General features: G+C 42.7%; 1 protein-coding gene across 5 annotated transcripts; it reads right to left on the bottom strand.

The window, feature by feature from the left end:
- Positions 1-29,048: 29,048 nt before the first annotated feature.
- Positions 29,049-127,492, bottom strand: vps9d1 (VPS9 domain containing 1). Of its 5 annotated transcripts, none has more exons than XM_078544539.1 (15): positions 127,310-127,492; positions 120,635-120,707; positions 120,382-120,474; positions 117,465-117,624; positions 114,120-114,231; positions 109,246-109,308; positions 107,481-107,533; positions 104,560-104,647; positions 104,033-104,118; positions 97,391-97,977; positions 92,598-92,727; positions 86,372-86,577; positions 82,515-82,599; positions 50,954-51,058; positions 29,049-30,532 (listed from the first exon to the last, which is right to left on the bottom strand). In XM_078544539.1, the coding sequence occupies exons 1-15, from the start codon at positions 127,400-127,402 to the stop codon at positions 30,451-30,453; spliced, it is 2,016 nt and encodes a 671-aa protein (XP_078400665.1). In that variant the 5' UTR covers positions 127,403-127,492; the 3' UTR covers positions 29,049-30,450. The 5 variants fall into 5 exon arrangements, 4 of the variants coding, with proteins under 4 accessions (XP_078400665.1, XP_078400666.1, XP_078400668.1 ...); XM_078544540.1 differs by having other exon boundaries at positions 97,391-97,974; XR_013576960.1 differs by lacking the exon at positions 82,515-82,599.
- Between the last annotated feature and the right edge of the window lie 16,687 nt (positions 127,493-144,179).

Raw genomic sequence — 144,179 nt, 5'->3', positions numbered from 1 at the left:
TATTTAAAGGGACCACGGCAGGGGTCTGAATGATGCAGCAAATCTTGCTGGGGAAAGACTCAGGAAGCTGCATAATGGAAGGTTTAATGACCTTATAAGGACGAGCAAGAAGAGCCTCATACCACTCTCAAGTGGCAGCCATTACTCAATCACTTCCCTCACTTTCTCCTGTACAGCACTCCACTGACCGATACACCTTGCAGTTACACCCATTCCTTTCATTCCAGGCACCTCCTCAAATCTCTATCACAGGCAGCACTCACACTCATCCAATTTCCCTCTCACACCCATCCCTCTGAGTCACCCTCCTCAAACATTCTCATTCCATCCTTAGCACTCATTCCACTTCTCACATTCATATCTCTCTGCCATCTCTCATTGCAGGAGAAAAAATCCCACAAGTTCAGGGAGAGGCAGAGTGGACCCGTGGCTATAGCCACCCTGACAGCATGGGCGGAGCAATCCTGGTGATCAGCAGGGTGGCACATGTACTGGGCATTGGTAGTGAAGAGATGGGGATGCTCAGAGTCCTCTTGGCACTTGGTATTTCACAGTCACTCCTGTTTAATTGTTATCCCCAATAACTAAACTGTCATGATAATGCAATGTACACATTTTCACTTTCAAGTCATCTTTCATCTCCTGCAGGTCCTTCACAAGAGATGGAGGAGTGGATGAAGGAGGAGGATGAGGGATTTTCAGAGGAAGGTGAACTCTTGGGGAATGCATGGATTCTGCTCACCCTCCACTGCAGCACCTTGCTGGGTCCAGCCTCTCGGTTAGATAGTTGTCACATGGTGAAGAACACATCAGATGTAAGCAGGAGGTGGTGCTGGAGACAGGGACAGCGGTGGAGAGTCCAGGTCAGAGGGCAGAGGACGCTTAGGCTATGGCCAGGTGGACCTGGATGCTGAGCCATAGATGTTATCCATGAAAAGGTCGCTTGTGGAACAGCAATGGGTAATGCGTGTGCTTCTATCAGCATTTACAGAGGCAGTGCATAGCTTTGGAGAGAGATTGGAGGAATCCATCACTAGCATAAGTGCCATGATGTCTCAGGCCCTTGTGCTGATGACCACCTCCATGGAAAGAGTGGATACCTGCATGGAGAATCAGACACAACATGGTATTGAGTGCATGCTTGCCCAGACCAATGGCCTACACACTCTGACTGCCACTTTACACAGAACAGAGCAAAGCCTTGCTTTGATGGCTGAACACATCACTGACATTCAGCCAAGCGCTCTTAGCTAGCGGGAAACTGCAGGTGGGTGCTGAGAGGGAGGATGGAGAAAGACCACATGGCAGCAGGGGCTCTTCTCAAGGTTATCTTGCTTCCCAGCTCTTGCACCTGCCAAAACAGAGCTCCATGTCCCAGTGACTGAGACTGCCCCTGCGCAAGTGCAGGTGGCATAGTCTTTGTCAGGCACCTCACAGGCTCCAAAGCCCAGAGGACGTCCACCACGGGCATCTCATGTCTCAGGCCAGGGGAACAAGCAGTCTACCTCTACCACAGGGGCAGTAATATGTAGAGGAAATAGAAAGCACAAAGGAAGATATAAGAATTTAGGAAATAGGAACAGGAGTAGGCCATATGGCCCCTCAAGCATACTCCATGATTCATTGCAATCATGGCTGATTTTCTGCCTCAATGCCACTTTCCCACCCCCTGCCCAATTCCCTCAATTCCCTGAGAGACCAAAAATCTGTCTAACTCAGCCGTATGTTCAATCGTGGATCATCTACAACCCTCTGGGGTAGAGAATGCTAAAGATTCACAACCCTTTCAGTGAAGTAATTTCTCCTCATCACAGTCCTAAATAATTGACCCCTTATCCTGAGCTGCTGTCCCTATGTTCTAGATTTGTTGACCAGGGAAACAACCTCTTGCCATCTTTGATCTGGAAGCAGTACAGTAAGGAAAATTTGTAATTTGTTTCAAAAGTCTGTGGAATCTGTAATTGTTTTTAAGAATGTTTGAAGAGGACTTTTGAGTGTTTGCATTAATTGTAAAAGGATCAATTGTAATTAGTTGTTCATGTGATCTGGCAACCCTTGACCTGGAAGCAGTATCAACAGGAAATTAACATAAGGATGCTGTGCCTGGCAGACAAAGAAGGTACTGCAATAAAGAACAAAGGAGAGCTGTAGCAGAAGGGAGAACAGAGAAGGTACATTTAAAAGGAGTTGTGTGCATGTAATACAATTAAACAGGGTTAGAATAGGGACTGTGAATTGGACAATTTTACAGCTGCTGGGATTTGCCAGAACTGACCAGACTGTTTAATGGAGTTTATTAAAGAGCTTTATTAAAGATATGGATAAAGGAGTCTCTGGGGAATCAATGCCATCAAGATTGCCGTGAACCTAGGTAAGGGGTGTGCTGTCTGCTGATGACTGTCTACAGGGACCTCAGATAGAATAGGATTGCTGATGAACGTGACTCAAGGGCCAAATTGATTGAATGGGAAAGTGAGAGATCCTATGTACCAGAGGCTGAGTTAGAGAACTCTGGAACTGCGCATGGTGCCACGTGTTTGTGGGGAATGAGACGGGTACTTGTGGTTGTATCTTTGTTTTATTGACCAATTAGAATGAAATTTACCTTTTTATTTGAAGTATAATTTTCTTGTTAATTCATGTTTAATTTCTGTTGCTTCTGATTTGTGTTAAAGTAAGAGTTATAAAAAGTGTTTGTAATTTCTTCATTTAGGAGCCATTTAGTAAATTTAGTTATTTTGGTTTATGGTTTCCCCCATGGAGATCATAACACTCAGTGTCTACCCTGTCACACTCTTCAGAACCTTGTATTTTTCAATGAGATCATCTCCCATTCTTGTAAACTTCAGAGAGTATAGATCCAATTTACTCAGTCTCTCATCATAGGACAACCCTCTCATCACAGGGACCAATCTAGAGATCCTTTGTTGTACCACCTCCAATGCAAGTATATTGTTCTTTGGATATGGAGGCCAAAACTGCACACACTACTTCAGGTGTGGTCTCACCATAGCCCTTTACAATTGTAGCAGGACTTCTGGTACTCCACTCTCCTTGCAATAAAGCCCAACATGCCATTTGCCTTCTTAATTGCTCGTTGTATCTATATGTCAACTTTCTATGTTCCTTGTACAAGTTCACCTAAGTGCACATTTAGAAGTTTCATGTCTTTCAAAAAATTATTCTGCTTTTCTACTCTTACTACCGAAATGAATGAACTCACACTTCCCCATATTGCATTCCAACTGTCACATTGTTGCCCGTTCACTTAACTTGCCTCTTTCTCTTTGCAGCCTCTATGTGTCCTCCTCACATCTTGCACAAGGGGATTTACTTGTGCTTATAACGATGTTAGTGTATTAATAATGATCTTTATCTCAATGAATAGGGGACTTTATGTGAGCTCCTTATGCTCACGGCCTCTACTTCATTGCATCCTCCATTCACTCTGAACAGTGGCTTTCTGGTGAATGGTGTGACCAGCCTTTATGCGAAGGAAAGGGCATAAGTATAATGATTGGCTGGTTGGCTGTTGGGATGAGGTAGGTTGGGCGGCGGGGGGGGGGGGGGGGCGTCTTTGGGGAGGCACAAGGTTTTTGATGGAGCTCTTAGATGGCAGCATGCACACATATTAAATGAAGTATCTATGGATGAGCCTGTCGCAGGCTTCTTTGGCAGCCAGGTGTGCAGCTGCAGGAATCACGGGCAGGAATCCAAGGTCCAGCCTATTGCTGCATTGGTTACGCTCATGTTGCACTCAAGGCTAGGGCAAGCATGTTGAGATGCAGATGACTATACTCCAAACAACTTGAAAGTAACTCCAAAATGGTGCAGTCTCAAAGTAGTGATTTCTGGGTGCTAGTAAGCACAATAGATAGCAGATGGATGGGAACACCACCACCTGGAAGTGCCCCTCCAAGTCACTCACCATTCTGACTTGGAACTATTTTGCTGTTCCTTCACCGTCGCAGGGTCAAAATGTTTATTTTTTATTCATTAACAGGACCTGGGCTTCAGTGGCTGGGCCAGTATTTATTGCCCATCCCTAGTTGCCCTTGAGAAGGTGGTGGTGAGCTGCCTTCTTGAACCGCTGCAGTCCATGTGATGTAGGTACATCCACAGTACTGTTAGGAAGGGAATTCCAGGATTTTGACCGAGTGACAGTGAAGGAACGGCAATATATTTCCAAGTCAGGGTGGTGAGTGACTTGGAGGGGAACTTCCAGGTGGTGGTGTTCCCATCTATCTGCTGCCCTTGTCCTTTTGGGTGGTAGTGGTCATGGGTTTGGAAGGTGCTGTCTAAGGAGCCTTGGTGAATTCCTGCAGTGCTTCTTGTAGATGGTACACACTGCTGCTACTGTGCGTCGATGGTGGAGGGAGTGACTGTTTGGGAAGGGGTGCAAATCAAGCGGGCTGCTTTGTCCTAGACGGTGTCTGGCTTCTTCAGTGTTCTAGAAGCTGCACTCATCCAGGCAAGTGGAGAGTATTCCATCGCACTCCTGTCTTGTGCCTTGTAGATAGCAGTCAGGCTTTGGGGAGTCAGGAGGTGAGTTACTTGCCGCATGATTCCTAGCCTCTGCCCTGCTTTTGTGGCCACAGTATTTATATGGCTAGTCCAGTTCAGTTTATGGTCAATGGTAACCTCCACGATGTTGATAGTGGGGGATTCAGTGATGGTAATGCCATTGAACATCAAGGGGTGATGGTTTGATCCTCTCTTGTTGGAGATGGACATTGCCTGGCACTTGTGTGGTGCAAATGTTACTTGCCACTTGTCAGCCTAGGCCTGAATATTGTCCAGGTCTTGCTGCATTTGGACATGACCTGCTTCAGTATCTGAGGAGTCACAAATGGTGCTGAACATTGTGCACTCATCAGCAAACATCCCCATTTTTGACCTTATGATGGAAGGAAGGTAATTGATGAAGCAGCTGAAGATGGCTGGGCCTAGGACACTACCCTGAGCAACTCCTGCAGTGATGTCCTGGAGCTGAGATGACTGACCTCCAACAACCGCAACCATTTTCCTTTGTGCTAGGTATGACTCCAACCAACGGAGAGTTTTCCCCCTGATTCCCATTGACTCCAGTTTTGATAGGGCTCCTTGATGCCACACTCTGTCAAATGCTACCTTGATGTCAAGGGCAGTCACTCTCACCTCACCTCAGGAGTTCAGCTGTTTTGTCCGTGTTTGGACCATGGCTGTAACAAGGTCAGGAGCTGAGTGGCCCTGGCGGAACCTGGGCATCAGTGAGCAGTTTATTGCTAAGCAAGTGCCACTTGATAGCACTGTTGATGACCCGTTCCATTACACTACTGATGATGGAGAGTAGACTGATGGGGCAGTAATTGGCCGGGTTGGATTTGTCCTGCTTTTTGTGTACAGGACATACCTGGGCAATTTTCCACATAGCTGGGTATATGCCAGTGTTGCAGCTGTACTGGAACAGCTTGACTAGGGGCTCGGCAAGTTCTGGAGCATAAGTCTTCAGTACTATTGCCGGAATGTTGTCAGGGCCCATAGCCTTTGCAGTATCCAGTGCCTTCAGCTGTTTCTTGATATCACATGGAGTGAATCGAATTGGCTGAAGACTGTTATCTGTGATGTTGGGGACCTCCGGATGGATCATCCACTCGGCACTTCTGGCTGAAGATTGTTGCTAATGCTTCAGCCTTATCTTTTGCACTGTTGTTCTGGGCTCCTCCATCATTGAGGATGGGGATATTTGTGGAACCACCTCCTCCAGTGAGTTGTTTAGTTGTCCACCACCATTCATGACTGAATGTGGCAGGACTGCAGAGCTTAGATCTGATCCATTGGTTGTGGGATTTCTTAGCTCTGTCAATCACTTGCTGCTTATGCTGTTTGGCATGCACGTAGTCCTGTGTTATAGCTTCAGCAGCCTGATGTCTCATTTTTGGGTATGCCTGGTGCTGCTCCTGGCATGCTCTTCTGCATTCTTCATTGAACCAAGATAGATCCCTGGCTTGATGGTAATGGTAGAATGGGGGATATGCCGGGCTATGAGGTTACAGGTTGTGTTCGAGTACATTTCTGCTGTTGCTGATGACCAACAGCACCTCATGGATACCCAGTCTTGAGTTGCTAGATCTGTTCGAAATTTATCCCATTTAGCATGGTGGTAGTGCCACATGACACAATGGAGGGTATCCTCAATGTGAAGATGGGACTTTGTCTCCAAAATGACTGTGTGGTGGTCACTCCTACCGATACTGTTGATGACAGATGCATCTGCGGCAGGCAGGTTGGTGAGGATGAGGTCAAGTATCTTTTTCCCTCTTATTGTTTCCCTCACCACCTGCCGCAGACCCAGTCTAGCAGCTATGTCATTTAGGACTTGGCCAGTCGTGGTGCTACCGAGCCACATTGAAGTCCCCCACCCAGAGTACATTCTGTGCCCTTGCCACTCTCAGTGTTTCCTTCAAGAGATGTTCAACATGGAGAAGCACTGATTCATCAGCTGAGATGGGTGGTACATGGTAACCAGCAGGAGGCTTCCTTGCACATGTTTGCCCTGATGCCATGAGACTCCATGGGGTCCAGAGTCGACTTTGAGGACTCCCAGGGCAACTCCCTCCTGACTGTATACCACTGTGCCTCCACCTCTGCTGGGTCTGCCCTGCTGGTGGGACAGGACATACCCAGGGATGGTGATGGTGGTGTCTGGGACATTATCTGTAAGGTATGATTCCATGAGGATGACTACATCAGGCTGTTGCTTGACTAGTCTGTGAGACAGCTCTCCCAATTTCGGCACTAGTCCCCAGATGTTAGTAAGGAGGACTTTGCAGGGTCAATAGGGCTGCAATTGTTGTTGTTGTTTCCAGTGGTCTGTCCAGTTTCATTCCTTTTTTGTGACTTTGTAGCAGTTTGTTACAACTGGGTGGTTTGCTAGGCCATTTCAGAGGGCATTTAAGAGTCAGCCACATTGCTGTGGGTCTGTAGTCACATGTAGGACAGACCAGGTAAGGATGAGAGATTTCCTTCCCCAAGGGACATTAGTGAACCAGATGGGTTTTTACAGCAATCGACAATGGTTTCATGGTCATCATTGGAGTTTTAATTCCAGATTTTTATTTAATTCAAATTCCACCACCTGCTGTGACAGGATTCGAACCCAGGTCCCCAGAGCATTACCCTGGGTCTCTGGGTTACTAGTGTAGCGACAATACCACTACATCATCGCCTCCCCCTAAAATCCTGGAACTCCCTTCCCAACAGTACTGTGGGTGTACCTACACCACATGGACTGCAGCGGCTCAAGAAGGCAGCTCACCACCACCTTCTCAAGGGCAACTAGGGATGGGCAATAAATGCTGACCCAGCCAGCGAAGCCCATATCCCAGGAATGAATAAAAAAAAACAAGCCTTTCACTGGTCACTAACCACAAGATTGCTGATTTCAGTGTTTGAAGCCTTCCTAGCACATAAACTTCAGTAAGCAATTATTCCCCACTGTGTTTTCATCTCTTGCACCGTGGCAAGATGCAAAGAGATCTTGAAACCCATGCACTGGCTGCTAAAACCAGAAGGCAGGTTAAAAACAGAATTAACTGAATACCTGGAATAAGTGGGATGTCTTGTAAGGAAAGGTTGGGTAGATTGAGCTTGTTTCCACTGGAATTTAAAAGAGTGAGGGGTGATTTGATTGAAGTATGCAAGATCCTGAATGGCCTGGACAAGGTGGATATTGAAAGGATGTTTCTTCTTGTGGATGAGTCTGGAACTAGGGGTCACTGTTTTAAAATTAGGGGTCGCCCTTTTCGGACAGAGATGAGGAGAAATTTTTTCTCTCAGGGGGCTGTGCGACTTTGGAACACTCTGCCTCAAAAGGTGGTGGAGGCGGGGTCATTCAATATTTTTAAGGCAGAGGTAGATTGATTCCCTTGCCTAACAAAAATCTAAGGTTACTGGGGGTAGATGGGAATGTGGAAATCGAAACACAAGAAGATCTGCCATGATCTTATTGAATAGCGCAGCAGGCTTGAGGGGCCAAATGGCCTACTCCTGTTCCTATTTATGTTCTTATTTTAATTTGTTTCCTGACAGTTAATTGGGAGTTCCCCCTCACCTCTGAACCCACCTGAGTGGAACTGGGAAGTGAGTGGAATTATATTAAGTTCCTGACCAGATGCCGCTTTTTGGGGGTTTCAAGAGGCACCCGCACCTGTGACTATCTTCCCTTTCCCATTAGAATTCCTCATAATGTGTCCCACACTATTAAACCATGAGAGGAATTACAACTTTATTCAATGTTGTCCTCACCTAATATAAATCCATATACAGCAGGCCACTGGGGTAAAAGTCAGATGTGGGAGCCTGGCTGATTATCATGTTCCCGAGTTAGGGAGGGGCACAACTAACTGAACTAAGCATACAGTATCCTAGGCTTTATTAATAAGAGCATAAAGAACAAGGGCAAAGAGGTTATGTTGAACTTGTACAGGACACTAGTTTGGCCTTAGCTGGAGTATTGCATCCAGTTCTGGGCACCACGTTTTAGGAAGGTTGTGAAGGCAGTGTAGAGAGTGCAGAAAAGGTTCACACGAATGTCTCCAGGGACGAGGAACTTCGGTTATGAAGACAGACTGGAGATGTTAGGACTGTTTTCCTTTAGGAATGCTGAGTGGAGATTTGACAGAAATTCAAAATCATGAGGGGTCTGGACAAAGTAGACAAGGAGAAACTGTTCCCACTCATAAGAGAACGAGATGGCACAGATTTAAAGTAATTCACAAAAGAAGCAAAAGCAACATGAGGAAAAGCTTTCTCACACAGCGAGTGGTTAAATTCTGGAATGCACTGCCTGAGAATGTGGTGATGGCAAGTTCAATTGAAACATTCAAAGGGAATTAGATGTTATCTGAAAAGGAAGAACTTGCAGTATTATGGGAAAAAGGCAGGAGAATGGCACTAAATGAATTGCTAATTTGGAGAGCCAGTGCAGACACAATGGGGTGAATAGCCTCCTTCTGTGCTGTAGCAATTCTGCGACTCTGTGAAGTCAGGAAACAAACATGGAGTGTTTAGATAAAAACAAAAAAACTACTGCGGATGCTGGAAATCCAAAACAAAAACTGAATTACCTGGAAAAACTCAGCAGGTCTGGCAGCATCGGTGGAGAAGAGTCGATGTTTCGAGTCCTCACGACCCTTCAACAGAACTGAGTATAGTTAGGAGAGGGGTGAAATATAAGCTGGTTTAAGGTCGGGTGGGGAGTTGGGGGGGAGTGTTTAGAGTTCAGATACCATATAGCATATGTTATGCTAAGCCGGAAGGGGATCGCTTGGCTTAGATTTTTCTATGGCTAAGTGGGTCATATTCATTTTGAGGAGAGATCTCGGCCCTCCTAAGGGATTTTGTGGGTCAGCTCAATTTAAATTTTTTGGATAGGCCCTGATGGGTGTTAGTTTCCTGGGAACAAAAATGTGGATACACTCATATTGAACGCATCAACAGGCCCCCTTAAGATCTTTTTTTTTGCAGAAGGCAATCCTTCGAGATCCAGTGCAATAACAAAGATACTGGAGGATTAGAGGAGACACGAGAGGGAGGTACATTTACTACTTTCTCAGTCACGTGGTCCCCACCCTTACCCAACAGCAGATGTGTATACAAGGTACACTTGCTTTGACATGCCAGAAGAGATGTGTCTCAGCAGGCTATGATTCATGATAAAAAATATGCAGTTTCTGGAGCCAGACTCTCAGACCACTGAAGGACTGATGATTGGGAGAAAAATGAAACATTGGCTTTGTTAACCTTTTATCAGGTTTTTTTTTATTTCCAATCATGCCATACACGCAGTTATGAAAGTTATTGCCAGCTGTTTTTATAAACGGCAGGAATATCTATACTTACAGCCTGGGATGCAGAAGGTACTGCTTTGAAGAACATCCTGCCACTTTCTAATTGGAAATTGGTCTTGAAATTGGCTGTCTCTATTGAAACCGTTTTATGTTACATTATAAAGGAATTGTGATTTCATCCGTACAAACACTTTACTATTCTGAAATCTACCAATTTAGGGCCATAGGTTTCCTTAAGGGTCAGGAATTGGTTGGGAGGTGGGCGACAGAAAGTAATGATAATGGGTACACACTTATAATGGTAGGATGTGACTAATGGTGTCCCCCAGGGATCTCTACTGGGTCTCAGCTTTTCTCTATATTAATAAATGACTTAGATGGAGGACTAAGGAGTCATACATCCATGTTTGCTGGCTACACCAAGTTAGATGAGACATCAATAGGGGCAGAAAAGATTCAAAGGGACTTTGAAGTGTCCTTCAAAGTGTCCTTGCTCTTGAGTCACTGAAAGCTAATATGCAGATACAGCAAGCAGTTAAGAAGGCAAACAGCATGTTGATTATTACACGAGGATTTGATTACAGGAGTAAAGATGCAAGGGCAGCCCTGCCATTGAATATAGCTCACAGGCGTTTGGGATGGGGTTGGGGTGGGGTGGATGAGGGAAGTGGCCACGCATTCGGGAGACCTGTAGAAAGTGACTATTCCTCTGCAACTGAGACAGTTCAGGCGTAACCACATTGATATAATTGGGGTCGGGCTCCTAGCTTATCTGCCCACTCAAACAATGCAGAGGCATCAAACTGCCATAAAGTGCTCTAGAGCTTCACCACCCCCCCCCACCCCCAGCACCCCCAGCACCCCCCATCACCGCGCCGCCCCCTCCACCCCCCACAAACCCACCCCCACCCCCACCCCCCCCCAAACCCATCCCCACCCCCCACCCCCGGCACAGGCTGCAAATTCATGAGTACTTTAGTGGACTGCAGGGCAGTTGGACAGCACACATTGTACAATCTCCTCACTAAAGCTGGCCATGGAGCAGCCACTGCTGGAGGCTCACAGCCTCTTGTAATGTCAGCATTTGGTTTGGACCAATCTCCCCCATGGTTCAAACTAACAGGGCAGCCGTGCAGCGCACTAATCTCCGGCCATCCAAGTGGTGGTCAGCACTCTTCGGGAAGTGTTAAGGGGTTGTCACGCTTAACCAGGGCAGGTTTTTAGTACACCTAATCACGTGTCTCTCTCTTTCATCCTGCAGGAGGAGTACATCAGGATCATGGAGCCTGGTGAGCTAGCTGTATGCCTGATGGCCTACAGAGAGCGAAGACAATGGAGGAGAGAGCAACTGAGGCTCCTGGCTGCGCAGAGGCAGGAGCAGCAACTTCAGCAAGAAGGGGTGACCTGGGGTTTCCACATACGCCACAGCGAGCCATTGCAGGCTGGCACCTAGTCACACCCAGGCTATATAGATGCCACCTTGCATTCCTGCACATGACTGAGAACCAGTGTTACCTAAAACTGCGAATGTCTAGGGAACTGGTCACTCACATCTGCCATTTACTGCAGGATTTGGCACCAAGGGGACATGGAGGGCACCCACTGCCAGCGGCTGTAAGAGTGACCACGATGCTCAATTTCTATGCCAATGGCTCCTTTTAGGGCTTCACAAGTGACCTCTGTGGGATCTCTCGAGCCTCTACCCACAAATGCATCCATGAGGTCACGGATGCCATCTTTGCGAGGGCACACAACACAGTGCATTTCGCCCGGGACCAGGAGAGCCAGAATGCACGAGCGATTGGATTCACCCAGATCTCAGGTTTCCCACAGGTGCAGGATGCGATTGACTGCATTCGTGGCGCTCAGATCTCTGTTGTAACACACGGTGAACTACATCAACCACAAGGAATTCCATTCGCTCAATGTGCAGCTGGTGTGAGACCACCAGAAACACATCCTGCAGGTCTGCGCACGGTTTCCAGGGAGTGTGCCTGATGCCTACATCGTGAGTCGGTCGCAGATCCCTGCAGTCTTCCAGAGTCCACAGAAGCTGCAGGGTTGGCTCCTCAGAGACAAGGGCTACCCACAGAGGCTGTGCCTGAGGACACCCGTGCGGCGGCCTCAGGCTGCAGCAGAGCGACGCTGTAATGAAACTCCTATTGCAGCTCACACCTTGGTGGAGCAGACTATTGGGATGCTGAAGATGCAGTTCCGGTGCCTGGACCGGTCTGTTGGAGTCCTGCAATACAGCCCGCAGAGGGTGCCAGGTATCGTCATCATCTGCTGTGCCCTTTACAACCTGACGCCCCAAAGGGGGAGACGAGCTGGCTGAGGAGGAGATGGAGGAGCTGCACATCTCCTACAATGAGGAGAACGCCAACGGGGATGAGGCTGAGGGGGTCCTCGGAGGCGACGATGACGGAAATGAGGCCCTTACACTGGCTAGGTGAGGCAGGCGCGCTCGGGAGGCCCTCATAGCTGCTAGATTGGTGGAGGGTGATGATGACATGCAGTGAGGTGACCCCATAATTCCTCACATCGCATTTGTGAACGTTTGACTCCAGTCTGGCATATGGCTGCACGAATACCCTCTGTGAGAATGCTCCTGTCATGGAGATGCAGTGGAGGCCCTCATAGTCGCTCGATTGCAGGAGGATGATGACAGCATACATTGAGGACACTCCATAAATCTTCACACAGCCTGAGAGAATGTCTGGCTCCTGTCTGGCTGAGGCCAGCTCACTTGAGCTCTGTGATCAGGGCCATATAATAGAGATGCAGCCATGAAACTTTTGAAGCATCTGATGCTTTGTCTGCCTTCAGCACCTGAGCCCTTCAGGAACTGGAGCACAGCATCAGTGGCCACAGATGCTGAAGAGATGGAGGACAGCCCCTCCTTAAAGGTGCTGAGAGTGCACAGAGAGAATGAGGGAACTCTGTGGCGCCTGCCCACTACATTCTGGCAGCAATGACCAGCACCGCCGAGGTGCAGGCATCAGTAATGTTTCCAGGGAGTGTGCGGCCAGACCATCACTTTGGTCTGAAGGCTGCACAGAGCAAAGGGAAGAGGCCCTGGACTGAGAACCTGCCTTTATCTTGTGCAGAAAGGTTTCACATCTGAGTGACAAGAACACTGCTCCTCAGAACAAGGAGCCATAGGCAGGGAAACATACTTGGGAGTTTACTGACAATAGTGAACAGTATGTACAAGTGATTGACACCCATGCCCAAGCAACTAATTCTCCTCCCCTCTGTGTCCTTTAGCATGCCGCGGAGGGGTTTCCTGTATGGGATGCTGCTGCACACCCTTCACTTCCTTGCCTTTGCCCGCTGCCCGGACATGCCCTGGTGTGCCTTGTCGCCATCCGGTGGCGGAGTTCCCCAGTGGGGGGCCCTCTATGGGGGTGTCTGCCCACCTTACATTGGGGACCTGGGGCGGAAGGTGTTGCATGCAGCAGTCCCATACGACTGGAGGTTGTGTTGGTTCACGGACACCCAAGATACCTGCGTCTTTTGCGGCCTTGAGGAGTCCGTGGACTATGTTGATATCGGGTGTTGTAGGCTGCACTCCCTTTTCAGTTTCCTGAAAAACCTTTTGCTGATGTTTTGTTTGCACTTTAGCCCCCCACTCCTGATCTATGGGCATCCGCTGCGGAGGGGGGCGGGGAGGGAGGAGGGTCTCCTTGTGAACCTGCTCCTGGCCAAGTTGGTCATTAACAGGTCCAGGCAGTGGGTGATTGAGGGGGTCGTCTGACCCGACTGTCTGCCCCTCTTCTGTGGCTATGTTCGCGGCCAGGTGTCCCTGGAGAGGGAACACACGGTGCCTGCCACCACTGTCGAGGCTGTCCGTGCTCGGTGGCACCACGGGGATTGGGGTGTTTTATCAACCCTCTTAATCACACTTTGGTTTAATGTTTCCTTTAAATTTTGTCTTTGTTTTTGCAGTTTCACTTTTAAGGGGCTGTGTTTATTTTGTCCCTGACTTTGTTAATTTAGTTTACTTGGTTGACTCAAAAGAGTTAATTCTCCTTAACTGCCCTAAGCCTGTCGCTACGTCTTGGTGCTCCCCGGACATCCACAGCGGAGGTGGAAGCAGCCTGCTGACTGTGACGACTTTGGCTGGCGTCCTCTGCAGGTCCCAGACTTGGAGGGCCCTGGCCTGCTTTCAGGATCCTGCCGTGTGGCAGTGACACCCTCCTCAGCTTGTGGAGCTGGAGCTGCTGAGGTCACAGGAAGAAGGGAAACGGGTGGGCCAGACACTCTTGGAGTCACCTGGATGGATGGAACTGGAATGTGCACCTGCAGATCCTCCACCCTATGGGTGCCCGGGGGCCCCAGACTGATTCCTTGAGGAACAGGGGTAGCTGGGGTGAGATAGTGTTGCCCTGCACCCCTCTCGCATACACACTGTTGGAGGCCAACTATGGCATCAGCGATGGAGTTGAGCCCGCGCAGCAGTGCAGAAGCAAAGTCCTTGCCCAAGGTCTCCATGGTGGTCGTCATCCAATCAGTGTTGACCTTGATGCATTGGCTTGCCGGTGCTATCACCTCAGACTGAAGGTAGATGGACTCCTCCATCGTACCTTGCAACCTGAGGAGTACAGCGGACATCCCTTCCTGATGTTCCCGAGCTTGCTTTTGCAGCTCCAGCAACTGTGACATGACCGAGTCCAGATGCTCATCATCTGACTCAGGCTCAGCAAATTTCTGGCCTCCAGCAGCCCTTCGAGTGCTGGGGACCTGGGAAGTCCCTAACGCCTGTGGTGGATCAGACAGTGCGATGCGCTCACCAGATTGTGATCCCAGGGCTACCCTAAAGCTAGGTCCCACCGAGGTGTGTGTCTCTGCTCTGGTGGAGGGTGTGGGTGAGCGCTGTGACGGAACCTCAGGGAGGGTGCCTTCAGATTCCTCTTCAGTGGTTTCTTCAGAGCTTGATTGGAGGCCCTGGGTCATGGACTCTGTCGACTGTTTGGCAGATGTGCCTGCGAAAGCAAGGGGAGATAATTAGTGCACGGCAGTGGCCTGTGAAAGAGGACACATCACTCACAGCATGGTTGTCTGATGGATGTTGCACTGCCGGATCCTCACTTGGTAGAGCAGCACCGACCTCACCGTCAGCACAGGTCCAGTCCCGATCCTTGCCAGCCAACTGGATGGCTCTGTTTTCGAAGTCGGTGAGGAACTTGATTTTGGGCATTCCGCCACCGGTCTGCGGCCTCTCTCTCTTGTTGTCTGCCAGCTTGTCCTGCGTGGATAGAGATGAAGAAAGTGTAAGCAGGACGCCTGCCGGGCGGGCCAGGTGATAAATGTGGCTGGCCTGTGTGGGTGGTGATTGGTCCCATAGACGGGATGAGGACAATGATGGTGAGTGTGAGGGAATGAATGGTGATGTCCCTTGAACTGGCCGTGACTGAGGGCCCTGTGGATGTGTGATGGGTTTGCGAATGTGTGAGGTGAGAGTGATGAGATGAGTGACTTACCCTGGCAGAAAGGAAGAAGTCATTCATCCTCTTGTGGCACTGGGTGGCTGTCCTCTTCTGAAGGGCGTTGGCACTGACCACCACTGCCACCGCCTCCCAAGCCGGATTGGTCCTGTTGCTGCCCATCCTGTGGCCAGAGCGGGTCCACAGGACATTCCGGCGGGCCTCCACGGCATCCAGCAGTCACTCGAGGGTCCCGTCATTAAACCGGGGTGGGGCGTGGGTTCAGTCTTCTTGCCTTTGAGGGCCATGTCTTCCCGGAAGCAGTGGTGAGCTGAAAGAAATGAGCAATGTGCTTACGATTGGCCTTTAAACATGGCGACCGGCGTGATGCAACGGCGGGCAGGCGAATTAGGAGCCCGTCCTCCATGGAAACGGCGTGTTTCCCGGGACAGCATAAATAATGAGGCGGGGCTCGGGACGATACTGCGTGAAAACCCGCCGTCGCCGGGCAGCACGCCATTTAACCCCCCCACTGCTGCATTTAGTGTAAATTTGGGAAAATTCTGCCCTAAGTATGTTCAAGACTGACATCGCTAGATTTCTACATATTAAAAACATCAAGGGATATGGGGATAGTGCAGGAAAATGGTGTTGAAGTAGATGATCAGCCATGATCTCACAAATAGTGGAGCAGGCTCGAAGGGCTAAACGGCCTAGTCCTGCTCTTATTTCTTATATTCGATGAAGAGTGCAGGAGGGCACGTCAGGAGCAGCACCAGGCATAATGAAAAATGAAGTGTCAACCTGGTGAAGCTATAACACAGGGCTACCTGCATGCCAAATGCCAAAGCACCAAGTGATAGACAGAGCTAAGCGATTCCACAACCAATGGATCAGATTCTAAGCTCTGCAGTCTTGCCACATCCAGTCATGAATGGTGATGGACAATTAAACAACTCACTGGAGGAGGAGGCTCCATAAATATCCCCATCCTCAATGATGGGGGAGCCCAGCACATCAGTGCAAAAGATAAGGCGGAAGCATTTGTAACAAGCTTCAGCCAGAGTGCTGAATGGATGATCCATCTCGGCCTCCTCCAAAGGTCCCAAGCATCACAGATGCCAGTCTTCAGCCAATTCGATTCACTTCACGTGATATCAAGAAATGGCTGAAGACACTGGATACTGCAAAGGCTATGGGCCCTGACAATATCCCAGCATAATTACTGAAGACTTGTGCTCCAAAATTTGCCGCGCCCCAGCCAAGCTGTTCCAGTACAGCTACAACACTGGCATCTACCCGGCTATGTGGGAAAATTGCTCAGGTATGTCCTGTACACAAAAAGCAGGACAAATCCAACCTGGCCAATTGCCGCCCCATCAGTCTACTCTCAATCATCAGTAAAGTGATGGAAAGGGTCATCAACAGTGCTATCATGGCACTTCCTTAGCAATAACCTGCTCACTGCCACTCAGTTTGGGCTCCAACTCAACTCCTGACCTCATTACAGCCTTGGTCCAAACTTGGACAAAAGAGCTGAACTCCAGAGTGAGGTGACAGTGATTGCCCTTGACATCAAGGCAGCATTTGACCAAGCGCGGCATCAGGGAGCACGAGCAAAACCAGAGTCAATGGGAATCGGGGGAAAAGTCTCCATTGGTTAGAATCATACCTAGCACAAAGGAAGATGGTTGTGGTTGTTGGAGGTCAATCATCTCAGTTCCAGGACATCATTGCAGGAGTTCCTCAGGGTAGTGTCCTAGGCCTAACTATATTAGATGCTTCATCAATGGCCTTCCTTCCATCGTAAAGTTAGAAGTTCACTGATGATTGCACAATGTTCAGTATCATTTGTGACTCTTCAAATGCTGAAACAGTCCAAGTCCAAATGCAGCAAGACCTGGACAATATCCAGGCTTGGGCTGATAAGTGGCAAGTAACATTCACGCCACACAAGTGTCAGGCAATGACCATCTCCAACAAGAGAGAATCCAACCATCGCCCCTTGATGTTCAATGGCATTACCACCACTGAATCCCCCACGATCAACATCCTGGGGGTTACCATTGACCAGAAATTGAACTGGGCTATCCATATAAATACTGTGGCTACAAGAGCAGGTCAGAGGCTAGGAATGTTGCGATGACTAACTCACCTTCTGACTCCCCAAAGCCTGTCTACCATCTACAAGGCACAAGTCAGGGGTTGTGATGGAATACTCTCCACTTGCCTGGATGAATGCAGCTCCAACAATGCTCAAGAAGTTTGATACCACCCAGAACAAAGCAGCCCACTTGATTGGCACCCCTTCCACAAACATTCACTCCCTCCACCACAGACGCACAGTGTCACAGTGTGTACCATTTACAAGATGCACTGTAGGAATTCACCAATACTCCTTAGTCAGCTCATGCCAAACCCACGATCACTACTACCTAGAAGGACAAGGGCAGCAGACACATGGGAACATCACCAACTGGAAGTTCCCCTCCAAGCCACTTATTGCCATGACTTGGAAATATATCACCGTTCCTTCACTGTCACTGGGTCAAAATCCTGGAACTCCCTCCCTAACAGCACTGAGGGTGCACCTACACCATATGGACTGCAGCGGTTGAAGAAGGCAGCTCACCACCCCCTTCTCAAGGGCATCTAGGGATGGGCAATAAATGCTGGCCTAGCCAGTAACGCACACATCCCATGAATGAATGAAAAGTAAAAGTTCAAAGGGACATTGATAGATTAAGTCAATGGGAAAAAATGTGGCAGATGGAGTTCAAGGTGTAGCATAAAGGAAAAAGACCTGCATTTATCGAGCATTTTTCACGACCACCAGGTGTCTCAAAGCACTTTACAGCCAATGAAATACTTTTAAGTGTAGTCACTGTTGTAATATAGGAAACACAGCAGCTAATTTGCAAATGGCATGCTCCCACAAACAGCAATGTGGTAATGGTCAGAAAATCTGTTTTTGTGATGCTGACTGAGGGATAAATATTGGCCAGGACACCAGGGATAACTCCCCTGCTCTTCTTTGAAATAGTGGCATGGAATATATTACAGCCATCTGAGCAGGCAGATGGGCTTGGTTTAACGTTTCATCTGAAAGACAGCAGCTCTGAGAGTGCAGCACTCCATTAGGACTGCACTGGAGTGTTCGTCTTTATTTTTGAGCTTAAGCCCTGAAATTGAACTTGAACCTGGAAGCATGTGAGAAATTTATGGGTCCAAGTACAGAAATCACTAAAAGTTAGCAGACAGGTACAGAAAAGTAATGGAAAGGACTAATGGATATTGGCCTTTATCTCAATGGGGCTGGAATACAAAGGGATGGCAGTATGTTGGAGTTCTACAAAACTCCGGCTTGACCCATTAGACTACTGTGGTCAGTTCCAGGTACCACAGATCAGGAAGGATGTATTGGCCTTGGAAGGGTTGCATTTCTAATTCGCCATTGTGATACTGGAACTAAACGCATTCCATTATGAGGACTGAGTTTATAGACTAGGTTTATAATCCCTGGAGTATAGAAGAGTAAGGGAGGGATGTAACTGAAACATTTCAGGTGACTGAAGGAGCTGTTAGGGTAGACAGAAAGAAACCATTATTGGGAGCAAAATTTTGGAGCAAAATTTCAAATCACTTTTTTTTCAAATTAGAACTAGGGTGTTAAGGGATGATGTAGCCCTTCTTCATAAAAAGGGCAATGGAAATTTGAAACTCTCACCCCCGAATGTTGAAGCTAAGTCAAATGAAAATTTCAAAAATGAGATTGATAGCTTTATGTTCAGCATGGATTTTAAGGGTTATTGAACCAAGGCAGATGGATGGAGTTAAGATATAATTTACATACAACCACAACAGAAATATGTTTGAAAAGGTGTGCAATAACTTCATGCAAAGGTTTATTGTCACGCATGAGCCAGTGTCGATTGAGGTTGTACAATATTACTGAAGCTCCCTCCAGAGAAGGGAAACTTCTTAAAAACCACAAGTGATAGACAGATAAGCAGATGGTTTTGTGGCTTGGACAACATACCAATGGCCATGATTTGTTTGTGCTTCTACCACAAAATAATTGACAAGTAAAAGAAGCAAAACATCTCAGTGGTGACAGTGGTTTTGAAGAATCACTTTGGGGTTAAATGTTAAATAAGGAGACACAAGAATATATCACGACTGAACCAGAATCATTCAAATTATAATTTTGTTGTATAAAATAAGCCAGGTTTTAGATTCTGGCTCATTCTAAGTAGGCACATACAATATTAATAATGCTAGTGCTTTCTTATAATTAATGCTTTTGCTAACTTCTGTTTCAAAGGCTAACCTTAAGTAACAAATTCAAAACTCAAAAAAGAAAACTGGTTAAGCGGACTGGTCAGATTGCAATTCATGTTACCAAATTTAAACCATGGCATTATAAAAGAGATCATATAAAGCATGGGTCAAGTTTCTGCTACACAGATGTTATATAAATATAAGTTATACATGGGCTTACCATCATATTTAGACAATTGGTCAGATTGAGTCTTATGTCATTCAAATTAAATATTTTTAAGTTTTGAAGATGATTAGGGTTCAAAGTTGCCTGTATTTATACATAACCATAAATAATCTAGCTAAATTAGTCTGTCGCAAGTTAAGGTACAAATAGACAATAAAGGACTGAAGTGTCTATGGTAAACTGTGTTACGTGAATGTTTTTTGATTACTCAGTCTTCTGTACATGATGCAGCGTGGCATGTTTACTCCAACGTTGATGGCATTTTGACAATCCAGCCGAATGCACTGTCTGCCTGCCTGTCACTTGCCATGTTTGCAATTATCACGAGCACTACATGCTTTCATAGCCATCAGATCTGGTCAGCATCTTGCACTAATAAAGTGGGTTTTTTTTAGGTTTCAAGCTAGGACCCTCAGGTGAATCAAACTGTTAAGATAGTCTCAACTGTACTTTGTTACTCTCTAAGTACTTATTTCTTATTGCAATTTACAGCACAAAGATACTTGAAACATGAACTATAAACGCAGAAATAGTATTTCAGATTCTTGTATGCACGAGAAAGTGTCTAAAATTGTTCTGCATTAAGACAACCCCCCACACCAAGCCAGGCCAGGCCAATCTCACTTTGGAAGCAGAGAAGGCAAGTGTTTTTTCAGTGTAAATTAACTGTGAATAATCACTAGCTACAAGATGGACAGTATTTATTATTGAGCAAAATAGCATGACAACTGTAATGTTTCCAACCATTTTGGAAATGCGCTTAGTTTGACAGTAGACAAATAAATGTTTAAAGCTGCACAAGGATATGTTTGGCAAAAGATTCATCAAAGCCATGGCAGCTTTCAAATCCATAGTTCAAACATAAAACACATTCAAATTCACTTTAACTAGAAAACAGTTTGCTACAAAAGCTTATTGAGCTATCAGGATTTCACAACAAAGGACTTGGAAGCTTCTTTTCAGCACTATTTCTTTCTTCCAATTCTACATTCAATTTCATTTCACTGGCAAGTATGACCCTGGCTTGTGAGAGACGTCTTGAAATGCGTACAATAAACCGTTATACATACTGATTCGAATGTGTAAGGAGTCCATCTTGCAACCGATGTTTGGTTGATATAGTACAAAAAACACAAGGTGTGAATTTATGCAGATCAGCTGTGGAAATCTGTCCGCATAGTATCAGGTTTGTACTTGAATACCTTTGGTGGCGTTTTGGGACAGCTGGCTGCCGAGGTACAGGAAGCGCTGAACATATTCCAGAGTCTCTCTTTTCATCTATAAGGGAGGCAGAACATTTTGCTGACCAGGTGTGGGTCTATATATGAGTTTTGTTTTGGCAACAGTCAAGGACAGGCGAAGTCTCTTATGTGCAGATTTGAAGAGATCGAGAGTGGCTTGCAAATCTGGTGCAGAGTGAGCACCGATGTTGCAGCCATCAGAGTTCCAACACCGGATCAGATGTGCCAGTTCAGCCTGCTACAAACTACAGTGGCAAGTGTTTGACAACAAACCCCTCTGCAAGACAACAAATGCACTAGTGTATAGAGCAGTTGTTGTCACCATGCTCCTGTGCTGCAGCGAGATCGGTACTGTGTATCAGCAACACATAAGAGTGCTAGAGAAATTCCATCAGCAATGCCTCCAACGCATCCTCTGGATTCAATGGGAAGACCGTTGTACAAACTCTATTGTCCTTCTTGATGCGAAGTCCACAAGCATCCAAACAAAACTCCTGCAACATTGGGCGGAATTTTACAGCCCGTCGCTGCGGGGGTGGGTCTGTAAAATGCGATGAGCCATTCAGAAGTCCATTGACTTTGGCGGGACCAGAAAATCCCTCCGGCAGGAGTGGCCGTAAAATTCCGCCCAATGTTGCAACTTTGATGAACTGGCTCCCACCACGTCCTGTTCTTTCAACTCTCAAATGACGAGTGTTCCAGGCAAGGACAAAGAAAACGCTTTAAAGACATTTTGAAGCTCTCCTTGAAGCACAGTGGCATTGACATTAATAACTTGGTGGATCTTGTTACCAATTATTCAGAATGGCAACCACTTGTCCATCAAGCTGCAGCACACTTTGGGTCCCAATGCCTTAATGATGAGACAGAGAAGGAAACAAAAGGAAGCAAATCATGTACTCCGGATCCCACTACCTCATGGGATGTCCTGCCCCATGTATCCAAAGATCTGCAGGTCAAGAATCAGCCTGTTCAATCATATGAAGACCCGTGCGACCCCGAGTAGACGTTGTCCTTAAATCAAGGACCAGACGATGACAACTATCTTTGGAATCTAGTGCCTTACCAAGACTACCTCCCATCATCCACAAGGTGAAGAATAAAGGTTTGACAATGTACTCAGTTCAGAAGAAAATACTTTTTAAGCCTGATCAGGGTCAGAACGTGAGTGAGTTATATATAAAGACTGCTGGAATCTGATCCTACATTTTTGATTCCAAAATGGGGCACTGGCCATAGTTTTTCAGTCTTCCCTAAACTCAGAGGACTAGAGAATTGCAAACATTATGCCCTTGTTCAAAATAGGTTGTAAGGAAAAGCCCAGCAATTATAGGCCAATCAGTTTAACTTCAGTGGTTGGCAAGATCCGAGAAACAATTATTCCGGATAGAATTAGTAGTCACATGGAAAAATATGGGTTGATAGGGAAGAGCCAGCATGGATTTCTAAAGGCAAAATCGTGTTTAACTAACTTGCTGGAGTTTTTTGAAGAGGTAACAGAAAAGGTTAATGAGGTTAAGGCTGTTGATGTGGTGTACATGGACTTTCAAAAGGCATTTGATACAGTGCTACACAGCAGACTTGTGAGAAAAGTTATTCCTCATGGAATAAAAGGGACAGTAGCAATGTGGATACAAAATTGGCTGAAAAATAGGAAGCAGAGAGTAATGGTTAATGGGTATTTTTCAGGCTGGAGGAAGGCTTGTAGTGGAGTTCCCCAGGGGTCGGTATTGGGACCCTTGTTTTTCCTGATACATTAATGATCTACATCTTGATGTGCAGGGGACAATTTCAAAGTTTGTGGATAATATGAAGCTTGGGGTGTTGTAAATTGTGAGGAGAACAGTGTAGAGCTTCAAAAGGACATAGACAAGTTGATGGAGTGGGCAGATAGGTGGCAGATGAAGTTCAATGCAGAGAAGTGCGAGGTGATGCATTTTGGTAGGAAGAACATGGACAGGCGATGTAAAATAACGGGTGAAATTTTGTAGGGGATGCAGGAGCAGAAAGACCTAGGCGTATATGTGCATAGATCATTGAAGGTGGCAGGACAGGTGGAGAGAGCAGTTAATAAAGCATATAGTATCCTGGGCTTTATTAATAGGGGCATAGATTACAAGAGTAAAGAGGTTATGCTGAATTTATACAAGACACTTGTTAGGGCTCAGCTAGAGTATTGTGTACAGTTCTGGGTGCCACGTTATAGGAAGGATTTGAACACATTAGAGAGAGTGCAGAAAAGGTTTACAAGAATGGTTCCAAGGATGAGAAACTTCAGTTACGAAGATAGTTTGGAGAGGTTGAAACAGTTCTCCTTGGAGAGAAGGCGGCTAACAGAGATTTGATAGAGGTATTCAAAATCATGAGGGGGCTGGTCAGAGTAGATAGGGAGAAGCTGTTGCCGCTCGTAAAAGGATCAAGAACAAGAAGGCACAGGTTTAAAGTGATTTGCAGAAGAAGCAAATACGCCGTGAGAAAAAACATTTTCACACAATGAGTGGTTCGGGTCCAGGATGCATGCCTGGAAGTGTGGTGGAGGTAGGTTCAATCGAGGCATTCAAGAGGGCAATAGATGATTATTTGAATAGAAACAATGTGCATGTGCAGGGGTACAGGGAAAAGGCAGGGCAACAGCACTAGGTCATAATGCTCATTTGGAGAGCTGGTGCAAACACGATGGGCCGAATGGCCTTCTTCTGTGCCATTAAAATTCTGAGATTCTGTGATAATCTGTTGCTGTTTTTGCAATTAGTATTTGGAAGATTGAGATAAAATAGGCTGCTTTCTTCAGAACTTGTTTTGTAACCTGCCATGTTTGTGTATTGGGAAGTAAACATAGGCTGAGCAAATAAGAGCAGCAGTGCAAGTGAATCAAATTCTACACTACCAAACCACAAAGACCAGAAAAAAGTTAAAATAGGATGATGGGCAAAAACCAACAATGCTGCCTTCTACAAATGATGTCCTCAGAGTTAATGTGATAGAATTGCCATGCACTCCAAATACGTTAACTTATGAACCAGTGATGAATAGCTCATGAAGAAGGTTAAATTGGGATAGAATTTCCTATGGAAGCTATAGGACAAATTCAGCATGGTTACCCTCCTGAAGGTGAGTTGTGCAAGAAGCAAGCATAATTCAGAGAAAACGTTATAAAATAATAGCTGTACATTCTTGTCCAGCAAAACTGTACTTCAGGAACATAGCTTTGCTGAATTTGCCCTTAATTTAGCATCAAAACCTAGAGACAAAAGTCATATTAGAATTATTTCTGGGGTTATAATAGCATTGTGTTCAGAGTGGCTTTTAGTAATTAAATTGTCACATAAGCAAATTTTGATATCATTGTGGCTTTGCGAGTTGCGTAAAAGAAACAATATTTTCTGAAAAATAAATGCTGAAGAAATTCATGAGTTAAAGTATTAAAAGCAAAATAGGCTCTTGACTAAATGTGACGTGCGAAATAAGACAAAAATATGATTCAAATTAGCTAACCAAATACTGAACTGAAAATAGAATTAACTTCTTAAAATTAAATTGTAATCAACAATAATGAGGGTGCAATCCAACTCGGGCAATGGTGCAGAGGGATAACAGGGAATCAGCGGCCCAGACATTGAAAAAGTAAGTCAGGCAGAGTGTAGAGCAGGTTATCACCTTGTTTTTATTACTGCTCAAGGCATGTCTCAACCACAAAGAGGCTAGTCCAGGATATTTCTAAACTAAAACAATGATAAATTATGTGAGAAAAGTGCTGCAATTGCTTAGAGAAAAAGTAGCACAGATCCAGTATATATCTTCACCCATTTAGTGCATTGTATCACATCACAACTTCCAATTTCCTTTCCTATAGGAAAATGTCTGGAAATGGTAATCAGAGACCAAGCAACATAAAGCAAGTCACAGATTAACTATATAGGAATTCACACTGCAGCTTAATACGCCAAAATAATCACACACTGGAACTCTAGTCCAGACAGCGGTCTGAAGTGACATTTTGGTCAGCTGACTGAATAACACTCCCTACTCCTGCCATTTAGGTTGGATTCCACTGGCAACCTAGTAATGTTGGATACACATGTGAACAAAACTTGTTCAGGGTTTTCCAAGATAATTGAATTCCACAAAGAACATCTTCGAGTGTTGTGCCATTTCAAAATCATAATTTAAAGAGATACTTTAATTAAGACTAGATTATAGGTATTACTGGTTAGAATTACACGATAAAATTTTATTTCTCAAAAGTAGTCTTGATGTACAACTTTGTCATTATGAAATAAAGCTTAAAACTCAAAGAGAAAAAAAATACAGAGCCTATCGTTTAAAGTGACTTTTCAGTGATCAAGAAAGTTCAAAGTCAGGATCTTCCCCTCACCATATTTTTATTTTCACTTTTCAAAATATATGAAATCACAATAATCTATAGATTCACTGTGTCCATTAATACATTCATAAGGTTACATTTAAACAAGTGAATAAATATCTAATTCAGGCAGAACATTCATGTTTCTTTAATTTTTACAGAACTTATTTTGCTTGTGAGCATAATTTAGTAAATAAGTTTAAATATCATTGAAAAACCATTGAGGTTACATTCCAAAATTACAGAAATTATAGCAGTGTTATGGAGAATTCCAGCACTATAAAGTAAATTAATCTAACCAGCACAACTCCCCTGTGAACACACACAAATTCTTCTCAACATTGCAAGATCCATGGACCACAGGGGAAAAGAGAAACTTTTTAACAACCACAGGCTAAAAATAAAAGACACAACACTCCGAGCAAATGTATGCAGTTCCATTGATCCTACCACTTTACTTCCTCAAATCTTTGTACAATATCATTATTGATTTAAAGACCCATCTGAAAATATGTTTCAAGTATTTGTCAGACATCAAAAAAGATACAGACCTTCCCTTTTATGAACTGGAAACTTTAAAAGTGATCTTCAAGCAGATTTCAATTATTAGCAGATCACACAGAAACGCCGGCAGTTTTAAAAGCTGAATTGTGAAAAATATTGATAGCATCTCTTCTGGCTTTATTTTTGTGGTTAAGCCAGATCAGACATAGATCAAAATGATTATTAGGCTTTCACTTCAAAATTCACAGTAACTTAGTAATCTATATACACTTATTCCTTTGAACTTTCAAATATAAATATTATACGAGGATCTAAAATTTAACTACTTTTATAAAAATCTCTTTCTAACATAGCAAACCCACAGCTACCTTGAGTGACTAACATGATACAATTTCCACCTAACGTCAACTGCCATGGACTTGACTCAATTTTATTTTAGATCTCTGCAAGGCACTTCAGTCTTTTCTCACTTCCTGCCCCTTTCAATAACCCTAGTTGACAAGGTTTTAATATTATTGGAACTTCATTTTATACATCCAAAAAGTGTTTCATATGTTCAAAAATATCAACTTCATGTCACCCATTCACTTCTACCTAGCATTCAGAAAGGATAACTGTTTCAAAATGCACATTCATAAATGAAACATTAATACGTCAACAAAAGTATGAAATAAATCAACTCAAATAACCAAGGCCATTTCAGAAAACAAAGCTGTGTACACTCTTCAGAATACAAAAGTCAAAGATAATCAGAGCACAACGTTACCTGAAGTGGGGCCGGAGTGGAAGCAGGGTGCTAGATTGCTCTTCTGAGGGATACCACAGAACATTTCACTGGAGTTCTATGGGATCTGTTAAAAAAGATTTTCCTGACATCTTGTTGCAAGACGTGTGGATTGAAAAGGGAGTCAAAGGCATAGGGGCTAGATAAGAGAGTTGAGGCCACAATCAGATCAGCCATGATCTTATCAAACGGCGGAGCTGGCTTGAGGGGCCTAATAGCCTACTCTTGCTCCTAATTCATATGTTCATATGAAACTAAAATTGACATTAATTACTTAGCGACACTTTGGTCTTATGTAAGCATTCCCATCTCTGAACAAAAGGATGAAGGGTTCAAGGCCTGAACAGCCTGTTGAATTGAGACTAGAGTATGGTCTTTAAATACTGGCTTGATGCCCAGCAAGGTACTCACATCTCAACACAGTGAACACTGGCTCAGTGATAGCATTCATAGCAAGGTCTAAAGAGTTGGGCTCAGGTCCCACAGGCAGTCCCAATGAGCGAAGACTACAGCATCAGATCTAAATACCGGAAGATGTGCAATAGGGATACCTGTGTCCGATGGGTGACAGTGCCCAAACCGCATTGTAAAGGATAGGTAAAGCTCTTTAGCTTTGGCTGCAGCCCAGGTAGGAGAAAGTAATTTGAAAATAAAAACTGTGAGGAATACAATGGGGAACCACCTCAACTACTCTTCCCTAATAAGTAGTTCAAAAATCTTATGTCCGAGTCTTGATTTAGGGCCAGTCCTAGGACAGAGCATAATAGATGGATGGACTTAGCAATACTGATCAGTAAATTTTTATAGCAACAATTAAATCTAGTGGGATTCAGAAGACAGACAGTAGCATTCAGTTCCAAATGTCATTGGAGTTTAATGTTTTTTAAATTACCACAAAAAAGGTCGCTGACGTCTGATGAAGTCATTTAATCATTTCAATTCTTTTAAAATTCATTCTTGGGGCTATATCAGGACAATTGTCATTTGTCAAATTATTGGCAGAACATCAACAGATTCCTTAAAGTGGTCATGATTTCTAGAAATTTTTCATGGTAAATTCTTTATGTATTCAAATACTATTGCTTTGTTTCCTTGAAACTTTAACAACGAATCATTAAGATACCATTCACAATATTTGAAATGTGCATGATATAGTTATCAATTAGTCCACAATCGACAGAAGATCATAACAAACCACAACTCAGTGCTCAAATAGTCCTAATTGACAACTGAGAATCTTGAGTTCCAAGTTTCAAATTTACACTAATGAAAATAAATGGAAAGTATTAATTCCATTGAATTTTTAAAATATGGTACCTTCAAAGAGGTTACAGTAAAATAAAGATGGTGTTCCCTGAAATTTGCTTTCACGAGATCCACTAAATTTTGCACAAGTTTTCTTTCGTAATAAAAGATAGTTTGTTATAGATTACTGTTGAAGCAACTCAATTTCAAATAGATCATATTAATTTTTTCTCCTCCAAACTGAGGGATATGGCTAACGCCGAGGAAGAATGTAACATAATACAAGAAGACATTAGAAGGCTTGCAGACAGGTCAGTTGAGTGGCAAATGAACTTTAACATAGATAAATGTGAGGTGATGCACTTAGGTAGGAAAATCAAAAGCATCACCTATACCTTAGAAAATAAGAAACTGAATTGAGTAGAAGAGCAAACGGATACAAGGCAAACAAATAATTAAAAGCAGCATCTCAGGTCAGCAAAACAATGACAAATGCTAAAAAGGCACTGGGATTTATTCCTAGGGGTTTACAAGTAGTGAAGTTATGTTAAACCTGTATGGCATCCTGGTCAGGCTGCACTGGTCTGGTCTTCATATTATAAAAACGATGTAAACACGCTGGAAAATGTGCAGAAAAGATTTACAGGATAGTATCAGAACTGAAAGGTTACAGCTATCAGAACAGATTGAGCAGATGGATTTCTTTTCTTTAGAAAAGAATTAGATGAAACGTGGCAAAGATCCTTAGAACTATGAATGGAAGGATAAGATGAGGTAGAATGAATGGGAGGTGACTTGTGTAGACTATAAACACCAAGACAGCATAGTTGGGCAGAATGGCCTCTTTCTGTGCTGTACATTCTATGCAATTCAATGTAATCTCTCCATTCCTGCTTCCAAGGTGTCACCAATGAGTGACAGACAATCTAAGAGATAGCCAGGTTTGAAGACCAGTTTGCAAAACCCGAATTAACAGCTAACATTTTCAACTACATTCTTCTCTTCCAGAAAGCAGACACAATTGGATAATATATTATTTCATTTTGATACTAAAACCAATTTGCATATTACGGAATCCAAATAATCTCCCGCTGTTTCATGTTCAATAATACAACTATGTATTTAGTGAGTCAAAAAAAAAACCTTGATTCAGGGCTGATTAACCTCTGGTCTTTACTGTTCTCGAAACAACTAGTCATATAAAACATACATAATATTCAACATTTTAAAAAGTACAAGAATCAACTACATGGAGCCTTTTCACACAATTCAATCAGCAGTATTTGTTGAATAGGTAAATATTGCTGAATCTGCATGTAACTCAATAGTGATGTGTGAGGGAAATGAAAAGAGCATTGCTAAAAGTGGTTTCTCCTGTATGTAAACAGAAAAGCATGCAGTCTTTCCTTTATGGATCTACTAAGGATTACTATGCAAAACCCTTCTTTTCTCTTTTGGCTAAGAGACATGCCAATTTATGTCATTTTGATTTCCCCTGAAAGCTTATCGGGAAAATGGTCAGTGGTTGAGTGGCTATTCCATCATGCGATTTAAATAAAATAAATCCATACCATCACTACAGCACAAACATGTGAGAGAAAATAGCTGGCAACCACCTTACAACTTCCAGAGGATTCCCAGCATAGCCTCTTCAGTTGATCGATCAGATTCTGGGTTCTAGGTAGGAGCCCTTAAACTCCTAGCATGACTAACTTTAGACATGACATGAGACACATGCAGCAGAACGATATTTGACAATTGCTTCTCCTTTCCCCATACACCCCCCTCGAAATGTTTATATAAATATATAAAACAAAGTGTAAAGAAAAACATTAAAAATATTTATAAGTCATCAGGAACATAAGGCATGCATTCTTCATAGGAACAACATTATAAATCTTTGTGATCTTGGTACATATCTTCCATTTTCTGAGGCGTGCGCTCAAAGTTTTACAAAGCAGCACTGGAAGACAGAGTGCTAGAAGTCTGATTAACTGTTCCTGTTAAGAGAATTACGTCTTTCCATTTTAAATAACTATGACAAAATACAAAATAAACAAATATGCTGACTTAGAATATATTATTAAAAAAAACTTTAAAACACTTGGTTTAAATATATTACAATACATGAGAAGGTAGAACCTAAGAACAAAATCAACTTTGCTGGAAATGCAATGCCTGCACTGGTGCAGGATGGTGTGTGCACTTCTCTAGCTCTACTGCTCACCAGTGTGTAGTGGTGTTCTCCAGCATTAGTATGTAATATTGAATTTTCTTGCTTCCCTCAGTGCAGTTTTACATTACTACCCTCAAGCAATCACAATATTTTACCCTAACAATGTCATATACAGAGATTAATTTTATAGTGAGATTATTCTGTGCAACACCAAAATGATTGTCCCAAAGAATGTAATGCTTCAACTTATTTTATATATCCGTGAAGAACAGTGCCTTGAATCCAATGAATTAAATACAAAAATAAGTTAGTAAGTGTAACAAGAAGCTATTCTTGAAGATTCGTAGTGAATGTATGAATGTAAACTATAGGATTCATCCTCTGGATAAAGATTCCACGTATGAGAGAGCGCTCTGCATTGACGTCAGACAGTAGCCTTCTTCACCAATTAAATACCTAAAGAAAGAAAAAAAATGGCATTAGTATTCTTGATGATCATATATTTAAAAGTTGCATGAGTCAGTAGAATTTTCCAGTGAGAAGGCAGGATTTGCTTTAAACCAAGACCCTTTCAAGTTTTCATTGTTCAATTGTTGCAGCAGGATGAAAAAGAAAAAGATACACCCGGGTGTGTAACCATGGAGTACATTTTCCCAGCGCCTCACCAGGCTCTGTGAATGAGCATTTCATTTTCTGCAGTACATAACGATACTAAAATAGATAATTAAGAAGTCTTTAAACAAGCCAAGGTAGCAAAGAAGAACAAGTTATTAAAATACAGAAGTTTCCAAATCACGACTGTGGAACATAACTGATCCATAGGCCCCAAGAGTATAACCTTTGCAATTTAAGCAACTAAGTTCAATGTGCACTTATATTTCTTACTGATTTGAAGTTTATGAGCTTAGATATTTAAAATAAAACTTAGATGCTAAATCAGAACACCAGAATATATTGGTAATTGCAGTTTGAGATATATTCAAAATTAATGGGATTATTGATTTAAACTCGGTGTGTAGTGCATGAGAAACCACAGTATGCACTCAAATGATTTACAAAGACAAAAAGCCTGGATACTCAATTGTTAATATAAGCAACAACATTCTATTTGTTTTGAGAAATGTATAGTAAAGCGAGGTATTACGTCAGCTGTAATTTAATAGGAAGCTCAGGCGGACCTAGGGAATGCTATGAAGTGACCCCTCTTCATCATTCTGCTGAAGATATGTTTTTCCTCCCAAAACTGACAGCGATTAACACACACTGGCTGTGTTGCAAGAACCCAATCGCAGTAGGATATGGACTTAGTGGCAGACAGCTCCTCCGGGCAAACTGTGACCTACATTATGTGGTGACTTAAATTTTAGGAAGTTACAACTGAGCATTAGAGCATTTCATTGGAAAGTAACAATGAAATGTACAAAAGTCTTTATGAGAAAGTAGTAACCAGTGACAAATCTTACAGAATGTTTTGTAGATGATGAACGCAACCTGGTATTTAACTGTAGATTTTTTTCTGAAAAAGTTCAGGAGAGATAGTCAGGCCAGCACTACCTGTTCTATTATACGGCAGAATAATGTTTATCTTTTAGTATGGTACATTGCAGTTTAGCCTCAAATGCAAGTAAGGGATGGAGTTTTTCAATATTACTTATCTTCAGAACCATAGACAATAGAAGCAACTTTCTTATGCCAATTATATTTTTATAAGCACAGACTTGATGAAGTGCACAAACATTTATGATCATTAATAGGCAATCATTTTGTAAAACATAGTAGTTTATTTTGTTTATTATTGATTTGCTCAAATTAATTTGCACAGCTATTTAAAACGTGTTTTCATTGACATGACTTTGGTCCTCGTATTGTGATGCAGACTGTGAGTAACCTGGCTTCTGGGATGAAGCTAAGGCAGTACTTTAGTATACTCCACTCAGCTCTCACTGCTTGGGTAAAAAAATGAGAAAAGGATTTTTTTTAAAGTGCGTAATTGCTCATAAATGTCAACCATATACTCCTCAAAGTTGATCATCTAAAACAATGAAAATATTACATCTGCACCTTCTACCACCCATGGGGAAAGAATGAAGTGCTACCATACATTGCAGGCTAAGGACTTTTTAATGTATAAATAATATACTTATTATATATATTATATTTATATTTCTGCACATCTTTAGTCAGCTTAATTTTCATTCAATATATAAAGCATTCCCCTCCTTCGTTGACCTTCAAGTCCAGTTTACCTGCTGTGGGCTAACCTGCAATCTCCTTCATGCTCTGATACCCCAACTAACACTATCCCTTTGGACTCTGCTAAGGGATCAACAATCATCGCTTAGCTCCGTATTTCCCTCCAGAATGCCCATTCAACAGTGAACAGGCACTTGCCACCTACAATCTTATTACAGCAACGTGCCAAGGCTTCTTCGACAGCATCTTCCAAACCTGTGCCCTTAATCACCTGGAAGGCAGCAGACACATGGAAACACCATCACCTGCAAGTTCCCCTCCGAGGCACACACCATCCTGAGTGGAAGTATATCGCCGTTCCTTCATGGTCGCATGCACATGGATTGCAGCAGTTCAAGAAGTCTGCTCACAGCAATTTTCTCAAGGAAAATTAATTAATGGGCAATAAATGCTCACTTTGCCAGTGACACCCACATTTTAAGGGCAAAACAAACCAGAAACAGGCCATTCAGCCCCAACCAGCCCCTGCTGGCATTTATGTTCCACTTATGTCTTCCCTCGTTGTTCCTTACCTAACTCAATTGTAGCAGATTGTGCTGACATCCTGCCTTCGGGCAGTGATATTTTAGCCTTACTAAAGCCTCTCCACTTGATTGTACCTGAAATCACTGTGATGGTGGGGACAGGGTTCATCATTATCGCCAAGTTACATCTTGATCTCTTCCCTACTTCATCAAAACCTCTCTTGCCAAGCTCCTGACTGGTCTACCCCTCTGGCCTCTCCTTTAAAATCATTATTGTGACCCATTTTGAGTTTCTTGCAGTATACCCTCCGTCATTCTCTCCACTGAGCAACTCATCATCCTCAGTGATTTCAATCTCCACCACAACTCTCCTCTGAATTCACCACCCTCCTATTCTCCTCGAAGCTTCCTTTTCATATAAATTCTTTCAACCATATTCATAATCCTTCAACCTTGCCATTGCCTGTCACCTTGATCACAGAGAAGGCTCTCTCTGATCACTTGCTTTCGCATCTCAGCCCATATATCTTCCGACCTTCTGGTTCCACCCGTTTCTGCTTCAGGGGAAAGAACTCTTGGAAAAGAAAACTCAAAATCGCTTACAACTGCACTTTATCACAATTCCTAAATGGCTTGTTCCCAGCAAACCCTTCACTGCTATCCACTCAGGCACAAGCTGGAGTGAATCTAGCACACTGAGGCTTAACCATTTCTTGCCAGATCTGGTTGGACTACATCAAGCTCTCATGGATCCCCCTCTCTTCTGCCCGAACGACTCACTACTATAGGATCATCCAAAAAGGCAAAGGCCTCTTATTCTATAATACTGTCTCCTTAAGGCCCTCTCCTCTGACCCCTCCTACTTCATTTCTACTGATAAGTATGAACAGCTGATGGATTTCTTCGTCACCAAGAGAGAACTAATTGTTCGGGAACCTTTGTTGCTTTCCTAGCTTCCCCTTGCCCATCAAGCCAAACAATCCTACAAACCACCTCATCCTAGCTGTGAACTCCCAGCTTTTTATAATTTCTTCCATCTTCCCCCATGTCATCTATGCACTGAATTGACCTATGACATTCTCTCCTTTAACACACCCCCCACCCCCCATTTCCATAAGACTATTGATCACCAAACTTCCCTTACTGGTCACTGATACTGTAAATGATTCTTTACCCTCAAGAGTGTCCACTTACCTTCCAAGACTAGTCATGAATTCCCCTCCTCCTTCATCAATAAACTCATCATTGATTGCTGTCCTTGCTGCCATCTCCTCCAACTAAAAAAATGGTCCCTGGGACAAACTTAATCATCTTATCTCTAACCTACCTTTTTTTTGCACCGTTTGGTGCATAGTTGCACATGCATGGTAACTTAAAGGGGCCTACTTGATCCTGCGTGGGAATCTTCAAGTGGCTGTGCTACAATGCATCTTTAAGGGGACATTGCTTATCACTTGTCCGATGCTGACCAAGAATGTTTGCAACTTTGGCTCTTATTCAACTGAACTGAGTTTCCAATTCCATATTCTCTATGCCAAAAAGATTCACTTCTGTAACATCACATACCTCCGTGCCACCTCAGCCCAATAAACATGCCTTTGTCATTTTTACACAATGAGTCCACTGGTGTATTGCTCTCCTGGTTGGTCTTCCAACCTCCATCAACTGTAATGTTCAGCTCATCTAAGTCTTTGTGCCTATATCCTATTTTGCACTAAGTCCAATTCGCCTCAGCCTTATTGAGCTACATTGGCTTTTTGCTTCCTCACATTCAATTTCACATTTGATGTTTAAATTCTTCCCTGACCTCACCTTCCCGCAACTTTCTCAAGCTCTTAACTCTCCTTGTACACTCTGTCCTTAACACTCTGGTGTTTTGTGCATTCCCCCAACCACCTCACCCCTTGTCTACTTACCTGTCTTAGAAACATAGAAAATAGGAGCAGGAATAGGCCATTCGGCCCTTCGAGCATGCTCCGCCATTCATTATGATCATGGCTGATCATCCAACTCAATAGCCTGCTTCCGCTTTCTCCCCATATCTTTTGATCCCTTTCGCCCCAAGAGCTATATCTAACATGCAATGTTTTGGCCTCAACTACTTTCTGTGGTAGCGAATTCCACAGGCTCACCACTCTCTGGGTGAAGAAATTTCTCCTCATCTCAGTCCTAAATGGTCTACCCCGTATCCTCAGACTGTGACCCCTGGTTCTGAACTCCCCCACCATTGGGAACATCCTTCCTGCATCTACCCTGTCTAGTCTTGTTAGAATTTTATAGGTTTCTATGAGATCCCCCCTCATTCTTCTGAACTCCAGCCAATATAATCCTAACCGACTCAATCTCTCCTCATATGTCAGTCCCGCCATCCCAGGAATCAGTCTGGTAAACCTTCGTTGCACTCCCTCTATAGCAAGAACATCCTTCCTCAGATAAGGAGACCAAAACTGCACACAATATTTCAGGTGTGGTCTCACCAAGGCCCTGTATAATTGCAGCAAGACATCCCTGCTCCTGTACTCGAATCCTCTCACTGTGAAGGCCAACATACCATTTGCTTTCTTTACCGCTTGTTGCACCTGCATGCTTACCTTCAGCGACTGGTGTACGAGGACACCAAGGTCTTGTTGCACATTCCCCTCTCTCAATTTATAGCCATTCAGATAATAATCTGCCTTCCTGTTTTTGCTACCTAAGTGGATAACCTCACATTTATCCACATTATACTGCATCTGCCATGCATTTGCCCACTCACTCAGCTTGTCCAAATCAAACTGAAGCATCTGTGCATCCTCCTCACAGCTCACCCTCCCACCCAGCTTTGTGTCATCTGCAAGTTTGGAGATATTACATGAAGTTCCCATTAATATACATTGTGAATAGCTGCGGTCCCAGCACCGATCCCTGCAGTACCCCACTACTCACTACCTGCCATTCGGAAAAATTTTATTTATTCCGTTTATTCTTACTCTCTATTTCCTGTCTGTCAACCTGACACTCCAGCTTTCTGCCTTCCTTAAAACCCAACTTTGTGACCAATGTTTTGGTCAATACCCTAACATCAGCTTCAGCTTTTCTTTACGCCTGTGTTTGCCATAGGATAACTTTTCTATTTTAAATATGCTACAACTATGCAAACTGCTGCTGTTATTATTGCTAAAAATATTATTAGAAAGTTGTCTCAACCATTGTTTAAACCAATGATAACAGAATTGTTACGGCATGGAAGGAGGCCATTCGGCCCATCGTGTCTGTACCAGCTCTCTGAGCATTTCAACTTAGTGCCAATCTCCTGCCTTTTTCCTGTAACCCTGCACATTGTTTCTATTTAGATAATCGCCCAATGCACTATTGAATGCCTCAATTGAACCTGCCTCCACCACACTTCCAGGCAATGCATTCCAAACCCTAACTACTCGCTGTGTGAAAAGGTTTTTTCTCAGCTTGCATTTGCTCCATTTACATTACCAGAATGGAAAGGGGAAGATAACTAAACAAAAAGTAAATAAAAATATTAAACAGGGGAACAAAACCATTTTTTGAGTTACTTTGACAAAAATAGAATCAATCTTCCAAAAGTGTTCAATAGGATGTCACAAATTAGACAGGATTACCACAGGAAATAAAACATTTCAGAAACCAAGTTAACTCACATTAGTACATATTTCAAATTCCAAACAAAAAGAAAGGCAGTCAACAGCTTTGCCTGACACCTGGCAATTTTTTGAACATTTTCCCCACATTCAGTGTCTTTTTTCACGCTCTCTCCCTCTTTCATCCAACAAGGCACAACATTCATTGGTTGAAAAATCACTGGCCCAACTGCATATCCTGTTATATCATAGCAAAGTAGTGAATAATCCTTTTAAAATCAAAGCTCAATTTTTCTTTTCAAAAATCTTTACATCATATTCTGCAGGTCACCTTTAAACTAAAAGAGAAGTTAAGACCTGTAAAAATATAAATTTTGGATTAATTATATTGGATTACTCCTGGCTCAGTGTCCAAACTTTCTTCCGAGGGACTAAGTCCATGCAGTAGTCTTCGCACTTTTATGCTTGCTTGCATCTATGCTTTTTTGTGTATATATAATGACTTTTCAATGCTCTGCGCATTGGTAGGGCATAATTGCATGAGGCCCCTGCTAAGCAGAGTGCTCGCAACAAAGGCATAACAATGTTCGAGAAATTGAGGTCAGCCAGCTGTCATCATAAAAAAAAACTGATTCATGCACATTCAGAATAGAATAGTTAAAGAAGAAGGGGAAATTATGAATGACTTCACACATTAATTGTCCAGTATGTTCAAACAGTGGCTGCATGCATGTATAATATGTATTTAACCATCTCTCAAATGGGGGGCAAAATAGAGAATTAGAAAAAAGGGGGAAGTTGCAAAGAAAAATCAAATCCACACTAAAACAAACACAAAATAAACATGCACTCTTGGAACAAGTGGCGTGTTCAGAGGAATCAACATTTCTCGTTTTTCAGAGGCGAATGAACTACAGATGTCCTAGTAGTCAAACCAGTTAGGGATCTTCTAACCAAAATCATGACACATGTGGCTTGTAAACACTGGAAACTTTAACATTGCGTGAGCTTATGAAATAATTAGTTCAAGATCCAAGGGCATAATTTACTTTCTGCCAAGCACTGTCATTTGATTTTTTAAATTGCAATTTTGTTTTGCTCATTTTATTCATATTTCCTTGGCACATGTTCAAGTTTAGAAGGGAGTGGAAGGACCAACTCCATGAGAGACAACAGCGATTGAGAGAACTATTATGCGGCTCAGTGGTTAAGCAGCCTGAAGGTTTAGGTTTTACCAATATTAAAATTAGTTCTGGTGTCCAAAATCTATTTAATTGGGAAAGAAACAGAAATTAAAGCAATGAAATATTAAAAATTTCAATACATTTTGTTTATCATATTGCTGTTTAAGAACGAACAGTACCTGGGTAAAAGTTTCTAATTTACTTCCTTAGGAGAAAAAAATGACCACAAGGTAACTTGTTTGGTATTTCATGGACCATTTCTTTAAGGTACTTTAGCTTCACTCAGTACAGGTTAGCATTTGTAGATTATACTGCACCTTTGTACTGGTGACATCTCAGCACTGCACTAGCACCAACAATGCAGTATAAAAATAGCCCAACTTTCACTCCAACAGTGTCCTTGGGAGTCTGCCTCCCACCCAACATTCTCCATAAACTACCACTTCTGCAAAAGTCTGTCATATACATCCTCTCCTGGAGTAATCCCTCATCATTCCTATCCTTGCTTACCTACATTGAATCCCTATGCTCTAACATACTGTCATGTCCCAGTAGATTCTGAACTTCAAGCTAATTTTTATATTTTAGAACTGACCACAAATGGCTGCAAAAAGACAGCCACACGAGGATTACCTGACTTCTCTTGTGAATCAAAACATTCCCTTGCCTCAAGAAGGAGCAAAAGGAACCTTCCAGACTGATGATGATTCTATGCCTTTTCTCGAAACTAATCCAAAAGAGTAATTTCAAATTGAATGGGTCATTCAGATACAAAGACACTGGCTATTTCAAACTCTCAATGTGTGAAATCCACAACACAGGATGGATAATCAACAGACCACCCCTTTTTAGAAAAAGGATGTTAAATTTACACAAGTCACATGGTGAGGAAGCTATTTTGTTGTCTGCTTTTAAAATAACATAAAGAAGCTGTTCTGCTGACAGAATTCCATAAAAGGTATTGAACCTGTTGTGAGTCATCTAAGCAGCCAAAGTAATAAACAGTAAAACCTTGAAAGTGGGAGAAAACTTCCCCAACCTGTTCCAACTTTGAGTTCACCTGAGAACCAACCTCCTGGAAATCTGACTACAAGAAGCCTCTCAGCTTACTGAGCATCCTTTGTTTTACAAGACCTTCATTTCAACTTAAGAATCAACTCATCTAATAAACTACAGACATGAAAGAGGCTGAGACAATCATGTGTTGTAATTGTATCGTTTTACTTTAATCTGTACCTATTCTTTGTGTGTGTGATAATGTGTGAGTCGAGTGAGTGAGACATCATATTTTAAATCTCCAGGGCAATTGTGTAATAATAAATCATCTTTTTTTCAAAACTCTCAAAGAGCTTGCTGCTGGGATCATTTAAATTAGGACAATAATTCTGAGCGTAAGAAAACACACACCTGTCACATACAAACATACTGATCACAGGCAATAAAATTGAACACAAATTCTGTCCGTGACAAAATTCTGATTAAAATCTTTGTCCTCATCTTTAAATTCCCCCACTGCCTTGCCACATTGCATCCTCCCCCAACTTATATCATGTGCCTGACTACTCCATTCTTCCACCTTTGTCCTTTTGTGCATCACCCTCCATTGGAGAGACAGCCTTCAGCTACCTGGGTCCATGAAACATATTTTCTGCATTTTATGGAACTCCTTCCCATAACCTCTCCAATTCCCTCATCACCTATAAAAATTTCCTTAAAGCTCGTTTCTTTGATCAATGTTTGTTCATCTTACCTAAACTCTCCCTTTCTGGCACAACATACACTTTTCTTTTTTCCATGAAGTCAGGATGGTACTTTCATGAAAATACACTACCTGAATGCAAATTGCTATTGTATTGAAGCATCAATCAATTTAACTGGAGTGGGAGGAAATGTAAATTCACCACCGTTTTGTAAAATATTGGTCCCAATAATTTGAGATAAAAAAATTAATAATTCTAAAACTGCAAAGGTTAGCCTACTCTACAGGGAGCCTACTCTACAGGGCAATGTGCTTGAAGGCACTTTTATGAGAGTTCCGCTCAGATAATCTCTTTGGACAGAATTCAAATTGTTATCAACTCTATTTAATGAATGCTTGTTGGTTTTCCACAACTTATCTGCATTAGATGACCTTAGGCCAAACAATCACCTTCACTATTGCACACTGCATTTAAAAAAACACTGATCCAATATTTCAGTTGTAAGGTCTGTGGCTACAGTAAAAGTATGCAGTTATTGTAGCATTAATAATGCAATAATTTACACTTATATTATCAGTCATCTACAAAATTTCATCAAGTTCAAGAAATTTAGACTGTCCAATGGTATATATAATGTAACTTCAGAAATAAATGTAATGCACAACAAATCAGTTCCACAGACAACTGCCAGTGAAGTGGTCTCGCTATAAAATCAGGCAATGTGGCGGTCAGATAGAGATCATTAAGACACAGTTGCAATATGTTAAGTATTTGCATACAAAATTTTGGAATTTCTTTGCCCATTTTTACATAGAAAGTATTTAGAAAGTAATGTTTTCGGGTTGCATTGAACAGAAAGTGCATTCAAAAAGCTATTTTTTATAAAGACATCAAGATTAAAAGCTCATAAATAAGGCTTTGAATCTGTTTCCCCCAAATATTGTAAACAATAAGCAATCAATAATTAATAAATAACTCACACCCATTGTGTTGGGGAAGTCCCTATTCTTGGATACTCAGCAGGGGTGGTTCTGAGTTAAGCTTTCCCTTTTTTATTTGAACACTGGGAGCTTGTATAAAAAAGAGACATTCAGCCAGTAAGGTTTTAAAGAAAAATCTACTCAAAGGGAATGCAGAAATGTGACCCTGAGTCATTTCATTTAAGTACAGCAAAAGAACCTAAGAGAACTGTAACATATTGCAAGTAGGCCTGGGTCAGAGATTTTTAGTGTAACAACCAGTTATAGGCAATTTCATATTGTATTCATGGAAGTAAGCTATCAAGGTCAAGATGTCAACTTTGTTGGAACCAGTGCCCTTAGGTTTGTTGGGCGAAAGGGTCCAGGTTGCATACTTAAATTGGGGTGACTGAGTTAGTACAGAGACAGAGAACATTAGGAGGTCGTTGTTAGAATAAAAACATACTGTTTATTTACAAACTAAGCTCAGTAGCTATGCTTGTGCTCACATCATAAAACCCTGTCTCATCAGTGACTAACTCAAGACCCTCCTACAGAGAGGTAGCCTGCGCTACTCTGCTATTGGGTATTGAGATCATGTAACCTTACATTACAATACTTATCTTAAAGGTATATTACATATCAGATTATTACAATCTTGTACTGACACTGAACTACAGAAGCCATTTGTGCTCTGTAGTTTACAACTCACATTATGAATTGTATCATTAGCAACCAGCTCCTAACAGTTGATTGGCCAAGTATTGAAACATAGGGCAGAATTTTCTGCTTGTTGGGCAGGTTGTGCGGGTGGGGGCATGGACCTGATCGCTGCCCGTGATAGGGTCCGCGCCACCATTTTACACGGGTGGGACAAGGCCCGCCCAGTTTGAATCGCGGCTCCCGAGGACAGCGAGAGTGGGCGGGCAGTGACAGGACTGCAATGACCGCTGGGTTCAATGGTGACCTGGCAGCCTGTTTTAAAAAGTTGCTGCAGCCTTTTAAAGGCTGCGAATCATGGCCAGTGGAAGGGCTCCCCAGAGCACTGCTGGTGAGCAGGCCAGGCAGGAGGGCAGGGCAGGGCAGGGTAGGGCAGGGGGGCACTGTGCCTGATGATTGCCTTGCTGCCCTCCAGTGGAGGTAGCAGCACGGTGGGAGGTCCTAATCCCCCAGGACGGGAGGAGGAGGCCCCGCCACATGACCAAACGTGCTTGGGAGGAGGTGGCGGAGGTGGTGAGCTCCCACGACGTGGTGCGATGCACCTGGATCCAGTGTCGCAAGTGCTTCAACAACCTGTTGCGCTCAGGAAGGGTGGGTACCATGTTGGCACTTGTCACTTAACCCAGCAGGTAGGCATCCCTCCTGGTGCCCCCAAACCCCCCCAAGTCTGAGTATAGTGACTGCATTGAATCATTGATGGCATGTGTCCTTTGCTGGGTAGGCCAGCAGATATTGCCCATGCTGGGGTCACCCTGAGAGGGTGGTGATGAGATGGGTTCTGCACCTGCAGTACACCGACACCCACATGACTGTTTTGGGGGCAACCTGGAGGAGCTGCACCTAATCAATGCTCGTCTATCCTTTTCAGGAGAAGAATGCACATGATGCAGCCAAGCGGGTGAGGACTGGTGGAGGGCCAGCCCAGTTGGAGATTCTCAGCCGCTTCGGGCAGGAGGCCCTAGGTTTGGAAAGATGCCATGCGCCCAGGTCCACCAGTGTCGGTGAGGCTGGGGTGCCATGGGCAGGTATGTTTGCCCAGCAGTGAGGTCACCATCGTTCTCCCAACAGCCATGGCAGTGCTGAATGTTCAGTGATTGAAGTTTGCAACATGGCTTGACCATTGCTTATGGAAGGATGAGCGCATAATGATCCAGGGGACAGGGATGCACATTAACATTGTCACGTTAACTGATCCAATTTCCTTGTTCTTCCTTTCAGCATCAGCGGAGCAGGGCCGGGAGGAGCAGCAGCAGCAGGTGCCTCCTCTCACACCTGAGGGCTTTGAAGTCATGGTCTCACCAGCGTCACACCATCTCTGCTAGGCAGGCACCAGCGCAGATACTAGCACCTTGGTGGGAATTCGAACATCGGCTAGTGTCCCGGGGCACAGTGGTGAGGGCACTTCACAGTCACTGGAGGAGCTGACAGAGACAGAGAGTGCCCATGCCGCCAGCAGTCGGAGGACTGCAGGGGACTAGGCACACACTCAGTCGGTGCCTGATGATGTGCCTCTGGAGTGGTCCGCGATGCAGTAAACACAGGAAATGCGGCAGGGTGTGCGGGAGCATTTGGTGGAGGTACATGAGGCTATGCTTGGCTTGGTGTCTGTGGTGGAGGAGTCTACGTGGGCTATCGCCGAAGCAATGAGCCTCAGGGCTGAGCGCCATGCATCCTCCATGGAGAGAGTGGCGACTCTCGTGGAGAGCCTCCTCCAGAAGACCAATCAGGGCTTCCTGGGGATGTGCTCGGACCAGCAAGCCCTCACATCGGCATTGATCTCAGCTAGTCAGTGTCAGTGTGGGAGATGGTCTGGGCACCAAGTTTCCCAGCTCGGTGCCCATCCATCTCATGGATGAGCACCGTGTGAGCAGGGAGGTCGGAAGCGACCTCACGGCAGCGCAGCAGCTGCCTGTCATCTCTGCGGGGTCCTCTCAGGGCGCTCCGGCTGAGGGAGGCAGCTCTTCCGCCCCTTTGCCAGTAACCGTTGCATCTAGTGAGGCTGCGATGACTGGGGAGATGCCAGCTGTGGAGCTGGCAGCTCCCTCCCAGGCGGGGCCAACACAGGCTCCATGGGCCAGAGGACGATTGCCAAGGTCATCGAGGCCAACAGGACAGCAGAGTCAGCGGGCTGTCTCAGATGCCACTCCCAGCGAGGGGGCAGCACCAAGACGTAGCACCCGAAAACGTAAACATAAGGCACTTCAGGCAGACCATGGGTTTATCACTGGTGCTTTTGTGTTGGCCCGAGATGAGGTCTTTATGAGTTGGTGTGATTTTAACACCTTTGTCATTTTGTTTTCTTAAGTTCCTTTGGTTGTAATATTAAATTCAGGCATGTCACCATGGCTGAGGTTGCCTCTTTTCTTTTGCAGGTGGATGGTTACCAAAAATGTTATGAATGATTTGTGGGACATTCAGCTTTATTAACAAGGCCCTTAGTTAATGTTCCTATCCAGGCAGATTTTGCACTTAGGTATCGAGTATTGAGCCTGCAGCCCAGGCTTATCCTGGAGGTCTATATGTGGTGTGCTAGCTGAAGGTTCGTTGGATTAAAGCCTCCCGGGTGTCCCTACCTCCCTGGAGTATGCCCAGGTCAGCGCCTACCCCCTCAGCATTTCCCTGTGCGTGCTTATCCTCAGACTCACTTCTGGACTCAACATGTGCAGCCGCAGTCACTGCGTTTACATCTTCATCATCCACAGCATCCTCCCTTTCCAGCACAAGATTGTGGAGAGCAAAGCATGCAACCAATATCAGCGACACACAATCTGGGGGGTACTGGAGTGCACCACCTGAGCAGTCCAGGCATCGGAAGTGCATCTTGAGAAGACCAATGGCTCTCTCCACCACAGCCCTTGTGGAGGTGTGGCTCCTATTGTACTGCTGTTCAGCTTCTGTTCTTGGATTGCGGAGAGGCATCATGAGCCACCTTCTGAGGGGATAGCCCTTGTCACCCAGCAGCCATCTATCAAGTCAGGCTGGAGCACTGAAGAGCCTGGCACCTGGGAGCATCTGAGTATGTAGGCGTCGTGGGAGCTGCCTGGGTACCTTGCACAGACTTGTAGAATCAGCATCCTGTGATCACACACTATCTGCACATTCATGGAGTGGAAGCCCTTCCTGTTGACGAAGGCACCGGGCTCACCTGCTGGCACCTTGTTGGCCACATGTGTGCAGTCTATAGCACCCTGGACGCGGGGGAAGCCAGCAATCGCCACAAAGCCTCTGCCTTGCTCTGTCTGGCTTGCCTGGTCCCAACGGTAGTGGATGAAGGTCAATGCATGCCTGAATAGAGCGTCTGTAATCTGTTTGACACAAGAGTGGATAATTGATTGGGAGACAACGCAAAGATCACCCACCGAGCCCTGGAAGGAGCCAGAGGCATAGAAATTGAGGGCAGCTGTGACCTTCAGAGCCACTGGCATAAGGTGTCTACCCACACGGTTAGCGGAGATCTCAGGCCCAATCATCTGACAGATATAGTTGACAGTCGGAGCCTCCTTCGGCACTGCACCTTAGACATATTGAGGTAGTTGCTTTGCTGCCTGTATACCCTGGCAACAAGATAGTGGCGTCTTCTGCGGCCCCTTCCGCCTTGGACTACCTCTTGGCCCTCCACCCCTTGTGCCTGCGCCTGTCCTCCCAAAGGTGGCTCCCCTGGAGGCTGAATGCGCATTCCTGGGCCCCTCCCACTTCTAGCCCTCCCTTCCTCCTCAGAGGAGGTGCCTCCAGTGGACAGTTCAGCTCCCATTCCCGGGTTAAGGGAAGGCTTCCTGAAACCTGCAGGCCCAAAAATGATTCCTCACTGGAGAGTGCTGAAGTGAAGGTTGTGAGTCCAGACCAAGCAGCTGATATGGTTTTTGAAGTATTGCAGATCACACAGGCAAGTAGCAGTAACTTTGAAAAAACATTATTTGACAGAGCACACTGAGCCCTCTTATCCCACTCGTGGGTGAGGTTAATACAAATGTGTCCTACCCGCCTGCTTGTTGCGCCCGTGCGCGGACCCAAAGATCACATGGGCACCGAAAAGTCACCGTCGATTGGCGCCTCAAGGGCCTTAAGTGGCCCGTTAATTAATTGTGGATGCGCATCGGAGATCATTGCGCACGCGCCCAACGAAATATCACAATGTTTCGTGGTGACATTGGGACATTCGCCCGATGTCACTGCGCGTCATTTTACACGCGGGCGTGCGGGGCCTGCTCCCAAACGCCAACGGGAAAATTCTGGCCATAGAAACTAGGAGCAGGAGTAGGCCATTCGGCTCTTTGAGTCCGCTGCACCATTCAATATGATCATGGCTGATCCTCTATCTCAATGCTTTACTCCCACTCTCTCCCCTTACCCCTTGACTCCTTTAGTGTCTAGAAATCTGTCTATTTCCTTCTTAAATATATTCAGTGACTTGGCCTCCACAGCCTTTTGTGGTAGAGAATTCCACAGGCTCACCGCCCTCTGAGTGAAGAAATCTCTCAGCACAGTCCTAAATGGCCTACCCCATATCCTGAGACTGTGACCCCTTGTTCTGGACCCCACCAGCCTGGGAAAAGATCATCCTTGCATCCAGTCTGTCAGAATTTCATACGTTTCAATGAGATCCTCTCTCATTCTTCTAAACTCAGTGAATACAGGCCTAGTCGACCCAATCTCACCTCATTTGACAATCCTGCCATCCTAGGAATCAGTCTGGTGAACCTTCGTTGCACTGCTTCTACAGCAAGTATACCTTCTCTTAGGGAAGGATACCCAAACTTTACAGAATATTCCGTGAACTGATTATGGCAGGACCTTGGCCAATCAGAGTTGACTTGCCAGCTAATCAGAACCCCTCTCTCCAGTGGTATTAACTGCCGTGTAATACCGAAACTTGGGTCATTAAAATTGTATCTTGTTTAAGTTATAATTGAAGGGGTGGACTTAATTCTGGCGAGATGGCCTTTTAATGAGTATGCATAACATGCTGATGCATACAAAAGGGCTTCCCAACATTGTTTGTTGGGAAGCCTGACCTGCCTTTAACCCATCTTTAAAGTTCCGAGAACAGAATTCTTACAGTTTGTCCCGATGTTGGGAAACTGATTTTTGGCCTCATGTCAAACAAGATCCCCCACTCACCAAACATCCCACTGCTAGTGGGACTAGAAGGTTCTGCCCTGTGTACTGGTTCAGGATTCTGCCCTGTGTGTAATTCAGCATCACTCTGACCTTGACCATGTTAAGATGAGGCCAGACAATAGACAATTGTGCAAAGACAGATAGGAAAAGACACTATGAAAGATACACTGATCCTCCAGATGGACAATGTACGTAGGTAGTTCAACTCCAATTAAAACAATCCAACAGTAAACTTGATCGATTGCAAAGTTACGACAGACTTGATTTGAGATGGAGTAATAGAAATTTAGGGGTTAAAAGTGGAGGCTGAGTGAAATCTTGCTAGCTAGTCAAATACTGGATGCTCTAGAGGCTGAATTTCAAAGAATTGCTGTCAACAAAAGGAACCTGAGGAAATTTAGGATTAAGACTTCAGCCGCCTGATCATCCAACTGAAGCTGTAAAAGTCTGTTCTGTGTTGGTAAGCATACTTTTTTCTATTTTAAAATATTGCTTTCTTTTTATTTGTCATTCAAAACTCCTGTCTTGCCTTATGGTTAAAATGTTGTCTGAACTAAAATGTTTCATTAGGTTATTTTGGAATCCGGTAATTGGATAATTAAGCTTGGATAATTGAGAACTAAATTAAATTAAGCTGCTCAATAAAAACTGACAATATTCATTATTTTGCATTATCATAGAGCAGTGGTACTGATTGGACTAAATGAATATGATCATAATTTTTGCTCTGCATATTTGCTTGCTATGAATAAGGCACCTCGGCTTAACAAGTGTTTTCCTGATTAGCCTTTGAAAAGACTGTGACTGCAACTGTAGGGGCAACAGAAATGAATATCCACCTCAGAACTTGAGGGGATACTACTGGTCTGGAGCTGTGTCCTATTTACAATTTAAGTCTCACGCTCTTGGGAAAAATTTAGATATAAGGAACAATGAAGATTTTGGAACTTGGCAGACTTAAGTAACGATGAAAGTGATACATAGCAAACTATTGTACATTGGAGAAAGGATTGAGGATAGAGCTAATACAGTATTTTGAAACATTGAGAGGCATAGAATATGTAGACAAAAATAGATATTTAACTTGGGTTTTGAGCAGAGAACAGAGAAAATTAACATGCCTGGAGCACAATTAGAAATTAGACAACCCCCATGTCAAAAAGGCTATATCAGGGCTTAGGTGGATGAAGGTACAGCCAGCAATGGTGTTGCTACAGAAATTGTACATGGCCATAAAAGTAGTGTTGGAGAAATACAGAGCTCTTGGATGGTTGTATGGCTGGAGGAGGTTACAGAAATAGGCAGGGGTGAGACTGGATTACGAATAAGGGAATTTTTTAAAATTCAAATGTTCAGGAACTGGGAGTCAATGTAAGTCAGGAAGCACAGTGGTGATGAGCAAATGTGACTTGGTGCGAGTTAGGATACGGACAGCAGAGTTTTGAATGAGCTCACATTTCTGGAGGATGGAAGGTAGAAGGTGCAAGATGGAGGCTGGCCTGGACAGAATTAGAACAACTGAGTCTGGAAGTAATAAAAGAATGGGTGATAGTTTTAACAACAAATGGACTGAGATTGGAGCAATGACAGGCGAAAACATGATGCATCACATAGTAGGTAGCTTCCGTTGCCTGCAAAACTTTGAACCTCTTGCCAGAAAGTTGGGTGACAATGCATTCCGACTACCCCATCAGATCAACCTATTAATAAAAGAGCACAAACCTGCCATTTGGCTTGCATTATTATATTAAAAAATATAATTGAAAAGTTCTACACAAACTGTGCAAATTATACCTAGCAATATAATTTTTTTTGATAAAGGACAAAAAATAAACCATATGCCTCTTCTATGCTCAAAAATTTTAAAAAAACTGTTTTGAAAACAATCTGTTGGTACCACCACTCAAATCATTCTGTAAGCACAGGTATTAAAACCAGCATCTTCATCATGGCTTGGTAAGGATTCTTTCAATTGGAATAATATCTTCTGGTTTCTATATCTAGATGTTGCATAGTACACCTTGCTACCTTCAAAACCTATACTTACATAATGCACTTAAAGGAGTAGAACATCCTGAGGTATACAAAAATGCAGCTGAACCCAGACAAATAAAAATTTAGAATAAGGGCTGAAAACGCAGTTGCAGAAGTAAGGTTTAAATTAGGCTTTTAAAGTTGGGAAGGTAGTGAAGAAAAACAGAAGAAAAACTAGCAAAGTGGCTTATGGAAAGCTTTTGTCTGCCACTTAAAAACTTAAACTACTCAACATTTTGTAGATATTCATAACACAGTAAATATTCCTGTTCAATCAAATCATAGACATGGGTCCGTCTATGTTTAGATTCAAGGTGGCTGTGATCGTTTATGAAGCAAATAAAGTAGAAACACTCCAAATATACAAACATGGATTACAAACACTGCGCCCTTTGTATTACACCAGATTATTACACATATTACATGTTGGGAGAGCTTTTTACTCCTCATCTGAATTGGCATTTCTGTTCTTTCAGGTCCCATTCTGGGACATTTTGGAGCAGAAATGTCAATATGTCAATGATGTGCTGGAGGTTTATATTCGCCGCAAATCTGACGGATGACTGCTTGTTTTCAATTCAGCTGTCACCCTTCAGTCATTAATGGAATATTGTTGCCTTTGATCTTTGCCAGTTTCAAACTCAGACTCCAAAGCGATTGATTTTAAATTTCCCTGACAGTTGTGCTTCCTTTCTCCTAAAATAACATTTTCATGTGTCGTAACACATAAATCCATCAGGGAGATTAACACATTCCAGCTGGGCCTGAGTACAGCTCAAATTGGCTAGACAATTGCTTCCCCACCTCAATTTTCACCATGTATTTTGGATTGTAAGCCATATTTACATTCAAAGTGATAAACCACAAATATTGCTTGAAGGCTTTTTTGAAAAAATTAAAACATAATCTGGAAAAACAAACCATTAATATTCATAGATCAGTGGATCTTTAAAAATGGACATAAGCTTCAAAATAAATCCATACAAATTTCAAGTTTATTTGCAAAAAAAAAGAGTATTTTGAACCATAAGCACATTAAGCTGAAATTCAACATGCAATGCTGCACTGTTCAATTTAAGAATTCAAAACTTTCCATCATGGATTCTCAATGGTTAATCATAGAACCATGCATCACAGACAGAAGTCATTTGGCCCATCATGTTTGTGCCAGTTGAAAATGAGCTATCCAGTCTAATTCCACTATTCAGCTTTTGGTCCATGCTCCTGCAGGTTATGACACTTCATGTGCATATCCAAGTACTTTTTAAATGCGATGAGGATTTCTGCCTCTACCACCCTGGTAAAAGATCATCGACCTGAAATGTTAACTCTGTTTCTCTCTCCACGGATGCTGCCAGACCTGCTGAGTATTTCCAGGATTTTTGTTTTTATTACTATGCCTAGTTTGTGCTCAGCACCAGATTTTGACTAAACAAAATAAAATCCTACAGTTGAGCTCATAAATTGTACCCTTTCATGGTTTATGCATGATTTCCTTGCCTAATATACAATACTATATTTACCAACTTTAAAATGCATCTTTTTCAAGCTCAAACTTGATCACGTTGTCAAAGAACTCACAAGGATAAGTTCTGATATTAAAAAAAACACTCCCCTCCAAAATCACATAATAGATTAAACAGGAGAGGAACCGAAGCAGACTACAACAGAAGTCACTGCCAGACAGAATCTATTACTGCCGGATTCTGACTTGCGCTGCCAAACCAGTTTCAATTGAGCTGAGTTAATTCACCACTAATTGTGTGATCTGAAAAATCGAAACAAATATCAACCATTACAACTGCAGTTTGGTTTAGATCTTTAAACTCATCCCAACCTAAAAATGGATGTATTTTGCTAGAAATGGGATGGTTCTGAGTCATTTTGTTTCAGGTTATCCAGCCAAAGTGTTGCAGAAGCTCACAGAACAGGAGCAATATTCTATCCCAGAACTGGAGCTTAATCTTTACACACTTTATAAACTTTTATTTACAGAGGCACACATTACAAACATGCACCTCCAAAACCAAAAACCACAGTTTCAGTCTGTTCTTAAAAATAGAAGAACAGGTGAATCCCAGTTAATGCTCACTTTCTGAATGCAATTAAGTTTGTATGTAAAATCTCATTTATTTGGACTGAAGTTCTCTCATTTTGGTTTTTTAAAAATGCCTATTTTAAGATTCTATCTCACTTTGAACAACAGCACATCAGACTGTAAATGGGCTTGCAATGTCTAACTTCTTTTGAGCATTAATTTCACTTCTGATATTTACCTGCTGTTCGTATGTTTCTAAATTTGCACTTAAAAAAAATCAGCTATCTTGTGCCATACCAAAATGTTGATAGTGTCACCTCAAATTAGGCAGATATTATGTTCTATTTTACACTTACCTTATTAACCCCAGAATATACAACACAACAGTCAAGGGAAAACATCATAACAGGTCTGTTTCCTCAGTACATGGAAATTTTAAAAAAGCAACAGTAGTATCTTCCAGCATCTGCTGCATCTGCACAGGTCAGGAATGCTGGAATTTAAAGCAGCTTGCTAAACTCCATAGGCTTTCTTTTTGAATTGTGCCAAAAAGTAAAAGTTAGGCACTGCTGAACTATATAGACCAATGAAGTTCCAGGTTTGATCCCGAAGCACTACTGTGTTAGCTGGTCTCAGTCAGGCCAAATGTAGGGATGCTATAATTAGCCTGAATGCTGTTGAATTAAAGAAGGGAAAATTGCAAAATTCTTTCCTCATTTGTAGACTTTGGGTTAGTTAGAAACAACAATCAGAGTTAAATATTTTTTAAAAATCATGCTGTCTTTTAACTGCAGTTGCTTAATAATGGTCTTACCCTTCATGAATAAATTCTTCCAAAGCTGCACACTCTGAGATGAGCTGCGTTAAGTTGCTCTTCAGCACAACGTAAGACAAAATTGGTAGCAGATCATCGGCACCACTGCAAAAAGTCGCAAAACAGGCAGAATAAATAATTGACATAAAACAGGGCAATAGAGAATTTTCACAAATATTAAACATAATGAATTTGAGTCAATTCTCCTGCATTCTCTTTTAAATGAGCCCTTCCTTCCAATATTTAAAATCTTATTTATGAGGAACCCAGCAGTGGTCTAAGATATTCCCCCACATCCGCTCTCCTTCTCGCCCCTCCCGCCTGACCCCACACACACACATTAATTTTTATGTACAAATAATAAATATCTTCAGCAGGTATGAAAATGATTGGGGTTCTATATATAGCAGCTACTCTCCTGCTGTCAAAATCTCCAATAGATTCTGGTTCCAGGAAGATATTCAGTAGTGCAATTTTTTAGGGGGGGGATAAGAGATGAGTTGAACTATTTCTGTCTGAATCATATCATTTGCAAGTGACAACAGTTATCACAGTTTGCTGTGCACTAAGGTTTACAAACAGAGTTATGAAATGAACACACCTCTAAGGTTATTGTTGTGCTTTTGATCATGGAAACTTTTTTTAAATCACAGGTGTCCAGAATTGGAAGACTGGTTTATCAAGAGAGTATCTGAACAACAGAGACCACGAAGATCTCTGGCTCAATCCCTGACTGTATCCACCAAGTTACTGACCTTCTCACAACTGATTCAACCATTTGGGGAAGGGGTAGTTGTTAGAGTGACATTACAAATCCATTTGTAGATATTCCTCATAGAATGGTAGATTTATCTCAACTCTCTGTGCTAAGTTACCTGTTCTTAGTCAGATACAGGTTACCTCAGAATACAGAGTAAAGCTAGTCTGTGAATTTATGGTCATACAATCGACATATGAGGGAATAAATGAGGCATCCAAACTAATACGAAAGTACAAACTTGAGCTTGCACAATATCACGTATTCTCCACCTCTCTGCTTCAAAAGCTGTTTAAGAGGCTATTTATACTTATGTTATCTTTTAGTGTTTTTACTATCAAATATTTTGCCATTCTTTCCCATTTCCACCATATTGTATGTCCTGATACCTGTGTAAGCAAAGTCTGCTGACAAAGAAATATGAATGCTGCTAATGTCTGTGGTAATCTGTGCCTTTATGCTTGGTTAGAGAGAGGATGGACACTCCTTAAATGCTTAAGATGAATTCTGAACTTGTATTTAACTGCTATGTTTTTGAATTAAAATATATTTGGCATTGTTAATTCTTAACACTGCACAGAAATTGAGAATATTGCCTTAGTGCCAGTGTTTTCTTTTGATAGAATAGTTGAGAGAAGTCTACTGAGTGTGAAGAGAGTGTTATAATTACACTACTAACTGACCGCCACCCCTACCCACTCCCAAAACTGTTGGATTGGTTATCAGGAATGGCGGGGGTAGTGGTAGAGAGCAGGACCACAGCTATGGTTACAGCCAAGCTCTTTCTTGGTGGGGAACAAAATTACATTGATTCTTTAACACATATTCTATTCACACTGCATTACTGAGTGAAGCCTTACCTAACGAATGACTATAAATGGGGTGGGTCGGTGGGATAAGAAGCTAAGTTACTTTGTTCAGAGTGAATGTAGAAAATAATTTAGTGCAACTGGAAGTGGTCACAACCTCCAGAGGACTTGAATGATGTGCTTCCCTGCTACTCCATCAACTTAGTAAAATGAGCTGTAAATGCAAAAGTGTTTACTTTACCCAAGTTACTTTAAAATATCACACAGTGGTGACAAAATAAGACAAAAGCCATATGTGGGTAGAGCTAGGGTGAGTGGTATTTAATAGGGGATAAATGCAGTTAGTTGAGATTGGATAAGTGAGAGCTTGTGCTAGGTAGAGCTTGGAACAGGACAAAGATGCAAGTGATGAATGCATTGAGGAGGCCTTCAGAAGGGTCAGTTGAAGCTTTCAGTTTTTTTTAAAAGAAAGCATCAAAATTTAATAGCACCATTAAATTTTCATTACTGTTTATTATTTATACATTCATTTGTTAAATATTTATTATTTCTTCATAACAACATGCTAACCTAGTATGATGGGGTTTCACAGGGTGTGAGGGAATTGGGATAGAAGAAGAAAGGAAATGGATCAATTCCCCAAAATGGGGAAAATCCACCAAATGTGAAAAAAGCAGAATATTTCAAGGGGATGGAGAGGAAAGTGTCAGAGGAGTAGCATGCAAATAAATCTTATGGCTTTCAATCACTGTATTTGACTTTATGGGCAGAATTTTTCCGTTGTGGGCGGGGGGGAACGGGTATGGGCCAATTAAGACCCGCCCAGCGTATTTGCCAACTCCCATGGATAGCGGGAGTGTGCGGGCAGTGGCGGGCGTGCACAGACCGTTGAGTCCAGTGGCAACGTGTTTAAAATAAGGCCTGGCAGCCTCCAGTAGGCTGGTGACAATGGCCAATTCAAGGGCGCACCACAGGGGATCGGCTGAGCAGGCCAGGCTGGAGGGAAGGGCAGAGGAGTAGGCCAGGCTGCAGGGTCTGCCACAGGAGCAGGGCAGGCTGCAGGGTAGGCCAGCGGGGGGGGGCCAATGCACCCCTTGCTTTTCAGATGAATGCCTTGCTGCCCTCCTGGAGGAGGTGGCAGCACAGCGGGAGGTGTTGGTCCCCCAGGAAGGGAGGGGGAAGTCCCCCCCCACCACAATGACCAAATGTGCCTGGGAGGAGGTGGCGGAGGTGGTGAGCTCCCGCGACGTGGTGCAACACACCTGGATACAGTGTCGCAAGCGCTTCAACAATTTGTTGCGCTCTAGAAGGGTGAGTACCATATTGGCATTGGGCATTTAACCCAGCAGGTAGCCTTAGCCTTTGAGGCTGACCCCCCGCCCCCCTCCCCCCCAGCCTTACTGTCGTGACTGCATTGAATTATGTTGGGCATTTTTCCTACGCTGGGTGGGCAAGCAGATAGTACCCATGCTTAGATCAGCCTGAGTGGTTCATGAGGAGAAGAGTTCTCCCCCGCACCATGTATTGCTCTTAGTTGCACATGACAAGTCTGGGGGCAACCTGCAGGAGATGCAGCTAGGCGCATACTCAGAACTCCAGCACATGTCCTAGTCAGGGTGATGAGATGGTGGAAGGGGATCCTCAAGGTGTTGTGGACAAGAACCATCTGCTGCCCTCGACACTGCACATAGTTGCGCTTCCTTGCCATGGGAGCAAAGACTGTGTGGTTCCAAAAGTGATGGACGCAGCATGTGTCCAAGGTGGCAGTTGGGGATGTTGGGAGCAGGCGTACCACCTTTGTGTGAATGATCAGCAGTAGTGGGGAGAGGAGGCATTGGAGGCCTGATATGGCCCACTGTGGCTGGGGTGCGGCGTGCGCATGCAGACTCCATATGCAAATTGCCGCAATGAATGGTGTTCTCTCTTTCTCAGGGGAAGAATGCTCATAATGCCTCGGAGCGTGCGAGGACTAGAGGCGGCCAGGCTCACCTCCTCATATTAAGCCGCTTTGAGCAGGCTGCCCTTGAGCTTGAGAGGCACCACGCACCCAGGTCAACTGGTGTCAGTGAGGCTGGGGTGGAACGGCCAGGTATTTGAGGCCAACATTGAGATCCACAATGTCCTCCCAACATCCATTGCACTGATGATTGTTTAATTTGTTATTGTTGCAACATTGCTCAGTCACAGACTGATAGAGTCAGAGGTGTGGATCATAGAAAAAGGTCCTTCGGCCCTTTGAGGATGCACGGGTCAAACACGTTCCTAAGTCTTCTAATCCCATTTCCCAGCACTAGATCCATAGCCTTGTATGCCATGGCATCGCAAGTGCATCCAAATACTTATGACATGTTTGGAGGATTTCTGCGTCCACCACCCTTTCAGGCAGTGCGTTCCAGGTTCCCACCACCCTGTGTGCGCAAAAGTTGCTCATCACATACCCTGTAAACCTCATGCCCCTTACCTTAAATCTATGCCACCTGGTTACTGATCCCTCCGTCAAAGGGAAAAATTCCTTTCTGTCGACCCTATCTATGCCCCTCATAAGTTTATACACCTCAATCATGTCACCCCTCAATCTCCTCTGCTCCAGGGGAAATAGCCCCAGTGTATGCAATCTCTCCTCGTAAGTGAAACTCTCCAGACCAGCCAACATCCTGATAAATGTCCTCTGCACTCCCTCCACTGCAATCACATCCCTCCCCATAAAGCGCATTTCAGAATTGCACGCAGAACTATAGCTGTGGCTTAAGCAGCATTTTCTGCAGTTAGAACATTACCTCCCTGCTCCTATATTCTATGTCTCAGCTAATAAAGGCAAGTATGGCATATGCCTTCTTAAACACCTTATGTACCTGTCCCGCTACCTTAAGGGACCAGTCGATATGGTCTCTCTGATCCTCGTTACTTCCCACGGTCCTACCATTCATCATGAATTCCCGTGCCTTGTTTGTCCTGCCCAAGTGCATCACCTCACACTTATCCACATTACATTCCATTTGGCATTCATCAGCCCATCTGACCAGCCTGTCTATATCCGCCTGTAATGTAAGGCTATCCTCCTCACTATTTACCACCCCACCAATGTTCGTGTCCATTGGTTCTGGAAGGTTGAGCGCATAATGAGCCTGAGGGAAAGGGGTGAAGTGTGTCAGTGTGTGCACGCTAACTGATCCACTGTCCTTGTTGTTCATTTCAGCATCATCAGAGCATGGCCGGCAGGAGGAGCTGCAGAAGCCCCTTCTCACACCTGAGAGCCCTCAAGTGTCACCTATGTCAACCATTTCCGCGAGGCAGGCACCAGCGCAGATACGAGCACCTTGGTGGGCACTGGAACATCGGCTAGTGTCCCGGGGCACAGTGGAGAGGGCACTTCACAATCGCTGGAGGAGCTGGCAGAGACAGAGAGTGCCGATGGCATCAGCAGTCGGAGGATTACAGGGGACCAGGCACATGCTCAGTCGGTGCCTGATGATGTGCCTCTGGAGTCGTCCGCGATGCAGCAGCTGCAGGAAATGCGGCCGGGTGTGCGGGAGCATCTGGGAGTGATACACGAGACTATACTTTGCTTGGTGTCCGTGGTGGAGGAGTCCACGCGGAGTATCACTGATGCAATGAGCCTCATGCTTCCTCCATGAAGAGTGGCGACTCTTGTGGAGAGGCACCTCCAGGAGAACAATCAGGTCCTCCTGGGGTTACGCTCAGACTTGCAAGCCCTCACAGTGCCATTGGCCACAGCTGGTCAGTGCCAATGTGGGAGATGGTGTGGGCTTCAAGCTTCCCAGCTTGTTGCCCATCCATCCACGGTGGGCAGGGAGGTCCGAGGCGACCTCACGTCGACGCAGCAGCTGCCTGTCATATCTGCGGGCTCCTCTCACGGCGCTCCGGATGAGGGCATCAGCTCCTCCGCCCCTCTCCCAGTGACCGTTTCATCCGGTGAGGCTGCGATGACTGGGGAGATGTCAGCCATGGAACTGGCAGATTCCTCCCAGGCGGGCTGAGCACAGGCTCCACGGGCCAGAGAACGACTGCCAAGGTCATCGAGGCCAACAGGACAGCAGAGTGCCTCAGATGCCACTCCAAGCAATGGGGCAGCACCAAGACATAGCACCAGCCAATGGAAACGTAAGGCACATTAGGCACACCACCGGTTTCTCACCGGTGCTTTTTTGTAGGCTTGAGATTAGGTCCTTATAATTTATTTTTGCTTGCTTACAGTATTGTTTGGCAATTGGGAGAACATCTGATGTTAAAATTAAAAATCAGATGCGTGACCATGGCTGAGGGTGGCTCGTTTGTTCTGCATTGTAAGTTTAAGAAAAATGTCATGAGTGTTTGTTTGGACATTCAAATACATGGCCAAGGCCCTTAGTTCCTGCTGTGACCTGGCAGATTTTGCACTTAGGTGCCGAGTATGGATGCACCAGGCAAAGCTGGTCCTGCTGATCCATTTGTGTTGTGTTAGCTGAAGGTTCATTGGATTAAAGCCTCCCAGGAGTCCCTGCCTCCTTGGTGTAGTCCCAAGTCAGCGTCTACCCCCTCAGCATTCCCTGTGAATGCTCATCCTCAGAATCAGTGCTGGACTCATCGTGTGGAGCAGCAGACACTGCATCGACATCTTCATCGTTCACTGCTTCCCCCCTTTCCAGCGCAAGACTGTGTAGAGCGCAGCATGCAACCACTATTACCGACACACAATCTAGGGGGTAGTGGAGTGCGCCCCCTGAGCAGTCCAGGCATCGGAAGTGCATCTTGAGAAGACCAATGGCTCTCTCCACCACAGCCCTTGTGAAAGCGTGGCTCCTATTGTACTGCTGCTCAGCTTCTGATATTGGATGGCGGAGAGGCGTCATGAGCCACCTTCTGAAGGGATAGCCCTTGTCACCCAGCAGCCAGCCATCAAGCCAGGCTGGAGCGCTGAAGAGCCCCGGCACCTGGGAGTGTCTGAGGATGTAGGCGTAGTAGGAGCTGCCTGGGTACCTTGCACAGACTTGTAGAATCAGCATCCTGTGATCACACACTATCTGCACGTTCATGGAGTGGAAGCCCTTCCTGTTGACGAAGGCACTGGGCTCACCTGCTGGCGCCTTGATGGCCACATGTGTGCAGTCTATAGCACCCTGGACACGGGGTAAGCCAGCAATGGCCTAGAAGCCTCTGGCTCGCTGTGTCTGGCTTGCCTGGTCGCAGCGGAAGTGGATGAAGGTCAATGCACGCCTGAACAGAGCGTCTGTGACCTGCTTGACACAAGTGTGGACAGCTGATTGGGAGACACTGCAAAGATCACCCACCCTGTGACCAAAGATCACCCTGGAAGGAGCCAGAGGCAAAGAAGTTGAGGGCAGCTGTGACCTTCAGAGCCGCTGGCATGGGATGTCCACCCACACAGTTAGGAGAGATCTCAGGGCCAATCATCTGACGGATGTAGTTGACTGTCTCCCTTGACAGTCGGAGCCTCCTTCGGCACTGCACCTCAGACATATTGAGGTAGCTGCTTCACCGCCTGTATACCCTGGCAGCAGGATAGTGGCGTCTTCTGCAGCCCCTTCCACCTTGGACTACCTCTTGGCCCTGCACCTGTACTCCCAAAGGTGGCTCCCCTGGAGGCTGAATGTGCACTCCTGGCCTCCTCCTCCTTCTAGCCCTCCCTTCCTCCTCAGAGGAGCTGCCTCCAGTGGACATGTCAGGTTCCATACCCAGGCTAAGGGGAGGCCTCCGGAAAACTGTAGGCCCGCTAAAGGTTCCTGACTGCAGAGTGTTGACCTGAAGGTTCAAAGTACAGAGAAAGCTGCTGGAATGTGTTCTGAGCTACTGCAGATCACACAGGCAAGTTTAAAATACTTTCTCCAATAAATATTTCACAAAGCAGATTGAGCCCTCTTATCCCGCCCGTGGATGAGGTTCATAGAAAAGTCTCTTACCCGCCTGCCTGTTGTGCCCATGCGCCTACCCGAAGATCGCACAGGCGCCTAAAAATTGCCGTCGATTGACGACTAAGGGGCCTTAACTGGCCCGTTAATTAATGGCATGTGCGTCCGCCCAGTGAAATATCGCAATGGCGCACGGTGACATCGAGACGCTTGCCCGACATCACCGGTGTAATTTTACACCCAGGCGTGCGGGGCCTGCCCCCACACGTCAAACTGAAAATTCTGCCCTATGTTCCTCCAATTTAAGGGAAGGAATGTTAAAGATAACAACAGCCCTGCATTCCACCATACTTTCAATGTACTATATTCAGACCTGTTTTTCAATTGTCAGTTTTTTCTGAAATTGATGCTGAGCTTTTGCTTGCTTTCTAGGTTATGTGTTTCCTTGGTCACTACTAATTGTTGGGATATAATAATTTGCATTTTGTACAGCAGCTTTTGAATATAGGGTTTCTGTATTCCAAGAACAGATCTACCACTGAAGGTGCAGGTTCTTGAATTAATGCTCTGCCTCTTTCAAAAGTCAAGCTATCAGTTTCATACTTATTTTTTTGTTAAATTTGACTGTTCATCAGATAAAGCAGGCCTGATCTTTGAAGAGTAAGCAAATAAAGACAGACATTCATATGTAGCCAGGGAATCAAGTATTCTTCAGCAAGTATTGGTTTTTAGATTTGGTATAGTTTCCTTTATCCTAACCTTTTGCAGTTCTCTTGGAATGAGAGAGAAAGGAGAGAAATCATACACAAATACTATTTCCCAGCAAAATTAGAAACCAATAGATAGGAAATATGTAGAAGATAACTTGGATTTTTTTCAAAATGACACTTGCTTTCGCAACACACAGTAACTGATACTAAGAAGAAAAAGAATGCTGTTTAGTTAATCAAACCTATCCTGCCTTTCAACTTTCACAAATTTCATGAGAATTTATGGAAGTTTGATCAAGAACTGCTTAAAATTAGATAGGATTCCCTTGCTGCAGGAGAACTGCGTCAAATAATCTCATAGCCACGAATTACAATTATTGCAGCAGCCAAAATACTTAAGACATACAAGCATAGATGCTTGATAAGCAAACATTGAAAAACAATGACAACAATAGCTATGCGTGACAGAGGGTGAAGGTTTTATGTTTCTGTTTTAAGTTGTGGTTAGCTAGTTACTCACGCACACTCCCACTTTCATTGTATCATGCAAGCAGAGGTTTGTTTGTAGCCTGAAGCAAGACCAATTTAAGTTTTATACAGTGAGAAATTAATTTATACACCTCACTAAACAATTACTGAAAACATCGAGGGCTATATAGTTTTGAACGCACATGTTCCGTATAACAGCAGCAGAATTTTTCCCAAGCACTCTATTTAACTTAGAATTCCCAGTTTCAGCAAGTTTTCCTGTTAGCTATTTGTCGACTGATCTCCATGCCAAGAGAAGGCAATATGCTACAACTACTCTTAGGCAAATGAGGAAAAATCTGATTATGTTATTACTAATGATCCCGAAACAGTCATTCAACTGAAAAATGTGCACAGACATTGGGCAAGGACAAGATCAGGGCCAACTGATCAAATTGTCTGCTGGCACTGACTACTTAAATGCACAATGAATAACTGTAGTGCCAATAAAGGGTGTGGTACAAGAGGGTACTTGCACTTAAGAAGCTGTACGCCAACATGAATCAATGCTGGGAGGAGACAAAAACACAGCATGCAAACATTAATTTGAAGTTTACATTTGATTTCCTCAGCCTGCACTGGATTTGAAAGAAAGGTTTATGAGGTTGAAAACTGAAAATAACTTGACGTGTCAGCAACTTCTCAAAATTTACTTTCAGCGAATATGATATTCAAGGAGAAGAGAACTCATAATAATGAAGAGTGCAGGAGGGCGTGCCAGGAGTAGCACCAGGCATACCTAAAAATGAGGTATCAACTTGGCGAAGCTACAACACAGGACTACTTGTGTGCCAAACAACAAAGGTAGCAAGCAATACAGCTAAGCAATTCCACAACCAATGGATCAGATCCAAGCTCTGGATCTGGCAGGGCTGCAGTCGTGAATGGTAGTGGACAGTTAAACAATTCAGTGGAGGAGGCGGCTCCACAAATATCCCCATCCTCAATGATGGGGGAGCCCAATGCATCAGTGCAAAAGATAAGATTGAAGCATTTGTAACAATCTTCAGCCATAAGTGCCCAGTAGATGATCCACCTCAGCCTCCTCCAAAGTCCCCAGCAGTTTTCGGCCAATTCAATTCACTCTATGTGATATCACGAAATGGCTGAAAGAACGAGATACCGCAAAGGCTATGGGACTTGAAAATATTCCAGCAATAGCCCAGAAGAGTTGTGCTCCAGAACTTGCCATACCCCTAGCCAAGCTATTCCGGTGCAGCTACAATACCAGCATACACCCAGCAATGTGGAAAATTGACCAGGTACGTCCTGTACACAAAAAGCAGGACAAATCCAACCCAGCCAATTACTGACAGAATCAATCTACTCTCGATCATCAGTAAAGTGATGGAAGGGGCCATCAACAGTGCTATCAAGTGCCACTTGCTCAGCAATAACCTACTCACTAATGCTCAGTTTGGGTTCCACCAAGGTCACTCAGCTCCTGATCTCATTACAGCCTTGGTTCAAACATGGACAAAAGAGCTGAACTCCAGAGGTGAGGTAAGAGCGGCTGCTCTTGATACCAAGGCAGCATTTGAACGGGTGTGGCATCAAGGAGCCCTATCAAAACTGGAGTCAATGGGAATCAGGGAGAAAACTCTCTGCTGGTTGGAGTCATACCTAGCAGAAAGGAAGATGGTTGTGGTTGTTGGAGGTCAATCATCTCAATTCCAGGACATCACTGCAGGAGTTCCTCCAGGTAGTGCCCTCGGCCCAACCATCTTCAGCTGTTTCATCAATGACCTTCCTTTTGTCATAAATTCAGAAGTGGGGATGTTCGCTGATGATTGCACATTGTTCAGCACCATTTGCGGACTGTTTCAGTATCTGAAGAGTCATGTCCAAATGCAGCAGGACCTGGATAATATCCAGTCTTGTGATAAGTGGCAAGTAACATTCATGCCACACAAGGACCAGGCAATGACCACCTCCAATAAGACAGCAAATTAGCATTGCCCCATGACATTCAATGGCATTGCCACTGCAGAATCCCTTACTATCAACACCCTGGTGGGTTACCATTGACCAGAAACTGATCTGAACTAGCCATATAAATACTGTGGCTACAAGAGCAGGTCAGAGGCTAGGAATCCTGTCGCGAGTAACTCACCTCCTGACTCCCCAAAGCCTGTCCATCATCTACAAGGCACAAGTCAGGAGTGTGCTGGAATACTCTCCACTTGCCTGGATCAGTGCACCTCCCACAACACTTATGGAATGCGACACCATCTAGGACAAAGCAGCCTGCTTGATTGGCACCCCATCCACAAAAAATTCACTCTCTGCACCGCTGACACACAGTAGCAGCAGTGTGTACCATTTACAAGATGCACTGCAGGAACTCACCAAGCTTCCTTAAACAGAACCTTACAAATCCACAACCACTATCATCTAGAAGGGCAAGGGCAGCGGACACATGGGAACACCATCACCTGCAATTCCCCTCCAAACCAGTCACCATTCTGACTTGGAAATATATCACCTTTCCTTCACTATCGCTGGGTCAAAATCCTGGAACTCTCTTCCTAATAGCACTGTGGGTGCTCCTACACCAAATGGACTGTAGCGGTTCAAGAAGGTAGCTCACCACAACCTTCTCAAGGGCAATTCGGGATGGGCAATAAATGCTGGCCTAGCCAGCGACGCCCACACCCCATGAATGAATATAAAAAAAAACATGTACTTAAACTTACTCAAAATTCTACTCTGATCTCTGCACATACCTTAATATACAAACAAAATTCTTGTCCAGGTTCTTCCATCCAACCTTGCAAATATCTATACTGCCAATAAAGAATTGACACACTGATGTTACATCAGTCAAGGAGGTACTGTTCAGTACATCCACTTCACAGAATTGAAGGCATTTCTCCATCAGTCACTGACATTAATCAGGATAAATTATATTAAATTCTCCAAATCTTTGCTTAGCATTAGCTTATGTCGGAAGCCAGGTATGAAGCTCAATGGTTAAGTAATGGCAATAATAATTCTCCATGGAGTTAGCATCCCATTTATATTTGAACTAATGTAACATTCATAAACACATCGACATTAAAATAATTGGCTAGTAAGTGAGCACTACTTCCTAGTAGTCCCATTTCACAGATAAGTTTCTACTGCTGATGACAGTAACCTCCCTTCTCCAAGTGAAACATTAAAAAAAAGGTTTTGCAAGGACCTGTTTAAAACGCAAAAGCACTTAAATACTCTACTCAAATACCACAGGATGGCTGTTGCCAGAAATAAGTTTAGCAATTCCATCCAGATTCACAGCATGTTGGGAATAGAAGTGCAGGTTTACTAACACTCTTGTATTTTGCAGCAGTCTTATTGTTGAAGAAAGACAGATGTGCATTTATATAGCACTTTTCATGACCACTGGATATCCCAAAGCATTTTAAAGTCAATGAAGACCTTATATGTTTGCACTGGTGTCTGTTGTAATGTAGAAACCTCGGCAACCAAATTGCACACAGCAAGCTCCCACAGATAGCAATACAAAAATGACCAGGTAATCTGTTCTTATGATATTGATTGAGGGATATGTATTGGCCAAGACACCAGGGATAACTCCCCTGCTCTTCTTCAAAATAGTGTCATGGGATCTTTCGTGACCATCTGGAGGGCCTTGGTTTAACTGTTTCATCTAAAAGGCACCTCCAATAGTGCAGCACTCCCTAAGTGCTAGCCTAGATCATTGTGCTCAAGTCCTGAAGCAGGACTTGAACCCACAACCTACTGACTCAAAGCTGAGAGTGTTGAGTCACTGCTGACACTTGAGATGGAGATATCCACTTATTTGAGAATCAGAAATCTCATGCTAATAGATGGATCTGTCTTTCATAGTGCAGAGTGGCACACAATGAAAAGATATTGGCCCAGAATTTGTGATCTAGTGATCTCTCTGGTGAGAATATCATGGTAATGTAACTAATTGCAGCGTTGTTGACTGGAAATTTCTCAGTGTGGAGCTGCAGTGATGTCATCAGGCTGTCCAAGCAGCCAATCACATTAAAGGATTTCAGAGATCCAACCAGGAAACAAAAAGTAGTAACTTTTTTTTTTACATAGAGCAAATTAAAGATCAGGACATACACATGGGGTGAAGAGAGAAAGTAAAATATGCGGAAAAGATTATTTAAAAAAATCTAAAATCAATTTAGCTTAAAAAATCTGCTAATTTATCATATCACAGCACGCCAAGAATATAACATTATTTTTTTCAGGGGTAATTCTGTTTTCATCAATTTTTATGAAAAGTGTCATTAGAAACACGTTACAACTAACTGAACAAGGTGTAACTTTTTCAGCGGTTTCAAATGTGATACAAGAGCACAAAAGTTGAAATTACCACTGATTTCACGACTGTCGGCTCTGGGAGTGCGGTTGGGGGGCATGGCACAGTCTGTGTTGGAACCCTGAGTGACAGGCGCAATTTCAGGATTTCCACACTAACCTACACACACCTGACATCCTGAAGTCCAGTCAGACAGCGAAGCTGGCCGTCAAACAGCACCCCCCACCCTACCTTCCCTGAAAAGTCTGGCCCATTATTGTAAGTGTACACAGAAGCAGTGATAATCAACAGCTTTCATTCCTTTAGTGTTCAAACATTCCTTGTGACTTTATAATTCTTGCTACTCTGTTTTTATATGTGTCCTTCGCATTGAGTAACTTATCGGGAATGATGATGCTTGACCAAACATTCAGGAACAGGGAAACCAAAACTGTTAAACCTTATTCAGGACTTGTCTCTTGTTACTCCTTGTTCATATACAGCAAGCAGATATTTTCACCTGGCAGAGTGACAGTTCACACAGTTGTTCCAGGCTACCTTTTGAGCCCTATTCGCCACAACATTGCAGCTAAGTGGTCAGACCATTAAATAAGCAGCAGCTTACACATAGTGATGAACTGTAGGGTGACTCGCAAGTGCAAGGAGCTAACGTTATAACAAGCAATATTAAGGTATCGCAACTAACAGTAAACCCACAAGCGAAGCCTGGAGTACAGTAGTACATGCGAACATAGGAACAGGAGTGGGCCATTCAGTCCTTTGAGCCTACTCCATCATTTGATTGGATCATAGCTGATCTGTACTTCAACTCCTTTATCCCAGCATTGCTCCATATCCCTTGACACCCTGGCCTAGCAAAATCTAGTGATCTCAGTCTTCAAAGCATCCACAGCCTTCTGGGGAAGAGAATTCCAGATTTGCACCCGGGCATTGACAAGTGCTTCTTGATTTTCCTCCTAAGCAGCCTAGCTCTAATTTTAAAATAACAGCACAGATTTTGTGGTCAGTGGCAAAGTGACAGTGCTTGCTGCTGACCTAGAAGAAAACTACCCACTGAACTCAACAACCCTCATGCAAAATCTTGGGAATAAAGGAGAGAGATTTCTGCGCAGGGTCCTCTCCCATGGAGCTGAGCAATATTCCATAATGTGCCTGCAAACGTCCAATTACATGACAGTAGAAACAAGACATGCCCACAGAATCTGATAAAACTGACAGGAGGATAAGCCGCGTTCACAAATTCAGCCAGGACAGTTGAGAGGTGGGCAGCATTTGAATGACCTTTAATATTAGTTTGAATTGTGCAGAGGGTTTAAAAAGAGTTTAATAAAATAGCAAAGTCAAATGGAAAACTGTAAAAAGCTGAGCAAAGGAAAACGAACAGTTTTTTAAAAAGTGCGCAAATTCACTTTTTAAAAACCATGAGTTAACTTGTAGAAAAAAGAGACAACACAAAAAATGTCACAACTTTTTTTATTCATTCAGGGGATGTGGACTTCGCTGGTTGGGCCAGTATTTAATGCCCATCCCTAGTTGCCCTTGAGAAGGTGGTGGTGAACTGCCTTCTTGAACCGCTGCAGTCCATGTGGTGTAGGTACACCCACAGTGCTGTTAGGGAGGGAGTTCCAGGGTTCTGACCCAGCGGCAGTGAAGGGATGGCAATATCTTTCCAAGGCAGGATGGTGAGTGACTTGATGAGGAACTTCCAGGTGGTGGTGTTCCCATCTGCCTGCTGACCTTGTCCTTCTAGATGGTAGTGGTGTGGGTTTGGAAGGTGTTGTCGAAGAAGCCTTGGCAAGTTCCTGCAGTGCATCTTGTAGATGGTACATACTGCTGCCACTGTGCATCAGTGGTGGAGGGAGTGAATGTTTGTGGGTGTGGTGCCAATCAAGCTGCTTTGTCCTGGATGGTGTCGAGCTTCTTGAGTTTTGTGGGAGCTGCGCTCATCCGGGCAAGTGGGGAGTATTCCATCACGCTCCTGGCTTGTGCCTTGTAGATGCTGGACTAGCTTTGGGGAGTCAAGAGGTGAGTTACTCATCGCAGCATTCCTAGCCTCTGACCTGCTCTTGCAGCCAAAGTGTTTTTATGGCTAGTCCAGTTCAATTTCTGGTCAATGGTAACCCCCAGGATGTTGATAGTGGGGGATTCAGTGATGGTAATGTCATTGAACATCAAGGGGTGATGATTAGATTCTCTCTTGTTGGAGGTGGTCATTGCCTGATACTCATGTGGTGCGAATGTCACTTGCCCATTGTCAGCCGAAACTTGGATATTGTCCAGGTCTTGCTGCATTTGGACATAAAATGCTTCAGTATCTGAGGAGTCATGTATGGTGCTGAACATTGTGCAATCATCAGCGAATATCCGCACTAATTCTTAAGATGGAAGGAAGGTCATTGATGAAGCAGTTGAAGATGGTTGGGCCGAGGACACTATCCTGAGGAACTCTTGCAGTGGTGTCCTGAAGCTGAGATGACTGACCTCCAACAAACACAACCATCTTCCTTTGTGCTAGGTATGACTCCAAGCAGTGTTTCCCATTGACTCTAGTTTTGCTAGGGCTCCTTGATGCCATACTCGGTCAAATGCTGCCTTGATGTCAAGGGCAGTCACTTTCATCTCATTTTAACATGAAGATCTCAACACACTCCTCTATGAGGTAGAGGCGAGGTGCTGGTAGCTTCTGGGGAACAAGAAGTTTAGGACATCATCAAAAGTTAGCAGGTTAGTGTGGCAGGAGGTGAAACTATTTTTGTGCTACGTGCATCGTGCAATGGGCAATGTTTTTTGGATGGCGGGGTTTCTCACCCCAGCACTGAAAAAGTCAGTGGGGAATGAATCCTCATCGATTGTGGCAGTCCCACAGCCATTTAATGCAACATGGAACGTTAATTGGCTGGAGGCAGGACTTTTGCCTCTCGCAAAGAAGGAAGTCTCGCCTCAGGCAGCTGCTGGCCAATCAGACTAGCTGGCAGATCTGTCATCCCAGTAGAGCCTGTGGGAGTAGTCTCACAAGACAGGGCTGGAGGCCACAGGACAGTCCAGCGTCCTACAGCGAGGAAGGGAGGGGTGGACCATGGGGTCCTGATGGCAAGAACAAGCCAGGGTGGGGTGGGTGCCTGATCTGGAAAAGGGGCTAATGATGGAGATCTCCTCCCCATATCTCTCCCACCTGAGCTCTCAAAAATCGAGGCCGGGCGGGAAGCGGCCCTTAGGTGTAGTGCCCAAAAACTGGGGGCCTCAACTGGGGTGAGGGGGGTGCTTCGCTCACGTCCCCTTAAAATTGTGGGCAGGTTGGGGCAAGTGGGGAGGTGACAGGAAGGCCAGCCAGGATATTTACAGGCTCCCTGCCTGTAAACCTAGCGGGAAGGGCCCCTAAAATTCTGCTCATGGAGTAGCAAAAACAATGGAAAAAAACTGAGTGATTTAACACAATCTGATTGGCTTTGTACAGTTATTTGAAATTTTAAAATTAAGGCCAGGATGTTATGGCCCCGCCGCGGCGTCTCTCCACCCAGCGAATGCGGTGAGCCATTTAAATCTCCAATTCAGTTCGGCGGGACCGTAATGTCCCGCCAGGTGGGAGGGGTCATAAAATCCTGGCCTAAGATTTCTTAGAAGTGTTGCTAATGCAACAAATACCTAAAAGGTTTTTTATGGGTGATACAATGATTGGAATAGCTTGTTTACGGATGGAGTGATGAGGGTTCAGTCTAAAGACAGCTGATTGTAAAATTTAATCGTCATTGGAAATGGGCCTAATTGCTTGTAAAGATCTTCTGTATGTACTCCACACATTTCAGAAGTGAAAAGCAGGCTCAATTGTATCTGGTCTTCAAAGCACCCAAGTTGTCCCTCTTTTGGTACAAGAAAGGTCAGGCTACAAGGAAAGGCAAGGCACAGGAGGCAAAAGAGTGCCGCCTCTTGGAGAGTGCACCACCTTTTACTCTTATCTTGTCACAGTGAACTACTGGCATGGATGTGATGGTACTTTTTTTTTGATGTTTTCTATCTTTGAAATGTGTTATTTATTGAGATTAATATTTATTGTATGGTTGCTTGCATTATAATTGATTTTGTTGCTGCTGTGCTCTTAGTCTGAAGTTATTTTAAGCTGGTTTAAATTTTTTCAACCATTAAAATGTTACAACTATTCACAATGTAGCAAATAGATAGTGAACTCAATTTGTATTTAAAATCTTGCACTAAAGCACCTCAATGTTTATATAAAGTTTAGCAATAACTCCTCCAAAATCTTGCAATGAGTATCTACTGCTTCAGTTCACTGTTTTAATCTTGCTTGTTCTTTTGCAACATTGAGAGGAGGCATCTTGCCACTCTCATGACTGTACCAAATGCAGAATTGGTGATCTCTAACCACCTTGCCCACTGCAGCTGTGACTTCCTCAGGTGTTCCGCAAAGCATAGCACCAGCAACATCCATGTTGGGATTCTTCACGTTGTCCCGTTTCACTCGAATCTTATCTGCTGAGTTAAGGGTCAGTCCTTCCTGCAGAACAAACTTGTGCAACATGCAACAGACCACCAGAATCTTCACCACTTTTGACAGGTGAATACTAGAAAATCTGTCCAGCCACAGGAAGCAAGGTTTCACCACTTGGATTATCCTCTCCACCACGTGGTGCACTCATACACGTGCACAATTGTATCTCTCCTGTGCTTCATGATTGATCCTGTTCTAGGGTGTCATTGACATTCTTCAGCTGGTAGCCCTTGCTGCCTAATATTCATCCAGGTCCTTGGTGTAACCTACTAATGTAAGTCTGAGTACTGGAGAAAGAAGGCATCATGAGGAGATCCGAGATTATCTACATTGATATTTAGGATCTGCAGTTGGTCATCACAAAGGTTCATTACATTTAATGTTTGAAATCCCTCCTTGTTTATGTATGTAACAGGTACATCATTCAGTGTCTTCATTAGGCAATGGGTTCCATCAAAGGGGCTTAACCACTTTCAGGAAGCTAGAAATCCAAAACTCTCCCTTTGCTGTGCTGGGAACATGTCAAACTTGATTAACGCAAAAGCCCGATGGAATATGGCATCTATGACCTGGTAAATGCAGGCCCTTGCAGCACTCTGGGTGGTGCCTGACTGAAATGACAAGCATACAACTTATAAAACTATAAAACGTTCATGGCCACTGACAAGGCAGTGTGGAATTAGAGTTTGGCCAAGGGCGTCCTTTATCAGCAAAACCAGAAGAACAAGTTTTGGCAAGTTGCTTCTGTGGATACTGTTCACAACGTTATTTGGAGTTGCTTCCTAATTCTTGTTGTGGTCGAGTCCTTCCATACAATGTCCTGGGAAATAGCCTTTTTTTGATATGTTATGACCTACAATGCATTTTATACTTGCATGAGTTGTTGTCACATGTCCTATTTTGCTCTAAGCATGTTTCTAGGTGGTTGACTCTTCATTGAAACATAGTGTCCATACACAATTCCTCTGGCATCGAGCAAGATAGTCTGGCTGGGGTGGGTAAATGTTCCTTCTGATCAGTAGACAGGCATGATTCCTCCTTGTTGTTCCCTGTGTCAGACTTCCATTATGTACAAAGCATTGAACATTTGGGCTATGAATGGAAAAGGCATTTTTCTCCTTAACAGGTGATTCCAATACGGGAAAAAAATTTTGAAATCATATAAATGTGAAAAAAATGCATACTTGGATCTCCCAGCCATGTGGTTTAAATTTCTTCTACATAAAATCCCTTTCCAGTTGAATCCTGCCTTCATTAAATATTCACAAATGGCAAACTAGCTCCTTGCGTCTCCCCTGGCAAGGCATAAAATGTTCCAGTGGTCTTAATTCTTAACAATTGGGCAATTATCACCAGTTTATGCTATTATGTTGATCTCAGTGGTAACTTCATCATTGGAGGTTTCAACAGGGAAGAATCACTGACAGGTAACTTCTGCATTTCCACATTTAACTCTTCATGTACAGGCACCAGAAATTACTGTCATTTTTACATGCAGGCAGCTTCACCATCATTACAGCTACAAAGTCCAAGCCTTTGTCTTCCGTACTGGTTATGTTACTGGACTTGTAATCCAGAGACCTAGACTAATCCCAGAGAATGAGAGTTCAAATACCAATATGCCACTCTTGTGAAATTGAGTTGGATTTTTAAGAAATATGGAAGTAAATAATTGGCACAAGTAGAAAAGTAACCATGAATTGATCCAACTGTCGTAAAAACCCAAATGGTTCACTAATGCCTGTTAGGGAAGGAAGCCTGATGTCCTTAGCTAGCCTGGTCAATCTGTGCTCCATTGGCCTTTCATAGGGACAGGTTTTAAGTCCCTTGAAAATGAACAAACCACCTGTCTGCGTTGTCTTTTAAACGGAATTGCAATTTTTTTAAGTAACAATGGCAATGATCAGAAACAGCAGCTTGACTTGGTAGATGGGGATGTTTTGTTTAACAGTCCCACATTTTGATTTTAAAATATAATCTATTTTAACATAACACATTCTGAAAATAAACACAGGTCCATTTATTTGAATAAGCTAGCAATTTGTCTCATTCTTGATCACAAATCTCTATACTGAAATTTTCCTGAAATTGTGTTGGGGATGCCAGTTTTGGTTACTAAAACACTCACACCTGAAATTAGTTCAATACTGGCATCACAGAAATATTAATGGTATGAACTGGTTGATCATTCGAGGGGTGGGATTAAAGGGTTGGCTATACTAGATCTGGTAATGTGCAATGAGACAGGATTAATTGATGTCCTCATAGTGAAGGCGCCCCTAGGTAGCAGTGATCATAATATGATTGAATTTCACATACAGTTTGAGGGAGAGAGGAGTGGATTTAAGACTAGCGTTTTAAACTTAAATAAGGAGAATTGTGAGGGCATGAAGTCAGAGCTGGCTAAAATGAACTTGAAAATTAGGTTAAGGGATAGCAGTGGAGATGCAGTGGCAGGCATTTAAGGAGATATTTCAGAATTGTCTGAAAAGATACATTCTAGTGAGAAAGAAAGACTAAGGGAAGGACATACCATCTGTGGCTAGCTAAAGAAGTTAAAGATAGTATCAAATGGAAAGAAAAGGCGTATAATTCCACAAAGATAAGTGGCAGATCAGAAGATTGGACTGAATATAAAGAACAGCAAAGAATGACCTAAAGATTAATAAGGAGGGAAAATTAGAGTAGGAGAGAAAGCTAGCTAGAAATATGAAAACAGATAAGTAAGAATTTTTACAAGTATTTAAAAAGGAAAAGAGCAAGTAAAATGAGCATTGGTACTGTAGCGAGTGAGAATGGGGAATTAATAACGGAAAATAAGGAAATGGCGGATGAACTGAACAGATATTTTTCAGGTCTTCAATGGAGAGAATACAAATAACATCACAGAAAAAACTGTGAATCAGGAGGTGAAAGGGAGGGAGGGACTTAAAACAATTACAATCACCAAAGGTGTACTGAGAAAATTATTAGAACTAAAAGCTGGCAAATCCTCAGGTCCTGATGGACTTCACCCTAGGGTCGCAAAAGAAGTGGCTGCAGAGGTAGTAGATGCATTGGCTTTAATTTTCCAAAATTCCCTTGATTCTGGATAGGTCCCATCAGGTTGGAAAATAGCAAATGTCACTCTTCTATTCAAGAAAGGAAGGAGGCAGAAAGCAGGAAATCACAGGCCAGTTAGCTTAAAATCTGTCATAGGGAAATTGCTGGAATCTCTTAAGGAGGTCATAGCGGAGTACTTAGAAAACCTCAATACAATCAAGCAGAGCCAACATGGTTTTGTGAAAGGGAAATCATGTTTGACTAATTCATTGGGATTCTTTGAGGAAGTAACAAGAAATGTGGATAAAGGGGAACATGTGGATGTGCTATACTTAGTGTCACATAAAAGGTTTCTATGCAAAAAAAGAGTTCATGGTGTAAGGGGTGACATATTAGCAAGGATAGAGGATTGGTTATCTAACAGGAAGCTGGGACTGGAGTGCCATAGGGATCAGTGCTGAGTGCTCAACTATTTACAATTTATATCATAACGCGTATGAAGGGTCCGAATGTATGGTCGCTTAATTGGCTGATGACACAAAGAAAAGTTGGAATGTAAGCTGTGAAGAGGACATAAGGAGTCTGCAAAGGGTCACGGTTAGGTTAAGTGAGTGGGCAAAAATTTGGAAGATGGAGTATAACGTGGGAAAATGTGAACTTGCCCACTTAGGCAGGAAGATTAGAAGAGCAGCATATTTTTTAAATGGAGAAAGGCTGCAGAACTCTTGAGGTACAGAGGGGTCTGGGTGTCTTGATACATGAATCAGGAAAAGTTAGTATGCAGGTACAGCAAGTGAGTAGAAAGGCAAATGGAATGTTGTTGTTTATTGCAAGGGGAATGGAATGTTTTGCTCCAGATGTATAGAGTATTGGTGAGACCGTATCTAGAGTACTGCATGCAGTTTTGGCCTCCTTATTTAAGGAAGGATATAAATACGTTCGAAGAAATTCAGAGAAGGTTCATTCGACTGATACCTGGGATGGGAAGGTTATCTTATGAAAAAAGGTTGGACAGGCTGGGCCTGTATCCATTGGAGTTTAGACAACTAATCTTACTGAAACGTGTAAGGTCCTGAGGGGATTTGACAGTGTGGATGTTGAAAGGATGTTTTCCCTTGTGGGAAAAACTAGAACTAGGGGACACAGTTTAAAAATAAGGGGTCTCCCATTTAAGACGAAGATAAGAAGAAATTTTTTCTCACGGAGGGTCGTGAATCTTTGGAACTCTCTTACCCGGAGAATGTTGGAAGCAGGGAATAAATAATTTTAAGGTAGATAGACTCTTGAGTCACAAGGGAGTCAAAGGTTATTGTGGATGGGCGCAATGTGGAGTTGAGGTCATAAACAGATCAGCCATGATCTTATTGAATGGTGTAGCAGGCTCGAGGGGGCTGAATGGCCTACTCCTGCTCCTAATTCGTATGTTTGTATGTCTTCATTATGCCTCTAACTTGCAACAAAGCCGATGTGAGGATAATTAATATACAGATTACATGTCAAAAAATGGAGCACAGTGCTACTTGGTTCACTACTGGATTTGCCCCATGGACATATTTTCCTGCAATTTTTTGGTTTTCCTGTGTGGCCCAAACAATGAAAACATGTTAAGAAAATGATGGCCTGTTGAAAGAAATGATAGCTGTGTAATTGAGACTGATGGAACCTAAAGCACACCTTAAAATTACTTTATTAATAATAATAAAGACTTCTATTGTACACAAAGTTACTAGTTTGTTGACAGTTACATGCTTAGAGAATGTACATATCCTCACCTATCCCTTGCCACATATACAGTACCACATAGCTCGATATAAATACTTTCAGGAACTTTTAATAGGATATTAATAGGTTAACAGAATCCAAATTTCTTTCTACTTGCTGGTTTCTGTCAATTACTAGCTTCTTATATTTCCTTTCTGTATCTAGTCACAGTTTTCTGAATGGCCAAGAGCAAAATACATTTCACTTCAAATTACTAGTGGAAAAGGTCAGAGCAGGTCTCACTCCCTAATAGAAAACTCAGTGTAAGGTATAGAACTGTCACAGTATACAATTTCTTAAAAACCAAGGAGAACCATTATAGATCTCAGAAAGGAGCTTCTCAAAATGTATCCGGTCCGAGTAAGCTCTAGCATACGTGACAATCCCAGTCATGACAACCTGAACATCTCATAAGTCTAGGAAATCAAGAGACTTGGTATGTAAATCATGAGTAGCTAACTTTTTAAAACATCAATATAGAGGAAAGTTGGTTTATAAACCTCATTAGAGGATTATTTATTTTGTAAGTCAGAGCTCTTTCCCAAAACCGTAGGAACATAAAATGCTGGAAATACTCAGCAGATTTGGCAGCATCCATGGAGAGAACTGTGTTAACATTTCAGATCTCTGATATTTCATCTGATGAGAGATCATCGGCCTGTAATGTTAACTCTGTTTATTTCTCCATAGATGCTGCCAGACCTGAGAGTATTTCCATCATTCTGTTTTTATTTCCGATTTCCACCATCTGCAATATTTTGTTTTTCTAATACTGTATTACAATAAACATAATAAATATACAAATCTTTAGAAAGAACTATTAAAAAAATCCTACCTGTTATTACCACGTTGCTATGTAGCTTAGTTCAAGGTTGTGATGACAGTGATTGGGATGACATCTGCTGGAGTGTTTTGGTGTTTAGCAATTTCCATCAGCCATTGGGAAGGTTTCAGTTTATAGGGGGCTGGAACACTTGTTTCCTTCAGAGCTGGGCAGCAACTCGTATACTACAGCCAGTGTAGTGGGCTGGAGGCCTGCTCCTACTGGCCAGCATAGGGCCAAAGCCTGCTGTCAGAGCTGCAAAATAAACCGTGCCAAGCGCCAGCTCTGGAGCCATTCCAACAAGTGCAGGCAGCCATTGGGCCCAACCTCAAATCTGGCCTCGCGAAGCAGGAGTTGCCAACAGGAGGCCGAGCAGGTCGCCCTGAGGAGCAAGAGGCTGGCTAAGGTCACCAGCAGCTACACGTTGCTGGGTGAGGAGGTGGCGAGCCAGGTAAAAGAAGGGAATAACTGGAGTACAGCAGAGCACTAGTGGCAGAAAGAATGGAGAGAATGTTAGAGAATCAGTCGAAGAGCAGGAGCATAGAGAGGATCAGAACACGCCTCTGGCTGCTTCTCACTTGCCTATTCTTGACCACAAAGTTGTCCACAGGTAAGGCCAACCCTGTGTTACTAATGCCCTGTAAAGTCTCCGTGGATCTCAGTTTGAGAACTAGTACAAGAGTAAGTCCACTCATCCACTCTCATGTCTCACTGTGTCCTCAACATTTTCCTTTTTCTTTCCCCCTACCTCTCCCCTCCCCAGTGTGTTCAAGAAAGATCAGCACATTTCCTACAATTTTACTATTGGCTGAAGCAGCTGCCTTCTAATAGGCTGAAGCCTAAACCACATGTCCGAGCAGCAGCCAGAGAAGATGTAACAAAGAGTTATGTTTCAGAAGACCAACCAATACAGTAGAAAAACAGTTGAGAGTTTTGAGAGTTTCAAAGCAAGATAAGGAGTGAGGATGAATTGTCTTTACAACTGGAGTCTCCTGTGAATATCTTGTGATATTTGCTGAAACAGCATTTTAGAATTTAAAGCTGTGAAAGATTTAACATCTTCAGATTAAGCTGCAGTAATACTGCTGCTTCTGTTTCGGTGAAATGATGTTCTACACAAAAGCAAAAGTATAATTCAGGAATCAGAAGTGCTTTAAAGGCAAGTTATACGAGAACCCTTCCAAGAAGTCAATCTTGCAATCCTGTGTGTTTTGTCACAGGTGGAAAATAATTCCACTCTGGTGCATAGCCAGCTTTTGACATGAGCTAAAAGTAGTTGGCTGATTCTCTTGAAAACTTTACAAAGTTAATGTCCTGAGAAAATGGGCACTCCCATACTAAGAGTTAACCACTGGGGATGGTGTGCAGGTAAGCGCCACGTACAGAATGAAGGAGGCAGCTAGGTGTGCCATCATGGTAAAACGTAGGTCTTGCTAATGCATTTCACTCAAAAATTGCCAGCCAACAACGTATATCTGGGGGCTTAGGGGTATTATCTGTACAGCAATCTGGTGGAGTGGATCACTTGCCCGTTGTCAGAACTGTTGATTTCAATGGAATAATAACCACCTAAATTCCACAAGATTATGTTGTGCTCCACCGGTTACTGGCCAGGTTGTGAAGATAAGGATTCCTTCCATTTGTGTCTCCGCATCAGTAAAGTTACTCAAACAAAAATGTTAACAATCGATCCAGCAATGAATTTTTAGCCTGCCAGAGATTAATTTATCCACTTATAACTGACAACCTGCAGTGAATATGGAAATTCCAGAAAATACAGCATGCATGGATATTATACCTGTGCTAACTCTTTGACTGGATTTATTCATTGTTACAATTTTCCTGCTCTTATATTTAATATTTTTCCTGTTAAAATATTTATCCAATTCAATTTTATATAATGTTATAAGTATCTACTTCAAGAGTCACATGTGGTAAAGCATTCCATGTTATAATAACCCTCTATGCAAAAATCATCATAATTTTAAAATAAGTTCTTAAATCTCCCTTAACATTCTCAAATGCAATCAGTTCTACTTGTCTCTAAATGGGTTTAGTATGACATTGCAGTAAGCACAGAACAATCTTGGGGAGTCCACAAAAAACTCTAAGACTGGCATTAACATTCTGCCTGGAGTGCAAGCCTCCATGCCAATATTTCTTATGTAATTTGTGGTTTGCATTGTGTAATCTAAATATTTGTCTAAACGACCATGATTTTACCTGATGCAATAACTGGTGTTGAATTAGAGATCAGATACTTCAAGCTGAGGCCCTTTAGTTCAACTTAATACCACACCTTTAAAAACCAGAAACTTAATGCATTTACTCTCGAGCACAAGTCTTTTACAACATATTCAGTTTAAAGAAGCCGAACTGCACACTAATGCTTGAATGTTTTCTAGAAGCATTAGCAAGAACTGAAAAACAATTAAGTGCACTATATTAAAAATTCATCAGCTGCTGTTTTTCAATTATGGTAACTTTTAAGAAAAAAACAGATACCACTGACTCACCAAAAATGCATTCACAGGATCACAGAATTGTTATGGCACAGAAGGAGGCCATTTGGCCCATCGTGTCTGCACCAGCTCTCCAAATGAGCAATTCATCTAGTACCATTCCCCCACCTTCTTCCTATAACCCTACACATTCTTCCTTTTCAGTCTAATTCTCTGCTGAATGCTTCAACTGAACCTGCCTCCGCCACACTTTCAGGCAGTGCATTGCAAACCCTAATCACTCACTGTGTAAAAAAGTTTATCTTCATATCGCTTGTGCTTCTTTTACTTATTACATTAAATCTGTGCCCTCTCGTTCTTGATCCTTTCACGAGTGGAAACAGTTTCTTCCTATCTACTCTGTCCAGACCCCTCACGATTTTGAATACCTCTGTCAAATTTCCTCTCAGCCGTCTTTTCTCCAAGGAACAGTTCTGACTTCTCCAATTTATCTTCATAACTGAAGTTCCTCATCCCAGCAACCATTCCTGTGAATCTTTTCTGCACCCTCTCCAAGGCCTTCACACCTTCCTAAAATGCGGCACCCAGAACTGGACGCAATACTCTAGTAGAGCCCGAACTAGTGACTTATACAAATTCAACATAACTGCTTGCTCTTGCACTTTGTGCTCCTATTAATAATGCCCAGGACTCTGTATTGTTTATTAACTGCTCTCTCAAACTATCCTGCCACCTTCAATGATTTATGTACATATCCACCCAGGTCCCCCTGCTCCTAAACCCACTCTAGAGGTGTACCTTTTATTTTATTCCCCCTATGAGTTTAATTTTTAAATATATTTATGAACTACTGAACTTAAGTTTTAGGAAAATTCTAGGCTTTGGTTGATCATTTGTTTTCAACAATATTTTCAGCTCACAGACATTGCAACAGGTAGAAATAGAGCTCCAGAAGATGAGTTTTATTACTGTAAATAATATCATTCGAAAAAACACAACTTAATGTGCATTTCATTTCTCACTTAGTATTCCCTTCATTTCCTCTACTCTAATTCTCTTGCTTTAATTTTACTGCCTTCCATAATAACCAATTCTAATTTATCCAGGTTGTTTTGCTTTAAAAGAAGTAACTTTCCAATAATCTATTCAGCTGTTTATTCAACCATCTGGGTCACACAATCTGTTTGGAGCTGGTAAACACAATCAAAATTGACCTCTGGCTGATATGATTCCACTTGATAGCACTATTGATGACCCCTTCCATTATTTTACTGATGATGGAGAGTAGACTGATGGGGGCGATAATTGCCGGGTTGGGTTTGTCCTGCTTTTTTTGTACAGGACATACCTGGGCAATTTTCCACATAGCTGGGTAGATGCCAGTGTTGTAGCTGTACTGGAACAGCTTGGCTAGGGGTGCAGCAAGTTCTGGAGCACAAGCTTTCCGTACTATCGCCGGAATATTGACAGGGCCTATAGCCTTTGCGGTATCCAGTGCCTTCAGCCGTTTCTTGATATCATGTAGAGTGAATCGAATTGGCTGAAGACTGTTGTCTGTGATGCTGGGGACCTCCGGAGAGGGCTGAGATGGATCATCCACTTGGCACTTCTGGCTGAAGATTGTAGAAAATGCTTCAGCCTTTTCTTTTGCACTGATGTGCTGGGCTCCTCCATCATTGAGAATGGGGATATCTGTGGAGCCTCCTCCTCCAGTGAGTTGTTTAATTGTCCACCACCATTCATGACTGGATGTGGCAGGACTGCAGAGCTTAGATCTGATCCGTTGGTTGTGGGGTCGCTTAGCTCTGTCTATCACTTGCAGCTTATGCTGTTTGGCATGCAAGTAGTCCTGCGTTATAGCTTCACCAGGTTCACACCTCATTTTTAGGTATGCCTGGTGCTGCTCCTGGCTGCCCTCCTGCACTCTTCATTGAACCAGAGTTGATCCCTTGGCTTGATGGTAATGGTGGAGTGGGGGATATGCTGGGCCATGAGGTTACAGATTGTGTTTGAGTACAATTCTGCTGCTGCTAATGGCCCACAGCACTTCATGGATGCCCAGTCTTGAGTTGCTAGGTCTGTTTGAAGTTTATCCCATTTAGCACGGTTGTAGTGCCACACAACACTACGGAAGTTATCCTCAATGTGAAGGTGAGGCTTCGTCTCTGCAATGACTGTCACTCCTACCGATACTGTCATGGACAGATGGATCTGCGGCAGGCAGGTTGGTGTGGATGAGGTCAAGTTTTTCCCTCTTGTTGGTTCCTTCACCACCTGCTGCAGACGCAGTCTAGCAGCTTTGTCATTTAGGGCTTGGCCAGCTCGCTCAGTAGTGGTGCTACAGAGCCACTCTTGGTGATGGACATGGAAGTCCTCCACCCAGAGTACATTCTGCATCCATGCAACCCACAGTGCTTCCTCCAAGAGGGAAAAACATACTTGGCCTCCTCCTCACCAACCTGCCTGCTGCAGATGCATCTGTCCGTGACAGTATCAGCAGCAGCAGTGTGTACCATCTACACGGTGCATTGCAGGTATTTATCAAGGCTCCTGAGACAGCACCTTGCAAACCCACAGCCACTACCATCTAGAAGGACAAGGGCAGCAGATAGATGGGAACACCACCACCTGCAAGCTCCCTTCCAAGTCACTCACCATCCTGACTTGGAAATATATCACCGTTCCTTCACTGTCGCTGGGTCAAAATCCCAGAACTCCCTTCCTAACAGCACTGTGAGTGTACCTACAACATGGAGGAGCACTGATTCTTCAGCTGTGGGAGTGCAGTACACTGTAGCTTCCTCGCCCATGTTTGACCTGATGCCATGAGACTTCATGGGGTCGAGAGCTGATGTTGAGGACTCCCAGGGCAATTCCCTCCCGACTGTCTACCATTGTGCCGCCACCTCTGCTGGGTCTGGGGCAGGACATACCCAGGGATGGTGATAGTGGTGTCTGGAACATTATCTGTCAGATATGATTCCGTGAGGATGACTATGTTGCCTTCGTCTGGAGTCACATGTAGGCCAGATCAGGTAAGGATGGCAGGTTTCCTTCTCTAAAGCACATTAATGAACCAGATGGGTTTTTTACAACAATGATCATGGTCATCATTAGACTTTTAATTCCAGATTTTTATTGAATTCAAATTCCACCATCTGCTGTGGCGGAATTCGAACCCAGGTCCCCCGGAGCATTACCCTGGGTCTCTGGATTACTAGTCCAGCAACAAAACCACTATGCCATTGCCTCCCCTGCCTCCACCATATATCATGATACCATCTTATTAACAGTGTAATGAACTCAGCTAGGGTATTACAGTTGGCCTCAATGTCCATGCTTGAGAGGAGAGTGAAAAAAAACTCCCAGGATTGCTGATTTAGCTTGCTATCCAGCAACCCGTTGGAAATGGGCCATGCGCTGATACCAGGCAGGGAGAGAGTTCTGCTGTCACACCTCTTATAGCTGAAAGATCTGACATCAGTCATCGTCATAGTTTAAACATGGCAAGACACAGGAGGGTGGCCAGTAGCTGGGGAACTGTAGCCCAGCTTTATACAAATCCCTTCAGGAAAAGTAATCAAGCAACAACAAAAAGGGGAGAAGGATGAAAGATAGTAAGAAAGAAATGAATTCTAAATACATTAGTATTCCAGCATTTTATTTATTAAAATGTATCAGATTTGGAATAAAAACGTTAGTTTACATTTAGAACTCCACATGACCTGAAAGGAATATATGCCCTAACCCCAGAAATTATCTGAAATGGTTAGCATTCCACTTACACAAAGAGTGCTAAATTTGTGAGTAATCTATTTAAAAGAAAACTTAGTCTTACAGACATATTATCACTAAGAGTTCTGGCAAAACTTCTAATGGGGGAATTTTGTGTGTATGCTACATGTTGAAAGAGGCTGTGTTATTCTACCCTACACCAAGCAAGACACAACATAGTTATTACGTAAATAATAATGAGCATATTGGCACATTATAGGTAGCAAAGTGAGAAGTGCTCCTTACTAATTTTCAGAGAGAAATTTTAGCTAAGTATGTTTTATTGCAAAGGTAAATAATTACAGTTTAGCAATCACACTGTTGGGACTCAGCAGGACATAGTTACAGCTGCTTAAATAAAAATCCAAAAATAGTGTATGATTCCATATGGTTTTCTATAAATTCTCAACTTCACATATGGAGGGCAACTGGTGATCGTAATGCAGTGTAATGGATAATTCCAACTCCTTGCATTGTTTCATGGGGCCCTGCTGCAGCAGAGAGGTGTTTTTTAACTGCTCTGCAGTTGGGTCACTACTGTCTCTTTTTGGCTACTCTAACCCTAGGGTCAATATCACTACAAAACCATTCAATGCTTAACTGACAGATTGCTATACAGCACCTATTACAAGTCTGATTCTTTGCACAAATCTTTGCACTGTAAAAAGGAAATAAATTCAGAAACCAAAAGCAAGACTATCACTTCAGTGGTTAATAATGGATTTGTTAAAACCTTTTGGTAGTATATCTACTTTTACTTTAAGATTAACAATTGTCACAATCTGAATGAGGTACCAAATGTACTTTTCACCTAAAGGAACAGGAATAGAAAGATATGCTGATAGGGTATGATGAACTAAAGTGGGAGGAGGCTTGTGTGGAGCATAAACAACAGTATAGACCTGTTGAGCAGAATCATCTGTCTCAGTGCTATAAAAGTTTACATAATAACACAAATAAGAAGGAACATGCAGCAGAGGAATAAGTTAAGAAAAGAAACAAAACCTCCCTCCATACAGAATTGCTGAGAATACTGCTGAATACAATTCTCAGTTTGACAGCATAGCTTCATTTATCTCGCCAGTTGAACTAATGGCAGAATGAAGGTTAACTCTTTCAACTATTAAACAGTGTACCCTATTTTATTGCAGCACCACCATCGGTCAGAGGGTGTAATTACAGCGCAACAGCTTACATTGATGGTTTTCATTATAAAAGTGGACAGAGGTATTTCTAATTGAAATAGCTGCAGAAAGGCACAAACTTTTTAAATATTTTTAATACCAATCTCCCCCATGGGCATTACAAAAGACCAACTTTAATCTTCAGACGAAGCAAGGACACAGGGTAGAGGATAATTAGGATTTAAAAGCATACATCTGTCATAATTTTTAATATGTTCATTATAAATTCCTATGTCTATATTTACAATAGAAAACACTGACAGAAATGCATGTCAAAAATTTGTAGTATTATAGATAATGGTACAGTATTTAAAAACAATTGAGGATTTTTTTTCTAAGTTGTATATAAACTATCGAATGTGGTATATGTGTAATTTCTATGCATTTATCATACCATAATACATATAAAGGCAGCAGTTCCTGTGGTGATCGCAATAGAAGCATGAAATTCCATTTCTAACAGTTGAAGGGGTAAGGTGGGATGTTACACTGAAAAGGTGAGGAGGCATGAAATGTTAGGGAGTTGTTGTTGCGGGTGGGCAGAATGAAGAGAGATTGGAGTGTTAAGTGCTTAGTGAGGCAGGGATCGTTTAAAAAGTTTGCAAAGGAAATTTAGAAGCTTCCAGAGAATTTGGTGGTGGAAGTTGGCGAGCATCAAAAAGGTTGGTTTGATATAAGTTCTGATCAACATTAGTGGTATTTAGGCCAGTTACAATCACTGGAATGGTGAGGAAAGAGGTGAGGAGGAAAGGCAGAAGCAATAGCTATTGTACAGGGGAGTCCAGGGACCTTTACAGGTTTGTGAACTGAGGAAACTGAAGTACAAAAAAATGAGAGTCGGAGCAGAGCTAGAGTTGGCTGAGTAAACCTTCATCAAAATAAAATCTACAACACAGGTCAAATTAATCAACAGGAAATTGTGCAAAAGCTAGCAGGTAAATTATGTTTGGAAGATTAGCTAAAAAGAAACTATTGGTAGATTACTAAGCAATGTGCTGCTTTATAAAAGTCCACGAAACTGAAAACACAATACTTACATCGCAGAAGCAACATGCAGGGTGCCAGCCTCCTTAGAATTGCAGTAATGTTCAGCACACTCACAGATAAGGCGCAGTGTTCTTACTGCAGCAATACGATACAATAGCATTATAAGCTGTTACATTTAAATCATACATAAATTTTGTACTAGAAGGGAGAGATACCAATGGCAACAACAACAAGCATTTATATAGTGCTAAAATAGCAAAATGTCCCAAGTGGCTTCACAGCAGTTTTATCAAACAAAACTTGACACCAAGCCATGTAAGCAAATATTGGGGAAGATAAACAGAAGATTGGAGGCAGGTTTTAAAGAACACCTTTTGAAGTTGGAACAGAGAGGTGGAGAGATTCAGGGAGGGAATTCCAGAACTTCGGGCTTTCATAGCTGAAGACACTTCTATCAATGATAAGAGTGATTAAATTGGGGCTTTTTCAAGAGGCAAAAGTGGAGAACAGAAATTGAGGCATATGAGTCTGGAGGAGATTGAGATTTGAAAACAAGGATAAGAATTTTAAAAATCGAGGCATAGCTTAATTGGAGCCAATATAGATCTGCGAGCACAGGAATGATGGGTGAATGGGAGATGGTGCCAGTTAGGATACAGGCAGCAAAATTTTGGATGATGTCAAGTTTACAGAGGGCAGAGAAGATGGGAGGGCATCAAGGTGTCCAGTGGCATAGTCAAGTCTATATGTAACAAAGGCATAGGTGAGTGTTTCAGTAGCAGATGAGTTGAGGCAGGGGTAGAGTCAGGCAATGTTAGAGGCGGAAACGAACAGTCTTAGTGATGATGTGGATGTAATCAGCTCATCTCAGGGTTGCTGTCCTACCTTCAGGGAAGTTTCCCAGTGCGGGCATGAGCGAGGCAGATTGGCTGCTTGCTCCACAGAGGCGGGCAGCAAATTTGCATAATTAAAACCCCAATTATGGGCCATTTTAAGGGGCCATTGGTTTTTTAAAATTCATTCACAGGATGTGGGCTTCGCAGGCTGGGTAAGCATTTATTGCCCCTCCTGAGTTGCCCTTGAGAAAGGGGTGCTGAGCTGCCTTCTTAAACCGCTGCAATCCATGTGGTGTAGATACATCCACAGTGCTGTTAAGGAGGGAGTTCCAGGATTTTGACTCAGCGACAGTGAAGGAACGGTGATATATTTCCAAGTCATGATGATGAGTGACTTGGAGGGGAACTTCCAGGTGGCGGTGTTCCCATCTATCTGATGTCCTTGTTCTTCTAGATGGTAGTGGTCATGGGTTTGGCCAACAGCGGAACAGTCTCCCCACCAGGAAGACCACCAGCTTCATGGAGGCAGCCATCCTGCAGTAGCCGAGGGCGCCATTGGAGCTGGAGGCACAAAAGGCAGCATTTGAATCCCCGGTAATCTCCCTGGAGAAATTTTCCCTCTAGCCCACAGGGCCTGCTGCCTCAGGTCACCTAAATTTTAAATTTGACACAGCTGTCCAAAGGTGCCTCCATGTTGAGGCCACCCCGAGATCTTCGACCTAGTTCAGCAGCTCCAATCTCTCCCAATGGGCTGCTAAGGCTTCAGGGCTGCCAGTGAGCCAGCAACACCAGAAGCCCACCTGCCAACCTTAACTGGACAGCAGGCCTACAGGTGGCCAATTAGGAGGCTGCCTGCAGTAAAATCAACAAGCCAGTCCCTCTGTTGGCAAGTGCAGGCTTGGAGCCAGCTTTCCAGCCTGAATCCCGCAGGAAAATTCAGCCCAATTACTTTTCTTTTGTCTTCCCAATATATAGTTGGGAGTAAATTTCTACTCAGCGAGTACTGGATGTCAGACAAGCAGCCTGACAACTTAGAGAAAGTGAATGATTGAGAGAGGTGGTAATGAGGTCGGAATAGGGTATCATCAATATACATGTGGAAACTGATGTGTTGCCAAAGGGTGGCATTTAGATGAGAAATAGGAGGGGGATAGATTCTATGGGGACACCCAAGTTAATGGTGCAAGACCAGGAAGAGAAATCTTTGCAGGTGATTCTCTGGCTACAACTGGATAGATAAGAATGGAATCAGCTGACAGCAGTCCTACCCAGCTGGATGATGGTGGAGAGGCATTGGAGGAGGATGGTGTGGTCAACCATGTTGAAGGCTGCAGACAGGTCAAGAAGGATGAGGGATAGTTTACCTTGGTCCCAATCAAAGACATAAAGAGAAACAAGCTACCATCTATGCCTTTAATTTACCCCTCAGGCGATGAACAAAAAGTGAAATTTGAAAATCAATATTATGCCTTGTGGCAAGGTTGTTTTTTTCTGTCTGTTAGTGTCTGGTGTTTTAAAAAAAAAGTGGACGATGTATTTGGTTATAATAGTATTTAGGACAAGGCTTCATCTTCATGGAACAACTGTGACAGTAGTGAGGTAGTGCTGCTAGAATTGTTGCTGGGGGAAAGGGAAAAAAAAAGTCATTGGATTGTCATGACCCTCAACTGCCATTTTGTAGATGGAAAATTAATTTTCACCACATTGGATTCACATTGGTGACAAAATCATGTTAAAAAAAAAATGTTACATCCAAGGCCAAAAGAACAAGCAGTCAGGGACTTACGTAAGTTTTATCAGATTTATAATAGTTTACAATTTTAAAAGTAAAACAGAAATGCTGAGAACACCCAGCAGGTCAAGCAGCATCGGTGGAGAGAACAAACAAGTTAGACAGTGAGAGGTGGATGCGGGTTCATGCTCTGAGTGGGGTCATCATTCTACCCCCTCTTCCCCACAATGGAACACCACGCTTTCAAATTTGTGTACATCTTTGGTGTCCATTTATTCTTCTCCTTCTACCAGGCTCCCGGGAATTAGAATTCAGATAGCCAGGTGCTGAACGGGGAGCTGGAGTGACTCAGTACCTCCGACTGGGTTCAGGTCCCACTCCAGGACTTGTTGCCTACGAAAGAACCTGGTGCAGACAGGCCAGTGTGTATCGGTGCCGGACCACAGCCCAGATAAGTGGAGAAGGTTTAGTGGCAGGAAGGGCATCCGGCTGTAAAACGGCCCGCCAGATCCAAAAATGATTTTTGATACGAAGGTGATCATACAGCACTGTGGTGACCCCATGGAACATGGGAAAAGCTGAAAGAGGAACCAGCCCTAGCCAGGCGGTGAAGGGTAGAACTGTAGCATAGTCTTTATGCCTTAACAAGTTTTTATTTACAGAGACACATATTACATATTGTGCATGTCCAACCCAACAACTGCAGTTTCAGCCTGATCTGAGATATGAGCACAAGTGAATGCCCTAATTAATGCCCTTCACTTGAATTATATTGGTATACAATTAACACCAGGCCGCTAGAGCTTGTTTTTCATGCTTCCCTTTCAATTGTCTATTCCTCACCTCTTTATTGATTTGTACACCACATACTGTAAATGTCTTTTATATCTAATTTCTCTCATCACATCTCATTAATTATTTCACTAGTGTGGTTTAACCATCTCCTGTTTTCCACTTAAGCACTCTGCAGGTTATTATATTTCTTTTCCCGTCTGTCCATGTGCTTTTCTCCATTCCCCTTCTTTTCACCTTACTCGTCTGTAAGGTCTTCACGTTCTTATGAAGGATGAAATGTTAACTGATTTTCTCCACAGATACTGCCTTATCTGCTGAGTGTTTCCAGTGCTCTGTACTTTTATTTGAGATTTCCAGCATCTGCAATATTTTATTTTTAGCTGACATTTTATAAACAGGTAATTTGTGTTTTCAAAGGATCAAAACGAAATTTTTGCTATTATAGATAGAACACATGATCAATCTAATTTAACTACCTGGAAGCTAGCTATCCAGTAAGAGTAGATTCCATGAATTTCAGTAATTATGTATATTAAATGCTTACCAATACATTCAAGCTTTTTTTGTGGACAATATTCTTTGGTTATTAACCTTAACTCTTGCACTGCCACTTCATAAGGATAGGAATCACTTGAAGAAACAGATTCCTTGGGGAAAAGCTTAGCTGCAACACCAATATCTGCTGGGCCAGCGGTCTTGTATAATTTCATGCTCTTTTCGAGAGCTACTTCCCTCTGTACATTCACTTTTCTACAAGAAAACAGAGTGAACATTATGCACATCTCACTACATTGTGAATGCTGAAACTCCTTCGTTTCATATTATTCTAGGAAGGAAGCCAATGCATTTGGAATCTACCCTCATTCTTACACAATGCCCTGGATGTTAACAGGAAATCCAGAAGTCCAGGTTTTCCTGCATGCTGTCGAGTTTTCAATTCACTTTGTGCAATTTTTTTGTTTGCCAGGATCCCTGCACGGAAGTCACCACCCAGCATCGACCTAGGCACCGGAAACGACAACGACAAACTCAGCCCTGCATACCCTGCAAAGTCCTCCTGACGAACATCTGAGGGCTAGTGCCAAAATTGGGAGAGCTGTCTCACCCAAGTCAAGCAACAGCCTGACATAATCATCATTGCGGAATCATAGCTTACATATAATGTCCCAGACACCACCATCACCGTCCCACCGGCAGGATAGACCCAGCAGAGGTGTCGGCACAGTGGTATAGTCAGGAGGGAGTTGTACTGGGAGTCTCAACATTGACCCTGGACCCCATGAAGTCTCATGGCATCAGGTCAAACATGGGCAAGGAAACCTCCTGCTGATTGCCATGTACTGTCTTCCCTCAGCTGACGAATCAGTGCTCCTCCATGTGGAACACCACTTGGAGGAAGCACTGAGGGTGGCAAGGGTGCAGAATGTACTCTGGGTGGAGGACTTCAATGTCCACCACCAAGAGAGGCTCGGTAGCACCACTACTGACCGAGCTGGCAGAGTCTTAATTAACATAGCTGCTAGACTGGGTCTGCAGCAGGTGGTGAAGGAACCAACAAGAGGGAAAAACATACTTGACCTCATTCTCACCGACCTGCCTGCCACAGATGCATCTGTCCATGACAGTATCGGTAGGAGTGACCCCCACACAGTCATTGTGGAGACAAAGTCTCGCTTTCACATTGAGGATACCCTCCATCGTGTTGTGTGGCACTACAGCCATGCTAAATGGGATAGATTTTGAACAAATCTAGCAACTCAAGACTGGGCATCCATGAGGCGCTGTGGGCCATTGGAAGCAGCAGGATTGTACTCGAACACCATCTGAAACTCATGGCCCGGCATATCCCCGACTCTACCAATACCGTCAAACTAGGGGATCAACCCTGGTTCAATGAAGAGTGTAGGAGGGCATGCCATGAGCTACACCAGGCACACCTAAAAATGAGGTGTCAACCTGGTGAAGCTATAACACAGGAATACTTGCATGCCAAACAGATAAGCAGCAAGTGATGGACAGAGCTAAGCGATCCCACAATTAATGGATCAGATCTAAGCTCTGCAGTCCTGCCACATCCAGTTGTGAATGGTGGTGGACAATTAAACAACTCACTAGAGGAGTAGGTTCCACAAATATCCCCATCCTCAATGATGGGGGAGCCCAGCACATCAGTGTAAAAAATAAGGCAGAAGTATTTGCTACAATCTTCAGCCAGAAGTGCCGAGTGGATGATCCATCCCAGCCTCCTCAGGAAGTCCCCAGCATCACAGCCAATTCAATTCACTCCACGTGATATCAAGAAATGGCTGAAGGCACTGGACACTGCAAAGGCTATGGGCCCTGTCAATATTCCGGCAATTGTACTGAAGACTTGTGCTCCAGAACTTGCCATGCCCCTAGCCAAGCTGTTCCAGTACAGTTGCAACACTGGCATCTACCCGGCTATGTGGAAAATTGCCCAGGTATGTTGTGTACACAAAAAGTAGGACAAATCCAACCCGGCCAATTCCCAGTCAGTCTACTCTCAATCATCAGTAAGGTAATGGAAGGGGTCATCAACAGTGCTATCAAGCGGCACTTGCTTAACAATACCTGCTCACTGATGCCCAGTTTGGGTTCCGCCAGGGCCACTCAGCTCCTGACCTCATTACAGCCTTGGTTCAAACATGGACAAAACAGCTGAACTCCTGAGGTGAGGTGAGAGTGACTGCCTTTGACATCAAGGTCGCATTTGACAGTGTGTGGCATCAAGGAGCCCCAGCAAGACTGGAGTCAATGGGAATCAGCAGGAAAACTCTCTACTGGTTTTAGTCACACCTAGCACAAAGGAAGATGGTTGTGGTTGTTGGCGGTCAGTCATCTCAGCTCCAGGGCATCACTGCAGGAATTCCTCAGGGTAGTGTCCTTGACCCAACCATCTTCAGCTGCTTCATCAAAGACTTTCCTTCCATTATAAGGTCAGAAGTGGGGATGTTCGCTGATGATTGCACAATGTTCAGCACCATTTGTGATTCCTCAGATACTGAAGCAATCCAGATCCAAATGCAGCAAGACCAGGACAACATCCAGGATTTGTCTGACAAGTGGCAAGAAACATTCATGCCACACAAGTGTCAGGCAATGACAATCTCCAGCAAGAGAGAATATAACCATCGCCCCTTGATGTTTAATGGCATTACCATCACTGAATGCCCCACTATCAACATCCTGGGGGTTACCATTGACCAGAAACTGAACTGGACTAGCCATATAAATACTGTTGCTACAGGGGCAGGTCAGAGGCTAGGAATCCTGTGACATGTAACTCACCCCCTGACTCCCCAAAGCCTGCCCAACATCTACAAGGCACAAGTCAGGAGTGTGATGGAATACTCCCCACTTGCCTGGATGAGTGCAGCTCCCTCAATACTCAAGAAGCTTGACACCGTCCAGGACAAAGCAGCCCGTTCGATTGGCACCACATCCATAAACATTCACTTCCTCCACCACCGACGTACAGTAGCAGCAGTGTGTACCATCTACAAGGTACACTTCAGAAATTCATCAAGGCTCCTTCGACAGCATCTTCCAAACCCACGGCCACTACCATCTAGAAGGACAAGGGCAGCAGATAGATGGGAACACCACCACCTGGAAGTTCCCCTCAAGTAACTCACCATCCTGACTTGGAAATATATTGCCTTTCCTTCACTGTCGCTAGATCAAAATCCTGGAACTCCATTCCTAACAGCACTGTGGGTGTACCTACACCACATGGGCTGAAGCGGTTCAAGAAGGCAGCTCACTACCACCTTCCCAAGGGCAACTAGGCATTAAATGCTGACCTAGCCAGCGGAGCCCACATCCTGTGAATGAATAAAAAAAATGCTTGTTTCCAAGTCACAAAAATACATCTGAATACTGCACACAGAGATGGTCAATTAATCAACCTTGTTTGTGATTCATAAGAAACTCCATTTGGAATTCAAAGTAGAATGCAGTCCACTAGACACTTCCCATAATAGTAATCGACTAGACTGGAGGTCAACAAGCCCAGAATATGTGGACACGACTACTAGATCCTTCAGCTTTGAAGTATGAACATAAATATTTGCATTTTTATTGGAAGGTGGTGTGCCTCAAGAAGGGGCATGTTTTCTTCTAAGGGCACGATAGCTGAGTCACCAAATTTCCTGCCAAAAACTTCCAAGAAAATCTGCTTTTGTTTATTCTTTCACAGGATGTGGGCGCCACTGTTAAGGCCAGCGTTTATTGCCCAACCCTAATTGCCCTTGAACTGAGTGGCTTGCGAGGCCATTTCACAGGACAGTTAAGAATCAACCACATAGCTGTGGGTCTGGAGTTACCTGTGGGCCAGACCAGGTAAGGATAGCAGATTTCCTTCCCTCAGGGGCATAAGTGAACCAGATAGATTTTTATGACAATCAATAATAATTTCATGGTCACCATGACTGAGATTGGCTTTTACTTCCAGATTTATTAACTGAATTCAAATTCCAGCTGCCATGATGGGATTTGAATCCACGTCCTCAAAGCATTAGCCTCGGTCTCTGGATTACTAGGCCAGCAACATTACCACTATGCCACCATCTCTCCTGATTGACGCTTTGCTCACTAGCCTAAATAGTCATCCCTTTTATCAGCAGCACACTGTAGTTTCAATGTGTACTATTTACAGCATGAAATGCAGCAACTTGTAAAGGGTGCTTCAGCAACACCTTCCAAGCCTGCGAACTCCACACCTAGAACGACAAGAGCAACACCATCATCTCCAAGTCCCACTCCAAGTCGCACAAATCCCAACTTCCTATCTCAGAGCTTCATCAATGCTGGGCCAAAATCCTGGAACTTTAACCACACTGACACTGATGGTTGAAGAAAAGCTTTTATCACTGCCTTGTCAAAAGCAACTAGAGGGTGGGCAACAAATAAAGACAGAAAATGCTGGAAATACTCAGCAGGTCAGGCAGCATCTGTGGACAGAAACATCAGAAGGGTCATTGACCTGAAACATTAACTCTGGTTCTCTCCACGGATGCTGCCCGACCTGCTGTGTATTTCCAGCATTTCTATCTGCATTTCAGATTTCCAGCATCTGCAGTGTTTTGCTTTTGCTAATGGGTAACAAATGCTGGCTTTCCCTTCAATGTACAAATCACAAGCATTATTTATCAATACATGCCTGTAACACCACAGAAGAAAAGGAATATTAGAACAATGAATGGTCCAATGACTCTTACATTGCAGTGTACACAGCTCCTTTAGATGAGTGGGTATGTTGGGTGTGCAGCACCCAATGGCTAAAAGTCTATTTCATTACACTGAAAATGTGGAGTTCATTTTGAGAAGAATCTGCTAACATTTTTTCCTCTTATTTATTTTAGGTGAAGAGGAAATCACAAGTGTTTGAAAGTAGTTGACATGACAAACCCTGAAATTTAAATGTCGTCGAGCACATGTAGAGCAGAATTAATCCAGGCGACAAGGATCTCACCCGCACACCCCCCAACCCCCGGCTGAACAGCTGACAAGGGCCCCAGTCACCTCCTTTGGGGACAGCCTGCCATATTAAGTCCTAGTGGTAGGCCATCCATGGGATCATCAACCCTGCGGTGGAAATCCCACCCCTCTGAGAGCAGCTGGCCAATCGGAGGCCGGTAATGGCACTAAGGGAATGGTGGTAGCTGCTGGTAATGCACCCACTGGAGGCCCAGGATTAGCGAGGAACCCAGGCCACAGGTGAGTGAGGGTGGGATGGGGTCGCTAGGCAGGGGTCATGGAAGAGCAGAGATTGGCAGCAAACGCAGGGGTTGGCTCTCAGCTGGCCCCCCCACCCTTCCCAATGCCAGGTGCCTCAATCAGGCATCCGAGTGCCTGACAATGAGGGGCCCCCTCGGGAGCCCGCAAGCAAACACAACAAGGTTTGCTTTTCAGGCTCCTTGCATGGTGACTGCCCTGCCCTCTGCTGGTTGAATTCCAGTAGCGGAGTATGAGGCCCTTAAGTGGGCATTAATTGCTGGTGGGTTGGGATAGCCATCCACGAGCCTTCCCTGCCCCCCTGGATTTAAGCGGGGCAGAGACGTGAAGGCAGCGGGGTCCCCACCTGGCACCCTCCCATCCAATTAAACCTCGTCCCCAAGTCTCCAACTCGCCTTGCGGAATGGGTGTTAAATTCCATCCATGCCAAAGAATCTGGTAATTATATGTATTCCTCATTCTCTTTCTCATTACCATCTTGCATTTAGAGATAGTGCCTTAAATGTAGAAAAATGTACCAATGGTGCTTCATAGAAATGCAGGGAAAACAGACACAGGGCAAAAATCAGGCAGGGTGACCAAAACTTGAGAATTAGGTGGGTTTTAAAGTAGATGCCAAAGGAGGACAATGAGGTGGGAAGATTTAGGGAAGGGATTGCAAAGTGTGTAGCTGAAGCAGCTGATGCATGGTCACCAGTAACGGGGCAAACCGTGAACACTTAGATTTTAAACTCAAGAGTTGAACTATGAAATCCTGTATATACTGTTACCATTTTTGATGATAGGTATATGCTACTTTTCTTTGTTGAAAAAAGTCACAATCATTTTTGAACTTGAACAGATATTACAGTACACGGTATTTTACAAGAAAACAATTTCTGTCACCACAATGGAGCTCAACTTAAAGAACTACACCATAACATTTGCTTTCTTCTGCTTTCAAAAATGTATTTTTCCCCCAAATTAAAAATTCAAATTTCCATTCATTTTAAGATTTACATGTAATACAATACCTAAACAGAGTCAAAAGGAACATCCAGATAGGCCGGAACAAAGTCTCCTCAATGCTGGCCAAACACTGGTCTTTTCCAGCAGCAGTGTTGAGAGGTTCAAAAGCCAGAATACACAAGGACAGTAACCTGTCTGTAAAAAGTAAAACAGCAGACAATATCTGGTTTATATGCAATTTTAAGCATTCTGAGTTGCTTATTCATACCATTGTTACGATCCCCATGGAAGGGGTGGTAAATCAAAATAACCAAATTCACTGAAAGATCCCCAAATGAAAAAAATACCAACAAGTTTCAAGTTTTGTGATTTACTTTAACATGAATGAATTAACGGGCAAATGATACTTCAAATAAAAAGGTAAATTTCACTCGAAATACAACACAAATGTGTCTTATACAGCCATAGTCATTCACATCATTTCCCGCAGACATGTGGCACTACGTAGCTACACCATTCCACAATATGGTGTTCTTTATTCACACAACATAAGGGGTCTAATCCAACTACAGCCTTCACCTCTGAGTTTCATGAGTATGAAAGTCATCAGCGAGGCACACTTCTTTGAGCTTTCTCTTTTTTCTCTCTAACAATCCTGATGGTGTAGCTTTCCACGGTTCCTTTTCAACCGACCAACCAATAACACCTGATTCAAGGTTTGGCCACTTCTAGGAAAACACCCAGCTCATTAGTACCTCCAAGCTATTCCAGGTTTTAGACCTCCAAGAGTTCCTGTCTCTTTTTCTGTCAAGCAGAAAAACTGAACTCTTCCTGAGTTATTTACTACTTCGCCTCACAAGAATTCTCTGTATTCCTCTTTCTGTCTGTGTCTGCTTTCTCTTTGTGTCTGCATCTGTGCCTTCACCCTCCAGCTCCTCTGCTTATAGCACTCGTTCATATATGCTTCTTTTTAAATTTCCTTCTTGTTGGTATTGCTTCCAGATCAAGGGTTGTCAAATTAAGTGGACCAGTATTTCTTATCCAAGAAAATTTCAATTGCAATATTGGAGTACTATGGGTTCAAACCAGAGACCAGAGGTTGAAGAACATAATCTAGACACTCCAGTATGGTACTGGGGTAGTGCTTCACAATATGAAATGTTGTATTTAATGAGACATTAAAGCAAATCGCCACCTGCACTTTCACATTGTGCACAAATTGGCTGCAATTCATGAGTTATGAAATATGGAGTATTAACACAGGCCAGTGTAACAGAATGCAATAGGAAGAATAAAACAGACAGCACAAATACTCAGTGTTGCCCAAGTAAAGATTCAGTTGAAGGAAAAGCTCATAACAGACTCAGTGCACAATTTTTCCAACCATAAAGCATAAAGAATGCTGAACTGTATAGTCAAACCAATATAGTACAAGCTATGTGAAATCATACTCAAACTGCAGACAATGCTGTGATCAGATCACCTTGCTTACCATGTCTAATGCTGGTCACCAAATCAGATCTTTAATCCCTTGACACAGTTCAGAGAAGAGTTATGAGGCTGATCCCTAAATCTGAGGACTGAGCGATGAAAAAAGGCTGAAGAAACTTGGGCAATACAGACTAGAAAGAAGGCAACTGACAGGTGATTTTAGAGTGATACTAAGATAGTAAACAGCACAGAGAAAGTAAATCCAGAAAATTACTTTAAACCAAACTTGCAAGTGGCACAAAGGAAGCAGGTTCAATCAATATAAAAGATAAATTTTGGACTCAAATCAGGAAATCCTTCACAAGAGAGTGATCAGGATTGTAATATGCAAGTGAAAATCCTGGAATCATTTGAGAAACAACTAGACGATGAAGTGAGAGAGGAATACGTGTGAAGTCTTTTTGAATGAATGGGTTGCAGTGGTTGGAATGACCTTCTTTGTTCAGATTTATCTTGTGAAATATAATTTTGGTGAGAACTTTACTTCAATCCTTATAGTTAAAAGCACACTGACACCTAGTGGCTAGTTTTGTTTCCCATATAATTTATGTCATTTGAGTGTTTCTTCAGAGCACCCAACTTGTATCTGGCAGACCAACAGCACCATCAAGCCTGACTTTTGTTACCATTTTCACATCAAAAACTCCCCTCTTTAAACCCTGTTTCTTGTAATTTAAATAAGAAGTTTACTTTTAAGATAAAGAAAACACATTTCCATTCTAACTGATGTTATAATGCAGCACACAACATTCATGAAGAATTACTAAACTTGCAGCATAAAATCAAAGTTGGAGTAAATTTACATCGAGTTCATCTAAAACATTTTAATATTCTCTCATTGCCCATTCCCTGCTAGGGCCTCAGTACTCATGCATGTCCCCATAACATTAGAAAAATCAGACTCTAACTTAAAAATCTTATCTTCCTTACTTAATTTGCAGCAAACTTATATCCATCCATATTACAAAATAAAAATAGCTGGAAAAACTCAGCAGGTCTGACAGCATCTGCGGAGAGGGATACAGTTGACGTTTCGAGTCCGTATGACTCTTCATCAGTTTACAACTGTCTGTTTACAACTAGCCAGATAAACAAGGCTAAGGAGTATGTTTAGTTTCCCCAAAGGTTACTGACAATATTGGCAACAAGTTTTTATATTATGGGAAAGGTACAATTCCAAAGACGTATGAAACACTGGAATTTACATATTAATGAGAGAGAAACATATATAAAGGAGAATGAAAGGCTATGTTGGGGGTCATGTAAGATCTAACAGGAGTGTGTGAAATTGCCTTGAAGCATCCTCCAGTCATTTGTGCATAAGTCTGCTGTGTTCAGTAACTAAAGTTGGAGAAAGCCATTTGGAATTCCACTGTCAAGCAGGTACTGTGTTAACTTGCTGGGTTTTTTTTTAAAAGTCTAAAATCTATTTTGGACTGTTACCTTAAAGGGGGTGTGTAACCTGGAGTCAGGTTAATTAGAAATTTTAGGATTTGTAATAGTAGTGAGTAATTGTAGTCTTGTGTATGTGCTTGAAATATTTTATTTTGTTAATAAGTATTTTAATTAATTTTGAAAATCTCTAAAGGTCTTGGTGGACTCATTACTTCTGAATTCAGTGCACACATCTTCTCGTAATAAATACAAATTGCAAAACCCTTGTGATAGTGTGGCCAAGTTTCCCTTGTGGATTTGGTCTGCCTGGTACACATCATCTGTCACGTCATAACAAAACTTGACAGGCAACTTTCATGCAGCGAGGTCTAACAACCTGAAATTATTCTATTGGGTGATGAATAATAGAAGTCCCCTGTTCTTCTCTGAATACTGCCATTGGATTTTTTATGACAGGGAAGATGAAGCCTCAGTTTTCTGATTTATTGTAAAAGTGGCATCTCCAACGGCAGATTATGTGTTGTCAGCTCTCAAGTGAAGTTAGAGCCCATAAGAATGGTCCCCGACTGTAAGTGGGGGAGGAGAAGGAGAGGGTGCAGTTGGGTAAGGTACTGGGCACAAGGTAGAAGGCTCCAAGCACAATGAGCAAGAGCAGGGAGTAACTCAGTATAAAATCAGGACACAGCAGAAAGATCAAAAGGAATAAGTGACTGGTCTAATCTTAACTATAGCTGCTTTCTGCCAGAAGCAGTTAAAAATCAAATCTTGTAGTATATTCAAACTAAATTATAGATTATAAAACTGATATAAACCTTGATTCACAATAATTGTCCCAGAGATGAGGAACTTCAGTTATGATGACAGATTGGAAAAGTTAGTACTGTTTTCCTTAGAGAAAAGGTGGCTCAGAAGAGATTTGATAGAGGTATTCATAATCACGAGGGGTGGTCAAAGTAGATAGGGAGAAACTGTTCCCACACGTGAAAGGATCGAGAATGAGAAGGCCCTTTAGGGAAGGAAATCTACTGTCCTTATATGACTCCATACCCACAGATATATGGTTGACTCTCAAATGCCCTTTGAACAAGGGAAATTAGGGATGGGCAATAAATGCTGGCCCAGCCAGCAACACCCACATCCCATGAACGAATAAAAAAAAAAGAGGGGTGATCCTGATCCTGAATGGCTTTGACAAGATGGATGTGGAAAGGATGTTGCCTCATGTCCAGAACTAGGGGACACTGTTTTAAAATTAGGAGTCGCCCTTTTAGGACAGAGATGAGGAGAATTTTTTTCTCTCAGAAGGTCATGCGACTTTAGAACACTCTGCCTCAGGAGGCCGTGAAGGCGGGGGTCATTGAATATTTTTAAGGCAGAGGTAGATAGATTCTTATTACACAAGGGAATCAAAGGTTATAGGGGGTAGATGGGAATGTGGAATTCAAAACACAAACAGATCAGCCATGATCTTACTGAATGGTGGAGCAGACTCAAGGGGCCAAATGGTCTACTTCTGCTCCTACTTCGTATGTTCGTAATTGTTAAAGGAAGCAAAAGCGATATGAGGAAAGACTTTTTCATGCAGCAAGTGGTCAAGGTCTGCAATGCACTACCAGAGAGTGTGGTGGGGCAGGTTCAATTGAAGTGCTCAAAAGGGAATTACTGGTTTCTGAAAAGGGAGAATGTGCAGCATTATAGGGAGAAGGCAGGAGCATGGCACTACAGTAAGTGAATTGCTCATTCAGAGAGCTGGTGAGGACACAATGGGCCAAATGGCTTCCTTCTGTGCTATAACAATTCTGTGATGTATTATACTAGTAACAATTCAAAAATCAATGCCCGCCAGTATTACCTAATGGCAAAATTCACAGTAACATTCCCCATTCTGACCAGCAAATTTCTTCCCCACACAGCATGTACTGGAACTACAGAATAGTTATAGCTAAAGTTGTGGAGGGAATTAGTACATTACCTATTGAATTATGTACATCTGTTACAATATTCTTCAGATGATTTTGCAATGGAATATCTTCCATTTGGTGAAGATGATCAGCGTTTGTCACCTGCATCAGGTTATCGATAATATTTCCTGGCTGTTGCTCAAATTTCATCACATAGTGTTCCAAATCTTCAAAGGGGCTGTCTTTATCAGCCATCAGATCTGGTGTAACAGTTGTTGAGATGATCTGTTGATCTGTAACGTTTTGTGCCAGTTCACTCTGCTCACTAACATCCAAATTTGCATTTTGATATTCAGCGAATGCCACCGAGCTAACAGAGGAACTGTGTCTTAATCCGCCTTGATTTATTTTGTGATCTTGAACAGATCCCAAGCAGCATGCACTTTTGGAAGACTTTAACCGGCTTCCCTTGTTGAATGAAGATGTCACATCTGTCCTCAGTGAATACTGGGAAAGGGATGTATACAATGCAGAGCCTGCGTCCAGTTCACTAACACTAGACAGGTCTGAAAAATGTTTATTTACAATAGGGTAGAGCTTGCTGTAGATCCGACATTGCAGTTTCTTCAGTAATTGGGTGATTGGATATTCTGAACTGCTAGAGAATGGAAAAAATTGAGCAAAAACAAAATTAATTCACAACTGATGAGGAGAGGAGAAATATATACCTGATATAAGCTCAGGGCTTCAGTGCATAATTCCCACATTGCAAAATCCTGAACCCTGCAGATTATTATTCAGAACTACATTAAAATCAAAAATCTTCCAGTGAATGACCTTTCAAATGTACATGAAAAACAATTATAAAATCTTTAAATTAAATCACAGTTGACTTCATATGAATTACATTAGCACCGGAAATATAGCTGAATTTTCAGTCATCCATTTACATAACTTCCAAAATCCATTTGTTCCCTCAGTGATTATTGATTCAATAATACATACTCAAAAACACATAGCCACAATAGTTGTGTGGAGTGAGTGCATAATTCCCCAATATATCTAAAAGTTGATTAGGTTTTTGAGTTGTAATTTTGTTGAAATAACCCAAGAGAGAGTCCAGAAGCAGAGAATTCTGTGGCATCATTATAGTGATATTTTGTTTTCAATATGAAAATGAGTTTGTGTGAACAAATCTGAATCAGAGAACGTTCTCTTATAAAAAGTCACCAGTGAACAGATGGGCAAAAGTGGGTCATCCTGAAACTTCAAAAAAAAATCAGCGTTTTCATCAATATCCAACAACATTCTTGTAAATGGCACGAGTGACAGAGTTTTCAAACCACCAATAAATAATCTTTCTATGCCGAGCAGAATTAAATATTCTTGTTGTAAGAATTGCCTTCCAGCAAATTGGAGGTAGTTTCACGTTTTAAAAGTTGAGTGACACCATGCAGTGTTAACAAGTTACAGTCAATTCCTGAGTAGAGCCAGTCCATGGCAATCACTCAATAAAATTATAAAGTTAACGACTACCATTTGCGAGCAAAGTAGCGAATAATTGCACAAAATTACACCAGGGTAAGCCACACCTAGGGGAAGATGATGGCATTGTGGTAATGCCACTGGGCTAGTAATCCAGAGGCCTGGGCTAATGTGCTGGAGACACAGGTTGAAATCCCAACATGGCAGCTGGTGGAATTTAAATTCAATTAATACAATCTGGAATTGAGATCTAGTCTCAGTAATGGTGACCATGAAACTATCATCGATTGTTGTAAAAACCCAACTAGTTCACTAATGTCCTTTAGGGAAAGAAATCTGCCATCCTTACCTGGTTGGGTCCACATGTGACTCCAGATCCACAGCAGTATGGTTGGCTATTAACTGCCCTCTGAAATGGCCCAACAAGCCACTTGGCTCAAGGGCAATCAGGGATGGGCAACAAATGTTGGCCTTGCCACATCCCATGAAAGAAAAATAAAAAAATAACACGACTTAAATCTTTGTGGAAACAGTAAAAAAGCTTGCAGACTGAAACAATAAATCCCTCCATCCATGATTTTCTAGCGACGTATTTAGGATTTTTGTTTTGCAGTCTTTGTTCAGCAAATTAAGTCGTCTAGTTTTGCAGTATTGCTTACAAACACTATTTAAAAGTAAATTAGTTTGTTTTATCTGATCGCCGCTGATGCCTTGTGTGGTACAAAGATATACTTATGGACTCAAACCCTAGCTCATATTAAATTCGTTAATAAGCCTTAAAGCCACTTGACGAGACAGGAGAAATTTTATTTGGCATTCTAGTTCTAATCAGCATTGCGTGACTCTTACAAGAAAGCATGTATGAATTTGAGAGAGTTGAAGACAGGATCAGGCTTGCCTCTGATAGCATATATGATTGTCAGCCTTGCTGACAATCCCCATCTTGGCTCTCATGTTAAAGATGGCCACTTAGCTGAAATATTAGAGACTGCCGGCACCAGAGCAAGAGCCAAAGGCAGGAGAGTAAACATTTGAAAAAAAATATTTTGGACTGAAGCATAATTTATTATATACATTTGGAGGTGTCTAAAATATTGCAAGAAAGTTATTCCATTCCATTCAACAGGATAGCTGAAAGATTCATAATATTGCAGAAAATATGATTGCAAATTGACATATTCACTATGGCCCAGATCTTCTGGTGCCTGGATGGTTGTATCCTGGAGGTATCCCGGAAGATGTGCTGAAAGACCCCTTGGAAGCCTCAACACAAGGACTCTGTGGGAATTGCTTGGGAAATTTCAACTTCCGATAGGCAATTACTCTGCATCTGGAATCCTCCGAAATTCCAATTTAAAGTCAGAGACTCTGGATGATTCCGGCTCACTTAGCATAATAGTTACCCAGGAAAAGTTTGAAGGATTAGAACCAGTTCTACCTCCTGGCTAACTATACTACTGACTCCCTGACCCCCACTGGACCCGACTACTCCTGCTCTGACATCCCAACTACCCCCCCCTCAATGACTACAACCACCCGACTACCCCCTGATTACCCGACTACTACCCCCAAACCCTCCTGGCCCCCAACCACCCTTCCAACCTCCTGACTACCCCCAATCCTCTAAATACCTCTCCAATCACCTGGCTCCCCTCCCAACCACCCAACTCCCCCATCAACTACCCTCCCAACCCCACCTGACTATCCCCTGACCAACTATCCTTCTGACCCTTTGACTACCCCACGAACCCCCAAGCATCCCCCTGACCACCCGACTACACCCCCAACCCCGACTAAACCCCATCCCTGAATACCCCCTGACCACCACTCCCTGACCACCCTACTACCCACCCAACTACCCTCCCAATCCACCCTATCCCCCTCATCCACTTACCTGCCACCCTATATCCCCTCACCCACTTACTTTACATACAGCTTGTAAAACTGGCTTTGAGACCTTTAAATCTGCCAGAATACGGCACCTAGTGCCATTAAAAAGAGGGCATGGCTTGGCTTTCCCTGATGCTTCTGCATTATGAGGAAGGACTCCCAGAACAGGTGTGCTCCCCAGTTCTGAGAAGGCCCAGTTCAGAAGTCCAGGCGAGAATTGTGGACCTTCGGTGCAAGTAAGTAAGTAGCAGCGGACTGGCAATCCGGCGGTGATTGCCACCCCTTGGAAGATTCGGCCCTACGTTTTAAAAAGAGAGTGCCAGAGGATCCCACGGTTACTGTAAGAAGTTCCAGCAGGTTCCTTGAAATAATCAGGTTTCACAATTTTTTGATATTCGGTGACTCATTGACACGTTATTTGTCTGAAAATTTTTAAAAAGATTCATTTTGCCTTGCCAGCTGTTACGATCTCTTTGAAATTAGGAAAGGAGGCCCTCAAAAATGTGTCAATATTTTCTACCACACAGAAGAAAATATATTTTGAAAAATATAATTAAAGGTAATAATAGATCAATATTGTGTTCTTTTCAGGTGGTGCCACTATTCAGGTTTCTCACTCATTACTGAAAGCATTAGGTCGCACTGGAGTAGTTTTACCAACTCGAGGTGAAACAATATTAAACTATTCTGCTTTTACATAGTTCCCAGTTGCTGCTGTACTCTGAGTGGCAAGGAAGAAAAGGCAAAGGGAAGCGTACAGGAATGAAAAGAAAAGAAATCCGAACCATCTTTAATTCACCCAATGGGACTTTTGCTAGATCATAATATCAGTGAATTTTAAATTCAGTTTGAGGGATAGAAGAGTGGCTCCAAGACTAGCATTTTAAACTTAAATAAGGGCAATTATGACGGCCTAAAGCAGAGCTAGTTAAAGTGAACTGGCAAATTAAGTTAAGGGATAGATCAACAGTGATGCAGTGGCAGATATTTAAAGGGATATTTCAAAATACACAGAATATGTAGCCCCTTGTATTTATATGGCTGGTCTAGTTCAAATCCTGGTCAATAGTAACATTCCCCGAGGGTGTTGATAGCATGGGATTTAGTGATGGTAATGTCATTAAATGTCAAGTGGAGATGGTCATTGCCTGGCACTTGTGTGGCACAAATGTTTCTTGCCACTTATCAGCCTAAGCCTGAATGTTGTCCAGATCTTGCTGCATATGGACATGGACTGCTTTAGTATCTGGGGAGTTCTGCATGATATTAAACATCGTGCAATCATCAGTGAACATCCCCCACTTATGACCTTATGATGGAAGGAAGGTCATTGGTGAAGCAGCTGAAGATAGTTGTGCCTGGAACTCTGCTCTTAGGAACTCCTGCAGCAATGTCCTGGGGCTGAGATGATTGCCCTCCAACAACCAAATAAAACCAAAATACCGCAGATGCTGGGAATCTGAAATGACAATCGAAATTCTGGAAATACTCAGCTGTCTGAGAGAGAGGCAGAGTTAATGGCCAGGATTTTCCCCTCAGTGATTTGGGGGCGGGGCCAGCTCACCGAGGGGAAAATGACGCAGGATGACGTTGGGAGGAATCCCTGATGTCATCCCGGTCCCTTTAAATTTTTAGGAAGGCGGGCGGACAGCGAAATCAGCTGTCCACCTGCCGACCTGTCAATGGCCAATTGAGGCCATTGACAGGCTAGTTAAGATAATTAAAGACTTGCCCGTCCAAGCTTAAGGCTGGCGGGCAGGCCAGGAGCCCCAGCGGGCTCCAGATTATTCATGAAACGTCATCCACTGGCGGGATGAAGTTTCATGTCTGTTTTTTAAAAATGTAATAAATTTTAAGTGTTTATTATTAACATTGTCATATGAGGGGGGCATGTTAATAATTTTAATATTTATCTATTTTTAGAGTTTACTCACCTCTCACGAATCTCCCTGAGTCAGGACTTTGCCTCAGGGAGCAGTGCGCTCTTTCGTGCGCATGAGTGAAAGAGCGCACTTTGACATCTGGGGATTCCCTCCCCCCCCCGCACAGGAAATGCATAGCGCTTCCTGTCGGGCAGGCCGCTGGGCGGGCGTTAACTGGCCCGCCCACTCAAAATGGCGGTGGGCCCCGTTTCGGTGGCGGGGGGTCGGCTGTCCGCCCGCCGCCGAGCCGGTGGGGCCCGCCCGCCATCCGAGGGCAAAATTCTGCCCAATGTTTCAGGCCAGTGACCTTTCATCAAGGTTATTGACCTGAGATGTTTTTCTCTTATTCCTTCTTCAAGGGTGCTGCTTGACCTGCCAAGTGTTTCAGCATTTTCTGTTTTCATTTTATATAAGAAAAAGCTAATTCTACCCCAGATACAACTAATCAATACAATCACTTTCATGGCATCACCAAAAACCGGTCTGCACTGACACAACTGCTACGTATTTTTAAAGTGAGGTCATTAACATGACAGCTCCTTGAGGTAGGGCAAACTGTGAAACTTGGAAGATTCAGTACAACCCCCTTGTCATTGTCCCAGCTACACTGTATCCATAACAGGTTCAAAAACTATTTTTCAAACCAAATGTTACTTGGAGAGATCATATATGGAATTTTCTGCCCCAAAGGGCTGTGGAGGCTCAGTCATTGAGTATGTTCAAGACTGAGATTGATGGGTTTCTACACATTAAAAACATCGAGGGATATGGGGATAGTGCAGGAAAATGGTGTTGAAGTGGAAGATCAACCATGATCTCACTGAATGGCGAAGTGGGCTCAAAGGGCCGAATGGCCTACTCCTGTTCTTATTCTTATGCTTATGTAGAATACTTCTGCAGCGTGCTGACTCAAAATGTGCGTGCTGTAACACATCTGTGAAAATCAGTTTGAAAAAAAAAATTGTTGCAAATTCTCCATGCAACAAAAGAAATTTTATGGGCATTTTCAAAGGATCATGTGGAGTTTATGTGGTGCTCCATCTAGTGGTCTGCCTGAGAACAGGACTACTCAAAAACAAAATAGAAACTGGAATTGGCATAAGGCATGACCAACCAACCTGAGCTTCATACTGCCTTGCTGTATGAAGCCTGGGTGACTGAAGGTGTGAAATCATAGTTTGAAAGGTTGAAGCATGAACACCAAGGCTGAGTTATGGACTTATAATTTACTGAGTCCTTCAAATTATCTATTCTTCCAGACCTGGCTGTAACCTTGCAGCCAAAGACTATTTATAATAATAAATTATAAATTGTCATCTTCTATAGTCAATTGCAGAAAAAACGACTAGCTATAAAGCTGCAACATTTCCAACATCTTCAAGGGTGCCATATCAGGCCAAAAAAACAAATCAATACCTCAGTATTTGGGATAAAAGGCCAGCCACCAGCACATGGTCATTAGGTTGTGATTTTAATTTAATTTTCCATTGTTTAGGCCACTCCTACAAAACAAAAGAATCAAAGTACATTTGTCATTGGTTGTGGAATAGCTTATTAAAAGACACTCAGTACAATTGCTGTTAACATACAATTGAGGTAAAGATATCTTTACAACAAAGTCCTCAAACTGTTGTCTGCTGAACTGTTCAAGCCTTGATTAAAATCAAGTAGCCAAGCTTGCTTCTTTAAAATCCATTGTGCCTGCACATCCTGTATAGAATTGTGATTATATGGACAAGAATCACTTTACTTCACTGTTTATGCAGTGATTTCTGAAGTTGTAAAATGTATAAGGTTGTCTTCAGAAGGGACTTTGGACAGCCAGGACTACTCTTGACCCTTGAAAACAAGATTTTCTTTTTGATTCGTTAAAGGAACACTATTATAGAAACCCTTATTTTGTACATCTAAACAGAAGGAGGTATTTTTATTTTGGTACTTACGTGGTCTTGTTCAAACTCTAAAATGCTTGTGTATACATTTCTTTGTTCCTCCTCTTCAGGGGTCAGTGTAACACTGTTTGAAAACCTCCTTGAAAATGAATCAAAATCATTAGATGCAATACCTCAGTTTACATTATAAACAGTCATTGTTACACAAGAGTCTTTGAAAGAAGTTATACTCTCACCAACTAAACTGAGTATGTGTAGGTGTGGGGAGAAATCCAAAAAGAGCAGACTTTTAAAAGATTCAAAACATCTGCAAACTAGTATTTTTAGTTCTTTGCAGCACTAGTTAATAAGCTACAAGGATCCCTAAACAAAGGAGTGGAACACTCAGTGCCAAACACTTGCACTTTCCTACAGACTTTCAATGGGGCTTTGCAATGGAACTTACTGTAATTAGAAAACTGTTTCAACGTGGCATCATCCACAGGGAATCTGGGACCTGTGTAAAAAGGGCATACAACTGTGTATTTTATTAATCAATTAGATTGAAGAATCATAAATAAGCAGGGCAGAGTCTTAATCAGGAAATGTTAGTTAGAATAATGAATACAACACCAAAACATGTATAGAAAGAGAAATAAAAAGGAATGAAAGTCGGGATTAGGAGATAGAGATAAAAGAGACAAAAAGATAAAGATAAATTACTTTTTATAAATCTGCAACAATTAAAATTTGAAGGAATAAAACTTCACATTTGTAAAAGTTAATTTTCAGTGTCAAAGAAGTTCACTGGCAATGACTAAGGCTTATCGCACCCTTAAAATATTTAGTTACACCAGAATGAACAATCTCTAACTTTATTTCATAAAGTTTAGCATGCATTGATCAAGAAAGCACAACAAATTTGCACATTCCATTTGTTCAATGCAAAGTCTCTCTACAAGGTATCAGTATAGTGAAGCTTGTGGAGGAGCAGGGCAATTCAGCGACTTCCTGATTTTTGCCTTTACCTGTGCATGTGAGATTGTGGGAAGTTGCTGTCCAATTTACTTTAATAACAGTGAAAGCTGTTAGCTTCCATAAACTTGAGCTCATCCAAAACTCTGTTGCCCGAGCCCTAACTCACACCAAGTCCTGTTCACCCATTACCAATTTGCTTGCTGACTTACTATGGTGCTGTTGGACCAGTAACATCTAAATTATAAAATTCTTATTCTTGTTTTCAAAGCCCTCCATGGTCACACCTCCTGTCGTACAACCCTCCTAGATCTCGATGCCTCTCCAATTCTTGCCTTTTGCACATCCCAATTTTAATCAATGCAGCATTCGTGGCCATGCCTTCAACTGCCTAGGCCCTAAACTTTGGAAGCTCCTTCCCAAACCTCTCTGCCTCCCGTCCTTTAAGATGCTCCTTAAAACCTACCTCTTTGATCAAGCTTTTAGCTATCTGTCCTAATATTCCCTTATATGCATGCTTCAATTTCAAATTTTGTTTGATAATGTTCCTGTAAAACGCCTTGGGATGTTTCACGATGTTGAAGACACTATATAAACACAAGTTGTTGTAGCCTCACTGTCATTCCTACACCAAAATCTGGTCATTGCCAGTCAACGATTCTGACACTGAAAATTAACTTTTACACATGTAGAGTTTTATTCCTTCAAATTTTAATTGTTGCAGATTTATAAGAAGTATTTTTATGTTTTTCTTTACGTCTCTTTTCTCTCTATCTCCTAATCCCAACTTTCTTTCCCTCTTTTTATTTCACTTTCTATACATGATTTGGCATTGAATTAATTATTCAAACTAACATTTCCTGAGTCAGACACTGCACTGTTCATTAAATGCCCTGTTCAGCTCAATAAACAAACTAAAATGGACTTTCATGTAAGAATTACATGAACATCCAAAGCCCAAAGTGTACTCTTTTGACACAGATGACCAACCCAATAGATTGAAAGAACAGAATATGGATAGGATTACATAGGATTTAAAAAAACATGTAGTTTTACACAATCTATGGGGTAATTTTCAATTTGAACAACCTTTGAAGAGGTGGTGGATGGAGTGATCACATTATCCACCCCATCACCAACATTAGCAAATTAGGTAATTGTGCCTCATTTAAATTAAAGTAGTGACCAGCCAGTGCTAAATGAGTGATGGCAGGCAGCTTGCTGATCGTGTGGAGAAGACAGGAAATCCGGCAGATTCCTAGCAGAACCACACCAGCAAGGAGACCTGTGGTGGGTGGGGAAGAGCTGCAGAGAGAGCAGCAGTGGTTTATCATCAGTAATACATTAAAGGTTTACCTCAAACATTAGCACTTTTCAGTAATCTCCAATGGTTCCTTGTTACTCCCACATGATGTAAATGGGACCTTGAGGGAATTTTAACCCATTTCCAAACGGGGTGTTTACCACAGCCATTCTGCCTGGTGAGCCTGTTGGGGAGCCAGCTAGACCCTCTAAGTAAAGAACAAATTCCTTAGTGGGATCTGGAACAGCAAGGACTCCATAAGGAAAGTCTGGGCTCTGCTGTGCCAGGGTCTCCATCCCTTTCCTCAGCTGCAAGACCCTCACCCTCCCTGAATTAGATTACTGCATTTTCTCAGTCCCAGAAGGCACCCACTGGGCCCCCCAATCTTCACTTCCCTGCAGTCGGCCAGCTTCCAATTTCCAGTGGAACAGCCATGTATCTGACCTGCAGCATTCAACTCAGGCCCAACAGTAAACATCTGCTGAGCTACAAACAACAATTCCTATACACAGTTGCCATCTGCCAAGAGCTAAAATTGGTCATCTCATCCCCATTTATGATCTCTTGCCAATGGATTTTCGATAACATTTAAACCAATTTTCTAGACAAAAAAAGGTTCTTAAAAAATAACAGAACAAAGAGTGCGGATGTTAGTTGAGCAATTATGGGGCGTGGTGGAAAAATCACACATATTGCAACTTTAGGGTTTTATCACCTGTTGGCTTCTTCTTGAAGTCTCAGTCTCCGTTCTTCCATCTTTCTTTGCAGCTGTACAGTACATTGTTATGGATATTTGCTTGCTCTATCATTTTACAACTACTGGGTTCCCAGAATATTTAAGGCTATGCAGAAAGAACAGGAATAAACATCACTTTAAATTGCACTATTATCTCTTTTTCTTAAAAGCAAAAACAAATTAGTTTAACCTCGGGAGTTAAGACTGTAAACATTACTGCCAGGGTTTTTTGAAAGGCAGGAGTGTTGAGAAAGGAGTGGATAAGTTTACACATCTGATCAGGTTTCTTATCATAGGCCCGAAATCAATTGTTTGACCCTTTCCAAAGCAGGGTCAACCTCCCAGAACCAAGATAAAACCACTATTTGCACATTGCTGTACTCAATAAAAGGACTCTTTACTGAGCACTAAAAGTGTTTTATCACACACCTGTGTGACTCCTACATTTAAAAAAAAATCACATGAAGTGAACAATCTTACCAACGTAGTGTGAATACTAGGGCTGGAAAAACGGTGCAGAGATAGAGATAGAGATGGGAAAGGCCATGAAGTGATCTGAACTTGAGGATAAGAATTTTGAAGAATTTGGATACAGGTAGCAAATGTTAAATCTATGAGCACAAGGGTGATGGACAAGCAGGACTTGGCGTGAGCTAGGATAAAGGCAGAGTTTTGAGAGAGCTGAAGTTTATGAAGGGCTAGGACGGAAGGCCACCCAGAAGAGGATTGGAATAGTTAAGTCTGGGTATGACAAAGGCAATGGGGTAAGGTGGGGTGTGATTGACTGATGTTACAGAGATCGAAGTAGGTGGTCTTTGTAATAGAGATGAAACTGAGTCAGAAGTTCAGCTTAGGGTCAAAAAGAAAACTGAGGTTGTGAACAGTTAACGTTGGCCAGTGACAGCTACGAGGGAAAGGTATGGTGAGGGTATGGAGTGTGTGGCATGGGATGGAGACAATGGCTTTGGCCTTTCCAATGTTAAACTGGAAGGCATTTTGGCTCAGCTAGGATAGGATGTCAGACAAGCAGACTGACAAAAGAGAGTCGGCAAAGAGCTTAAGAAGGGTACAGGAGTGGTAGAGCTGGGCATTGTTGTCTTCATGTCACTATATCCTTGATGGTGCTGCCAACATACAGCATGTAGATGTGGAATAGGAAGGGGCCAAGGACAGATCGTTGGGGGATTTCAGATGTAATAGTGCAGGGTGGAATCAGAAGCCATTACTGAAGATGGTCTAGTCACGATTAGATAGGTAAGTGTTGAACCAAGATGGATTGCCCCTCTAAATTGTACAATGAATGAATGCTGAAGGCAAAACATGAGGATAAAATTTTACTGGACTAAGATATTTGAATTCCAGATTCTTTAAACAAAATGAAATTGTTGCTAGCATTTTGGCAATGCTTGCCTCAAGTAATTACTTCAATATCATGCATATCACACCTAAACGTACAAAATGTTGTATTTGCCATCACTTTTAGTTCTAATACAGGGGTCATTTTTGTTGTTTTTCTTGTTTAAGTGGTTTCAGCAGGACATTGGATTAAACTGTGAATTAACCTATGCATGGAAATACAAGTGTTATTACATTTATAGTGGAAATTCTAAAACATAACCTACTGTTGCACTGTCAACATTCCTAGATACCAATTTGCCAGATAAGCTTAAAATTAAACCAGAAGAAACTAAAATTCCTTCAGTATTTGTTTGTCCTAAAGAATGTCACTATAATGAAAGGATACTGCTGCCTGTCTTGCCTGTGCAATGATCAAGTTCTCCATCATCTGCCGCTGAAGAGACAATGTCTGAAAATAAAAACAAGTTTTGACAAGAAAATTCAATTAAAAAATGTTTTTGCTTTGCTTAGGAGATTACTATTTTGACAAGTCAGAAATGAAATGTAACTGCATCCATGAGGGAAACATTAGGTGGCTGCACTTTTATCTTACTAGGTTTGCAGGGTTCTGCTTCTCTATACTTACATCTCATGTTCCATCTAAAAACAAATTATGAGAAGCAGTTTTTTTCAAGTCCTGCAAGATACTGCTCAAATTCATTAAAATCAATGCATCACCATTGATTTTTCTATCTGTTATCAAATTTTAGCTTTGGGGTTCAGAATGATGCAAATCCACTTTTGAAGTTAGCATGACAGCATTTTGAAAGATGCAAATTAATCCAATGCACCTTTGTTGAATTTTGTAAAGCTCACCTACCAGTATTACTTTTGAAAACTACATCCATTAGATTGAAATAAATTGGAAATGTCTAGTTATTTATTGAAGGGATAAGGGGGGAAATAATAACACCAGCCATTCAATACTATGTACTGGAGAGACTGAAACGGGGCAAAAATGCAAAAGGTACAGACAACCTCCTATCCTGAATGTTATCTTCTACAGGCTTATGATACAGCAAGGGTTATTTCAGCTAGCAAGGCAGATAAGTTTTTCAAACATGGGTACAAACACTGCAACAAAGTCAAGAAAATATTTTAAAATGAAGAAAGAACTTGTAATTACATAGCACCTTTTACAAACCAAGAACATCCTTAAGCACTTCACAGCGAATGAAATATAATGGCAAAAAACTGTGGGGGTGCCTTCAACTGTGGGGCTGTAGTGGTTCAAGAGACCGCTCACCGCCAGCTTCTCAAGGGCAACTAGGGATGAGCAATAAATGCTGGCCTAGCTAGTCGTGCTCATATCCTGTGAATGAATTTAAAAACCTCTAGTTTCTTTATTATCTAAACAGGACTGATTGCAGTTAAATACCAATACAATGAGGAAAGGGACTCTGCGCCAAATCACTGCAGATATCTGTATATGCTTATGGATGGAAGGAAAGCTCAATAGGCAACATTAAATCACCCTAAAAGGAAACTTTTCCTTAGTGGCAACTAGTGGTCTAATCTTGTAATACATAAAAAAATGCCTACTTTATATTATGTAGCTCTAAAAATATTGCAAAGTATTATCAATCCTATTGTACAATTTCAATCCTCATCACAGTCTCTTAATAGTTTACTCACACTCTCAGCTTTTCCTTTTTCCTCCCTCTCCCCCACTCACCCAGAAAATACCCAGTGTCCTCCTAAATCTCTCTCATTGCTGATTTTAAACTGATCACTGGAAGACCTTCAAGTGTCGATGACTTAATCTTCCATTCTATTGTAGTACATCTTAAACTATTTATGACTAAAAGGTACAAAATTAGTTAACACCAACCCCATTTTATTAAGTTACTATTTACAATTTATTGTTTTTGTAACAGGAATCCAACAATAATATACATTGAGGCAAGACTTCAGATTCCAAAAAATATATCAAAATGTTAAGTGATACAAATTAGCATAATAGAAACTGAAAAATGTAGTTCCAATTATTGATAGCAAAAAAGTAGACTTAACAAACACACTGAAATCATCTACTACAACAAAAACAAAAATACCTGGAAAAACTCAGCAGGAATCATCTACTATACTGCTGAACTTACTGTACCTGAATGTTTTCAATCTCTCCCAATGATCATGTAAAGGAAAAGATAGAGCAGAAACGGTCTTTTAGCTTTTGCACCACATATTAAACCAAACTAAGAATCCTCTCAGGTTGAAGCAAGTTTGACAATGAAGATGCTAAATACTTACTGGGGAATGCTGCAATGTAATGAGATCCTGCTTAGTCAACAAACAGCAAAGCGTTATTCTCTAATCCTTTTAAAAAAAAGCCACTTGGATTTTTTAACTGGTTGAGAGTGAATGGGGCCTTGTTCTAATTAGATGCTAATAGGTCACTTAAAACATTTTAATGATCAGACAGCATCGAGTTAAATGATTACCTTATTAACCAAAAATGTCTGTAAATTCATTCAATAACCAAACAGATGGCTAATAAAACATACAAAATAGATGTGATTTTTAATTTTGCAAATGGCTGCATAAAAATAAACCACAGGCTGCAACACATTGAAATGTGCAAATCATGAGGTTATAAAAGTTCTGAAATCATTTTTAACTTCCCTGGTTGCAAACAGTTAGTTAATCCATTGCCCTTTAGATTGTATACCAACACTTTACTTGAGAAACTGATGAAAAAGCATGCTTCAAATCACTTTTTTAAGAAAGGCAATCTAATTACTTCTCCACTTGATGTGGACTCACTTGAATAGGATTTTTGGTGTGTGGAATACTCTGCACATGAAGTGGTTGAGACAAAAGCTCAGAGCGACTAGTTTTGAACATCCGGAGCCAAGAGTCGGCACAATCACAATGGACTGAGTGGCTTCTTCATGTTCATTAACTTCTATGGTTCCATGGGTGCATAGTGAACATTAATTTATTTTCTAAAAGTTTTTTTAAACGATTAAAATTTAATAGTGTCCTCCCTTTTATCATAATTGACATAAGGCAAATACACATAGACTTGGAACATGAAGCCCAGGTTACAGCACCATTTGCAGCATTAATTACGTCACAAAAATGTGCAACTGTTAGACTGATTCACGCTTCTACTTAAGTTTTCTATCAATCCACCCTTATACAAATACTCAAATGTTGTGGAAATAATTATAAAGATATAAATGCATTATTTTCTGATTGTAAATACCTCTAATACTGCATTTTATTTACAAAAAGGAAACGTTGGCAGTGAATGCAAATTTGGTTATGTTTGTTATCTAGTTTGTAAACTAAACAACATGAACTCTCAAATTCAAAACTGGCTCAGATCCAGGCAAATCATGAGATGCAAGGAGAAAAGGCAGTGCAGACTTAACACGCTTTTCCTCTACTGCTCTCTCCTTCTCACTACACAGAAACTAGCTGAAGTGTACAGGTAAAATAAAATGACAGAGAACAAATTACATGCTTCAGCATGTGAAGTAAAGTTTATTTTTTAACTTTTACTTCGCTTGCTCATTTAATCAGAAAGTGCTTTGAAAAGCAAGCAAACTATGACAGCATCTGGCTACAATCAAGCTGTAAACTGTCTTAGCAGTAACAGTCGCGCCATACAAGTGCCAGGCAATGACGATCTCCAACAAGAGAGAATCTAACTATTGCCCCTTGACGTTCAATGGCATTACCATCACTGAATCCCTCACTATCAACATCCTGGGGGTTACCATTGACCAGAAACTGAACTAGACTAGCCAAATAAATACTGTGGCCACAAGAGCAGATCAGGGACTAGGAATCCCGTGACGAGTAACCCACCTCCTGACTCCCAAAAGCGTGTCCACCATCTACAACGCACAAGTCAAGACTGTAATGCAATACTCCCCACTTGTCTGGATGAGTGCAGCTCCCACAAAACTCAAGAAGCTTGACACCATCCAAGACAAAGCAGCCTTCTTGACTGGCACCCCATCCATAGACATTCACTCCCTCTACCACCAACGCACAGTAGCAGCAGTGTGTACCATCTACAAGATGCACTGCAGGAATTCACCAAGGCTCCTTCGACAGTACCTTCCAAACCCACGACCACTACCATCTAGAAAGACAAGGGCAGCAGATAGATGGGAACACCACCACATGGAAGTTCCCTACCAAGTCACTCACCATCCTGGCTTGGAAATATATCGCTGTTCCTTCACTGTCGCTGGGTCAAAAACCAGGAACTCCCTTCCTAACAGCACTGTGGGTGTACCTACACCATATGGACTGCAGCGGTTCAAGAAGGCAGCTCACCACCACCTTCTCAAGGGAAACTAGGGATGGGCAATAAATGCTGGCCCAGCCTGCAAAGCCCACATCCCATTAATGAATAAAAACAACCATTTACTGCAAAGACACAGGGATGATATTCATCCTACAGCTCAGACATTTCTGAGTTTAGTCCCAGGCATAATCCAGCTCAGTACAGCAGATATAAACAGTCAACAGATCTGAATTGACATAAATCCATTTGTGGCCAAGGTATTCATAGCAGCACATAAGAGCTCTGCATTGCATAGTTCCAAAGCTTTGTTTGACATTTTCATAATGTCGTGGAATTTAAAAAAAAAATCTCTATCATTCAAAACAGGATGATCCTTTGGGTAAAATTATCAAAGCATCTCTTGGGGATGGGGATCTTTCATTTAAAATCTTCTTCCTTGCTTGATAAGTACCAGGGATATTTGAATAACTCTACCAAAAGTGATCTTAACAGTGAGTTAGGTGTCAAGTTCACCATCCATGCCAAAATGAAAATGCTACACTCCAGGTACTGTGAATCTCAAACCTTTTCATGCATTTCATTGCTAAATATTATGCACACTTGAATTGTTTTTGCTGCTTTATACAATTGAGAGTTGGACAAAACAAAATTGTACAGGTAAAGAACTGGAGGGAAAACTTTTGGACCTTTTTAAATTATATTCGAAAGATATAACTGTTTATGATGCATTCTGTACTAAGATAGGTATTCACACACCATAAAACTGACTCTAAGCTCCATTTTTGTTTCTCCAAATCTATTATGCACAAGATTTCACTCCATGCACAGTAGTTTTGATAATCCTAACGTGCTATCACTGTATGCGCACAGATTATGACAAACATTTCAGTTTCTTTGTTTTTACTACATCTATTTTTTTGCCATGCCGTTAGAATAGACTACAGAATTCCACTCACCAATGATGTTTTCTGCATTCCCTGCTTAGGGTGCAGCCGTGCCATCCGGGCCTCATAAGCAGCCTTTAACTTCTGGTTCTGTCTCGATGCTTCTTCCAATGGAGTAAGTTCTCTAAATTGGTACAGTTATAAAACTTGTTTCAGTTGTCACAAATTAGTGAAACAATGAGGCAGCTTAGCAGCCTTTGAATTCTTAGGAGAAGGGGAGAATACTTCACAAACCCCCTTCTGGTTGTTATAAAACAATATGTTTTTCTAGTGATTCAAAGCAAAGTGGGTAATTTAGTGCACCTAAAATATAAGGTACACACATTTAACATCTCAATTTTAAAAAATCTTTCTTCTATTTTGTGGAGGTTAAGTTTGAGGAATCTGTTTAAAACAAGGTGGACGTGATTAAAATGAAAATATTCACTAGACAGGCTGTAGATAGTTGTTCACCTGCTCACAATGATGTCAATGCTTATTGGAAACGTGGCAGTCTTTTAGAATCTGCCACCATGTCTATCATCAGCTACATTGCTTTATTACAGCTTTAAACATTTCTATGGCATATTTGGGCCATAATAATTAAACTGATTTGCTTAAAACCATAATTTTGCTAAGTGTGAAGCACAGTTACCATGTGTACCATATACGCTCATGTAAAATTCGAATTTCTGAGACCAATTTTTTAAGCCAAAAGTTAAAAGGCCAACTTTTACACGGGCAATATTTTTGAGGGGCTTACTTCCAACTAAAACGTACCTGCCTGGCACACCTAATATGGTTCTCAAAGAATCCACAGGTAATAGAGGAAATGATGCCCACACTAGCTGTTTATTGTCTCTTTCTCTGCTTTTATTAAGGAGCCTCCCCCAACCCCCACTATCAGTTGGGTCTGCAGTTTCAATATTGCTTGGGGGCTAGGGCAAGGAAAGGACTGTGCCATTGGCAAATGTAACACTGACAACTCCCAGCCCTTGAGCTAGGCCTTGGTGCATGGAAATTGCACTGAGTCAGCATTCGCAAGGGCTAGGGTTGCGAACTCTGGCTGGTCAAATACCAGGAAATGTCAGCGGAAGTGATATCACTGGAGGGCTGCTAAGTGAAACTGGGATTATATTAAAGAAAGAATTTTGAAAAAAAAGATGAAAAGAATTTAGCAGATTATGCGGGCATGAGATTTTGCCTTATTTAATCATCTGATGATTGTAGCTCAAGAGAGTTTTAAGCACGGTCTCCTGCCTGATTCTCCTTCCCGGGATCGTCAGCTGCAGCTTGACAGTGGTGGGGTAATGGCTCCCGACCATGGTAACGGAATGGGGATCATTCTTGGATGCTGCCCAAGAATGGGATGAGCCCGCGCTGCTGACGCTCAGTATCATGAATCTGGCTGTCTCCCCGCTCTTCAGCAACCTGTTGGTCGGTGCTGCTTGGCATGGGCAGGGCAGTGGAGCTGCTGGGAGGGAGCCAGCGGCTCCACTCCCATGTGGAAACCTTCATGGTCCTGAAGTGTCTGGTGGTGATAAGGGCGATTACAGGTCTGCTGTCAGTAACTTCTCCGCTCGTTCCTTCTGTGTATGTGCATATGTAGATAGGCAGGTACAAACTACCTTCTACTCACTGTCCCTTTCCCTCGCTGCTGCACTCAGCCAAGTTCACTCGCTGATTACACACAGTCCTGATTGATCCCCACCACAGGAGTTCAGGAACCCTGCACAGACTTCTCTCTACACTTGTCCATCGCTGTTAACAGATACTGAAATTAATCAGACTTACTGCTCATTAAAAGGTGAAATCTGTTCCTTTTTGAGGGGCTGTTATTTCCTTTTCAATTTAAGAATATTTCTTACCTGAGAATGCACGGTGGTGTCAAGTGTGACCCAGCAGACAAAGCAGGGTGTCATCCTTCAATGAAATTCAAACCCACACCAATCCCCTCACAGCCCGAGAAAATTCCCAGCCAATTGGATTCCTGGTGGCTTTGTTTTCCGCTTTAAGATTTGAATTTAATTGGGCAGCGCTGCATTGGATCCAGCTGTGGCTCAGAAGTACGAACGATGTGACTGATTTGTTTAAAGCACAATTTCAAAATCTCCCAGAATGCTTTCCTTGGCCATCGAAAGATTGATGCTGATTCCAGGACACTCCCGGCCATTCTGGGTGGGCTGGCAACCCTAGCAAGGGCCCGACTGGAAAGGCCTGACCTTCATTGATTTAAAGTTTGACCTGGAAGTGAGTCCCTGCATCCTGTTTCCACATGTGCTGTTTATTATTCATCTCCAACCTGTCAGCTCCTCCCCTCAAAAATCAAAATCAATCTACATTCCTCATACCTTAATTGACAAGTAGGAACTGTAGGAAATATGGTAAGTGTAATTTTTTTTAATGAATAGTGAATTGAGATTTTTGGTGTGATTGTAGAGATGATGGTTTGGTTCTGAATTTTTTGGGCTTCGATCCCTGATAAAAGGGGGCTGACTTTTACGTGAGGTATGAAAAACTACATTTTTTTAGGCCAAAAATCATAAGGTAAACTTTTACACGAGTATATACAGTAATTATAAATGGGAGGGAGGCTCATCATATTCTATAAGAAAAAAATTCAAATCCAAAATTAGAATTTGGAGGGAATTGAAAAGCAGCTGGAAATCTAGTCTATTTCTTGAACTATCCTACAGCTTTACTAGACCTCAGAAACTAGTATCCCCAAACATTTATGGTATTCAAACGTGAAACTGGCAAACAATAGTTCCATGGAGCTGAGTTGATGGAGGAATCTAGCAGTGTATCCAAAGGCTGAATTCCACGTTACCACAATAGCATGCCCTTTGTAATTGAGTGATTTTCAATTGAGCTTAGCTGGGAACAGGGTTTGAGAATATTGAGGAGTTCCCTGATGGCTGCATTTGGACAGTTACTCAGTTCAAAACTGTATATTGTATTCCCAACCAAGATTGGAAGGCACAAAATAAATAGCCAACGATTATCCCGCTCCTGAAGCATACAAGATGAAGGACTAATTCATTGCTATACATTAGATTAAACATGGAATTTTATGATGCAATACTTGAAAGTGACTTTAAAGCAAAATTATCCTGAATCCAAATAACGTACTGTACTTTCAATCAAAGTAAGAATACAAGCCATGGGATGATTTTGAGATCCTGCTCTGCCAGAGGGACCACATTCAGTGGGAGCTTGGGCTGCAGAATCATGAGTTACTTGCATGAGACGTAGCTAAGAGCCGTCCATGGAGCCATCTCCCACATAACATCCCTCAGAGACTTGGGCACTGATCTGCTTCCCTTTGGGTGTGGAAACCCTGCTAAGAGCATGGAATCTCTCCGTATTAGTTCTAACCTTTTGGTTATTAGTGTTTCTGGAATCTGCATTTTTTTGAAGGCTTCAGGAGGTAAAAATGATGTACTAGTGCCTCCCCCATCAGAGGCAACTCTACGATGACTTGGTGTGTATGATGGCTTGGTGTCTTGGCTCGCTGCAGGCTTATTTTCCACTTTACCTATGAGACATACAACAAACAGCAATGACTAATTTCTACAGGTCCCTGTAAGGTATATTTTCCATTGTGTATAAAATTCAAGAAAAACTATTTAATTGAACTGTCACTGACTTCTAAAATGTATTTAGTAAATTAAATTATTTTTAACTTTACATATGGTATAAACTTACTCTATCACATACAATAGTCATATAGAAATCAATGCAACATTAACAGGCTTTTGAAATATCAACATAACTGACAAATTTGTGTGTATTGTGTGATCAAAAGAAAGGTTTTGTTTAGGCAAAATATGAAAAAAGGCATCAATCGTATTGCAACGTTTAAGTTGTGTCTCCTGTGATGGAGGCAGAATTTCGATGCTGTACTAAGCAAGGAAAAATGTTTGCATTTTTTTTTCTATACAATTTTGAAACAGTTGCAGTCTATATTGTTTTGCCCAAAATTCAAATGGAAACCACAGCTCATTTATCCCAGAGAATATAAGCATGTTTTTTCACCTATAGATAAGTCTGGATGCAAAAACTTGGCTCTTGCTGCTAAACAAACAATTGGTCCATCAAATAATGGATACTTTACATGCCGAATCCAGTTCACCTCCACGGACAGAGGAAAGGATCGAAATGCTGGCAGGTGCGCAAGCTTGCAGAAAAACGAGTCACAAGGTTCAGGACTCGAGCACAAAAATCAAGGCTGACACTCCCTAGTACTGAGGAAGTCCTGCACTGTCAGAGTTACCTTGGATGAGATGTTAAACCGAGGCCCTGTCTACCCTCTCAGGTGGATGCAAAAGATCCCATGGCATTACTTTGAAGAGCAGGGGATTTATTCCCAGTGTCCTGGCTATTATTTATCTCTCCATCAAGATCACACACAGATTATCTGGTCATTATCACGTTGCTGTTTGTGGGAGTTTGCTGTAGGAAAATTGTCTGCCACATTTCCTACAACAGTGACTACATTTCAAAAACACTTCATTGACTATAATGCATTTTGAGATGTCCGATAGTTGTGAAAAATGCTAAATAAATGTGTATTTCTTTACATTCTAAATGGCTGAATTACGACGAAAGCTTTGTTCCAAGAGAAGCTCAGATTATATACTGTTTAAAAACGTTAACAAGTATAAATGGACTGGACATGATTTGTTTTGATTTGATTCCGATTGCGCGCAGAACAGCCTCTTGACATCAAGCAGAGGTCTGTTCCATGGTTGTTCAGCCGACTGCTTTACATGCCCTATAGCATGTGAGTTAGCCAACAGAGGTCCATGGAGTCATCATCTACATAACTTCCATCAGAGGCTTTGTCACAGGCTCCAGGAAAACTAGAGAAAATATTTGGTCTGCTTTGTTTTGAATTAATTTATACAACATGTAGATCTAGTATTATATTTTTGGTTGCTTGCTGTATTAAAAATACATCTGTTCATAATCTTACTTGTAAATGAATCTGTCTGTTAGTTTTAGCCTTACGCTTTTGTCTGGTGCTGTGGTATTTACTGGCTTTTGGATAGAAAGGAGAAAGTTGTGGGTGTCCCTCATGTTTTCTGTTGTGATATGCTGTATTTAAGGGCTATTTAGAAATCAGGTTATTCCATTTTTGGCATATATGAAGACGGTGGATTTTGGGTTCACAGGAAACTTACTCTGCTTACGGAATCCTAGCTGTGATCACAACTTAGAAGTATGAGGAGAAAGCCCAGAATATCATCTTTTTCAAGTTTTTCTTCTGCATTCAAACTGCAAAATGTATCCAATTTATTGAAACCAGTTATAAAACAGAGTTTGGAATGTAGCTTTAAAAATCAGTCCTTTTTATTGTTTGTTATTTAACGATGACCACACTTTTGTTAACACTACTAGGTAAATCATATTTACAATTTTCAGTGGTGGTCCTGTATCTGGAAGGCTTGTGAGGGAAGGAAAATCAAATTAGCACCTATTGTCTTGTTAGTGATAATAATGAAACCAGGTTTAACAGAAGCCAAAGTAGTTTGTTTTAGGCACAATGATTTTCCTGTTATTTGTGCATTTCTATAATACACTAACAGCATTGCAGAATAACAACTCCATTAATGCCTCTCCGGCACAAGGACTACCTACTTCCACCTCTGTAAAATCACCCGTCTTCATCCCTGCCTCAGCCCCTCTGTCACTGAAATTCTCATCAATGCCTTTGTCAATTCCAGACTTCAGTATTCCAATGCTGCCCTGGCTAGCCTCTCAAACCAACAAATCATTCTACTGCCACACTATTCTATCCCACACTAACTTCTGCTCACCCATCACCTCTAGTCACTGACCAACACTGACTCCCAATCCTCAATTACTCAAAATTTTAAATACTCATCTTTGCGTTTAAATCCCTCAATGGTCTTACCACTTCCTATCTCCATATCTTCCTTCTGCCCTACAAACCCTTCCTCCATACACTCTAATCCTCTTATAGATTCCCCTTCATCCTACCATTGGCACGTTCTCCAATTCCTTCCTTAAAGCACCCTATCTCTCCACTGCTTTGAACTCCATTATGATCCTCCTTCAAACCCACCTCTTCAAACATACTTTTGATCACTCCTCCTAATAAACGGCAAGACAAAATTGGGGATACATTTTTGTTGTACTCCGAAATTCCTTAAGATGTGTTTCTATGCTGAAATCACTATATAGATGCAGTTTGTTGTTGTTTGAGAGATTGTGGTCTTGTTCCTTAAAGATAAATAATCACCCATGAAATATAAAACATACAACCCACCGAGTTTAGCAGCTGTGGTTTTAATTCTTTCTAAGCACTGATCGGCCAACTTCAGCATCTTCTGCACTTCAGGTGTTACTAGCTCCACCTCGTCTGTAACAAATGATTACATTTAAATTCCTTAGCATTTGTTTTATTTTTGTGTTTTGTATTTACATAGAACAATTTGATGCTGATCTTAACTGGAACATAAACCTTTCAACCTAAGTTGTAAAGAAAATGTACAAGTTGCTAATCTGACAAAAACCTTTACCTTTTGTTTGGGCATCTTCGATTAAAGCTTGTGAAATAAAGTTTATGCTCTTCAGGTACTCGCAATAAGCTTCCTGTCAATAACAAAAGACAAAGAATCAAGAATCCATGATTTTACTATAGGAGCTTCAGTGTAATTAAGTATAGCTTGTGACAATACAGAAAGAGAAGCTTTTCCAAATTATAGTATTCTGATTGCTATCAGGCACAAACTGAATAAACCAAGCGCATGGCTGAGTATAGAATAATTCAGCAGACTATCTCAAATACTCTGGTTCAACAAGTATCATTTTGTTTTAGCATGTATACATTACTGTAAATGTTGCTCACAGTAAATTGAAGGTCAGGGACACTATATCATGTAACACACTCCTGCTGCTGGATTTATATTGTTCCCAGCATGAACAAGAACATTCGCACTTACAAGGTGAAGCTATAGCGAACTAGTATGTCCTTTGCACTGAAAAGGCACAACTGAGGTCAATTACAAGGAGTCTTTTTTTCATGAAGCACAGGCTGGATTTAGTGCAGTGAACATGTCTACAGGTAGATCTCCTATTGCATTTCTTTACATTTGTCACTGCTCTGCACGCTTATGCATTTTATTTAACTTATTCAGTGATAAAGGTGTCGTCTCCTCCGATTCCTGCCCGTTTGGTATCCTCAGAAAATTCCACTGAGCATCTGAATCCAAGTCCAGGGATGAGGGATTTTAACTACAGGGTTAGGTCGGAGAGGTGGGGCTTTTCTCCTTAAGGCAAGGGAGATTGAGTGGAGTTTTGATAGAGGTGATTACCACAGAGTAGGCAGTCAAAGAAAAGTTATTCCCATCAGTTTATGGTAGAAGGATCAGGGGACACAGATTTAAAGCTCCAGGCAAAATATGCAGCAGTGATGTAAGAAAGGACTTTTTCTTTTTACACAGCAAGTGGTAATAGCCTATGAGGGTGATGGAAGTGAAGATGATGAATGATTTCAAAAGAAAATTGGATGGGCAGTTCAGCGAAATAAACTTGCAGGGCTACTGGGAATGAGTGGAGGACTGGTACTGACTGAATTGTTTTACAGAGAGCCGGGCTGGACTCGATGGGCCAAATGGTCTCCTTCTATGTTATAACAATCAGAAAAGTGGTCAACCTGCAACAGGATTTAAATGTGCTGCTGAATCAGATCCACTGTTCTGTCTGAAGTCAGGGTATTACAGAGAAATTATTTCCTGTTTCCTAAGTGACTAACTCCTCTTTCCCCTTTGCCCCACTCTGAAAATTTCGCTGACGATAATTTCATGTCCAGTACAGGCATAAAGATATTACAAGTTTTAAAGCAATATTTTTAAAAATGGACATAACAGTTTTTAAGATGGCACTCAACAAGTCATCTGACTTTTAGCAATATCAGCTCCAGGCAAGACCTGAAACTCAAGCAAATACCTCATTAAAATATGAACAATCCCAGCCACTTGTAAAACTCAGAAGTCCTTTTGTTAAGGGCCAACTGTAAACAAACGGGAATCTGATACCAGCCGATTTGTCTTCCTGCCTCACCATGGACAATGAAACTTGATGGGTTTTAGACAAATATAAGTCTCATCAACCTTTCATTGTATTGTGATGATTCCTCAACTCAAACACAAAGACCATGGCTGTCTCAAATCACTTAAAGTATGAAAGGCCACAACACAGGGTGTGTATCGGCCCAACCCACCACCTTATTTGGGAAAGGTCGTTAGACTTGTATAGGTCACATGGTTAAGGCAGCCATGTTTGTACCTGCTTTTAAAAGTTACAACAGAAGCTGTTCAGATCAGAGAAACACCATAAAAGAGCAATTGAAGCAGCCGCAAGACAACGCAGCCAAGGTAAAACAACTATACCTTGAAAGTAAGAGAAGGAATCTCCCCCCAACCTGTTCCATATTCAATATTTTTACTTAGTTCTGTTGAAGGGTCATACGGACTCAAAACGTTAACTGTGTTCCTCTCCGCAGATGCTGCCAGACCTGCTGAGTTTTTCCAGGTATTTTTGTTTTTGTTTTGGATTTCCAGCATCCGCAGTTTTTTGCTTTTATCTTACTGTTCCATGTTGACTGATCTCCTGACAATTTGACTACAAGAAGCCTCACAGCTTACTGAGAATTCTTTAATTTACAAGATCTCCACTCCGGCCAAAGCATTAATTAATCTAAGAAACTACAGGCCTGCTACAAAAGAGACCGAAATCATTATAACTTGTAATTGAATTTTTTCCCTCATCGGTACCTAATCTTTGTGCTTGTGATAAGTATGTGTGAGGCATTGTGTTAAAATCTCCAGGGGAAGAATGTGAGAATAAATAATCTTTTTAAAATTTTAAATTCACAGAGCCTGCCGCTGGAATCATTTAAATTGAGAAATCCCTCCGATGGTAAGAAAATAAACACACCTCACACACAAAAAAAAACTTTGGTAACGAACAATAAGAAAACATGTAAACTCTGTCCATGACAATAAGAAGCATTCCCAGTACAAATATACTTATTGAAACTCTTGTGCAATCACATTCACCATTCTAATTTGAAGACACAGCCTAACAAGAGAGATTTATATCCAGAAAGCAGAGATTGCAAAATATGATTAAGCAAGCTGTAATGTTGACAACTTGTTTGGAGCACAGACCAGTTACTCAATATTTTATTTGAATAGTTTATTACACTGCAAGGATGGGAGGTATTTTCTACTTTCTGTTGTCCCAGAACTTCCTCAAAGTTGGAAGATGTTGAAATTTTAATATCTTTGTACTAGTTTTAAACATTACAGCATTCTACATACAGTTTTGACCATGATCAGACAAATAATAAGGATCCACTCTCGAATTCAGGAAAACACAAGAAAAGTTGGAATGATAGAAGCCCATTTGGTCAATGAAGGAATGTGCTTCTTCAGTTTATAGATGAAAACAATAACCATGGACTCCTCCTTCAAACCACCCAAAGTTCCTATTCTCTTCTAACCTACATTTCAAACAGATCCATTAGAATACGGCACAGAAACAGGCTGTGCAGCACATCAAGTCTGTTTTGGTCATGCCCTTAAAAGACTAAATGCTCTTTCACAACATTTCCTATTTGGCATTTCTGAAAGATGGACATGCATCAGTATGACTGGCCATACTTTTAAACACATTTGTACCTCTGCGCTACTTACAATGACACTAAGTAATTATGCTAATGAACAAAACCAGCTCTATTTACAAATTAAATATATTTTAAAGACATTTGTTTTGAATTCAAACTTCAATGTTTGCTAAAATTTTCACACTGCCAAACAAATATTCCTGGAGACAGCTGAAACTCAGCTCATGTAAAGACATCAGGAGTGTTGAAAGAGATGCCCTCTATTTATGATGAATTGTGTTAGAAGATTCTAAATCTCTTGCCTGAGGTTACCTCCTGTTAAGAAATTGTTTTTTTTTGTTTCAGACTTTTCTTGGACCATTAACTTTTCCTGAATTACTTATCTGTGGACTAACTCAGAATATTGTACTCGTCATGTTTTAAAACAAATCATTTGTCAACTATTGCTGCCTGCTTCTGGCAAAACTCAAACTTGATGCTTTAGTTTTTTGTTGTGACATTTGGGCATTCAGGAACATGGATATTAAAAATCTTCCAACTGCACAGATCTTCTTAACCTTTTCCATGATCAATTCCTTGGTCCATATTTGGAATGAAAAGTGCCCATGTAAACTTGTCAGGTTGGAAATACTGCCGGGGGACCCTTCCCCACCCCCAACTTGCCTCACCCCACCCCACCCCGAAGGCCCCCCACTTCTGGTCAAAGGACTTAAAGTATTGCAGAACACAAAGCATGACACTGCAGATGTTGCAAATCTGAAACAAAATAAAAACTCTGGGATCAGTAGTTAAGCCAGTCATCAGCTAGTTTCAGATCAAAAACAGAATTACCTGGAAAAACTCAGCAGGTCTGGCAGCATCGGCAGAGAAGAAATCAGTTAACGTTTCGAGCCTTCATGGCCCTTCGGCAGAACTGAAGCATAGTTAGAAGAAGGGAGAAATATAAATTGGTTTAAGGTGGGTGGGGGGGGGGGAGGGGAGAGACACATTGAGGGTGTGGTGATTGTGGAGATGAGCAGATAATCAAAAGATGTCACAGACAAAAGGGTCAAAGAGGTGTCGAAGGTGGTGACATTTGTCTGAGAAAAGTGCTAATTAAGAATGGAAGACAGGATATTCAAAGTACAGCTCTAGTGGGGGTGGGGTGGAAAGACTAACAAGGTTTTAGTTTAGATTTAAAAATAATGGAAATAGGTGGGGAAAGAAGAATCTATATAAATTATTGAAAAAAAAGTGGGGGGGGGAAGAAACGGGGTGGGGATGGGGGGAGGGGGAGTTTAAGATCTAAAGTTGTTGAATTCAATATTCAGCCCAGAAGGCTGTAAAGTGCCTAGTCGGAAGATGAGGTGCTGTTCCTCCAGTTTGCGTTGGGCTTCACTGGAACAATGCAGCAAGCCAAGGACAGACATGTGGGCAAGAGAACAGGGTGGAGTGTTAAAATGGCAAGCGACAGGGAGGTTTGGGTCTTTCTTGCGGACAGACCGCAGGTGTTCCGCAAAACGGTCGCCCAGTTTGCGTTTGGTCTCTCCAATGTAGAGGAGACCGCATTGGGAGCAACGAATGCAGTAGATTAAGTTAGGGGAAATGCAAGTGAAATGCTGCTTCACTTGAAAGGAGTGTTTGGGCCCTTGGACGGTGAGGAGAGAGGAAGTGAAGGGGCAGGTGTTGCATCTTCTGCGTGGGCATGGGGAGGTGCCATAAGTGGGGGTTGAGGAGTAGGGGGTGATGGAGGAGTGGACCAGGGTGGATTTCCAGCATCCGCAGTAGCTTTTAGCTTTTTGTTTTTAGCTAGTTTCAGATGTACAGCCTATGAAATGTTAACATCCATGGAAAGAGCAGAGAAGTAGCTGAGTGTTTCCAGCACACTCTATAATTACAGAGTGACAAGTTTACATAGGCAGTTTCTGTTATAAATGTGGACATAGGAATTTATAATGGAAATGTAAAAATAAGAACAGAATGTATAAATATACCATTGGGTCTGAATTACATGTGTATTCTGCTCCAGTTATCCCTAGCCTCTTACGCTGCAGCTAAAGGATACAAAAGCAAAACACTGTAGATGCCGGAAATCCTGTAACCTTTTCAGTCCAGAAATCTATTATTCAGAAACACAATGGAATTTCTTTGAGCAGATCCAAGCAAATATTTTAATACAGTACTTTGGAAGGAAAAATATGGGAGGTACACTATTTGGATAAGTAAAACTATTTTTAGTGCTGCTTTATAATATTTTATCATTGTGTTATGTTTCAGGTAAATATTTATATCTAGTGTTTTCCAGTTCACATACTTGTGGTTAGGCATTCTAACATCATTTTATAATGCAGAAAATTCTGAAATGCAGAAATGACTTGGTCCCAGGCATTCTGAACTGGACAGGTTACAAGTGTACTCAGCAGGTAACTGAGTACAGCATGCAGTATGTGGAGATAAAAACAAAGTTAGCATTTCAGGTCGTTGACCTTTCATCGGAACAGTTTGGCTCTGTTTGGTTCTTCCAGGCTCTATTTGGCTCTGCCACCTGGTCATAGGTCTTAAATATTAACTCTGCTCCTTTCTCCTCACCGATGTTGTTGTGGAACTGCTGAGTATTTAAAGCATTTTCAGTTCTTTTCTCGCCTGAAGAATACACTTTATCTTAACCCTTCATGTGCAATGTCACAGGAAACTGACCAGTTTAGCGGTAAATAGTCAAAATCGTTGTCTCTTTATAGATCTGCCTGATTATCCAATGCACTCATGCTGTGATCCTAAGGGACACAGAGCAAGAAGCTCACAGTTGAGTTCCCCATCTCCTCAGCAACAAGGTTTGAACCCAGCTAACAGATTGGGGGGGGGGGGGTGGAAGACAAACTCCCCCTGGGTGCTGCCTTCCAAATACCATCCAATGTAGAAACTCCATAGGAGCAAGGGAAGATTATAACAGTGAAGGAATAAGACCTGTGACTGATGTAAAGCTGATACTTTCAATGTTATTTCACAACTTAAAAAAAAAGGTAAATCTTGAGCTTTTTTTATGTTGATTGTAGTATTATTTATTTTTTTAAAAATGTCAATTTTGGTGCAGTTGAGCAGAAAGGTTTGAACTGACAATGTGTGACGGTTCATGATTGTGTTCCAGTATCTTTCAGGGATGTTGTTGTTCAGCATTGGTGACATTTCCCAGTGGATGATCTTGGGGGGGGTGGGGAGGGGTAGAAAGGTTTTGAGGTGTTCCCGAGGTTGTCGAAGTCTTTGGATTCTTTCTGTCTAATATTAAAGATGTGACTAAAATGATGGCCAGACATTTGAGCTGAATGACATAACGATTCGGCTCTGACTCGGGCCTTCTCCCTGGCAACGGGCTCTGCTCCCCTCACCCCAACCCCTGATCAGCTTGTTCCTGCCCCGGGCCCCGGGCCCCGAGTCCCCAGTCCCGGCCTGAGAGCCAAACCAGCCCGGGGACTCGCCCCGGCTGCTTGACAGTCGCTGACAAGTATCCGGGGCCGGGCCTGGCCTGGCTGGTCCGGCCGGCTGGTGGTCCGTTATTTATTATTATTATTATGATTATTATTTTTATTACCTTCTGCCTGCTCTCCGTGTCCAGCTGGATCGCGACTCTCGCCAACTTCATGGCGTTTTGCAGCGCGTTCGCCCCCGACTCTGTCAACGCCATGTCGCAGCCGGCCAGGACCTTTGGTCAGGGCGCGGGGAAGCACCCGGAAGATGTTGCGTGGTGGGGGGGAGTGGAGGCGCCCGGACGCACACAGGGTGGGACACTTGCGGGGCACGGGCTGCGGGGCGCGGGGCGCGGGCTGCGGTCTTGTCACAGCGCCCTCTGGTGGCGGTCAGCTGAGGCCACTGCCAGTGAAGAGCTTCCAAGGTTCCTGATTCCCAACTCGAGCTACCTCTTAAAGGTGTACCTAGGTTGATATTTTTTGGAAGCAGGAGCGCTGGAGATGAATGGGTCCATCTTGCTGTCCACCTAGCAGTTCTCCCCTGTCCAGCTTTTAAACTGACCTAACCTGGCCTGAGTTTTTCCAGCATTTTCTGTCTTTTTTTACTACACTTGTAGTTGGCTGACATCCTGATTTAAAATAAATCCCCATGAAGGTGTTCAAATGGGGAGATAGGGAAAGATGTTTCCATTTGTGGGGTAGTCCAAAATTAAGGATAAGTATAAGGTACTCACTAATATATCTGGAAAGGAATTATACTCAGGATATGAAACTTGTTGCAATATGGAATATTTACAGGATGGAGGGTAAGCTGATAGAGTTAGGTGGAATAGGATGGGTGGAGGCTCAATATGGAGCAGGACCCAGAGCAGTTGGGACAAAGGGCCTGTTTCTGTGCTCTAAGTTCCATGCAATTCTATGTAAGTAGGTATTTTCCTGCTCATTGATCCTGCTGGTCGCACAATGGTTAGCCCGTGCTGAGTTTGGGTTCATGTTCAGTGACGGTAATTGACATGCAGATCCCATAAATTTCTGGTTGACTTAGTTTGATGCAGGTGCAACCTGGTGGATCAGTTGGTATTTGAAGGAAGGCCATGAGCCTGATACTGGAGCGGATGGGGGTGATTTTTCAGATGCTGACCAGCCTCTTCTATTGTGGAAAGCAGTTAGCTGATATCAGTAGGAAGCACCTCAGCCACCCTTTGGTTATTCCCAAGGCCCAACTGAAGCAATTTGCAGGCTGACCTGCCAATAAGTGCACAGCATGGCCAACTGAGATAGACAGGCACCTACTGAGAACAAATGGGCAGAGTATGCACGTAAAGAGGTTGCTAGATGTTGGGTCCAGCAAGGTTTGGATATTTTTTGGCAGGAATGCCCTTCCTTGTTTCTTCCTTGGCCTGCTGCCAGCATTGAGTGCCTTCCTAACACCCTTCCCCGCCCCCCCCAACCTTCCCCCCCCAACCTTCCCCCCCCAACCTCCCCCTTCCACCTCCCCCCCCACCTCCTGTTGAAGGGTCATGAGGACTCGAAACATCGACTCTTTTCTTCTCCACCGATGCTGCCAGACCTGCTGAGTTTTTCCAGGTAATTCTGTTTTTGTTTTAGATTATTATCTAGTCAGCCTAAATACTACATGTATACACCAGTAATACAAGTCAGAAATATTTTTAGGATGTTGTGGATATTTTTAAGATTGTGCTCACAATTTGCTCTGCCAGGGAGGATAGGATGTGGTCTTGTAGCTGACTTCTGATTGATACCCCATCCACCACCTTAAACATTCACTCCCTCCACCACCGACACACAGTGGCAGCAGTGTGCACCAACTACAAGGTGCACTGCAGCAACTTGCTAAGTCTCCTTCGACAGCACCTTCCAAACCCACAACCGCTACCACCTAGAAGGACAAGGGCAGCAGACGCATGGGAACACCAGCACCTGGAAGTTCCCCTCCAAGCCACTCACCATCCTGACTTGGAGCATTTGCTCACAGAAGAACAAAGAAAAATCTGTCGTTCCAACTCCAACCATCTCCCAGAAGCTTAAAATAGTTCATATAACCACCCCGTCAATCAGGCATGGCACTAAGAGGGGGAAGTTAACACCAAGTAGAGAAGAAAGCCATTGTTAGCTGTAGACCTGCAAAGGAAGGCCTTATGGAAATACTATAGCAGTTTTATGACATAAACTTGGTTTGACATTTATCATGTTTTGGATTAGTGAAGCCATTTGCAATCGTATAAAGAGTCAATCATATAAAGTTTAAAGATTTGTTACATGGATCCATGTACCGAATCCAAAATTCAGCTGAACTGGGGGAACTGTTTAAGGTTTTATTCCCCTTATCCAATTAACTTCTGTTAAATTTGCACAGCAACTGGTGAAAGGAACTTCATATAATTCTGAATGTTGCTCTTCACAAGTCCATCACTGTGCCAAAACTATGCTGAGGTGTGCCTGGGTAGTCTTTATAGCACAGGTTCCATAGAAAAATTCTGAGGCTTTTGTTCAACAAATGTTATATCAAGTGCTTCAAAACACATTTCCTGCCACTCTAAAGGACATAAAATAGAGATTACACTTCAGCATTTAGTTGTAGAAAGATAAGGATAATGATCCGGAGGGAGTGTAAACAGTTTCTAAAACAATGGAGAGCAGGGTAATAATTCCCTTATCTAGGAGAGAAGTGTGAGCTTCAGATGAATTGGAGGTTACTTCAAAGATCAGTGGGAGGGACACAATGCTGTACAAGAAAACTGTCTATTAAATCGATTTGTCTTTTGAACAGTAAAAATAGATTATATAATGGAAAGCACAGGCCATAAAGGACAAAAAACAAACATGCTACAGAATGATTATAAAGTAGCCAGCTGAATGGTGCAGATTTCAGTTCATTACTTTCCTTTGGCAAAATGGACACAGAATTCTGGTTAACCTGTTATCAATGAAAATATGAAACACAGCTGCACAAACAATCCAATAGTGTTGCTGCAACTCTTCGACCAGGGACACTTCTGGGTGATCTTTGGATGAGAACCAAAGACACATTTAACCTATCATTATCTTCTAATGTTTCAGTCTGCAAGAGTGTCGTTCATTGCTCTTAAAGCACTGTCTGCTAAAATTCTGGGGGCTGTTCTTGACCGGGCCCAGCTTTTGGGACTGCCTTCCCTATGTGTGCAGGTCAAACATAATCATATTGGCCATTGTGGAAGGCTGGTATAACAGATGCTGTTTATTATGATTTAAACTTCAAACAGGAATTTTTGGATTAAAATCTCAGTTATCATTCACGTTGTACCATGAAAATAAACCAAATGCGAACTGTCGACAATACGGGAATGAGATTTCATCACCAGCACATATATTGCTCATCATTGAATGTTTGTACATTTATAAAAGCAGCAGTGCTTTGTTGCTGCCACAGGTTACCATCAACCACCCTCTTAATGACTCTCCCACATTGTTAGAAACTGTAAACACAATCAACCTCCTGCCTAGTGGCAAAGCTCCAGGAGCTGATGCTATCCCAGCTGAGGTCTATAAGGCTGGAGGTCAGCGCCTGGTCAAGAAGCTCTTTCGGTCTATGTGTGAGCAAAGAACCATCCTACAAGAATACAAAGCTGCCTCCATTGTCTACCTGTACAGGTGGAAAGGAACTCGGCAATATAGCAACATTCATAGAGGAATCTCACTCCTCTCCATGTCTGACAAAATCTTCGCCAGAACCCTTCTGAACCACTTAGTGCCGACCAGGATCTGCTGCCAGTGTGGTTTCAGAAAAGGTTGAGGAACCATTGATGTGGTGTTTGCAGTTTGACAGCTCCAGGAGAAAAACAGAACATGGGCTTCTACACCACGTTTGTTGACTTGACCAAGGTCTTTGACACAGTCAGAAATGAGGGCCTTTGGAACTTAATGGATAAAATTTGGCTATGCTGAGAAATTCATCACAATGTTTGACAGTTTGACAGTTCCATGATAGCATGCTCACATGTGTCTTGGATGATGATGAGTCTTCTGACCCATTCCCAGTCACTAAAGAGGGCTGCATGCTTGCACCAACCCTCTTCAGCTTGTCTTTCTCTATCTACTATGCTCACCAATGGCTTCCATGATGGTGATCCAGGCATTGAAATTAGATATGGCATTGACGGGGAGCTGGTCAATCTGAGACGACTCCAGACAAAGACCTAGACGCATTTCACGATTTTCTGTTTGCCGATGACTGTGTACTAACTGTCAGTTCAGAGCTGCACATGAAATGTTGCATGCACTTGTTCTCCAATGGATGCGACAATTTCAGCACAAAGAAAACTGAAGTACCAGTCTGCTCAAGGAAAGCCTTATCTCAAGCCCAAGGTTTCAGTCCATGACCAGAACCTGTCAGCAATGGATAAGTCCACTTATCTTGACAGCACACTTCATCGAGCTGTCTATATTGATGCGAAAAGCAAGTGCAGCCTTTGGCAGACTTCGAACAACAGACTGGGAATGAAGAGGAGCAAGTCTGCCTACCAAACTGAAAGTCTATAGAGCAATAGCCCTGCCCACTCTGCTCTACACATGCAAGACTCAGACTGTGTACCAGCCTCATGCCAAGAAGCTCAACCACTTTCACATGAGTTGCCTTTGGAAGCTTCTGAAGATCAGATGGCAGGACAAAATACCAAACACTGAGGTGCTCACCTGAGCTGGCATGCCAAGCATCCACGCCATATTGAGAAAGTCACATTTGAGTTGAGCTACTAATGCAGTTAGAATAGGTGGCACTTGTTTATGAAGTGAAGGTCTTCTTTGGAGAGCTTGATTCTGGGGTGTGTTCTCATGGCGATCAAAGGAAGTGCTACAAGGATACTCTGAAGGTTTCACTTAGGAATTTTGATATTTGATATGCAGTGTTCATAAATAGCAGCTTGTTGTGGGTGGAATGATGCCAGTAAGTAGACACTTATTTGCTAAGTGACACCATGAATATAACTTTTTAAAGCTCGTTATAATGCAAAACCTATTTTTAATTAAGAAGAAAAGTCACCGTGGATTTTCCCTGAGTGACTGCAACTTTGCAGTGGGTGGAGGGCGGAGGGAATGTTGAGGGGAGGAGGGGCGGGAGGAGGGGAGAAATGGAGTGGAGTGAGAAGGGGGAGTGAGGATGGGGGGGAGGATGAGGGAAGAGGGGAGGTAAGGGGGAGAGGAAAGGGTGTAAGAAAGGAAGGAGGGGAGGGGGGAGGGTGTGAAGAGGTGGAGGGAAGAAAGTTCTCTTGCTGGAGGGTGGTGCCCAGTAATAGAGCTTCCAGGAAATAGCAATCAGCAAACCTGGGTGGATTTGGCACCTTTGCTGGGGATTTTTTTAAAAATGGTAAGTTGATGGCGGAGGATTTTTCCCGATCCAGTTTGTTTTTTTGGTGCCTTTTAAAGATGACACTGTTGAGAAAAGTTACAGGGATTGAGAGAGTCACTGGAAATTGTTTCAGATTCCAGGCTGTTTTATTTTGTTTTTATATAAAGTTTTCCCATTGCCTTTGGTCTTCAGTTTGGTAATGTGATTTAAACACAAGTCATTTCCAATTACACATAGAAAACTAGTTGGTCAATAGTTTCCCAGTTGACCTTTTGAGAAATGATCCTGACCATAGGTTTGTATACTTAGTTACATGGACTGGGTCCAAAGTCTTGTAACTTCAGCTACGCGAGTGTCCTCATTTCTCTCATTTGTATAGCAGTAAAATACAGCAACAATTTGCGGGATGTACACTACATTTGTACAGTAATTGTGGATATATGTTATATTTTATTCTCTGTTGCATGATATGAAATGGCTGCCTTAAAGCTAAATGGTTTGCCATTCTAGAGCATAAGAGCATAAGACGTAAGAGCAGAAGTAGGCCATTCGGCCCATTGAGTCTGCTCTGCCATTCAATGAAGTCATGACTGATCTGATAATCCTCAACTCGACTTTCCTGCCTTTTCCCCATAACTCTTGATTCCCTTACTGATTAAAAATCTGTCTATCTCAGCCTTGAATATACTTTACAACCCAGCCTCTACAGCCCTCTGCAGTAAAGAATTCCACAGATTGACTACCCACTGAGAGAAGAAATTCCTCCTCATCTCTTTCTTAACTGGGTGACCCCTTACACTGAGATTATGCCCTCTGATCCTAGGCTCTCCCACAAGGGGAAACAACCTCTCAGCATCTACCCTGTCAAGCCCCCTAAGAATCTTATATTTGTTCAATAAGGTCACCTCTCATTCTTCTAAACTCCAATGAGTACAGGCCCAACCTACTCAACCTCTCCTCATAAGAAAATCCCTCCATATCTGGGATCAACCTAGTGAACCTTCTCTGGACTGCCTCCAATGCCAGTATATCCTTCCTTAGATAAGGGGACCAAAACTATTCACAGTATTCCAGGTGTGGTCTAACTGGTGCCTTGTATAGCTATAGCAAGAATTCCCTTTGAAATAAAGGCCAACATTCCATTTGCCTTCCCTATTACCTGCTGAACTTGTGTGTTAGCTTTCTGTGGCCCATGCATGAGGACCCCCAAATCCCTCTGTGCTGCAGCTTTCTGCAGTCTTTCTCCATTTAAATAATATTCAGCTCCTCTATTCTTCCTGCCAAAGTGCAAAACCTCACATTTTCCCACATTACATTCCATCTGCCAAGTTTTTGCCCACTCACCTTGTCCTGTCTTATCCCTCTGTAGACTCTTTATCTCATCCTCACCACTTACCTTCCCACCAATTTTTGTGTCATCTGCAAACTTGGTGATAGTGCATTCACTTTCCTCATCCAAGTCATTAATTTATATTGTAAATAATTGTGACAGGTTCTAATGTTAACATTGCTCATCGCTGCTTTTCACAGGAGTTGCAGGTACCTGTTAAAAAGTAGATATTTTAACAGCCAAATAATATGATAGATCCAAGATCATTCTTCAATATCGACACGCAAGCGTGTTATAGTCACTCTAAAGCTGAAGTAATAGTATCTGTGATACTCTTATGCTTTAAATGTATTTCTTGGAATTCTCAGGAATTTAATGTCCGTGAATGGGAAGTGGTGCATGTTTGAATAAAAGAAAGTGAATTGTATTTTGAAAGGAGGAGGGATGGGTGATATGGAAGAGCAGAGGGGTGGAGAGGTTCAGATTTATGACATTAAATTTTTGTTTTATTCATTCATGGGCTGTGAGCATCACTGGTTAGACCAGCATTTATTGCCCATTCCTAATTCCCTTGAGAAGGTGGTGGTGAGCTGCCTTCTTGAACCGCTAAATTCCATGTGGTATAGGCACATCCACAGTGCTGTTAGGGAGGGAGTTCCAGGATTTTGACCCTTGCCTGCACAATTTCCAAAGGACCATGGAAAGTCTATTGCAAGGACTTCCCCGAGTAGTAGTGTACCTAGATGATGTCCTGATCACAGGACCAGCGGAAGCTGAACATTTGACCAACCTAGAAGAGGTTTTAAGAAGATTTTTGGAAGCTGGTGTACGATTAAAGAAATAGAAATGTACATTTCAAGTGCCAGAAGTCACTTACCTGGGTCACTGAGTGGATGACATGGGGTTCCATCCAGTAGAGGAGAAAGTTAGAGCAGTCAAAGAGGCACTCTCTCTGTCCGGTGTAACTGAAATCAAGTCTTTTTTGGGCATGATTAATTATTGTAGTTGCTTCTTGCCAAACTTGTCAACAGTGTTAGCCCCTTTACACTTACTATTAAAAAAGAGTCATCGTTGGTCATGGAATTCACAACAAGAAGAAGCCTTTGTGAAAGTTAAGAAACTATTACATTCATCATGTCTACTGATACAATACGACCCATCAAAAGAATTAATACTAACCTGTGATGCATCTCCTTATGGCATGGGAGCTGTATTATCACAAAGAATGGAAGATGGTTCTGAAAGGCCAATCGGCTGTGTCCAGAACCCCCTCTGCAGCCGCGAAGGGCTATTCACAACTAGAAAAGGAAGGTTTATCTGTAATATTTGGAGTGAAATTCTTCAGTATCTGCATCGACATTTCACCATTGTGAAATCATTAATGGACTTATTCAGTGAGGATAAAGCCATTCCGCCAATAGCCTCAGTAAGAATTGGGCTTTGATATTATCTGCTTTGATATTTGATATGAGTATATCTTTATGCACCGACCTGGATTACATATTGCAAATGCGGTCGTGCTCAGTCGTCTCCCGTTACCAGACAGCATTGTACATGCTCCAGTGCCACAAGAAATTGTGCTTGTACTGAATTTCTTGGACTCTTTGCCTGTGTGTGCAAAGCAAATAAGGAATTGGACGAATAGTGATCCAATTTTTCAGAAGTCCGAGACCCTGTATTGCAAGGGTGGTCAAACTCACCAGTGTCTGAAGAGATAAAACCGTTCTATGCCCGTAAACAGAGTTAAGTTGTCAAGATGGAATCTTGTTGTGGGGATCAAGAGTTGTCGTCCCTTCGCAAGAAAGAGAACCACTTTCGACAGAGCTTCGCAGTGTACATCCAGAATATCAAAGATGAAGATGCTTACATGAAGCAATGTCTGGTGGCCAGGCATAGGCAGTGACATTGAAAGCATGGTCAAGCACTGTCTCCAGTGTCAGCAACAACAGAAGTTGCCTGTTTCAGCTCCACTGCATCCGTGGGAATGGCCTGGTCGACCCTGGGTTAGACTGCATACTGATTACGCAGGGCCGTTTTTAGGTACCATGTTTTTATTGATTGTCGATGTGCATTCTAAGTGGATGGATGTGTGTGAAGTTAGATCACCGACATTGAGTCCAAGTATTGAAAAGCTGCGCCAATGTTTTGGCGTACATGACCTACTGGAAGTCATTGTTTTGGATAATGGTACGATCTTCATTAGTACAGAATTTCAGAGATTCATGAGCATGATTCATGATTCACCTTTAATCACCTGACCTGGATATATGTATATGTTGTGGATTAAAATGTTCTTTGTAAATAGGAAATGTAAAGAAAACTGAAGGGGGAGGAAATGTAGTGATTGAAGTTATAACCTTTCCTACTGTCTATTAGGGGGTCATATGATTGCTCTGACGAATGAGCCCTAAGGATGGATAATCTGAGGGGCGGTGGTGGGGGTGCTTTTCTCGTCATGGACCTGGTTCAAGAATGCAGCTCCAAAAAGAGCTCTGTAATAAAGTTATCTGTTTCAAGTAAGAAAGTTGTCCAGTACATCAAGTTCATCACAGTATTAATCATTTGAGTCCCCAAAAATCAATAAACTATGCTGGTTTAAGTGAAAAATATTAATGCATTTTATTTTGAACCATGTGATATTTTGAATCATTTACCTTTAGAATAGCTAGAATTTCATTATGCAGCATTTTACAAATCAAGTATCCATTATGCAAAATCCTCAGGGCCGTCATGTTTCAGATAATTTTGGTTTTTTGGATACAGCACATAGGACTAGGCCTACTTACATTACATTAGCCTAAGCCTAGGCCAGCTATAGTCTAAAGTCAATAAATTCGCTAGAAAAGTAGGACGTATCACTGAATAATAAATACTGGGCACCTGTAATGAGTTCCCACCCACGGCACCATCTTCGACTCTGCTTGAAGGAGAGGGTTCAGAGCGTTGAAGTGCTCTGCTGGGAGCCATTCTTGAATTGTTCTTCCAGCTTTGCTGCCTCATCAGCATTGGTTTTTGTTGCATAAGTTTGACTTTTATTTTATGGGTCGTCATTATTTCTTGCTCACTTATAAATGCATGTTGCTCAAGCGCATGTATCAACCCGTCACACATCTTAATATCGTCTATGGGCACTTTCTCTCCTGGATTCACTATGTTATCCCCGTCATCGCTGTTTTTATCATTTACATTTCATGACCCGAAAATTGCCTTGGTTCGTTGGCTGAATTAATGACGTTTTGTTGGGCTTGGAGATTTTGGAAAATATCCTGATTCCTGTGGGCAGCTGTTCGCGATTCTGACTAAGGCCTTTCTCCCTTCAGGCTGGCAGTGAGTACTGAGTAGGCCAGTGGATTTTAGGCTATTTTATTTTTTAAGCTGTTCATCTGCCACTTTGTGGTGTTGAGAGCTGGGAGATGGGGGGGAAAAAGACAAAATACTTAGGCACTAAACAGGCGATGACTGGCAAGCAATGCGGCAGCACCGGAAACGGCAAGTAGTTTTGGCACGTTATTCATCTCCAGGGTATCAATCTCACCCTCTGCAATTACTCTGGATCTCCACATACATCTTCACATTCCAAGCACACTTTCAGATCTTCGGCCATGTCAGGAAGAACACTACTGCTCCATAGGCTATCAATAAGGAGTTACCAACCTTAGGCTGCCTCTTCAGATCTTCATTGTTTCTTTCAACCCAGCTTTGCTTCTCCCTTTGCAGCTGTTTCTTTAACTTGGAGCTCTATTTAACTTTAACTTTACTTCTGGAAGTTCTGGGACCTTTCTCCTGTCCCCCTTGATATATCCTGCTCCATGGACCACCTCCTCTGAAATGGCGCTCCTGCTCAGGTCACCCGACCTGCACTTTTTCAGTGTTTGGGCCCTTTAAGCCTTTTTCTACTGCGCATGCGTGCAGGGCCCCTTTCCAGACCAAGGGATGACAAAAGACAAATTGCGTGTGTGCCGGCCAGCTCCCGGCCACGCATCACGAAAGACCCGAGGGCGGCTACAGCCTGCTGGGAAATGTAGTTCCATGGCATCAGCAGTGGCAGCAAGTTCCCAGTTTGTTCCTCGCGCCCAGGGGGGAGTCAGGGCTATCACTGCTTGGAAGAGGAGGTACCTGAGCGGCGTTCTGGTGTGCTCTGGCAGCACCACACCATTGGCGCTCCAGCACCCCTTGAGACCTCAATACCACATGATAATCCTGGAGATTTCTCATTGGATGAACATGCAGAGGTCACCTTATACCTCAGTTTACCAGCATATTTGATTAACCAGCACCTCCCATTCCCGGAGCATGCTGGATAACAGAGTTTTTCCTGTATTATCAATTTCTTCTCTTGCCCGGAACTGGAAAATTTAATTGGCTTTGCTTCCAGTTTCCATCCTCCTCTTGCCTTCACATGGTCCATCTCTGACTCTTCCCTTCCTTGGCTTCTCTTAATTCCATTTCTGGGGAAAGGCCACCGACCAATTGCCTCTCTAAATTCATTGACTCCCAAAGCTATATTTCACCTTCTAATGTGTATGTCCCGAACATTATTTCACTCTCTGTGAACCATGTCTAAGAAACTAAGGATATTCTGTGCATTTTACTTCCCGGTTTGCTGCCTGTGAGAATTCTTCAAAGTGTGTGTCTTCATACTTAATGATGTCACTGTTGCTGGATGCCTGGAGATCACCTTGACTTGGCACCAGATTCAAATTAACGTATGCCGGGAGACGTAAAACCTATGCTTTGGGGATCGCTAATTTTTTGTGCACAGCTTTCTTTGAGATCAGTGGCAAACACCATCACTTCTCCATTGACTCCAAAATCCAGGCCATTTCAGTGACTGACCACTAAATCTACCAACAGGCTCCTTAGGTAAGAGACGGAAACGGGAGATATTGATTCATTCAAAGGCATATAGATTTATTTCAGAAAAAATCATGGGATAAAGTATATGAGTAATTTGAAGAATGGGATATTCTAAGTGTAGTATGTTTGAGTGAAACAGGTGACATTGATCCTATGGTACCTGAAGCTTTCCACCACTTAAGATGTTCCTAGCCTCATGTCTGAGGCTGTTGTAAACTATATTTGATTGCCACGCTTAGTCAACTACTCCATTATTATTATAATCCTGAGACTAACAGGACATTAGAAGACCAACTAGCAATTCTTAACATTTCCTTTCTGCTACCTTTGGCAGAGGTTGACTTGGACAAACTGGCTGAGAGGGTTGTGAGCTAGTCTGCTAGAATATATGTTTTAAAGCTAAAATGTACTTGTAAAGATATATTCAAATTGTACAAAGTGGTTAGAGATGGGATTAACATGTTAACAGGCCCAGATTATTCTGTAACAGGGCATCTAATGGCTCCAGTTAAGATCATCCTTTCATTTAGGGATTTTGTTTTGCAAAGCAAGTTGCTGCAACTGGTAACAAGCTGATAATGGCGCAGTAAAGAAAACCGGACACCTAGGACCTGACTGAACAGGGAAAACCACTGTGTATCTCCTTAACCAATTAGATTAACGGAATAAGTAATAAACAGTGCAAGGGCTGTGTGGTAAAGTGAGGTATCTTGTCCCTTTAAGAGAATGCAAGTATACTGATCATGTGACAGTACTGATGAATCATTGTACAGTGCAGGCAACCAGGAACTGTAAATCTAGTTCTGGAAGTTTCTGAATGAGTATACATGATCTGGTGCTCTGCCCTATGTCTCAATAAACCATGGCTTATATCAGCCTCTCCCCATTATTGATTGCAAGCAGCAATTGAGGAGAACATAGGAAGGTGTGCAGTTAAAGTTCGGTTGGCCAACGAACTCATTTACCCAAGACATAAAAGGCTGAGCAAGGAATTGAAAAATAAAGGGGGAGAATACAATGTCAAATAGGGTAGAAGAATAGAAATAGAGAGGGAAAGAAAAAAATGGATTAAGATAGGAAAAGAAGACAAAGAAAACTAAAAAAATGACATTTTTAAAATCTCTAACAGTTAATTCTTGAAGGAAGTCTTGCTTTTTTTTATTCATTCATGAGATGTGAGTGTCAATGGCTAGGCCAGCATTTATTGCTCATCCCTAATTGCCCTTGTTCAGAGGGCATTTAAGAGCCAACCACATTGCTGGCCAGACCAGGTAAGGACAGCAGATTTCCTTCCTTAAAGGGCATTAGTGAACCAGATGGGTTTTTGCAACAATCAACAATGGTTTCATGGTCATCAGTAGACTTTTAATTCCATATTTAAAAAAAATTGAATTCAAATTCCCCCATCTGCTGTGGTGGGATTTGAACCCAGATCTCCAGAGCATTACCCTGGGTCTCTGGATTACCAGTTCAGCAACAATACCACTACACCATCACCTCCTCATATAGGGCTTTAGTGAGACCACACCTGAAACACTATGCAGTTTTGGTCTTCATATTTGTAGAACGGCACTCTTGTACAGCAAGAGTACAAGCAAAGGTTCACTAGATTGGTCGCTGGGATGAGTGAGTTTTCCTGTGATGAAGGTGGTCTACATTCTCTGGAGTTTAGAAGAATGAGAGTTGATCTCATTGATTCTGAAGAGGTTTGGCAGGGTAGACACTGAGAGGTTGTTTTCCCTGGCTGGGGGATACTAGAATACAGGGGCACAGTCTCAGGATAAGGACATTTAGGACTAAGGCAAAGAGAAATTTCTTCACTCAAAGCGTTGTGAGTCTTTGGAATTCTCTACCCCAGAGGATTGTTGATGTTCCACCATTGAATATATTTAAAGCTGGGAGAGGCATAATTTTGGTCTCTAAAGGTATCAAGGAAATGAGGAGCAGGCAGGAAAGTGGAGGTGAAGCTCAAGATCTGCCATGATCATACTGATTGGTGGAGCAGGCTTGACAGCCCTACACCTCCTATTATGTTTTTATGTAGGTTTATTGGCAGTAACTAACACTTTGCACATCATTAAAAGGGCACTTAGACTTGAGATGACAAGACCTAACCTGTGGTGAGTTTAGTTTGCCTCTGCCATACATAGACAATTTAATACCATTCAATGCATTTTAATGGTAAAGGAGAAATGTTCCTTTGTCAGTCTTTTGATCTTCCAAACCCAATTCCCTGTAAAGAAAAAATGATGGGGAACTTTCACTTCATTTCCCTTTTTTAAGTTGTTGAAATAAGCACCACCTGATTGGAATTATTAATGGAGAGGAAGACAGAGTTAACGTTTCGAGTCCATATAACTTCATCAGAACTGAAGAGAAATAGAAATGAGGTGAAATATAAGCTGTTTAAGGGGGATGGGACAGGTGGAGCTGGATAGAGGGCCAGTGATAGGTGGAGGCAAAGGAGAGATTGCCAAAGATGTCATAGACAAAAGGACAAAGGGGTGTTGATGGTGGTGATATTAGCTAAAGGATGTGCTAATGATGACATTAAGGGTAGAAAGCAATGTCAGCATCTGCAGTATTTTGCTTTTATCTGATTGGAATTAGACTACTCTAAGATTGACAACAAACAAAAGGGGATAACTCTGCTAATGCAGTAGTTTGCTATTGCTAACTAATCATTAGCTCTGTAATAAATTAGTTCTCTCTCAAAATGATAGCAATTTCTCACCAAAAGGCAGTAAAGTTACCTTTCTTACAACAATGCACAAAATAAGCATGATTTTGGTAAGAATTAAGTTGGATTAAATCAATATCAAACCCATGGCAGCAGTCAGACCCAATCCCGCCGGTGATGATGGTGAGAGTCAAGACCCCTCATAGCACTTGTAGCAACTAATGTTATAGCATGTCTGTATCACTCAAAGCTCTGCGAAGCAAATAATTGTAATAGCTCCATCCAGTTGTAGGACATGAAAACTGCAGCACTATTTAGCATTGTTTAGGCTTGGTCTTGATGCCCTAATATGGACTCTGTTAGTAAACGGGGAGATGGTTGGATTAATTAGAATTTCCCATTCATTTCTCAGCTGTAAGTTTGATAGTCATGTTATGAGTTTTCATTCAATGTGTGTATGATTATTTGCAAACCTTTCTGATTCTATTTCTTATATATGGCAGGCTGATCAGACGTGATTAAAAAATGTGGATTATCTAAAGCTCCATTTTGGAATGTGGCTTTCACTGGTAAGGCTGGCATTTATTGCCCACTCCTAGGAGCTCTGAGAAGTTGGTGCTGGGTTGTCCCCTTGAACTGCTGCAGTCCATGTGGTGAAGGAACTCTCACGTTGCTGTTATGTAGGAAGTTTTAGGATTTTGGCCCACAATAATGAAGATGGGAATACATCAAAATCTGGATGGTGTGTGATTTGCAGGCGAACATGGAGTTGATGGTTTCTCCATATTCATTGGACCTGTTATGTTGCATCTTTCCATACCAGTGCTTCCGATATGTTTTCCTTTTTCCTCAACAGAGGATTCGCCCCACCAAGGTTGACAGAGCCCTCGATTGTGACTGGCTGATTTCCCACATTTCTGCTCTCACCCTTTCCCGTTCCTTTTAAAACCTCATCTTCCACCTCACCAGCCTCCATATTCAATGGATTGTCCTCCACCATTTTCACCATCTTCCCTCTGATGCCTCCACCAAGCACATATCTTCCCCTCCCCTCCCCCTGCAGCATTCCGAAGGTTCCCTCTGCAGCACCTAAGCCGCTCCTCAAACACCCCTAACACCCCCTCCCCTTCCCTTGGCACCTTTCCAAGCAAGCACATGAGATGCAACACCCACCCCTTCTCACCGTCCCAGGCCCCAAATGCTCCTTCCAGATGCAGCAGTGATTTATGTGTACTCCTTTCAATTTAGTATGCTGAATTTGCTGCTCAAAATGCAGTCTGATCTAAACTGGGGAGAGCAAATGCATATTGATAAGCCGCTTTACAACCATCTCTGTTCAGTCCGCTAACTTGACCCCAAGTTTCCAATTACTTGTCTGTTTAATTCTTGCTCTTGCACTGACCTTTCTGTCCTCGGTCTCCTGCAGCGTTCCAATGAAGATCAATCTAAGCTTGAGGAGCAGCCCCTCATCTTTCTGTTAGCCTTTTACAACCCTCCGCACTCAACATTGAGTGGAACAATTTCAGACTGTAACTTCCTTTCCCTTTGCAGGCTTCTATTTTGCTCTCGTGTTTCTCGTGTATTTGATTGTGGATGGAAGTTGTTAATCATTCTGCCATTCCCAACTCCTCAATACACCTCTTTTGTTTCTTTACTTATCTGATCACCACTTGGTCTTGCACCACCACCCTTTTGTTATGTAATCTCTCTGTCCATCCCCCATCCTATCACAGACCTTCCCTCTTGTTTTTTTTCTACATCCTCCCTACCCCCGCCCTCTTCACTCGCTTAAAACCTATTACTTTTCTAACTCTTCCCAGTTCTGATGAAATGTTATTGACCTGAAATGTTAACTCTGTTTCTCTCTCCACAGATGCTGCCTGACCTGCTGAGTATTTCCAGTATTTTCTCTTTATTTCAGATTTCCAGCATCTGTGTGGTGGTGATTGTTTTCCCTTGCACTTGCCACAAAGGTTGCTGGATTGGGAGGTGCAGCTAAAAAAAAAGCCTTGTTGAGTTGCAGCAGTGTGCCTTCTAGATAGTGCAATGTTGTAGTTTGCCTATGGTAGAGAAGGTAATTTTTATGCTAGTGGATGAGGTGATGATCAAGTTTGTCATGAGCTTGTTCTGCACGGTTGTAGCTGCACACTTCCAGGACACTGGAGAATATTGCATCACACCCCTGACTTAAGAGACTTTGGGGAGTTAGAGGGTGAGTGACTTGACACAGAACGTGCAGCCTCTGAAGTGCTTTAGTAGCCATGGGGTTGACATAATTGCCAGTGGTGACCCCACAAGGATGTTGATGGAGACAGTGCCATCGAGTGTCAAGGGAGATGTGTAAGCTACCTTTATTTAGAGAAGGTCAATGCCTGGTATTTCTGACTTCAACTTGAGCCTGAATGTTACCAAGGCCACTCTGCATTTGGGAATAGACTGCTTTATTATCTGAGTAACTGTGATTGGAGCTGAACGGTTCCAGCATTAGCTACAGCCCCGCTTCTGCCTAAATGATAGAGGGAAAAGTCATTCATGTAAAAGCTAAAGATAGTTAGGCCTAGGACGTGCCTTGAGGATCTCCTTTGATGTCTATGGGTGGAATTTTGCATGCTCGCTGGCGTCGGGTGTGTTCGGCGACGTAAGCGTCAATATGGCGAGAAGGCCAAAAATCGGTTTCTCAACGTCGTGAAACTGGTTTGCAATCATCTGCTCTTCCCGTCAATGGTGGGCCGTGTTTCCTGCCATTGGACGTTGGGAACTTCATTGTAATACATCTGCATATCA

The sequence above is a fragment of the Cetorhinus maximus genome, chromosome 6 (assembly GCF_964194155.1).
Source record: "Cetorhinus maximus chromosome 6, sCetMax3.hap1.1, whole genome shotgun sequence".
Taxonomy (NCBI): Eukaryota; Metazoa; Chordata; class Chondrichthyes; order Lamniformes; family Cetorhinidae; genus Cetorhinus; species Cetorhinus maximus.
This window is presented reverse-complemented; position numbering and strand designations above follow the sequence as displayed.

Coding starts and splice junctions, on each gene's coding strand:
- vps9d1 (XM_078544539.1), bottom strand. CDS start 127,402: ATGGCGTTGACAGAGTCGGGGGCGAACGCGCTGCAAAACGCCATGAAG. Junction 104,119..104,559: donor TAGAGTTTGAACAAGACCAC/GTAAGTACCAAA, acceptor TTTGTTTTGTAG/GAGTGGCCTAAACAATGGAA. Junction 86,578..92,597: donor TTCCTTTTGACTCTGTTTAG/GTATTGTATTAC, acceptor GTTTTCTTGTAG/AAAAGTGAATGTACAGAGGG.